A 144,179-nucleotide genomic window follows, 5' to 3' on the forward strand; every position below is an offset into this window, starting at 1 on the left:
GGCAGGTATTTAAAGGGGTATTGACCAATGGGGGAAGAGACAGGTGATGAATAGGTCATCACAATTAAAACATGTTGTATCAAGAAAAAGAAGGTAAAAAATTAAATTATATATCAGATACAATAAACAATCAATATTACTGGAATCAATAAAAATAAAGATAAAAATATACTAAAATAACATAGCAGATAAAATACACAATGACTATCAAATGGGTTTCTCAATCGTTAAGTTTAACCCTTCTGGTGCTAGCGTACCTAATTTGAAGATCCAAAAACTTTTCCTCCTTATTAAGCTCTCATAGCAAATGGGTACGTCATCTCTGATATGCTCTATAACTGTGAGCTTTAGCGAACCTGGATTCTTATTGTGTGCAAGCAAAAAGTGTTTAGATAAGCTGTGAAGCAGATACCCTGTTTTAATATTTTGACGGTGTTTATTCAGTCTATTATGCATAGACTGAATAGTCCTGCCCACGTATTACAGCCCACAGTCACATTCAATTAGGTAGATGACATAATTTGTCTGACAGGTAACGTGACAGTTTATTTTAAAAGATGAACCACTAGTTCGAGATTGGAAATATTGTACCCCGTTTAAAATGGATGTGCAGCAGAGGCATTTAGGGGTTCTACAGGCAAAACACCCTGGGTTCTGCGGACCTTGGGTTATTGGTAGGGGTGAATGTCTGATAGAAGTATTGCTCGGGGCCACCAAGTTACGTAGGGTCCGATTCTTTCTAAAAATTGTCATAGGTTGTGCCGGTAAATGGGTAGACAAAATAGGATCACCCTTTAAGATGAACCAATATTTTTTTATTAAATTGCGTGTGCATGTGTGAGAATGATTGAAAGTGGTGATAAGGCCCCATCTCACAAAATCTGCAGGTGCGGCTTTCCTTTGTGAAGAGATTTTATCTACACTTTTATTTCTGATTTTCTCAATGCAATCTTTCTGTGAGAAATTATTGGCCCTAGTAAAGGCATCTTTCAATAATTTTTTAGGATAGCCCTTGTTAATGAACCGGTTATCTAGAATTGCTGCCTCTTTTAAAAAATCACTGTCATTGGTACAGTTCTTACGAACTCTCCAGTATTGCCCATATGGAATATTCAAAATCCATTTCGGGAGGCGGCCGCTGGAAAAATTAAGGTAGCTATTAACATCAACTTTTTTAAATAAGTTGATGTAGAGATTTGACCTTGTTGGTCAACATTAATCTTTAGATCCAAAAACTGAATGCTTGCGGTGGAAATATTGGTGGAGAAAGTGAGACCCCAATTATTATGATTCAGTGACTGGGTAAACTAATTTGCTTCTGACTCTGAACAGGTCCAAATAATGAACAAGTGCTATGTTACCTACCTCCAGTGGGGACTGCGTGATGAATAAGGTCACAAAAGCCCCCATGCGGAAAGGAGAAAAAAAAAAATGGACACAGGTGCCCTGATTGAGCAGTACCCTTAATAATTGCTCTTTTTATGAAAATAAGCCAACTACTAACCTTGGGTGGTTATGCAACATGCATAACACTGAATTCAGTGCCTGGAGGATATTACCAAAGTGGTTCACCTCTAATGGAACTATTAATTTCCAAGCGAAGATCTTTGGCACAAGCTGCTCTTGTTGAATTGGATCACCTTTAAACTAAGTTGCAGGAATTTTTAATGTCCATGGATTTTCATGATTTCAACGATAAACTGTACAATAATTTATTGAAATTTGAAGAAGATTTGATACATAAAAAAAGTGTGTAAACTTTTGAGAGATAGGGCGGCTATTGTGGCTGAGAAGCAGATCATGTCAGTGGATTCCACTGATGTGGCCAATAAGCCCCCTTTAACCCCTCAAAAAATTAGGGGGCCCTCCATTAAAACAAATAAGGAGGATAAATTTAAAAATAAGCAACAAAATATATACTACCAAAAACATAAGGATACCTTAAAAGGATGTATTAATGTGGCAGGGTCTGATATAAGTATTACCCCTACTGTTCATTCTGACCCATCAACCTCTATTGATGTCACAGCACCCCTATTGGTGGAAAACACCAGTGGGGTATTTGAGGAACCCCACATTGCTACACCCAATTGTGAAACTTCCTTATCCACTGCTCCCCCTAAAATATTTCAGGGTCCCTTGAATGATGAATTGGGAGGTATTTCTCAGTTTACCATCCATGATGACCCCCCTTCATCCCAATCATCTACAAATTCTGTGTCCTTCTTCACCCTGCCACCCTCTCTAAGTTCAGCTATCCCTCTACTACCTGTTATTGAGACAGTAGAAGCCACTAGTCTACTTATTACAAATTTGGATGACTCGTCACATACTACTAATAATATTCCTTTTTCTTTAAATTTCCCCCTCTCCATCCAGGCTCCTTCCACGTGTGGGACGAACAGCCCCCGTCGAGTGTCCGGGCCGGAACCAAAGGAGCCGTCATCCGGGTTCCGGGGGAAACTGTTCCCGGGGGACAGAATTCGGGGCCGGACCGTTCTGACAGACAGATGGGCTGGGGGGGGGGACCAGTATAAAGTAGGTGGGAAATTCCCCGGATGATGAGTCAGCAGACCGGGACAGAGACTGCCGGAGAGCGTGGGAGCGACTTACCAGTGCGAGAGAGGACGCTCACTGAGGACTCCAGAGGGACAGTGCCAAGGCGATCGTCCGAGACTTGCTGCCCTGCTCCAGCCCCCGGCCACTGCGGCCCCAGTTCAACCTGCGGCCATTGCCGCCTCCTCCCAGCCCATGGCTGTGGCCTACCTGCAGTCACCCGTGACTGCTACCGCCTCTACTCAGCCCGCGGCTGCGGCCTGTTCCCTGCCACCCGCAGCCACCACGTTCTCGCCTGTGGCCGCGGCCAGTACCGTGCCATTGGCGGCCACCACCGTCCCGCTCCGGCCCGCAGCAGGGGCCAGACTTCTGCTGACCGCGGACTCCCCGTCGCAGCTGTTAGCTGTGCAGGTGGCCTGTCATCCGCCACCGCACATCGCTGCCGCCGGCCCCAGTCCGGGGCCAGCGGCCCACCTGTGCAAGAACTTCGCCAGGCCCTGTGGGGCTCCAGTGTCGCCAGTGCGCCGGAGGGCACGAAGGCTCCGTCAACGCCTCAGCAACTGGGCCCAGCAACTACTACGCCGAAAGACCACCAACCCGAATGGCGAGGGACGTCTGGACAGCAGCTAAGTTGACTTTTCAATTAAGAACCCGTAGTCGGCCAAACTGCGGCCCTATAGTGACCGGCTATTGCTGGAAGTAGTCGTGTTCTACTCATTGGTGTTTGCTTGTCTAGAGCCCCTGCAAGGGCAACACGTGTTACCTTTTTTGTGTTCAAGCCGTGACTGAGGAAAGTTCCCCCAGTCTTATAAAAGTTATTTAGAAAGCATCAGGTTGTCTCACGACTCGTTCATCCTGCGTACCTGCAAATACCACACACGTCCAAGGCCACCCAGGGAAATAACAACAATAAAAATAAGATTACCAATTTTTTTCAGGTGGCCCCAGGCCTCACATCAAAAATAAAAAGGAAAACAGAAGAAGAGGATGTAGAGGTAGTGGAAAATTGAGATCTAATACCAAATCCAAAGATAAAAAAATCAACCCTAAACCGAGAGGTGAAATAGTTAAATCCAACATTTTAAATTTATCTAAATATACCCTTTCTGTCCCTGAAATATCCCTGTTGGAACGGGGCCTATGCTTTTGCCCTGATGCCCCTTTAAATACATTTAATCTGCACTTCGATCTAAACGAGATTTTTAGAAAAATCACGGTGCAACGGCACTTTCTCATTGAAGCCATTAATAAAAAACAACCCCTGAGTTGCAAGTGATAAACCCTGATCCCTATACCCACATGAATCCAAAAGTTAGTTCTAGCAATTTTTATCCTGTCCACCATAAAGGCCCACATGTAGTAACCTTTCAGCAACTTATATTGAAGGATTTACGCTCTTTATCTCCTGTTTTAAAAAAACCTCGAACTTAAGTCCCGCTGAAAAAACAGCGCTTCAATCCCTTAGAGCCAATAAAGACATAATTATTAGCAATGCAGATAAAGGGCATGGGGTGGTGATTATGGATAGAGACCGTTACAACCATGAGGGTTTCAGGTTACTAAATGATCCTGAATACTATGATAAACTTGCTCATGATCCCTCACCCTCCATTTTTGTGGAATACACCGCACTCATTAACCCCTTCATGACCCAGCCTATTTTGACCTTAATGACCTGGCCATTTTTTGCAATTCTGACCAGTGTCCCTTTATGAGGTAATAACTCAGGAACGCTTCAACGCATACCGAGACTATTTTTTCGTGACATATGGGGCTTCATGTTAGTGGTAAATGGATCCTAAAATTTGTTGTCCAATTTGTCCTGAGTACACCGATACCCCATATGTGGGGGAGAACCACTGTTTGGGAGCATGGCAGGGCTCAGAATGGATGGAGCGTCATTTGACTTTTTGAATGGAAAATTAGCTCCAATCGTTAGCGGACACCATGTCGTGTTTACAGAGCCCCTGTGTGCCTAAACTTTGGAGCTCCCCCACACATGACCCCATTTTGGAAACTAGACCCCCTAAGGAACTTATCTAGATGCATAGTGTGCACTTTAAACTCCCAGGTGCTTCACAGAAGTTTATAACGCAGAGCCGTGAAAATAAAAATATTTTTTTTTCCTCAAAAAATGATTTTTTAGCCCACTAGTTTTTATTTTCACAATGGTAACAGGAGAAATTGGACCCCAAAAGTTGTTGTCCAGTTTGTCCTGAGTACGCTGGAACCCTATATGTGGGGGTGACCCCTGTTTGTGCACACGTTGGGGCTCGGAATGTAACATGACGCCCACAGACCATTCCATCAAGTCGGCATTTGAAAACGTCACTACTTCCCTTCCGAGCCCCAACGTGTGCCTAAACAGTGGTTCCCCCCCACATATGGGGTACCAGCATACTAAAGACACACTGGACAACAACTTTTGGGGTCCAATTTATCCTGTTTCCCTTGTGAAAATAAAAAATAGTCGGCTAAAAAATCATTTTTTGAGGAAATAAATATTTTTTATTTTCACGGCTCTGCGTTATAAACGTCTGTGAAGCACTTGGGGGTTCAAAGTGCTACATTTGCATTATGTTACATTTGCAGAGCCCCTGATGTACCTAAACAATGGAAACCCCCCACAAGTGACCCCATTTTGGAAACTAGACCACCCAATGAACTAATCTAGATGTGAGGTGAGCACTTTGAACCCCCAAGTGCTTCATAGAAGTTTATAACGCAGAGCCGTGAAAATAAAAAATAATTTTTTTTCCACAAAAATTATTTTGGCCCCCAATTTTTATTTTCCCAAGGGGAACAGGAGAAATTAGACCCCCAAAGTTGTTGTGCAATTTTTCCTGAGTACGATGATACCCCATATGTGGGGGTAAACCACTGTTTGGGCACACGTCGGGGCTCAAAATGGAGGAAGCACTGCTTGACTTTTTGAACGCAAAATTTGCTGGAATAAATGGTGGCACCATGTCTCGTTTGGAGACCCCGTGATGTGGCTAAACAGTGGAAACCCATCAATTCTATCTCCAACCCTAATCCTAATCCCAACCCTAAACATAACCCTAACCCCAACACACCCCTAACCCTGATCCCAACTCTAACCCTAACCACAAGCCTAACCGTAATCCCAACCCCAACCCTAACCCTAATCCCAATCCTAATTCCAACCCTAACCCCAACCCTAACCCTATTTCTAACCCTAACCCTAATTCCAACCCTTATTCCAACCCTAACCCTAGCCCTAACCCTAATGGAAAAATAAAAATATTTGCTTTATTTTATTATTTGTCCCTACTTATGGGGGTGATAAGGGGGGGTGGTGATTTACTTTTTTTTATTTTGATCACTGTGAAAGATCATAGTGATCAAAATAAATGAATGAATCAGCAGCGCTGCAGATTCGATTCGGCACACTGCGCATGCGCCCTCCAGTTTCCAAGATGGCGACGCCCATGATCCTGAACGGCGGGACACTGGGACGGCCAGAGGGGGTTCGGAGGCACTGTGGAGGGTGAGAGGGGGTGATCGGAGGGAAGGCAGGGGGAGCAGATTATGACGGCGGCTGCTGATCGGTGCCGTCAGTCGGTGGCGGCAGCCGATCGGCGCTGTCAGTCGGTGTGGGGGGGTCGAGTCTCGGTCTGCAGCCATGTCTGATGCTATTTCGTGCACGTGAGGGCTTAGCCACGCCCCCTGGGGTTAACTATCAAGTGTCCTGTGCGTGCGGGTCGGGTGACCTTTTAGTGACCCCGGTCACCCTACCTGCAGGACGGCAATTCATTCATGATGCCACAGAGGCATCATGGGTCGTATTGACACGACTTTTCATGATGCCTACGTGGCGTCAAAGGTCGGGAAGGGGTTAAAGATGCCAGATTGCTCGGGATTCTTAACCTTAAGGAATATAGATTTCTTAATATTTCTAAATTCAGATTGCCCTTCTTTTATTATTTACCTAAGATCCATAAAGACCCTACAAATCCCCCTGGTCGCCCTATTATTTCAGGGATTAAGTCAATCACATGCAATCTTTCCCATTACGTTGACTTATTTTTAAAGAAGTATGTTTTAAACTTACCCTCTTATCTTAAAGATTCTTCTCATTTAATTGATCTTTTACTTTCCCTACCTACCGCTACCAATTGCCTCTTGATAGCCCTTGATGTGCAGGCCCTTTATACGAATATCCATCATGATTTTGGGTTAGAAGCAATCCAACAATTTTTGTCGAAGGATGTTCTTTTACCCTCCCTACAGAAAAAAATTCTAGCGAAATCCATCCTATTTGTTCTGAACAATAATGTTTTCTCTTTTGAGGGCACATGCTACCGCCAGGTGAGGGGCTGCGCAATAGGGATGAGATTTGCCCCCAGTTATGCTAATCTGTTTATGGGGGCTTTTGAGGCGTTATTCATTGCGCAGTCCCCACTGGCAGTAGGTAAGATAGCACTTTATAGACGCTTCATTGATGACTTGTTCATTATTTGGACCGGTTCAGAGTCAGAAGCAATTGAGTTTACCCAGTCCCTGAATCATAATAATTGGGGTCTCACTTTCTCCTCCAATATTTCCACCGCAGGCATTCAGTTTTTGTATCTAATGATTAATGTTGACCAACAAGGTCGAATCTCTACATCAACTTATTTAAAAAAAAGTTGATGTTAATAGCTACCTTAATTTTTCCAGCGGCCACCTCCTGAAATGGAATTTTAATATTCCATATGGGCAATACTGGAGAGTTCGTAAGAACTGTACCAATGACAGTGATTTGTTAAAAGAGGCAACAATTCTAGATAACCGGTTCATTAACAAGGGCTATCCTAAAAAATTATTGAAAGATGCCTTTACTAGGGCCAATAATTTCTCACAGAAAGATTGCATTGAGAAAATCAGAAATAAAAGTGTAGATAAAATCTCTTCACAAAGGAAGGCCGGACCTGCGGATTTTGTGAGATGGGGTCTTATCACCACTTTCAATCATTCTCACACATGCATACGCAATCTAATAAAAAAATATTGGTTCATCTTAAAGGGTGATCCTATTTTGTCTACCCATTTACCGGCACAACCTATGACAATTTTTAGAAAGAATCGGACCCTACGTAACTTGGTGGCCCCGAGCAATACTTCTATCAGACATTCACCCCTACCAATAACCCAAGGTCCACAGAACCCAGGGTGTTTTGCCTGTAGAACCCCTAAATGCCTCTGCTGCAAATCCATTTTAAACGGGGTGCAATATTTCCAATCTCGCACTGATGGTTCATCTTTTAAAATAAACTGTCACGTTACCTGTCAGTCAAATTATGTCATCTACCTAACTGAATGTGACTGTGGGCTGAAATATGTGGGCAGGACTATTCAGTCTATGCATAACAGACTGAATAAACACCGTCAAAATATTAAAAATGGGTATCCCTGGGGAAATGTTGGCCTGGTATGATACGAGCACCTTCAGTTGCAGAAGTACTGAGGTCAGCTCTTTCCTGATCTCCAAAGATGAAGACCTTGAACACTACCTCCTGGAACTGAAGGTATGACTTACCGGTCTTTCCTGCACATCATGATAGCACATAAGTGTTGTACATTGCAATCTGTACGATGTGGATGACCAGCTTCTTGTACCACACTTTGGCTTTTCTCATGGAACTGTACTGCTGGAGGACTTGATCACAGAGATCAACTCCTCCCATGTTCTTGTTGTGCCCCAGGACACAGTGCTGCCATTATAATTTATGGTGGCCAAGAAATGTACATGCTGGTATAAAAGTTATCTACGTAGAGGTGATAACCTTGATCCAGCAGTGGGTGCACCAAATCCCACACAATATACAAACTCACTTCTAGGATGGGGGAATTCAGGGGGTTCATTCTTGGTGTCCTTCCCTTCATAAACTCTAAAACTGTGGGTGTACTCTGAAGTACTCACACATAGTTTCTAGAGATTAATTCTGCACATGGTCCTCTTACTGGGCAGGTATTGCTGGAATTTGAGCATCCCTTTGAAATGTATTAGGGACTTATTCATGCAGATGTCCCTTTGGGGAGCGTACACCTCAGCAAACTTGTTGCTGAAGTGTAGAGTTGAGCGAAACGGGTCGAAAAATTTCAAAAGTCGCCGACTTTTGGCAAAGTCGGGTTTCATGAAACGAAACCCGACCCTAGGATGAGGTCAGCCACGAGGTCGGCGACTTACGCGCCAAAGTCGCGTTTCAAAAGTTTGTTTTGCGCTCTTTTTCAGCCAATCAGGATCCACGGACACTGTGGGCAACGTGATGACATAGGCAGGGGTCACCACCATCTTTCAGAAGGGCATGCAAGTGATTGGCTTGCTTTGGTGGGCGTCACAGGGGGTATAAAAGGGCGTGCACGCCGACCGCCATCTTACTTCTGCCGATCTCAGTATAGGGAGAGGTTGCTGCTGATTCTGTAGGGAGAGCGTTAGGCAGGGAAGAAGACAAAAAAACTGCTTCTGCTGCTAGCGATTTGGCCTGCACAACACACCAGTCACTGTGTGTGCAGTGCAAGGGGAGGCTATATAGTGGTGTATCAGTGGTGTTGGTTGTTGGGCTGCCTTCTAAGGCTTCCTGACATTCCTGCATTGCTGTTTACCCACTGCTCCGCAAACTGCTTTTTTAAAAGCAATCCCAATTTTTTTTTTTTGTCCTGCTGAGAAGAAAAAAAAACTGCTTCTGCTGCTAGCAATTTGGCCTGCACAACACACCAGTCACTGTGTGTGCAGTGCAAGGGGAGGCTATATTGTGGTGTATCAGTGGTGTTGGTTGTTGGGCTGCCTTTTAAGGCTTCCTGACAGGCTGGCATTGCTGTTTAACCACTGCTCTGCAAACTGCTTTTTTAAAAGCAATCCAATCTCCCTTATCCTCTATTCACTTTTGTCACAGCTGTGCCATCGAGCCTGTCACATAGCGCTCAGATATTCATTGGGCCTCACACAATCCAAAAGTGTCCAGTGTCCAAAAGTGTGTGCAGAGATTCAAAATCTCCCTTATCCTCTAGTCACTTTTGTCACAGCTGTACCATCGAGCCTGTCACATAGCGCTCAGATATTCATTGGGCCTCACACAATCCAAAAGTGTCCAGTGTCCAAAAGTGTGTGCAGAGATTCAAAATCTCCCTTATCCTCTAGTCACTTTTGTCACAGCTGTACCATCGAGCCTGTCACATAGCGCTCAGATATTCATTGTGCCTCACACAATCCAAAAGTGTCCAGTGTCCAAAAGTGTGTGCAGAGATTCAAAATCTCCCTTATCCTCTAGTCACTTTTGTCACAGCTGTGCCATCGAGCCTGTCACATAGCGCTCAGATATTCATTGGGCCTCACACAATCCAAAAGTGTCCAGTGTCCAAATGTGTGTGCAGAGATTCAAAATCTCCCTTATCCTCTAGTCACTTTTGTCACAGCTGTGCCATCGAGCCTGTCACATAGCGCTCAGATATTCATTGGGCCTCACACAATCCAAAAGTGTCCAGTGTCCAAAAGTGTGTGCAGAGATTCAAAATCTCCCTTATCCTCTAGTCACTTTTGTCACAGCTGTGCCATTGAGCCTGTCACATAGCGCTCAGATATTCATTGGGCCTCACACAATCCAAAAGTGTCCAGTGTCCAAAAGTGTGTGCAGAGATTCAAAATCTCCCTTATCCTCTAGTCACTTTTGTCACAGCTGTGCCATCGAGCCTGTCACATAGCGCTCAGATATTCATTGGGCCTCACACAATCCAAAAGTGTCCAGTGTCCAAAAGTGTGTGCAGAGATTCAAAATCTCCCTTATCCTCTAGTCACTTTTGTCACAGCTGTGCCATCGAGCCTGTCACATAGCGCTCAGATATTCATTGGGCCTCACACAATCAAAAAGTGTCCAGTGTCCAAAAGTGTGTGCAGAGATTCAAAATCTCCCTTATCCTCTAGTCACTTTTGTCACAGCTGTGCCATCGAGCCTGTCACATAGCGCTCAGATATTCATTGGGCCCCACACAATCCAAAAGTGTCCAGTGTCCAAAAGTGTGTGCAGAGATTCAAAATCTCCCTTATCCTCTAGTTACTTTGGTCACAGCTGTGCCATCGAGCCTGTCACATAGCGCTCAGATATTCATTGGGCCTCACACAATCCAAAAGTGTCCAGTGTCCAAAAGTGTGTGCAGAGATTCAAAATCTCCCTTATCATCTAGTCACTTTGGTCACAGCTGTGCCATCGAGCCTGTCACATAGCGCTCAGATATTCATTGGGCCTCACACAATCCAAAAGTGTCCAGTGTCCAAAAGTGTGTGCAGAGATTCAAAATCTCCCTTATCCTCTAGTCACTTTTGTCACAGCTGTGCCATCGAGCCTGTCACACAGCGCTCAGATATTCATGGGGCCTCACACAATCCAAAAGTGTCCAGTGTCCAAAAGTGTGTGCAGAGATTCAAAATCTCCCTTATCCTCTAGTCACTTTTGTCACAGCTGTGCCATCGAGCCTGTCACATAGCGCTCAGATATTCATTGGGCCTCACACAATCCAAAAGTGTCCAGTGTCCAAAAGTGTGTGCAGAGATTCAAAATCTCCCTTATCCTCTAGTCACTTTTGTCACAGCTGTGCCATCGAGCCTGTCACATAGCGCTCAGATATTCATTGGGCCTCACACAATCCAAAAGTGTCCAGGGTCCAAAAGTGTGTGCAGAGATTCAAAATCTCCCTTATCCTCTAGTCACTTTGGTCACAGCTGTGCCATCGAGCCTGTCACATAGCGCTCAGATATTCATTGGGCCTCACACAATCCAAAAGTGTCCAGTGTCCAAAAGTGTGTGCAGAGATTCAAAATCTCCCTTATCCTCTAGTCACTTTGGTCACAGTTGTGCCATCGAGCCTGTCACATAGCGCTCAGATATTCATTGGGCCTCACACAATCCAAAAGTGTCCAGTGTCAAAAAGTGTGTGCAGAGATTCAAAATCTCCCTTATCCTCTAGTCACTTTGGTCACAGCTGTGCCATCGAGCCTGTCACATAGCGCTCAGATATCAGTGGGCCTCACACAATCCAAAAGTGTCCAGTGTCCACAAGTGTGTGCAGAAATTCAAAATCTCCCCTGTCCTATAGACACCTTGTACCTTGTTTTACATTACTATATAGTTTGTTGGATTTTGTCTACATTTCTACCAAAAATGAGGAAGGCTGGTGGAAGAGGCCGTGGAATTGGGCGGGGGTTGGCAGCTGGTAATGATGGTGTTGGTGGTGGATCTGATGGTAGTGGCAAGAGCAAAATAGGACCGAATGCAGGAGGTGTTGAGCCTGCGTCATCGTCTGGCTACATAAGGCATCGAACGCTTAGTTTTCTAGGAGTTGGCAAACCGCTTTTAAAGCCAGAGCATCAGGAAAAAGTTTTGTCTTACATTGCTGACTCAGCCTCCAGCTCTATCGCCTCCTCTTCTTCAGTTGTAAAAAGTAAAAGCACTGAGTCGTCATTGGAGGCTCATGTTCATGAACCACACCTTTCCTTGTGTCCTTCACCCCAACCAAGATTGAAGGATGACGCAGGCCATACTACTGATTACTCCATGGAGCTGTTTTCACATACCATACCTGGATTATCAAGTGAAATGGTGAATTACCCAGGCCAAGATGAATCTGACATGGAGTGCACTGATGCACAGCCGCTGATGGATGATTCTGCTGGTACATTCACTCAGAGCACTACATTGTCCTTGCAGTGTACAGAGCCAGATTCTGACCCTGATGAGACTCAGGTGCCCCTTCCCGCACACTATACCACCATACATGGTGACACAGAGGAAGGTGCACATGACATAGAAGAGGAGGTGATGGATGACCCAGTTGTTGACCCAGATTGGCATCCATTGGGGGAAGAGGGTGCTGCTTCCAATAGCTCAGATGAGGAGCATCCACAGCAGACATCGACATCGCAACAGCTGTTATCTGGCAGGCCCGGAGCACTCCAAAGACAGGTTCCAAACATCAAAAGAGTTGCTGGACAGCTTGTCCAGAGGGTCAAAAGATCACAGCGTGCTAGGCCGCAAAATGTCTGCCAAAGTAGGAAGAATGCAGTGTGGCACTTTTTTGAACAAAATCCTCATGATCAGGCCAAGGTTATCTGTAAGAAGTGCGCAAAGACCTTTAGCCGAGGGAAAAATCTGAAAAATTTGAATACCAGTTGCATGCTTAGACATTTAACCAGCATGCACTTGCAAGCGTGGACACAACACCAAACCTCAAGTGCCACAAGTGCAACTGATCACAATGAAGGTAGTCAGCAACGCTACATTGTTTCCCCCACTGTAAGCCCACCGGTTAGCACAGCAGCAAATGTTGAGGTGTCGTTGCAAGGCCACAGCAGTCAGGGAATCCCACTGTTATATCAATGAAAGACTGATTCTAGGCCATCAGAAAGAACACCAACTCCATCACTATCATCAACCCTCTCTCAGTCCACCCTGTCCACCGCTACTTCCACCATATGCAGCTCTCAAGTCCAGCTCACCCTCCCAGACACTATGAGTAGGTCAAGAAAGTACTCAGTCTCTCATCCGCGTACACTGGGTTTGAACGCCCACATTGCCAAACTAATCTCGTTTGAGATGATGCCCTTTCGGTTGGTGGAAAGCACAGCTTTCCGCGAACTCATGGCCTATGCAGTACCACGCTATGACCTACCCAGTCGCCACTTCTTCTCTCGCAAAGCCATCCCAGCCCTCCACCATCATGTGAAAGACCGCATTGTCCATGCACTCAAGCAGTCAGTGAGCGGAAAGGTGCACCTCACAACTAATGCATGGTCCAGTCGGCATGGCCAGGGCCGTTACGTGTCCATCACTGCGCACTGGGTTAATGTGGTGGATGCAGGGTCCACAGGGGACAGCGGTGGTGGGACAGTGCTGCCTAGCCCACGGTATAGGAAACAGTTGGCTGTAGGCGTTCGACCCTCCTCCTCCTCCAGAAGCGAAAGCTCGTCCACAGAGCGCAGTCGTACGAGCACTCCATCTGCAGCTGCCACTGTTGCACACGATGTGTCCCCCTATCGAGCAGCTAGTGGAAAGCGTCAGCAGGCTGTGTTGCAGATGATGTGTTTGGGCAACAGACACACCGCCGAGGTGCTGGCCGAGTACTTGAAGCGACAAACTGAGTCATGGCTGGGCAGTGTACATCTTGAGGCAGGCAAGGTAGTTAGTGATAACGGCCGTAATTTTGTGGCAGCCATAGCCCTTTCAAAACTCAGCCATATACCTTGCTTGGCTCACACCTTGAACCTGGTGGTGCAGTGCTTCCTCAAAAATTATCCGGAGTTAACAGCCCTGCTCTAGAAGGTGCGAAGACTGTGCGCGCACATCCGCCGGTCGCCTGTACACTCCGTTCGTATGCAGAAGCTGCAGCGATTGCTCCACCTTCCCAACCACCGCCTCATTATCGACATTGCAACAAGGTGGAACTCCACCCTGCACATGGTGGAGCGGCTGTGCGAGCAGAGGCAGGCCATAATGCATTTGTGGGAGGATACACGGCCAGGCACTTTGAGAGCAGACATGGAGTTGACAGGTGTGCAATGGTCGAAGCTGAAAGACCTCTGTAAAGTCCTTCAGTGTTTTGAGGAATGCACACAGCTGGTAAGCGCAGACGACGCCATCCTAAGCATGAGCATCCCACTTATGCGTCTGCTCATGCAAACTTTGACGCACCTTAAGGAGCAGGCGTCTGCAGCCAATGTTGATGAGGAGGAAGAGGAGGAGGGAATCCTTGATGACATTCAGCCATTGTCTGCTCAGGGACCTCTCCTGGACGAGGTGGAGGAAGAAGAGGAGGAGGAGGAGGATGATGGGGATGATTACTTAGGGGAGGAGGATGCATCTCGTGGGGCAAGTGAAAATGTTGGCATGGCAAGGTCTGGTACAGGGTTTGTGCGTGACTGGAGGGATGTGGATTTGCCAGAAAGTGCTCCTCCAACCAGCACTCGCAGTGCATCATTGACACCGGGAACATTGGCCCACATGTCAGATTATGCCTTGCAGATCCTAAAAAGGGACCCACGCATTGCCAAAATGATGAACGATGACGACTACTGGTTGGCCAGCATCCTGGATCCACGCTATAAAGGCAAATTACAAAACATCATGCCACAGGAGAACCTTGACCTAATATTGGCTAATAAACAAGCAACTCTGGTAAATCGGTTGCTTGAGGCATTCCCAGCACACAGCAGCGGTGATGGTTCTCACACGAGCCGTACGGACCGGGGGCAGCTTGGCAGAGGTGTTCATGGTGCACACAGCAGAAGTGGCGTTGGAGACAGGGGTTTCATGACAATGTTGTGGACTGATTTTTCAAGTACCGCTCACACAACTGGTAATACTGCATCGATGGAAAGTGACAGGAGACAGCAGTTGTCAACTATGGTTACAAACTACTTTTCCTCCCATATCGATGTTCTCCCACACAGGTCATTCCCCTTTGACTATTGGGCCGCTAAACTGGACACCTGGCCTGAATTGGCCCAATATGCCTTACAGGAGCTCGCTTGCCCAGCTGCAAGTGTGCTATCGGAAAGAGTCTTCAGTGCAGCTGGATCAATCCTGACAGAAAAAAGGACCCGTCTGTCAACCCAAAATGTGGATGATCTAACCTTTATTAAAATGAACCACGCATGGGTTTCCAAGGATTTTGTCCCACCTTCCTCTGATGACACATAGGGTGACAGAAAAATGGCTTGCTTTGGTCCACCTCTTCCTGGGACTTGACCTATTTCACCTTTTGCATCAGCTGAATGTCCAACATCAACATATGCCACTTTCTAAAACTCCCTAACTGTGCTGCCCCCCCCATGGCCGGGGTCACCACCTAGCGCACGACACCGTGCGAGTGCCGTTGCCCTGGACAGGTGGGTAGGCCGACTCTTGGGCGCGGGCACTGGTACAGGGTCCTTCATAGTGCAATCAAGTGTCTCTGACGGTGGTGGTGCACATCCGCCGTCAGACACACAGCTGTACTATGAGGGGCCCAGTGCCAGTACCGACGCCCACGAGTGGGCCCCCCTTGCTTGGGCAGGGCCCCAGCATTTGCAATCTTTACCTCTCCCTGCTCCTTCGCTGTGTAGTCTGGGCCGTCAAATCCATACTGTGCCTGACACATTCTGAGCCTGCCTCCTGAGACATATATTTTGAATGTGTACGCTATCCATACATGTTATCCGGGGAAACGGTACCCTTTCTAACCTTTGTGCAATCACGTGCAATCCATACTGGGCCTAACACCGTCTGAGCCTGCCTCCTGAGACATATATTTTGAACGTGTACGCTATCCATACATGTTATCCGGGGATAAGGTACCCTTTCTAACCTTTGTGCAATCACGTGCAATCCATACTGGGCCTAACACCGTCTGAGCCTGCCTCCTGAGACATATATTTTGAATGTGTACGCTATCCATACATGTTATCCAGGGATACGGTACCCTTTCTAACCTTTGTGCAATCACGTGCAATCCATACTGGGCCTAACACCGTCTGAGCCTGCCTCCTGAGACATATATTTTGAATGTGTACGCTATCCATACATGTTATCCGGGGATACGGTACCCTTTCTAACCTTTGTGCAATCACGTGCAATCCATACTGGGCCTAACACCGTCTGAGCCTGCCTCCTGAGACATATATTTTGAATGTGTACGCTATCCATACATGTTATCCGGGGATACGGTACCCTTTCTAACCTTTGTGCAATCACGTGCAATCCATACTGGGCCTAACACCGTCTGAGCCTGCCTCCTGAGACATATATTTTGAATGTGTACGCTATCCATACATGTTATCTGGGGATACGGTACCCTTTCTAACCTTTGTGCAATCACGTGCAATCCATACTGGGCCTAACACCGTCTGAGCCTGCCTCCTGAGACATATATTTTGAATGTGTACGCTATCCATACATGTTATCCGGGGATACGGTACCCTTTCTAACCTTTGTGCAATCACGTGCAATCCATACTGGGCCTAACACCGTCTGAGCCTGCCTCCTGAGACATATATTGTGAATGTGTACGCTATTCATAGATGTTATCCGGGGATACGGTACCCTTTCTAACCTTTGTGCAATCACGTGCAATCCATACTGGGCCTAACACCGTCTGAGCCTGCCTCCTGAGACATATATTTTGAATGTGTACGCTATCCATACATGTTATCCGGGGAAACGGTACCCTTTCTAACCTTTGTGCAATCACGTGCAATTCATACTGGGCCTAACACCGTCTGAGCCTGCCTCCTGAGACATATATTTTGAATGTGTACGCTATCCATACATGTTATCCGGGGATACGGTACCCTTTCTAACCTTTGTGCAATCACGTGCAATCCATACTGGGCCTAACACCGTCTGAGCCTGCCTCCTGAGACATATATTTTGAATGTGTACGCTATCCATACATGTTATCCGGGGATACGGTACCCTTTCTAACCTTTGTGCAATCACGTGCAATCCATACTGGGCCTAACACCGTCTGAGCCTGCCTCCTGAGACATATATTTTGAATGTGTACGTTATCCATACATGTTATCCGGGGAAACGGTACCCTTTCTAACCTTTGTGCAATCACGTGCAATCCATACTGGGCCTAACACTGTCTGAGCCTGCCTCCTGAGGCATATATTTTGAATGTGTACGCTATCCATACATGTTATCCGGGGATACGGTACCCTTTCTAACATTTGTGCAATCACGTGCAATCCATACTGGGCCTAACACCGTCTGAGCCTGCCTCCTGAGACATATATTTTGAATGTGTACGCTATCCATACATGTTATCCAGGGATACGGTACCCTTTCTAACCTTTGTGCAATCACGTGCAATCCATACTGGGCCTAACACCGTCTGAGCCTGCCTCCTGAGACATATATTTTGAATGTGTACGCTATCCATACATGTTATCCGGGGATACGGTACCCTTTCTAACCTTTGTGCAATCACGTGCAATCCATACTGGGCCTAACACCGTCTGAGCCTGCCTCCTGAGACATATATTTTGAATGTGTACGCTATCCATACATGTTATCCGGGGATACGGTACCCTTTCTAACCTTTGTGCAATCACGTGCAATCCATACTGGGCCTAACACCGTCTGAGCCTGCCTCCTGAGACATATATTTTGAATGTGTACGCTATCCATACATGTTATCTGGGGAAACGGTACCCTTTCTAACCTTTGTGCAATCACGTGCAATCCATACTGGGCCTAACACCGTCTGAGCCTGCCTCCTGAGACATATATTTTGAATGTGTACGCTATCCACACATGTTATCCGGGGATACGGTACCCTTTCTAACCTTTGTGCAATCACGTGCAATCCATACTGGGCCTAACACCGTCTGAGCCTGCCTCCTGAGACATATATTTTGAATGTGTACGCTATCCATACATGTTATCCGGGGATACGGTACCCTTTCTAACCTTTGTGCAATCACGTGCAATCCATACTGGGCCTAACACCGTCTGAGCCTGCCTCCTGAGACATATATTTTGAATGTGTACGCTATCCATACATGTTATCCGGGGATACGGTACCCTTTCTAACCTTTGTGCAATCACGTGCAATCCATACTGGGCCTAACACCGTCTGAGCCTGCCTCCTGAGACATATATTTTGAATGTGTACGCTATCCATACATGTTATCCGGGGATACGGTACCCTTTCTAACCTTTATGCAATCACGTGCAATCCATACTGGGCCTAACACCATCTGAGCCTGCCTCCTGAGACATATATTTTGAATGTGTACGCTATCCATACATGTTATCCGGGGATACGGTACCCTTTCTAACCTTTGTGCAATCACGTGCAATCCATACTGGGCCTAACACCGTCTGAGCCTGCCTCCTGAGACATATATTTTGAATGTGTATGCTATCCATACATGTTATCCGGGGATACGGTACCCTTTCTAACCTTTGTGCAATCACGTGCAATCCATACTGGGCCTAACACCGTCTGAGCCTGCCTCCTGAGACATATATTTTGAATGTGTACGCTATCCATACATGTTATCCGGGGAAACGGTACCCTTTCTAACCTTTGTGCAATCACGTGCAATCCATACTGGGCCTAACACCGTCTGAGCCTGCCTCCTGAGACATATATTTTGAATGTGTACGCTATCCATACATGTTATCCGGGGATACGGTACCCTTTCTAACCTTTGTGCAATCACGTGCAATCCATACTGGGCCTAACACCGTCTGAGCCTGCCTCCTGAGACATATATTTTGAATGTGTACGCTATCCATACATGTTATCCGGGGATACGGTACCCTTTCTAACCTTTGTTCAATCACGTGCAATCCATACTGGGCCTAACACCATCTGAGCCTGCCTCCTGAGACATATATTTCGAATGTGTACGCTATCCATACATGTTATCCGGGGATACGGTACCCTTTCTAACCTTTGTGCAATCACGTGCAATCCATACTGGGCCTAACACCGTCTGAGCCTGCCTCCTGAGACATATATTTTGAATGTGTATGCTATCCATACATGTTATCCGGGGATACGGTACCCTTTCTAACCTTTGTGCAATCACGTGCAATCCATACTGGGCCTAACACCGTCTGAGCCTGCCTCCTGAGACATATATTTTGAATGTGTACGCTATCCATACATGTTATCCGGGGAAACGGTACCCTTTCTAACCTTTGTGCAATCACGTGCAATCCATACTGGGCCTAACACCGTCTGAGCCTGCCTCCTGAGACATATATTTTGAATGTGTACGCTATCCATACATGTTATCCGGGGATACGGTACCCTTTCTAACCTTTGTGCAATCACGTGCAATCCATACTGGGCCTAACACCGTCTGAGCCTGCCTCCTGAGACATATATTTTGAATGTGTACGCTATCCATACATGTTATCCGGGGATACGGTACCCTTTCTAACCTTTGTTCAATCACGTGCAATCCATACTGGGCCTAACACCGTCTGAGCCTGCCTCCTGAGACATATATTTTGAATGTGTACGCAATCCATACATGTTATCCGGGGATACGGTACCCTTTCTAACCTTTGTGCAATCACGTGCAATCCATACTGGGCGTAACACCGTCTGAGCCTGCCTCCTGAGACATATATTTTGAATGTGTACGCTATCCATACATGTTATCCGGGGATACGGTACCCTTTCTAACCTTTGTGCAATCACGTGCAATCCATACTGGGCCTAACACCGTCTGAGCCTGCCTCCTGAGACATATATTTTGAATGTGTACGCTATCCATACATGTTATCCGGGGATACGGTACCCTTTCTAACCTTTGTGCAATCACGTGCAATCCATACTGGGCCTAACACCGTCTGAGCCTGCCTCCTGAGACATATATTTTGAATGTGTACGCTATCCATACATATTATCCGGGGAAACGGTACCCTTTCTAACCTTTGTGCAATCACGTGCAATCCATACTGGGCCTAACACCGTCTGAGCCTGCCTCCTGAGACATATATTTTGAATGTGTACGCTATCCATACATGTTATCCGGGGAAACGGTACCCTTTCTAACCTTTGTGCAATCACGTGCAATCCATACTGGGCCTAACACGTCTGAGCCTGCCTCCTGAGACATATATTTTGAATGTGTACGCTATCCATACATGTTATCCGGGGATACGGTACCCTTTCTAACCTTTGTGCAATCACGTGCAATCCATACTGGGCCTAACACCGTCTGAGCCTGCCTCCTGAGACATATATTTTGAATGTGTACGCTATCCATACATGTTATCCGTGGATACGGTACCCTTTCTAACCTTTGTGCAATCACGTGCAATCCATACTGGGCCTAACACCGTCTGAGCCTGCCTCCTGAGACATATATTTTGAATGTGTACGCTATCCATACATGTTATCCGGGGATACGGTACCCTTTCTAACCTTTGTGCAATCACGTGCAATCCATACTGGGCCTAACACCGTCTGAGCCTGCCTCCTGAGACATATATTTTGAATGTGTACGCTATCCATACATGTTATCCGGGGATACGGTACCCTTTCTAACCTTTGTGCAATCACGTGTAATCCATACTGGGCGTGAGAACGGCTGGCGAGCTGTTAAGCAAGCTACAGCACCTGTGGTTTGCACACGTAAGTTTTTCATTTTTTCAGGAATGACGGTTAGGCCTAATTCCGGAACTGCGGTTGACCTGCACTTACTGGGAAATCATTGTTCGCGGGTAATAATTGTAATCAGTGATCCCCATCACTAACGTTGTTCAGCGAGTTATCTGCACCTGTAAGCGACAAACGCTGGCCTTTTCAGTGTAGCGCACATGCAGCCACGGACATGTAAGGGCATGACACACCAGTTATTGGCCAATCTCATGTGCCAAAGCCTCACGTGTCCCTCTAGTAAGCCGGACTCGGACCGCGGGGCATGACGGAGTCTCGTTCGTTAACGGAATTAAGCTTGCAATGTGTGCATCTGTTCTGTAGCTGGCATGGTTGAGGTTTCCCAGGTGGAGTCAAATTTAACCGTAGGCTCCACTCCTGGTGGTGCCCTTCTGGACATTCCTTTAAGGTTCAGCTTTGCAACCATACTGCCCACGTAAAACAAACACTTTGCCTTCATGAACGCTGTTTGGAGGGTCATGACTCGTGGGAATAACGCCGCCCAATCAGTTAACCTGCTAGAGAGATCCTTCGTTGCTCCCAAGCATGACATCACACTCCCTAGGAAGAAGGTAATGCCACTGTGGCGACCGTACTCCTGGGGGCGACACAAGTGCACTGATGCCCAGCCACTGCTCGATGAATCTGCTGGTACATTGACCCAGACCACTACATTCCCCTCTCACGCTACACGACCTGAATCTGACCCTGATGAAACTCAGGTTACCCTTCCCATATACAGTTCCATCTTACACGGTGACAAAGAGGAAGCTGCAGATGAAAGTGCAGGTTCGGCCCACCCGCCATCAGACACACCACCGTACTATCAGGGGCCCTGTGCCAGTGCCGTCGCCAACGAGTGGGCCCCCCCCTGCTTGCTCAGGATCACAGCACTTGCAAAGTTGAAATACTGTGCAGTGAGATGGAAGATGGGGACGACGAGGAATCCAGACTAGTACAGGGATTCCCTAGCGAGGAGACTTATTTGATTGTTTTCAATGTTGGGACAGCAATTTTTGAGGAGCACTATACTCTGGAGAATGATAGATGGGGCCCACCATACACTGGAACATTCCAAAGGTGGACATCAGACACTGGAGCAGCATTTACAGGGCCCATTATACACTAGAGCATTAGAAATGGGGCCCATTATGTTTGGAGCATTATTTGGGCCCATAAGACAGTGGAGCTTCATCCATGGGGACCAACATATACTGTAGCATTATGTGGAGCTCATCATATACTGTTTCAAACATTATATGGGACCAATGATTCTGTATGGAGAAATAGATGGGCCTCGTCATGAGATGTAAAAAGTGAGGTATTTTTCATTGTACTATACCGCTATTTCTCTGCCGTATCGGAGCATGATGAGTTGTGGTATGTGTTAAAGGGGCGCTCTTTCGCCCAGGGCACATGAAAACCTGCAGCCAGCCCTCCCCCCCCCCACAACTTTAGCCAAATAACCCCCATTTTTCAGTGCGTAACTTGTATTATGAAGTTAATTAAGGTTGACAAGCTTAAGTAAGAAGAATTGATGCTTTTGGCATTCAAATGGGCACTGTAGGTGTGTTTCCTGTCCTCCTCTCACTGCCGACTTTTATTCCCCATTGACTTACATTGGGTTTCGTGTTTCGGGACGACCCCGACTTTTCCCTATAATGGGACGATCTTGCTCGACTCGACTTTTGGAAAAGTCGGGTTTCACGAAACGAAACGCGACCCTAAAAAACCAAAAGTCACTCAACTGTACTGAAGTGATCAATGACAGTCAAACTTTGAAAAACGGTCAAAGTTGGAGTCATCTCTGTCAGGGATTTATTTGTCTATCCCACTCTCAGTCCCAATTTGGAACTTGCAGCTCGCTGGCACCCCCTTACCCTCAGGTCAGTCAGGGAGCTACACCTAGGATAAGTAGTTGCCAGAAAGGCTGCCTTGCCATGTACTGGCTATTGGGCACGCTGCAGTGAGGGCGGTATGTATATCCCAAGTCTCAGGCCAGAAATACACACATAAACCTCCGTTACGTCACTGCCAGGGTCTCCCAAGTCCCCCAGAACTCTTTGCTACCACCAGCTCCTCGTTTGACATTAAAACTAATATCGGGTCAGGAGCCCACCCACACGATAGCGTAGTTTAGCATGGAGAACATAGAGCAAAGAAAACTAAACTAGTAAATTTTATAGATTTACTCCAGAAATTATAAGCAGTGTTTGCAAAAAATACAAAAGATATTACAAAAGGAGGCACAATATGATATATACAACATTTACAAATAAAAGAGAATTAAAATAAGCACTTACCACATCTCAGTCACTGGCATGATGTGTTGATAAGGGGAGGAGAATCTTCCCAAGGAAAAATGGTACATAAGCACAGCACCCTTCTAGCTGCTTCTCAGGGCAAATGACAGCTTCCTAATCGAGCATCCTAGATTTATAACTTTCCCTTGCTGATCTCACTGGAGGTGGCTGAGCTAGAAGATATATGCCCCCTTTTAAAAAGTTCTTAAATTTCTATTTGTCATAACTCTGGGTGGAAAACATGGAAAGAGACACCTGGGATATCATTTTTCTTATTATGAAATTATCTTTCATTCAAGACCAAACATGACGTTTTTGTGGGCGGCTGGACAGCAGAAATCCTTTTCTCGGTTTCTGGTGAGCGCATAGGCTGCAAAACGCTGCTGTGCGAAGCTTCAATTTTGCCAATTCCAGAAATATATTTGTCCTGCCCCTATGATTATTCAATGTTATTATATTCAAGCTTGAATAGATAAAGAACCATGTGGGTCCTTGGTGGGAAGAACTGCTTCTAGCTAGTCCTAAGTAGTGGCCAACTGCTGTGAGGAAGGGAGGAGGGGAAGAGGGGGGTAGAATTACACACAGGCAGACTGGGGGTAGGACTGAAGCATGGAAAGCTCAATGCTACACTGCACAAATGTAATGGGGGAGGGGCAGCATGTCCTTCACAAACTAAGGCGATGCAGCAGGAAGTCTTGATAGGTGCTTTGGTTATTTATGCAATAACGCATATTTTCCTGACAATCTCGGGGAGGACATTATCACTGTAATGCAAAATGTTTTGGATTGTCTCAAATTGTTTTCAGGTCATAGCCATGTGGAACACTGGAGTATTGTATAAAACATCCACACTTCAATATTGCCAAAGTTCTGGCTTCTTCACTAACCCAATGTGAAGTGCCAGGCCCCAAAATGTCATAATTTCTACTGCATCTACAGGGGTCCAGTTGGAAAATGATGGATGGTGATTTTGTGACAAAAATTGCTATTATTTGATAACATTTATTTTCCTTCACATGTAATGAATGTTGAACTTTTTAAGTTCCTTGGAAGAAAGAAAACATGTGCTTGTATATTGTTTGACCCCACTTGTAAAGGAGATCACCACAGAAGCATCCTTATTTTTCTGAGCTAAACAAGTCAAACGTTTTTAACCTCTTTTTAAGACACCAAGGGCATACATAGAAATCATGGCGCAAAAGTTTTAATTGGATCCTCCCAACAACAAAAAAAAAATAATATTCGGCGGGGTTACAGAAGGGCATATCTCACAATTTTGCAGCCTTTGCAAACTAATTTTTTGTTTATTGAATCCCTAGAGTTCTCTTTAATTTGTAACATTTATGCCTGCAACCCTGCATGCTTCCTCTTCCCTCTCCATATAGGGGTGCCAACATACTCGCAGCATCATTGTTACTTCCCCATTACTTGGAGTGTCCATCGGCGTACTCGCTCCTTCATGGTCTAGTTCCCGGCAGTGCGCACTGCCTGTTCTTAAATCGCCAGCGCGCATCTGATAAGTTGGGAGGCATCTTTTTTAAAAGGCACCCTCCCCAATAGGGAGTTGCCAAAGCAAAGTGTTTTACTAGTTTGTTATTAGTGCAACTAGGGAGTTGTTAGGTCCCCTGGTCTTTGTGTGGCTAGTCCTGAACCCAAAGTCCCTAGTCCGTGTGTGGCCAGTCTTTTAACCTCGTCTCCTGGTCTGTGTGGGTGGTCAGTGCCTAAACCTTGTTCTCTGGTCCGTGAGTGGCCAGTGCCTGAACATCATCTGCTGGTTCTTGTGTGCCCAGAGCCTGATACTGATCCCCTGGTGTGTGTGTGTAGCCAGTGCCTGAACCCTGAAGCCACTCCGGCGGTTCCTGAATTTATATCTGTGACTCGTGTGTCTGAATTTTTGTCCTGTCTGAGACTCTGTGTCAGCAAACGTTCTGCTAGAGGATTCAGAACCTAGTAGTCTGAACGGAGCTGGAACCCATATCCGTGTCAGTGTACCTGAGCCTTGGATCAGCAGCTGCAGTAATAGGAACTGACTAGGACTGGTACTCTGCGGCTACCTGCAGCTCAAGCCTGACTCCACCATAAGGAGCTCCAGTGGACACCAGGTAGCCACTTAGCTACACCCTTTCCTAGGTAAGCCCAACCCTGTGGCACAGTGGGTCCACAAACCATGTGCGCCACCTGCAGGCATGACATCATTTTACACCAATAAAGTGTGATGCCATCAAAAGTGCCTCACAAACACTGTGTCACGCCGTTCTGTTTGTATTTGGTTGTTAGCGTGACAATGCATGTTTTTTGCTCTAACCACTAGCTGGGATACTGCTGGCTTTTACCTGTGTGGAGCCTGCTCGGTTCCCTGCTCTGCTGCGTAGCTGCACATGTGGTGTTGGGTCTTTGCTCTGCTGCTTGACCATTCGCATGTGCGGTCCCTGGTCGCCGCTGTGGAAGCTGTCCGCAGGTTGTGAGGTCATTTGCAGCTGGTGCATGACTTTCCACATGTGTCTTAGCTGGAAGCCATGGCCAGGTGCTCTAGGCTGCAGTTCCTGCACTGACTGTGCTGTAATGGTTTCTGTGTGTGCTCAGGGCGTGCGCAGCCACACCTTCCCTGCTTTTATTAGGGTTAGTGTGTGTACTTGAAATGCTGCCCCCAGCGAATTGTGGAGGGGCAGCCCCTTTATAAACTTACCCTGCCCTATGGGTGGGGCCATAGCTACTCACAAAGCTCCTGGACTTTGCTATGTGTGTCTCGTGCCTGTGGACCTCGTCTGTCTTGGTTATAGTATCAAATTCCCTGCCTTGATTCCTGCTTTGTCCTGTTCCCTCGCCCTGCCCTGGAGGCAGTATATCCGGGCCTGAATCCATGCTCCTGTACCTGTCCTGTATCTGACCCTGTCTAAATTCTCCCTGGCCTAGAGGCGGTGTATCCAGGCTTGAATCCCTGATCCTGTACCTATCCTGTTCCCGCGCCCTGCCCCGGAGGCGGTATATCCAGGCCTGAATTCATGTTCCTGTACTTGTCCTGTAGCTGATCCTGTCTAAATTTGCCCTGGCCTAGAGGCGGTGTATCCAGGCTTGAATTCTTAATCCTGTATCTGTCCTGTACCTGACCATGTCTGAACTGTCTGCTGTGTTATGTTTTTGGAATCCCTCTGTGTTTGGAGCCCTGCACCCAGTGACTCTGAGACTCTTGTAGCCGTTGTTGCTGCTGAGCATCTATTTTGCTGTGCTCTGACTACCATGCGGTGATAGCTCCATGCAGGCCCAGCAATCCTGCGGTGTTAGTACCAACACGCTTGAGTTCCTTCCTAGGTCCGATGCCCGGAGCCTGACGACTGCAGTTTGGAACCTGATGACCGCTGCTTGAAGCCTGGAGCTGGGTGACTGCAGTGGTGTCTGTAGGTCGTGTTGGATGTCCGGAACCAAACAACTCCCGTCTGATGTCTTCCGGTGACTCTGATGTACTGTGGGTGACCCTGATGTCCTGCGGGTGACCCTGATGTCCTGCCTGCGTCTTGATGACCAAGTGTATCCTGATGTCCTGATGACCTTGTGTATCCTGATGACCTCGTGTGTCCTGATGACCTCGTGTGTCCTGGTGTCCCGATGACCTCGTGATTCCTGGTGTCCCGATGACCTCGTGTGTCCTGATGTCCCGATGACCTCGTGTGTCCTGATGTCCCGATGACCTCGTGTGTCCTGATGTCCCGATGACCTCGTGTGTCCTGATGTCCTGATGACCTCGTGTGTCCTGACGTCCTGCCTGTGTCCTGATGTCCTGCTTATGTGTCCCTCGGTGATCCGATGGTGCCTTGGGGTCCACTGGGTGGTACCCTTCTGTGAGGTGTGGAATCGAGAGCCTGGTTTAGCCCTGTTTTGTCTATGTACTGTGACTTTACTTTAAGTAAACTTTACTTTATTTATACCTGAAGTTGTGCGGTGTCATCAATTCCTATGTGTCTTTGTCCACATGCTCAGCTGCCACAGTATCCCGGTCGATGCCCTTCTCTAGTTCGGGTAGGCCCGGGTCCCCCTCTGTGGTATAGAGGGTCCATATTGCGTCCCCGGGGGATGCCCGCCCCTCGCCATCGGCGTGGAAGCACCTGCTGGGCCACGTCTGCGGCTGCAGTCGTGGCACACTGTATGATAACCACCGAGGGAATTCCTTCACAGTATGATACCCGGCAAAATATGTTGACCCCAACACAGTATGATTACAGTGACACCCATACAGCCCTTCATGCAATATAATGGGCCTACACACAGTATAATGACTCCCACACCTAACCACACTGCATAATGACCCCTATAAGCCATCCAAATAATATAATGGTCCCCACACAGCCCTGCACATAGTATGATGGACCCCACACAAACCTTTACACTGTAAAATTGCTTGCATACAGTAAAATGCCCCCCACATAGCCGTCCATAAAGTATAAGGGCTCCTATATAGCCCTCCAAATATTATAATGCCCCAATATAGCCCTCCAAATATTATAATGGTCCCACAAAGACCTCTATATATTATGATAGCCCCCACATAGCTCCCCATATAGTATACAGCACTCCATAATCCTTATACAGTATAATGCACTCCCCAGAGTCCTCCAATTACTAAACTGCATTCCATAATCTTCCATATAGTATATTGCCACCCATAGTCCTCTATATGGTATAATACACTCCCCATAATCATCCATACTGTATAATATGCTCCCCATAGCCCTCCATACAGTATATTGCACTCTCTAGTCCTCCATAGTCCAGATAGTATAATACACTCCCCATAGTCCATACAGTATAATGCACTCACCATAGTCCTCTATACAGTATAATGCACTCCATAAAGTCTTCCATATAGTATAGCGCACCCCATAGTCCTCTAAATACTATAATGCACACCACATAGTTCTCCATATAATGTAATGTACTCCCCATAGTTCTGCATACAGTATGTTGAACTCCCCATAATCTTTCATACAGTATAATGTACTCCTCATAGTCCTCCAAACAGTATAATGGGCCCCCATAGTCATTCATATAGTATAATGCACTCCCTATAGTTGTCCATAGTCTACACAGTATAATACACTCTACATAAGTTCTCAATAGTGCAAGCAGTATAAGGTACTCCCATAGTCCTCCATAGTCCATACAGTATAATGCCAATTTTCTCCATACAGTATAATGCACTTTCCATAGTCCCCCATGCAGTAATGTGTTCCCCAAAGTCGACAATATAGAATACTGTACTCCCCAGAGTTCTCCATACAGTATAATGTTCTCCCCATAGTAGTCCATACAGTACAGTATGGAGTACAGTACATTATAGTCCACTGTACAGTATTATGGCCATCACAATGTACTCACCTTTGAAAGCCTATGTGAAAGAAAATACCAAAAACTAACATCATTTTAAAAACTATACCCCTCAAAGTGCACAAAACCACATTCAAGAAGTTTATTAACCCTTTAGAGGCTTCACCAAAATTAAAGCAATGTGGAAGGAAAAAATTTAGATTTTACTTTTTTGCACCTAAATATTGATTTAGCCCAAATTTTGAATTTTCAAAAGGGTAACAGGAGAAAATGGCCCATACAATTTGTTGAGCAGTTTTTCCTGAGTATGCCGATATCCCATATGTGATGGAAAACTACTGTTTTCGATGATGTGTTTGTGTGATTGGCAGAGCTCATATGAGACGGAGCACCATTTGACTTTTCAAACGCAAAATTGGCTGGATTTGATAGCAGACGCCATACCATGTTTGGAGAGCCACTGATGTGCCTAAAAACTGGAACCTACCATAAGTGACCCCATTTTGGAAACTACACCCGTCGAGGAACTTATCTGGAGATGTAGTGAGCACATTGAACCTGCAGGTGCTACACAGAATTTTATAACGTTGAGTCATGAAAATAAAATATTACAATATTTCCGCAAAAATGTTGCTTTAGCCCCAAATATTCATTTTCACAAGGGTAATAGAAGATAATGATCAGTACAGCTTGTTGTGCAATTTCTCCTGAATACACAGAAATCTGGTGGAAAACTACTGTTTGAACGTATGGCAGGGCTCGGAAGCTAAGGAGTGCCAATTGAATTCTTGAGTTCAATTTTCACAGGAATGTCATGTCACATTTAAAGAACCTCTGACATGCCATACAAAAGAAATCACTGCTAGAGTTGAGCGAATATGTTCGGAATCGGTCGCCGAATCTAAATTTGCCATATTCGTACCATATTGGTACACTATTCATGCCGAAATTATGTTTGATAATCAGTTCCAAACTTATTCATTCATTTCTGCTCCCATTGATTCCAATGACGTTCGGCTGTGTTCAGCGACTATTGCAAAACCAATATTCTACAGCAATTGTAATCAAAACCGAATTTTGAAAATTTCGCTCAACTCTAAAATTTCCACAAGTGACCCTATGCTGGAAACTATGCCTCTTGAGGAATTCATCTACGGGTATAGCGAGAATTTTTAATCCTCAGGCGATTCACAACATTGTACAACATTGGGTTGAGTCAATGGAAAATTACCATTATTTCCACTAAAATGTAATATACAGTATATAATTTGTTATGCAATTTCTCCTGAGTACGCCAAGACCCTGTATGTGGTCAAAAACTACTTTTGAGGCACAGTGCAAAGCTCATAAGGGAAAGAGCGCCATATTTGAGTTGAGATTTTGCTAGAATGGTTTGAGGATGCCATGTCCCATTGGCAGAGACCCTAAGGTGCCAGAAGAGCAGAAATCCCCATAAGTGACTACATTTTACAAACTACATCTCCCAATGACACAGACTCCTATGCGAAGGAAACGTGCTGCACCCCAATACTGTAAAACTGCACATTTTAGAGTGGCCTTTTATTGTGTCCACCTTAAGGCACATCTGTGCAATAATCATGCTGTCTAATCACTGTCTAGATATGCCACATCTGTGAGGTGGATGTATTATATCGGCAAAAGAAAGCCTTTTGTGTACATAAAGAAGGTCTCAGATCTTTGAGTAATGAAAAATTGGAGCAAAAGCAAACATGTTGCATTATATATTTTTGTTCAGTGTATATATGTATGCCAAATGCCAGAATAATGAGAGAGCGAGAATGTTTTAAGGCATTTTTATTACTTACTGAAAAGTCAAAAATTTACATTCATTTCATTAGTATTTGGTACCATTGCCCTTTAACTGAATGACTTGGGTTAAACTTTTGGGATATCCTTACACAAGTTTCTCACAATAGTTTGTTGGAATTATGGCCCATTTCTCCTGACAAAACTGGTATAACTGATCCAGGTTTGTAGGTCGCCTTGCTCGCACCCACCTTTTCATCTTTGCCCATAAATTTTCAATGGCATTGAAATAAGAGCTTTGTGATGGCCACTCCAAAACATTAACTTTGTTATCCTTAAGCCACTTTTTTACCATTTTGGCAGTATGCTTCAGGTTATTGTCCATTTGGAAGACTCATTTCCATCCAAGCTTTAACTTCCTGGCTGATATCTTGAAATGTTGCTTCAGTATTGCCACATAATCTTCTTTTCTCATGATGCCATCTATTTTGTGAAGTGCAACAGTCCCTCCTGCAGCAAAACATCCCCACAACATGATGCTGCCACCCCTGTGTTTCACAGTTGAAATGCTGTTCTTAGGCTTCCAAGCTTCTCCCTTTTTCCTCCAAAAGTGACGATGGTCATCATTATGCCTAAAAAGTAACATTTTAGTTTCATCAGACCACAGGACATGTCTCCAAAAATGAAGGTCTGTGTTCCTGTGTGCATTTGCAACATTAATCTGGCTTTTTTATGTTTCTTTTGGAGGAATGGCTTCTTCCTAACAGGGTGGACTTTCAGCCCATGTTGACACAGTACTCGTTTCACTGTGAATATTGACAGAATCTTACCAGCTTCCGCCATCAAGGTCTTTTGCTTTTGTCCTTGATTAGATATGCACATGTTGGACCAAAGCACGTTCTTCTCTGGGACACAGAACCCGTCTCCTTCCTGAGCAGTATGATGGCTGGACTTCCCATCTTGTTTGTACTTGCGTATAATTGTTTGTACAGATGAACGAGCAACCTTCACATATCTTGAAATTGTACCCAAGGATGAGCCAGACTTTTGCAAGTTCACAATTCTCTTCCCAATATCTTGGCTGATTTCTTGAGACTGTCACATGATGCTACACAAAGAAGCAGTTTGTTTCATGTGTGCCTTAAAATCCACAGGTGTGTCTCTTATTAACTCAAATGTTGCCAATCAACTTATCGGAAACTTTCAAACACATGACAACATTATTTGCGCAGCCCAGAATTGTTTAAAGGCATAGTAATCTTAGTATATGTAAACTTTTGACTTTGTAGTAAGTTATAAAATGCCTTAAAACATTCTCTCTCTCATTATTCTGACATTTGGCAAATATTAAAAATTATTGTAATCCTGATTGACCTAAAACAAGAAAGGTTTATTTAATGTCGGATATTGAGAAAAACATGCATATGTGTCTTTTTATATAGTGTATGTAAACTTCTGGTTTCAACTTTATACACCCTGCTCAAAAAAATAAAGGGAACACTTAAACTCCTTGTCAGTTTTACCCAGTGGTTTCCCATTCAGTGTGTAATGGTGATATTGATTCCTTCTTCACATGTGTATAACCTTACATTTATCAATGTTAAACCGCGTCTGCCACCTTTACTGCATTCTCTGGACAACAGTTTCCAGAAACCATTTTCGGCACATGGATTTCTAGGAACTGTAGTTCACATCTGCTGCTACCTAATGCGCACAAGTGATTATTAACCCCTTACCCCCGGAGCTTTTTTCGGTTTGGCATTTTCATTTTTTGTTTCCCCTTTTCCCAGAGCCATAACTTTTTTATTTTTCCATCAATATGGCTGTATGAGGGCTTGTTTTTTGCAGGATGAGTTGTACTTTTGAATGACACCATTGATTTTGCCATGTCGTGTACTAGAAAAAGGGAAACAAATTCCAAGTACGGTGAAATTGCAAAAAAATGCAATCCCACACTTGTTTTTTGCTTGGCTTTTTTACGAGGTTCAGTAAATGCTAAAATTGACCTGCCATAGACACCAAACATGTCTCGGTTCTTATTTATTTACACGGCGACAAAAATTTCATTTTCCGATACCCATAGCATCTCCATTTTTCGTGATCTCGGGTTGGGTGAGGGCTTATTATTTGCATGCCAAGCTGATGTTTTTAATGATACCATTTTGGTGCAGATACGATCCTTTGATTGCCCGTTATTGCATTTTTTGGTGAAGAAAAAAAAATAATTCTGGCGTTTTGACTTTTTCTCTCGCTACACCGTTTAGCGATCAGGTTAATCCTTTCTTTTATTGATAGATCACGTGATTCTGAATGTGGCAATACTAAATATGTGTATGTTTGATTTTTTTATTGTTTTATTTTGAATGGGGCGAAAGGGTAGTGATTTGAACTTTTATATTTTCTAAATTTTTTTTTATATATTTAAAAACATTTTCTTTTTACTTTTGCCATGCTTCAATAGCCTCCATGGGAGGCTAGAAGCTGCCACAACCCGATCGGCTCAGCTTCATTGAGGCGATGATCAGTTTGCTTCTATGTAGCTGAATTACTGACTTGCTATGAGCGCTGACCATCAGGTGGCGCTCACAGCAAGCCGGCACTGACAACCATAGAGGTCTCCAGGAGACCTCTGGTTGTCATGCCGATGAACCGGTGACGCACGATCACGTGACAAGGGTCATCGGTGTGCGTATTTCCGGCATGATTGCTTGAAGCGCCATTTAAATGCTGCTGTCAGAGTTTGACAGCGGCATTTAACTATAGTTAATAGCTGTGGGTGGATCATGATTCCACCTGCGGCTATTGCGGACACATGCCAGCTGTTCAAAACATCTGACAAGTCCAGAGAAAGATGTGGGCTCACCACCGGAGCCCACATCTAAGGGAGGGATATTAACATCGGCATAAATGCACGCCCGATGTCAGTATAAGGGCAGAGAAAAGTCATTGCTTGCGTTGAGAAACATGTGATGGTGTCTCCGCGGCTTGTGTTTTGCATGTTTTTACATATTTCCCATAAGGGATGGGGGCATTGCTCTAGAATCACTGCGTTGAGAAACATGTGATGGTGTCTCTGCAGTGTTGGATGTTGATCTCCATGAGTTCATTCATCCTCATTTTTCACAGTCTTCCACTAAGCATTGCTCCTGCTGGCCAGTTTCCTACTCCACACTGATGAGGTGCAATACCCCAAAACAGCTGTCTGTGGATGGATACCATGTTTTGGCATAAGTGGTTTTCTTCATTGGAGACTGCCCTTCCCGTGGTTGTTCCTTCCCGCGGAAAGACCTGGCTAGTCATTGCTTGCGTTGAGAAACATGTGATGGCGTCTCCGCGGCGTGTGTTTTGCATGTTTTTACATATTTCCCATAAGGGATGGGGGCATTGCTCTAGAATCACTGCATTGAGAAACATGTGATGGTGTCTCCGCAATGTTGGATGTTGATCTCCATGAGTTCATTCATCCTCATTTTTCACAGTCTTCCACTAGACATTTCTCCTACTGGCCAGTTTCCTTCTCCACACTGATGAGGGGCAATACCCCGAAACAGCTGTCTGTGGATGGATACCATGTTTTGGCATAGGTGGTTACCTTCTTTGGAGACTGCCCTTCCCGTGGTTGTTCCTTCCCAGGGAAAGACCTGGCTAGTCATTGCTTGCATTGAGAAACATGTGATGGTGTCTCCACAGCTTGTGTTTGGCAAGTATAAGGGCAGAGACACACTGGCGTATTTTTCGTCTGCTCTCCTGACCTGAGTTTGTCAGCTGCATAGTAATCCATCATGCTGTCATGCTCAGGTCAGGAGAGGTGATGGCCAGTCTGTGCTATGCGATGCGATTATCGCATGAGAAATTCGGCAGTGTTACTCCAGCCTAAGGGGTTAAACGACGACTCCCAGCAATCATTGCGAAAACTGCTGGCTTTCCTCAGATTCTGTGCTATTTCTATGTGGGAAATGCTCCTGAGGGTGAATGATGACACAGGTAGTTCTCTCCTTGTGGTGAATTGTACTGATATTAATAGTTTCTGAGGTAAATGTCACCTTTATTGGTCTTTAATCATGTAATCTGCCTTGAAATGTGAAAACACAACTGATATCATATGTTATACCTGTTCTGTGAAGTGTCTGTTTCACTGTCTAGTGGGTGACTGAGTGTCATCTTGTATTAAACCCCCCATAAATGCATCCAACAGCCCCAAATGCTGGAGCGCCCCCATTAACACATTCCCAATGCAGCCATTTTTAATTTTTGTTCATTTTACCATAATATCTGAAAAAAAATAGAAAAATAATTCACACTGCAGTGAAAATATTGAAAAAAACCATTTTGGTGTTGATTTTTTTCCTATTTATGATGTTCACTCTGTGGTAAAAATGACCTGGTGACACGATTCTCTGGGTCGGTACAATTATGGCGATACCAAATTTTATTTTTTTTGTGGTTAAAAAAAAAAGTCGACATTTTCTGGGACCTGAAACATTATATATATATAATGTTCCTCCTCTTCTCACCTTCCCCTTACTGTTGGGGTTCCTCAAGGATCAGTCCTAGGCCCCCTCCTCTTCTCCTTGTACACTGCCCCTATTGGTCAAACAATCAGTAGATTTGGTTTCCAGTACCATCTCTATGCTGATGACACCCAATTATACGCTTCTTCTCCTGACATCACGCCAGCCTTTCTAGAAAGCACCGGCGATTGTCTAAACGCTGTGTCTAACATCATGTCCTCACTATATCTGAAACTGAACCTGTCAAAGACTGAACTCCTTGTGTTTCCTCCCTCTACTAATGTACCTATACCCGACATTGCCATTTCTGTGTGTGGCTCCACTATTACTCCCCAGCAACATGCCTGATGTCTTGGGGTCATACTTGATTCCGAGCTTTCCTTTGCCCCCCACATGCGATCACTGGCTCGCTCTTGTCATCTGCACCTCAAAAACATTTCTAGAATTCGACCTTTTCTTACTTTTGAGTCTGCAAAAACTCTTACTGTTTCTCTTATTCATTCTCGTCTCGACTATTGTAACTCTCTTCTAATAGGTCTCCCTCTTACCAAACTCTCCCCTCTCCAATCTGTCTTGAATGCTGCAGCCAGGATCATATTCCTCACCAATCATTACACCGATGCCTCTACCTTGTGCCAGTCATTACACTGGCTACCCATGCACTCCAGAATTCAGTATAAACTTATTACCCTCGCCCACAAAGCCCTCCATGGCTCAGCAGCACCCTACATCTCCTCCCTTGTTTCAGTATACCACCCTACCCGCGCCCTCCGTTCTGCTGATGACCTGAGGTTAGCATCCTCAATAATCAGAACCTCCCACTCCCGTCTCCAAGACTTTACACGTGCTGCGCCAATTCTTTGGAATGCACTTCCCAGGTCAATACGATTAGTCCCCAATCCCCACAATTTTAAGCGTGCCCTGAAAATGCATTTATTCAGACTGGCCTTTCGCCTCAACATATTAACCTAATCTATCCCTGTGTGGCACAGCCAAAAGTTTTACCATAACCAGGTTCCCCGCATCATGTTCCCACATGCTTTATGCATCCATTAGCCCTCTGTGTCTTTACTGATACACACTTAACATTATGGCTGGTCCATACAATCAGGGCAACTGTTACCACCCACCTTTCGTGTCTCCCCTTTTTTTTTTTCCTCATAGATTGTAAGCTTGCGAACAGGGCCCTCATTCCTTTTGGTATTTGTTATAATCTATGTGATTATTGTTATGCTGTAATGTCTATTGTCTGTACAAATCCCCTCCGAAATGTAAAGTGCTGCGGAATATGTCGGCGCTATAGAAATAAAATTTATTATTATTATTATTATATATATACTGCTCAAAGGAAAAAAGGAACACAAACAGCCTGTTGCAAATGGAATGTTCTCTTTATTTTTTGAGCAGTATTTATCCATATATACCTATATATATAAAGCTGAGTGTGTGTATGTGTGTGTATGTATCAAGCCACTCCCACTGCACATAGCCCCGCCCAATCCGCATAGCCACATTCCACATAGCCACACCCACTCCACATAACCACACCCACTCCATAGCTCCACCCCTTCTGGTTAATCCCGCACCAGGGTTAGAGGGTCACAACAGGTGGGGGCAAGGGTTGGAGGGGTCACAGCAGATAGGGGCTGGGGTTGGAGGGGTCACTACAGGCAGAGGCCAGGGATGGATGGGTCACAGCAGGCAGGGGCAAGTGTTGGAGAGGTCATCACAGGCAGGGGCTAGGGTTGGAGGGGGCACCACAGGCAGATTGGAGGGGTCACCACAGAATCACAGGCGGGAGCCAGGGTTGGAGGGGTCACCACAGGCAAATAAAAAACTATCAATACTTGGGTAATCATTTAGTTAATTTGTGTTGTAAATCTGTAGTGTTGAATATATGATGTGAAATGTTCTTATGTGCAATATAATCATTTTAATTTGTTATAACTATCAACAGTTAGTTACTATGCCCGGGCAAGGCCGGGCTCTTCAGCTAGTGTGTGTATATATATATATATATATATTGTGGTGTAATGACCACTGTGTCCACGAGGGGGCACTGTGTGGATGTCCCAAGAGTGTGAGTGGTTGAAGAGCCATTATGTATCTCAAGGTGGGTGACCTTGAGATAGAGACATATGTAGGTTTATGAATGCTATTGTAAAGTATATATGTCTGTGTGAAGGACCTGTGGTGAGGTCATAGTCATGTGACCCGGTGGGCGTTGCTATGGACCATATAATGTGGCCAGGTTAGGTCACATGGAGTGAATGCTGGGACCTGATTGGTCCAGTTTGGAAGGTCCCGTGAGGAGAAGGATCTCCTCACTAACAGCAGCCTGTGGAGCGGCTGTGTGTGTAATGGCGGCCAGTATCTGAGAGTCCCTGAGGAGTGAGTGGACTTCTGCGGCCTGGAGAAACAGCCATATGGGAACCCTGACGTGGGTGAGATAACCCTGGGGCTAAATAGCCTGTATAATGGACGCTCTCCTGTAATGCTGTGTATATTGCTGCTGGAGGTTTATGAAGGATGAATAAACCTCATAGACTATGATTTGTTGGAAAATCCTGTGCCGGATGTGTTTTTTATCGCTGCAAGCGAGTGTCCCCCAACCCTGAATGACAGCGCTACCTCACATATGGTGGAGAATGCGGGCAATATTGTAGCCTTGTTGCTAGGGGCAACGGAAAAGGACTGCAGATTCGGTTGCTGGGGGCAACGCTGAGCCAGGAGGGCTGACGGTCTTAAAGCCATGTGATGTGCTGACAGGAGTCAGTGGCAAAGACTTATAGGATACCTCTGCGGTAGAGAGGTCCGAGAACCTGCACGGCCAGCAGGTGCCGGTCGGGAAAGAAGGAAAAAAAAAAAAAAGTGTTTTACTGACCTGGGTCAGTGGTAAAGACTGTGTTCCTGGAGGGTTCAGTGAGCAAGGTCCTTGAGGGTCAGTGTTGGGAAGAGCCCTGGAGCACATGGTAGGACCTTGGACCTGGTGAGGCTTAAGTGTTGGGCAGTCTCAGGCCGAGACGGATGTCCTGAATAGCACCCGCTGAGCCCCTGGACCTGGTGAGGCCGGTGTGTTGGGAGACCCTGGGAGGAGGGTCGGCTCCCTGAATAGCACCCGGTGTGCCCTGTGTGGTGGACGGTCTCAGGCGGAGACGGTACGTCCTGAGTGGCACACGAACAGGACATGTGAGAGACTGTGCATGTGTTTTTTTTCTTTTTTTTTTCTTTTCCTCTGCAAAACCTGAAGGTGCTTGCTGTGGCTCAGTGGGGTCACGAAGGTCTCGCAGCACAAGGACCTGGTGTTTTCTTTAAGGGATCTGCCCTGGGAGCATTGGTAGCAGACGCTGTCTGTCTACACCATCCTGCTGCAGCTTTATTGCATATGACTAAGCGGATACAGTAGTTGTGGCTTTACACAACTATTAAGGGTGAGTACCCTGTATTATTGCTGCATAACCCATTATACCTGCACTGGTAAGGCCCTATGGGCGCACTTTTGTGGCTTTTTTATCTTTGAGGGTGACAAGCGGCTTCCAGTAACCCGGCGGGGTTACGAAGGTGACAAGCGGCTTCCGGTGGATCGGCGGGTCCACGAAGACTGCGCAGCAGGAGCTGCAGTGACACCAGCCGCTGTGTGTGTGTGAACAGCAGCCGGAGGTGCCGGTGATCAGTGACAGCAGGAGCTGTGGTGGTGCCAACAAAGACTTGTGTGGTATCGTTAAAAGACAAACTGTACTGTGTGAATTGTGGCATAAGAAGTTCTGCAGAACGGACATGGGGAAATCCCAAAAGGGGGCGGTGACCCAAAAGGGAGTGGCAACCAAAAAGGGGTGGAGTCCCAAAAGGGGGCGGTGACCAAAATTGGAGTGTTAACCCAAAAAGGGGTGGGGTCCCAAAAGGGGGCGGTGACCCAAATTGGAGTGGCAACCCAAAGTGGGGTGGTGGTCCAGAAAGTGGCCAAGTGTGAAGAAGTGACAGCCCTGGGTGACTCAGTAGGTATGTCTGGAGTACCGCAGTGTATGTGCAGGTCTTTTTCAGAATGTGGAATATCCTTTCCGGGTAGTAATGATGGGCCACAGATGTGTACAGTGATGCTGCATCGGGAAGGAGCCTTTGGTCGGCTGGACTCAGAGAGTCAGGTGACTCTGACAGGAACGCCTCTCGTTTTCTCTCTGACCGAGAAAAACGTCAGGGTTCGCTGTAAACACGGGGTCACGGTGAACTACGCAGTAGACACAGTAGTGTTTGAGGGGACCAAAGGTGGTGAGTGCCAAGGTAGAGGGATACCACGGGACTTAGTCTATGCCTGGGAGAGGGGCCGGGACTTTCTTTTGTTTGATGACATTTGGTCGGATGATGGAGATGCTTCGACTGTGGGGCCAGCGGACACTGAGACAGTGACGGCTCCTGACATGGACAGGTCAGAGGTAGAACTGACCAGAGGAAGAAGTACATCTGCCCAACTGACGGACCTGACGTCTCGTGATAAGACAGATGGTGGGCTGGGAGATGAGACTACTGGACTAGACACATTGGTGCTGGACGGTAACTGGAGGGTTCACTCGACTGGGGTGACTGACCCAGTGGTACCCTTTAACGATATAATTAAAGAGGTAGTGGTGCGACACGTGATGGACAAAAGAGAACAAGATCGTGAGATACAGCTGATAAAGGAGACTGTAACAGAACATGTCGAATGGGAAAGAGTCCTAAGGCAAGCAGCTGAGCACAGAGTGGATGAGCTGGAGAAGGAAGTCTCTGAGCTCAGAGGTCACCTGTCAGCATGTAAAACCATGAACAAGACCCTGTTGGAAGATATGGAGGTGCTCAGAGAGGCCCAAGAGAAGCATCAACAGGAGATTCTCAGGAGAGAGGATCAGCATCGCTACCTTGCAGAGGAGCGAGATAAAGTTCTGCAAGAACTCAGTGGAGTAGTAAAAGGTCTTCTGCAGAAGAAGTGGATGGGCGAAGACGTACAGCGGCCGTGCCCGACTGATAGCAAGGCAGAACTGCCAAAGCCCATCTTGGAAAAGGGTCCTGAAGACTGTAAATCTCAGGAAGATGGTGAGCCAAGAGCTGCACAAGACAGTCATCCGGTCATGACAGATATCTTGAGGGAAGTGTCCGTGGGGAACCCAGAGCCATCTGTCCAGGATGAGAGCAAGTCCACGACCTTCAAGGTTGTAATTGATGTACCAGAAGACATGCAAGAAGCCTGTGCTGAGGAAGGTGTGCATGAGGCTTTCAAAGAGGCGGTCAAAGTGTGTAAGGTGCACTGGGCACCTGAGACTCGGCAGTTGGTGATAGTATCAGCTAGGGAAAACACATCAAACCGAGTAGCTGTCCTGAAAGAGATGCATTTGCAGTGTCTACGTGTCAAACAATTGGTTAGGCGGAGTAATATGAAGGCTGCTCGACGCCTAGAGATAGCAAGAGAGGCTATGGATCGGTTGGGTTTGAGGAAAGATGTGGTTCCGGTACCCAAAGCTCTGATTGGGAGAATCATTGGAAGGTCCGGGAAGGTGATGCAGGACCTTGTGAATGTCTCCGGTGTGGTGAGGGTGAGGATCCCTCCTGATGACGAAGACCAGGTGTCTGGTGAAGTGGGAAGGATTCCCATGATGGTGGTTGGCTCCATGGAAAGCCTGAGGAACTTTCAATTGCTCTTGGAGTATAGAGTGGGATACCTGCAAGAGATTGAACAGTTGAAGCTGGACCGCCAGCGGATTAATAAAGAAGTGCGGAATACCAGGTGGCGGCCGCCTTCATACCAAGATGTAAGGACCCCAGGGGTACCGCCAAGAAGTGACATGGCAGATGGCCGAAGAATGTCAGCGAGTGGCAATTCGACAGACCGTACGAGGTTGAAGGGCTGTAGTTCCTGTGAGACGTTGACTGAGTCAGACTCGTGCCAGACAGCAGGATCGACTAAGACTTATGACCGCACCAACCGAGAGAGACGGTCAATGAGAGAAAGATCAGGTGACAAGGGGCACTGTAAGAGTGTGGTGACTAAACAGTGTCTGATGATGCAGACAGACCGTGACTGGAGGGTCAAAGACAATGACCGGTATTATGACCGCTGGGGGCGGGGGAGGCCTAATGTAGAGATGAGGCCGTATGACAAATGGAGACAGTTCTCTCGACCTGTGGGGCAAGGTGCAATACGTGCCCGGTCTCGAGACCCTGGTGTGATGTTGTGTGTTCAACCCCACAAGTTTGAACATAGGGGGGAGGTATGTGGTGTAATGACCACTGTGTCCACGAGGGGGCGCTGTGTGGATGTCCCAAGAGTGTGAGTGGTTGAAGAGCCATTATGTATCTCAAGGTGGGTGACCTTGAGATAGAGACATATGTAGGTTTATGAATGCTATTGTAAAGTATATATGTCTGTGTGAAGGACCTGTGGTGAGGTCATAGTCATGTGACCCGGTGGGCGTTGCTATGGACCATATAATGTGGCCAGGTTAGGTCACATGGAGTGAATGCTGGGACCTGATTGGTCCAGTTTGGAAGGTCCCGTGAGGAGAAGGATCTCCTCACTAACAGCAGCCTGTGGAGCGGCTGTGTGTGTAATGGCGGCCAGTATCTGAGAGTCCCTGAGGAGTGAGTGGACTTCTGCGGCCTGGAGAAACAGCCATATGGGAACCCTGACGTGGGTGAGATAACCCTGGGGCTAAATAGCCTGTATAATGGACGCTCTCCTGTAATGCTGTGTATATTGCTGCTGGAGGTTTATGAAGGATGAATAAACCTCATAGACTATGATTTGTTGGAAAATCCTGTGCCGGATGTGTTTTTTATCGCTGCAAGCGAGTGTCCCCCAACCCTGAATGACAGCGCTACCTCACAATATATATATATATGTATATATATATATATATATATATATATACAGTATATATATGTACAGCTCTGGCAAAAATTAAGTGACCAGTGCAAAATTTTCAGTTTGTCTGATTTTTCTCTTTGTAGGTATACTTTTGAATAAAATGAAAATTGCTCTTTTATTCTATAAACTACTGACAACATGTCTCCGAATTTCCAAGCACTAAATTTTGCATTTATTTTCAGAAAATGAGAAATGGTCAAAATAACAAAAAAAAATGGAAGTTCATAATCATTTAGAAGCAACAATACTAATGTTTTAACTCAGGAAGAGTTCCGAAATCAATATTTTGTGGAATAACCATGATTATTTTTAATCACAGCTTTTATGCATCTTGGCATGCTTTCCACCAGTCTTTCACACTGCTTTTGGGTGACCTTATGCCACTCCTGGTACAAAAATTTAAGTAGTTCTTCTTTCCTTGATGGCTTGTGACTATCCACCTTCCTCTTGATTACATTCCAGAGGTTTTCAATGGGGTTCAGGTCGGGAGATTGGGCTGGCCATGTCAGGGATTTGATGTGGAGGTCCTTCATCCACACAATGATTGACCTAGCTGTGTGTTCTTTACCAGGAAGGGTTAATTTCTCGATGTGTGATTTGAAATTGACCTTCCACCTGATGCACTCTATGGCAGAGTATATAACTCAGATGACTTTGTGTATGTGTATACCATGATTAAGGCTTAATTGCTGAAACGCGTTGGTCATATCTCTGCTTCTTGTGTTACCCCCATTGTTTTTCATGTTTTTAAGAAGCAAATGAAAAAACTTTTTTTTATACATTAGTGGATTGTTTCATCGCTGGAGCACATTCTTCTTCTTTTCTGCTGATGGCTGACGCCCTGGACTGGGGCGGCTCCGTGCAGAGGACTTCCACTACTACAGACCAGTATGCTGTGGTGAGCTGACTTTCCTTTTCCCCTACCCTATCTTTTGATAGAGCTGTGTGGCATGGCACAATGTCCTGCTGGAAAACACAGTCCTCAGAGTTGGGGAACATTGCCTTAGCGGGAGGAATCAACTGTTTTTCCAGGATAACCTTATTTGCGGCATGATTGATACATCTATCGCAAAGATTAACCTGCCCAATTCCAGCCTTGCTGAAGCATCCCCAGATCATCACTGATCCTCCACCAAATTTCACAGTGGGTGCAAGACACTTTGGTTTGTTCATATCTCCAGGTCTCCGTCTAACCATTAGTTGACCAGGTGTTTGGCAAAGCTGAAAAGCAGAATCATCAGAGAAGATTACCTAACTCCAGTCCTCTATGGTCCAATCCTTATGGTCTTTGGCAAACTTCAGCTTGACTCTCCTTTGCTTCTCATTGATAAAAGGCTTTTTTCTAGCTTTACATGACTTGAGCCCTGCCTCTCGGAACCTGTTACGAACTGCTCTTGCCGTGCACTTCACCCCAGCTGCCATTTGCCATTTCTTTTATAGGTCACTTGATGTCATCCTGCGGTTGCTTGCTGAGTGACATTTGAATAAGATGATGGTCATCCCAGTCAGTGGAGTGTCGTTTTCGCCCTCTGCCGGTCTGTAGCTTCGTTGTCCCCAATGTTTGCTGCTTGACCTTATTGTGATGGACTGCCGTCTTAGAAATTTAAAGGATGGAGGCAACATGACGCTCACTGTATCCCTCTGCTAGTAAAGCCAGAATTGAGCCCTTCTTTTCCTCACTCAAGACTTTTCTTTTCAACTCATTTGGCATGGTTAAAAGTTATTTTTTAATTCCTACTACTTTTGGGATATTACTAGCACTTGTTTTGCCATCTGGCTGTCAGACATGTAGAGAAGCTGATTTTTATAAAACTGTGCAGTGGTCTCTTAATTTTTGCCAGAGCTGTGTATATATATATATATATATATATATATACATATATATATTTTTTTCATCTTTTACATTTTAAAGATTGCAAAAAGGAAAATGGGCTAATGCATAAATTTGGACACCCTGCATAGTTAGTACCTAGTAGCACCCCTTTTTGCAAGTATCACAGCTTGTAAATGCTTTTTGAAGCCACACAAGAGCCTTTCACTTCTTGTTTGAGGGATTTTCACCCGTTCTTTTTTTAAAAATTTTACCAGTTCTGTGAGATTCCTGGGTTGTCTTGAATGCACTGCTTTTTTGAAGTCTAGCCACAGATTTCCAATGATGTTCCAATCAGGGGACTGTGAGGGCCATTGTAAAACCTTCGGCTTGCGCTATTTGAGGTTGTCTTTTGTGGATTTTGATGTGTGTTTAGGATCATTATCTATACGTAGAAACCATCCTCTTTTCAACGTCAGCTTTTTTACAGATAGTATTATACTTGCACGAAGAATTTGTTGACATTTCATTGAATCTATTCTTCCCTCTACCCGTGAATTGTCCCCCTAGCCATTAGCTGCAACACAATCCCAAAGCATGATTGATCCACCCCCACGCTTAATGGTTGGCCAGATGTTTTTTTCCTGAAATTATGCGCCCTTAGTTCTCCACACATACCTGGGATAATTGTGGCCAAAGAGTCCTATTTCAATGTCATCGGCCCAAAGGACTTGTTTCCAAAATGCATCAGGCTTGTTCAGATGTTTTTTGCATACTTTTAACACTGAATTTTATGGTGAGAACACAGGAGAGGTTTTCTTTTGATGGCTTTTCGATGAAGGCCATATTTGTGCAGGTGTCTCTGAACAGTAGAACAATGTACCACTGTCACAACTCCTCTGCTCAGTGAATGATTGCTATGCTGTTCTATGGAAACTGTCTTGCTAAGCTGTCTGTCTTGATTGACAGTTTGGTTGTCCAATACTGAGAGAGGCTTGCTGGGCTTTTTAGTACTTTGATTGACAGCTCTGCTATCCAATCTGTGAATGGGGCATGCGAGACTTTCTTCAGGTGTTCAGTGTTCTGGTAATCGCATACCTATTTAACTGAGCTGTCTGCCCCTGGTCCCTGCCAGACGTAGTTTGTGTTTACTGGTGAGTGTTAGCCTGATTCTGTTGTTCTGAGTTCTGATCTTCTGCTGCCTGACCCTTTGGACCATGTTCTGACTACCCCTTTGTCTTGTCCTTTAGCTTTTGCTCTGCTATCTTTTGTTATTGACCCTGGACTGCTACCTGACTTACGCATTTGTCTTTTCCCTTGGTTATCTACGTACTCTCTCAGTATTGACCTTGGGAAGTCTGACTCTTCTGCCTCACGGCCTGTCCGTGAGTAATGACTAGAGTCACATTACGTCTGGCCTTATACTTTTTTTCCCTGAACAATGGACCCAGTTCATGCACTCTGTGATCAGTTGGTTCAGGATCTTGCTAGGGATCACCAGAGGCTAGAATCAGCACAGTCCCAGCTACAGGAGCAATTTAGTACTCTAGGTGTATCCCAAAGCGCTCCACTATCATCAGTAGTTATGTCTTCTGGACTCTCTGACGTACAGATGACCTTTCCCGAACCAGTCGTGGCACTTCCTGACAGATTTTCAGGGGGGGAGGATCAATTTAGGGTATTTAAGTAGACCTGTAAATTATTCTTTACGCTACGACCTCGGTCTCGTGGGGCTGAGTCCCAGCGGGTGGGTATAATTATATTCCTTTTGCGGGGGAGTCCTCAGACTTGGGCATTCTATTTGTCCCCACTAGCCCCAGAATGCTCTTCTGTTGATGCCTTTTTTGACACTTTAGGGGTGATTTATGACGAACCTGATAGGGTTCAGGTCGCAGAATCTAAGATCATGAACCTGACTCAGAGGGGCCGCACCCCTGAAGATTATAGTTCAGAGTTCTGGCAATTGTCATCTGAGGTTCTATGGAATGATGCTGCTCTCAGGACTCAGTTTCACCGTGGCCTTACAGATGCCCTTAAGGACGTTCTGGCTTTGCATTCTCCACCCTTTTCTTTGGGGAAGGCCATGACTCAGGGCATTCGCATGGATCGCAGAATTCAGGAGAGAAATGATGAGCGACAAGGGGTTTCAGTCATCCCTCCCGAGTCGTTTTCCTTACCTGAGACGGTGCCTATGGCAGATAGAACCGCCAGCTCTCGGGCCGTGGAGAGGAGACGTCGGCGTGATCATGGACTCTGCTTCTACTGTGGTCGCGTTGGACATTTTCTCAAGGATTGCTTGGTTCGCCCTCAAGCAAACGAGCCGTCGGGAAAACACCTAAGTCTGGGTGATATTCGAGGACGTCACCCAGACTTCCAGGTACCATTTTATGCCTCAGATAAAGTACTGTTGAACGTGGAACTATGTTTTCAAAACCTACAGTTATCTGCACTTTCTTTCATTGACTGTGGGTCTGCAGTGAGCTTTATTGATTCTGGACTGGTTCTTAAAATAAGAAAAGGGACAAATAGATTGGAAAGACCTATGCAGATTATTGATATTGACAAAACACCACTACTCCAGAATGTTGTCCAGCTGGTAATGGTAGAATTTACACTAAAAGTGGAAGCACTCCACTCTGAGTCCATCTCCTGCTTTGTCTTGGATAATTTACCTGCTGGGTTGGTGTTGGGGTTTTGTTGGCAGCATATTCATAGAATCATAGAATCATAGAATCATAGAATCGTAGAGTTGGAAGGGACCTCCTGGGCCATCTGGTCCAACCCCCTGCTCAAAGCAGGATTCGCTAAATCATCCCAGTCAGATGTCTGTCCAGCCTCTGTTTGAAGACTTCCATTGAAGGAGAACTCACCACTTCTCGTGGCAGCCTGTTCCACTGATTGATCACTCTAACTGTCAAAAGTTTTTTCTAATATCTAATCTGTGTCTCCTCCCATTCAGTTTCATCCCATTGCTTCTAGTCTTTCCTTGTGCAAATGAGAATAAAGTTGATCCTTCTACAATGTGACAGCCCATTAGATATTTGTAGACAGCTATTAAGTCTCCTCTCAGTCTTCTCTTTTGCAAACTAAACATTCCCAAATCCTGCAACCTTTCCTCATAAGACAGGGTTTGCAGACCGGTCACCATTCTGGTTGCTCTTTTCTGAACTTGCTCCAGTTTGTTGATGTCTTTTTTAAAATGTGGTGCCCAAAACTGGACACAATATTCCAGATGAGGTCTGACCAAAGAGGAGTAGAGGGAAATAATGACTTCACGTGATCTAGACTGTATGCTTCTGTTAATACATCCTAGAATTGCATTTGCCTTTTTTGCTGCTGCATCACACGGTTGACTCATATTCAGTCTGTGATCTATTAGTATACCCAAGTCTTTTTCACATGTGCTGTCACTTAGCCCTATTCCTCCCATTCTATATATACTTTTTTCATTTTTATTGCCCAGATGTAGTACTTTTCATTTCTCCCTGTTAAAAACCATTCTGTTAGTTGCTGCCCACTTCTCCAGTTTATTTAAATCTTTTTGAATCCTCTCTCTTTCTTCTCTAGTATTAGCTATCCCTCCTAGCTTTGTGTCATCAGCAAATTTAATCAGTTTACCCTCAATTCCTTCATATAAATCATTGATAAAGATGTTGAACAATACAGGGCCCAGGACAGAGCCCTGTGATACCCCACTTGAGACATTCTTCCAACTGGATGTGCAGCTATTTACGACCACTCTTTGGGTCCGATCACTAAGCCAGTTATGAATCCACCTAACAGTTGCCTTGTCCATTCCATACTTAGTCATTTTTTCAATAAGGATTGTATGAGATACTTTGTCAAATGCTTTGCTGAAGTCAAGATATACTATATCTACAGCATTTCCTTGATCCACCCAATCAGTGATACCGTCATAGAAGGAAATTAAGTTAGTCTGACATGACTTATTAGTTACAAACCCATGCTGACTCTGTTTAATCACTTCATTCTTATACAGGTATTGACATACATGTTGTTTAATAATTTGTTCAAAGATCTTTCCTGGTATAGAAGTCAGACTCACCGGCCTATAGTTGCCTGGGTCCACCTTCTTCCCCTTTTTGAAGATAGGAACAACATTTGCTCTTCTCCAGTCTTCTGGCACTTCTCCTGTTCTCCAAGAATTTTCAAAGATTATGGAGAGGGGTTCAAAAATTTCTTCTGCTATCTCCTTCAGTACTCTGGGGTGTAATTCATCTGGACCTGGAGACTTGAATTCATTTAGGTTAGCTAAGTGTTTCCTCACTATCTTTCTGTTTATAGATATCCTGGATTCTTCTATTCCCTTAATAGGACAGTGAATAACAGTTGATGTTACATTTCCTTTCTGAGAGAAAACAGATGCAAAATAGGAATTTAAAAGTTCAGCCTTCTCAACATTCTGTCTTACCATTTCATCATTTTCATCCAGTAAAAATCCTATAGCATCTTTGACTTTTCTTTTACTTTTGACATATCCCCAAAATCCTTTATTATTGCTTTTGACATCTCTTGCAAGCCTCAATTCATTTTCAGCTTTAGATAATCTGATTTGTGTCCTGCAGGTTCTGCAGACAGCATTATATTCTTCTTTAGATATGCCTCCCTCTTTCCATTTTATAAACATTTTTTTCTTCCTTTTTAGCATGTGCTTAAGTTCTGTGTTCATCCATCCTGGTTTCCTTAAATGCTTCCTATTCTTCCCTCTTTTCGGAATTGTTAACAACTGTGCTTTGAGAATTTCATTTTTCAAGATTTCCCATCCTTCCTGGACATTTTTGTCTTTAAGGATATCCAGCCATTGGATCCCTCCAATTCTCTTTCTGAATCCCTTAAAATCTGCCTTTCTGAAATCTAACCTTGACGTCTGAGTCTTCACAGGTCTTCCGCCTCTAGTTATCCAAAATTCTAAAATAGCATGGTCGCTACCTCCTAGGGTCCCAGCCACTTTTACCTCCTCAACCATTTCCTCCCTGTTTATAAGGATTAGATCCAAGGTAGCAGTTCCCCTTGTTTTCTCCCTTACCTTTTGGAAGATAAAGTTGTCAGCAAGAGAGGATAAGAATTTCCTTGACCTGTTAGTTTTGCCTGAGAGAGATTCCCAACAAATGTCTGGATAGTTGAAATCTCCCATGACAACTATGTCATATTTTTTGGAGAACTTGGCCATTTGATGCATAAAGAGTTCATCCATATCTTCAGCTTGCACAGGCGGCCTGTAGTAAATGCCTACAATGGTGTCCTTTCCATTGTTCTGTCCTTGTATTCTTACCCAAACAGTTTCCACAGAACTCCCAGTCTCTGAAGCTTCAATCTCTGTGCAGATATACGCGTTTCTAACATACAATGCGACACCCCCTCCTCGTTTATCAAGTCTGTTTCTTGCAAATAAGTTGTATCCTTCTAGTCTTGTATTCCAATCATGTGTATTGTCCCACCAAGTTTCAGTGATTCCAATGACATCATATGTCTTTTCCTGTGTTAGTAGTTCCAATTCTCCTTGTTTGTTGCCCATGCTTTGTGCATTAGTATAGAAACATTTTAGTTTGTGATTGGTTTCTCTTTCTCCAATATTTTTATTAATTAGATTCTTTCGTCTTTGTTCTTCCTTTCTACTTCTAATAGCAGAGTTCTCAATAGCATTTGTCAGGGGTATGGCTTTTTCTGGTCTTTTGCTTCCCTTCCCATGTTGTTCTAGTTTAAAGCTCTCCTTACAAGTGTAGCAAGGCGACTTCCAAATACATGCTTTCCAGTCTTCGTAAGGTGCACCCCATCTCTAGCAAGTAGTCCATTGTATAAGTAGTTCACTCCGTGATCCAGAAATCCAAATCGTTGCTGACGGCACCATCGACGTAGCCAGTTGTTCACCTGCAGAATCTTATTCCACCTCCTTGTTCCATGGCCATCCACTGGGAGGATGGAAGAGAAGACCACCTGCGCTCCCAGTTCTTTCACTATCTTGCCTAAGTCTTCAAAGTCTCTGCAGATGGTTTGCAGGTGGTTTCTTGCGGTGTCATTTGTCCCCACATGTAGTAGCAGGAATGGGTAGTCATCTGTAGGTCTGAAGAGTCCTGATATCCTGTCAGACACATCTTTAATTTTTGCACCTGGAAGACAGCACATTTCTCTTGAAGTTATATCCGGTCTGCAGATAGCGGCCTCTGTTCCTCTCAACAGGGAATCCCCCATAACCACCACTCTCCGTTTCTTCTTCACAACATTTTTCTTTCTCCATCCAGGAGGACTCTGAAGGCGTACAAGGTTGCTGTTTGTTGGCAAAGTCTTATCCTGATGTATTTCTTCATCGTTTTCCTGCGTGAGAGCCTGGTACAGGTTTCTGAGCAGTATGGGTGCTGACTGCCTCCTGATCCTCCTGCTTCTCTGGGTCACATGTCTCCATTCCTCTGTTTCTTCAGGTGCACTTCGAATTTCTTCTCTTTCTGTAACATGAAGAGATAATTCTGCTCTGTCCAACAACTCTTCACCTTCCTTAATGATCTTCAACGTAGCTAACCTCTCTTCGAGATTTTGCAACTTTTCCTCCAACAGGGACACAAGCTTGCATTTGTGGCATGTGAAGTTTGGCTTTTCCACTGGTAAATCTGTGAACATGTAGCAAGAAATGCAGCTCACCAAATGGCTCCTGGCCTCTTCCATCTTGAGATTTCTTAAAAACGATGAAAGATGACCCAAAATTCGCGAGCTGACAATATGCAAATGATCTCCTCAAGACTCTTCCCCTGGTTTTCCGATTTCCTCTTTTCAGCTGCAACGGCCAAAACCCAGTGATCTTTGAGCTCACGGAGACTCTTCACTTATCCCAGAAGGCACTGGGAATATGCAAATGATCTCCTCAAGACTCTTCCCCTGGTTTTCCGATTTCCTCTTTTCAGCTGCAACGGCCAAAACCCAGTGATCGTTGAGCTCGCGGAGACTCTTCACTTATCCCAGAAGGCACTGGGAATATGCAAATGATCTCCTCAAGACTCTTCCCCTGGTAATCAATCCTGTAATTGATTGGTGGCAAAAGGATATTGTTAAGAGGGGCCCCAACTATCATAAAAAGTGTTTTTATCCTTTGCAAATTTGCTCCGCTAGTCTGGAGGGTCTGCCGGCATACCTGAAGGACTTTGGAGATGTGTTCTCAGAAAAAGAGGCATAGATACTCCCTCCCCATCGTCCTTATGATTGCATTATTGATCTTATTCCAAATGCCAAATTGCCTTGATTCTCACCTGTACAACTTGTCAGGACCGGAACGGTCCGCTATGAAAGAATATGTCAAGGAAAGTTTACGGAAGGGTCATATCCGTCCCTCCTCCTCTCCTGTAGCGGCTGGATTCTTCTTTGTGAAAAAGAAAGATGGGGGGCTCCACCCTTGCCTCGATATCCGTAAACTGAACAAAATTACGGTTAGAAATACCCACTTCCACTCATCCCCGACCTATATAATCAGCTTACTGGGGCCAAATGGTTTTCTAAGCTTGACCTTAGAGGGGCATATTATCTGATACGGATCCGGAAATGTGATGAGTGGAAGACAGCATTTTTAACATCTGATTGTTTGTTTGAGAACCTGGTCATGCCTTTTGGTTTAAGCAATGCACCTGCTGTCTTTCAGAACTTTATGAATGATATTTTTTCTGATATCATTGGAAGGTTTATTGTGGTATACCTTGATGACATTCTAATATTTTCATCTAATCTGGATTTGCACTATGAGCATGTTCAATATGTTTTACAGAGACTCAGGGAAAATTCTTTGCCAAATTAGAAAAATGTACTTTCTCTGTTCAGGAAATATCATTATTGGGGTTCATCATTTCTGCTGAAGGGTTTAAGACGGATCCTGGCAAGGTGCAAGCTATAATTGATTGGGTTCAACCCCACAACCTTAAAGCACTACAGCGGTTTTTAGGATTCCCCAATTATTATAGAAAATTTATTAGGGGTTTTTCACAGATTGTTAAACCTCTTACCTATCTGACATGTAAGAGGGTGGATCTAAAGGTATGGTCATCAGATGCCACTGAAGCCTTTAATAGTCTAAAAGAGTGCTTCATGACTCCTCCAGTTTTGATTTAACCTGATCTTCAGAAACCATTTATCATAGAGGTGGATGCCTCAGAGGTCGGGGTAGAGGCAGTTTTGTCTCAAGGTCCTCAAACCCTGACGAACTTGAGGACATGTGCATATTTTTTCTAGGAAGTTTTCAGCTGCTGAGAGAAATTAAGATGTTGGAAATTGTGAACTGCTTGCTGTCAAGTTGGCGTTTGAGGAACGGAGGCATTTTTTGGAGGGAGCTACTCATCAGGTCACGGTTGTGACTGATCACAAAAATTTAGCTCATATTGAATCTGTTAAACGTTTCATAGAATCATAGAATCATAGAATCGTAGAGTTGGAAGGGACCTCCTGGGCCATCTGGTCCAACCCCCTGCTCAAAGCAGGATTCGCTAAATCATCCCTGTCAGATGTCTGTCCAGCCTCTGTTTGAAGACTTCCATTGAAGGAGAACTCACCACTTCTCGTGGCATCCTGTTCCACTCATTGATCACTCTAACTGTCAAAATGTTTTTTCTAATATCAATATCTAATCTGTGTCTCCTCCCATTCAGTTTCATCCCATTGCTTCTAGTCTTTCCTTGTGCAAATGAGAATAAAGATGATCCTTCTACAATGTGACAGCCGTTTAGATATTTGTAGACAGCTATTAAGTCTCCTCTCAGTCTTCTCTTTGTTTAACCCCTAGACAGGCCAGGTGGTCCATATGAGATTTTGGAGGTAGTTAACCCTGTGGCTTTCAGATTAAGACTCTCTCCATCTTTTCGCATTCCTAACGTATTTCATAAATCACTGCTAATGGAGTTTGTCCCTTCCGTTTTGGCTCCTTCATCTAAACCTCCACCTGTTTCTGTCAATGACAGTTTTGAGTTTGAGGTTCAAAAGATTGTTGATTCCCGGAAAGTCCATAATTCCCTCCAGTACATCATTCATTTGAGAGGTTACAGACCGGAAGAGAGATCTTGGGTCCCTTCTCGAGCTATCAATGCCGATCATCTGGTCAGGGCCTTCCAACCCAGGTTTCCTGGGAAACCTGGGGATCCAGTGCCCCCCTAGAGGAGGGGGTACTATTACGACTCCTTCGCTCAGTGAATGATTGCTATGCTGTTCTATGGAAATTGTCTTGCTGAGCTGTCTGTGTCTTGATTGACAGTTTGGTTGTCCAGTGCTGAGAGGGGCTTCCTGGGCTTTTTGGTGCTTTGATTAACAGCTCTGCTGTCCAATCTGTGACTGGGGCATGCCGGACTTTCTGCAGGTGTTCAGTGCTTTGGTAATCGCATAACTATTTAAATGAGCTGTCTGCCCCTGATCCCTGCCAAACGTAATTTGTGCTTACTGGTGAGCCTGATTCTGTTGTTCTGAGTTCTTATCTTCTGCTGCCTGACCCTTTGGACCATGTTCTGACTACCCCTTTGTCTTGTCCTTTGGCTTTTGCTCTGCTATCTCTTATTATTGACCCTGGACTGCTACCTGACTTACGCATTTGTCTTTTCCCTTGATTATCTACGTACTCTCTTGATTTTGACCCCGGAACGTCTGACTCTTCTGCCTCACATCCTGTCTGTGAGTAGTGACTAGCGTCACAACCACATCTCCAAAGTCTGCTAAATCTTTCTGAAGGTCTTTTGAAGTCAATCAGGGGTTCTGATTTGCCTCTCTAGCAATCTTAGTTGCATCTTTCACTGAAATTTTGCTTGGTCTTCCAGACCTTATCGTGACCTCTACAGTTCTGGTTAACTGCAATTTCTTAATTACATTTCAACAAGAGGAAAGGCCAACTTGAAAATACCTTGCTATCTTCTTATAGCCTGCTCATTTGTGGGCCTCCACCAATTTCATTTTCAGAGTGCTAGGCAGCTGCATAGACAAACCCATGGCTGTTGCTTTAGGCACAAGGTTAGAGAAGGCTGGTTATTTCTAAAGCTGGGAAATTTGCATTACCCAGCCTTTCCTAATGATGATAGTGAACAAGCCATAACCCTAACGAGCTAAATAAGGTCTGAAACCTTAGCTAAAGTTATCTGTTGCATTGGCTCATTTCCCTTTCTGTAATTTTTAAAATGGAAAAAAAAGACTATATATATTTTTTTTCCTAAAAATACAAAGCAAGTGAGTCATCTTCAAGTTTAGGTGTTTTAGAGATCATTTCATCTTCACCTTGCATAACTTCTCACAATAATAGTAATTTTGACCAGGGGTATCCAAACTTTTACATGCTGCTGTAGTATTATAGTGTCCTCATAGTGCTACATATAGTATAATTATAGTGTCCTCATAGCTCTACATATAGTATAATGGTCCCACATAGCCCTCCAAATTGAATAATGGCCCCCAAATAGCCCTCCAAACAGTATAATGGCCCCAACATAGCCCTTTATATAGTATAATGGCCTACACATAACCCTCCACATAGTATAGTGGCCCACATAGCCCTCCAAATAATATAATTTTCCACACACAGCCCTCCAAATAGTATAAAGGCCCCCACATAGACCCCCAATTAGTGTAATGGCCCCCACATAGCCCTCTAAGAATTATTATGGCAACCACATAACCCTCCAGTTACTATAATGGTCACCGCATAGCCCTCCAGATACTATAATGGCCCCCAAAAAGCTTTCCATGTAGTACAATGGGCCCTACCTAGCCCTCCATATAGTATAATGGCCTCACATAGCCTTCCAAAGAGTATAATGGTCGCCACATAGTCACGCGGAGTGCAGCTTGACCCGGAATGACTGAAGAGCGCTAACGTTACTGACAGCTTGATGTCAGCTGTGTTTTTAGACACTACACAGCTGACATCAACCCCCAAAACCATTACCCTGATTGCCAAACCACCAGGGTAATCAGGAAGAGCAAAGGCAAAGCCCAAGGATTATAGCATCATCTTTGCCCACCTTTAACACTTATAAATCAGTAATTTCTTGAATACATTACATTGCAGTACGTGTCACATGAATGGCACATGGATGCCACATTGATGTCACACACGTAGAGGTGAATGATACAAGGACTGAAAAAATCGACACATGGATGCTGATAAAAAAAGCATAGATGGTCAAAACGGAACATCATACACAGTCGTGTTTTTATGTGCATGTGTGAAGAAGGCCTAACAGATAGCCAGACTTGCAAGAGAACCACTCACTTGAACTTGCTCTGTGATTCCTAGGACTTGTCACCCTGGCCAGTGTCCTCATAATATTGTGGGTGGTTGCGGGAAGTAATTGAAGGTCTCATAGGCTATGTCTTTAAATTGGTTCAGTATTAAAATGAAAATCAGAAGCATGAACACAAGGCTAGATACAGGCAAGCATGGGCAAGCAAAAGCCAAATACAGAACACAGTGGCACAAATACAGTCAAAGAGTAACGGCTTTATTAATTTTCATTTAATAAATAGTTCACACGAAAATAAGCAACATTGAGATATTATTAGATAACTGCTTTTCTCTTTGGATTGATCTTTCACAATCAATATTTTGGGTAAAATCTATAAATTCTGTATTTAGTGAAGACTGATTTTCACATTCCTGAGATAGAAGATTACAGTTGGTGCTTTTATTCATAGGAAATTCTTCAAAAACATGACCTGTTAAGGGTGTGTGAGAAAAAGGCTGAAACATCAGTGTTTGGAAACATAGCTCAAATATCATAACTATAACTTCACAAATATTGTACATTTTCACTACCATGGTTTTTACTTGTGAGTCATAACGACAAAACAAATGTGCGAACTGAACTCCTCCGTCATCACTTCTCAGGTACAGTAGAACATTTAAAAGCCACATGACATGCAGGTTCTTATGAGTAAATGACTTTTTCCATACAGATTCCATTTTCATATCTTTCATAAACTTTGAAGTATTACCACAAAAATCCATGTGTTTCTCTACTGCTCCAATCCACAAAGCCTTGTGCATTTTGGCTTAATCTGTCAGGAAATGCGTGTGTGCGGTAAAGGTGTGAGTCAGGTGATCACTATATGACTCAACTTTTTTGTTGTGTTTTTTTATATTCCTGTAAACTAAAGAACACTAAATTGCAGAGCTGCATTTTAACATAGCATTCAATGTATAGCTTAAATATAAAGGAGTATGTTACACAATGATAGAATTAATATACTGAGCTAACATTGAAAGGCAAAGTATGCTATAAAGTTACATGACAACTTTAAAAATATTGCCACTGGAGCACTGTTGTGAAATTGTGATACTGAATGGTGAAGGTCCCTTGATGTTGGCCATGTGCCCTAGATAGTGATGAGTGAGCACTAAAATGCTTGGGTGCTCGTTGCTCAGGTCGAGCAAATTGGAATGTTTGGGTGCTTGACCCGAGCAACGAGCCCAATGTAGGTCTATAGGAAAACCGAGCATTCTTGATGCGACCCCCCAGGGGTCCTTTTAGGGTCTAAAAGTGTCTGAAATCGATGGGAACAGTGCTCAAATGACTTGGGAACATCATGAGGAATACCCCTGGAAGCATTTCTGACTCCCAGGTCACAGCTGTGAACAATGTCGTCAGAGTCTTATGCAACTTTTACAGGCGCACAATAAAACATACAAAAACTAAATCAAAATGGATTTTCCTGGGAAATATGTTAAGGAATATCCTTTTCAGGGTAATGATTTGTATGTAAGGCAAAATAAATAACCCAAAACAAAAATGTTCCTCCACCACTTGGGCTATGTTCATACATAGTGTTTTTGATGCGTGTTTCAACTTTAGCATTGCTTTCAACCAAGCCAAATACATTCTCTGGGAAATGTCATTTTAACATTTTACAACCTTATTTGGCCATGTGGTGTGTGACACATCATCAGACACATCCTGTTTCATTTATGACGGAGGGACTCTGAAAGTCGCAAAGTTTATTTTTATAGGGCCAGCAGTTGGCCCTCACTTTTCTTAGAGAGCCATCAGCCGGCTATGCTTTGTTGTTCTTATTATTAAACAGTGGGTCCCTTATACTGTTATTGCACATGCACTGAGTGGCAGGGCTGTCCAAAATTTGGACGAACCCAACAACCCATTGAACATATGTCATGGATGACCACATGCAACCAAAGTTCCCAGTATTCATTTGGTACTCTCATACTGTTTGCTTATGCATTGAATGCAAGGCCTGCCCTGCACCAAAGTTACACACACCCCAATAAGCCTTTGAACCCACGTACTGGATGGCCACATGAAAACCAAATTCACATTATTCATTTGGTACTCTCATACTGTTTGCTTATGCATTGAATGCAAAAGGCCTGCCCTGCACCAAAGTTACACGCACCCCAATAAGCCTTTGAACACACGTACTGGATGGTCACAGGAAAACCAAGTTCACATTTATCATTTGATACTCCCATACTGTTTGCTTATTGTCATGAACTGGGGGTGTTTGGTTGCCCCATGTTGTTCTTCAGGAGAGATTTTGCTTGTATATCCCACTTTCCAATTTCGGTTTGGAACTTGCAGCTCCCTGGTGCCCCCTTACCCTCAGGTCAGTCAGGGAACTGCACCTAGGATAAGTAGTCGTCAGAAAAGCTGCCTTGCTGCGTATTGGCTATTGGACATGCTGCAGTGAGGGCGATATGACTATTCCCGGTCCCAGGCGGGATATAAACTTATCAAACTCTATACAAACTCATAGAGGTACTGTTCACATGGTCAGGTTTTAAATACATTAGTTAGGACTGCTCTGAAGGGTATACCTTGGCATTTGGTAGAGCGGCTTAGTATACATTTTTTGCAAAAAACGTATCAACTAAATAACCTGTTTTGCTGTCATCTTTTTACTAGCACTTGCTGTTTATTATTAGATATTTTTTTACAGCAGAGTATTTTTTCATGTTTGTTGTACTGTGTTTCTCTGTGTTTTAGTCTCTTGGTGGTGTGAATACTGTCCTACAGACTTATTCACTATGTGCGTGGCCCATGTGTTTCAATTGGTCTCTTGCTTTTGCAAGTTTTTGGGAGGCTCCCACCCCTCTCCTGTGGGTCATGCACATATAAAGCCGTCTCACACAGCGTGTCCACTTCAGACATTACCTTTCTGAATGCTGCTCATATAGGTAGTCTTCACATGGTCAGGTTTTAAATACATTGGTTAGGACTGCTCTGAAGGGTGTACCTTGGCGTTTGGTAGAGTGGCTTAGTATGCATTTTTTGCAAAAAACATTTCAACTAAATACCCTGTTTTGTTATCATCTTTTTAGTAGCACTTGCTGTTTATTGTTAGATATTTTTTTACAGCAGAGTATTTTTTCACGTTTGTTGTATTGTGTTTCTCTTTGTTTTACTTATCAAACTCTGTCCATCACTGCCAGGGTTTCTCCAATACCCCAGAACACACTTCGCTGCCACCAGCCCCTGATTTGAATTAATATTGGGTCAGGAGCCAACCCAATAAGTAGCAATGACTTAGTTGGAGGACATGGGGATACGATTAGAGCAAGGAGAACAAAGCTAGTAAAGTTTTATATTTTACCCCAAAAAGAATAGGCAGTGTTTACAAAAATATAAAAAGATGTTACAAAAGGAGACAACTACGATATGCACAGACCATTATAAATCAAAAGGGATTAAAGTGAAGACTTACATTTTTCAATTACTGGCAGCCATGTGTTGTGGGGGAGGGGAGATGTCCCAATTCATCAGGTCAGGTTGCACAGCCTCTGGTAGCTTACTTCAAGGGCAAAAGACCCCCTTTGTCTGGACCTCTGAGTTTTATACCCGTGCCCAAAACTAAGGGTCTCCCCCTAGATGACCTCATGGGGTGGCCAGTGCTATGAAATGCACTCCCCTTTAGACAATTACACAAGGACTGAAAACTTACTAACACCTTATTAATTTCATATCTCAGGCTGTAAAACTCAGAGAGCGACGGCGGGACTATCAGCAATCATGTTCTGAAACTAGCTTTCTATTAAACCTAAACATGAAGTGGAAATATGGCCCGCTTATGCAGAAATCCATTTCTTGGATTCTTCTAATGCTGGAATCTACAAAACTCACTAGGTAGTGGTTTCACCGATGCACATTGCAAAAATGTAATTTTTACACCTATATTAATAATCGGTGCCATTATATATAAGTTTTCAAGGCCAAAGGAACATGTGTTTCCGGCAAAAGGATTTAGCTGGTCACAGAACGGCTCTTTGTGCCAGCTCAGCACACACTAGGGTCTCACGTTACAGCAGGGGAGAGGGAGGGAGGAGGAATTCTAACACATGCAGCTATGAAGGTGGGAAGCTGTATGGGGGATCAGGGCTGTAGCATGTCAGTCACAAAACCAAGGAGATGTAGCAGAGTTCAGTGTGCGTGATTGAACAATAATACTTACGTCAAAGTTCATGACACTTATGCATTGAATGCAAGGCCTGCCCTGCACCAAAGTTACATGCACCCCAATAAGCCTTTGAATCCACAGACTGGATGGCCACATGAAAAAAACAAGTTCACATTATTCCTTTTGTACTGCCAAACTGTTAGCCTATGCATTGAATGCAAGGGTTGCCTTACACCAAAGTTACACACACCCCAATAAGCCTTTGAATTCATGGACTGGATGGACACAGGAAAACCAAGTTCACATTATTCATTTGGTACTGCCATACTGTTAGCCTATGCATTGAATGCATGGCCTGCCCTGCACCAATGTTACATGCATCAATATAACTCTTGGAACAAATGTAGAGGTGGGCCTCCTGAAAACAATGTTCACATTATTAGGAAGTGGGTCTTCCATAGTATTTGTTTGCCATTGCATTGAATGCAAGGCCTGCCAAAAATTAGGAGGCACGTGTAGGAAGGCCTCTAAAGAAAATGTTCCCATTATAAAGGAGCGGTTCTTCTTCCAAAACATTTCATTCCTTGTGACATAGGCGATGGGAGGGTCTGAGAAGTGTATGGGCTGACAAACATTTCGCCCTGTGGGGTACATATTTAAAAAAAAATTTTGATGGGCATCTTAAAGACCCTTTCAACAAACTAGAGTGGCTGTAGCAGCACTGAACATGATCACCCTCGTGTTCTAGTGCTGGTGGTCTGGTGGATGATGAGGATTAGTATAAGGAGGAAGATGTCACCAAAGAGCCAAAATCAGGAACCGGATACCCATCTGTGGGTGTCAAGAGGTGCATGGGAATACACCTCCCCAAAAAAGACACTGTATTGGAGGTTATGTTTCACTGCTATCATTCGGTGGTGTAGAGAGGTCTGACCCAATCCAGCCCTTGTTCATTTTATAAGAGTCAGCCTGTCTGCATTTTCAGTTGACAGGCGAATTTGTTTATCAATTATAATTCCACCAGTGGCACTAAAAACCCGCTTTAACAAAACGCTAGCGGCAGGGCAGGCCAGGGCCTCCAAGGCATAGAGAAGCCAGTTCATGCCACGTGTCCAGCTTGGATACCAAATAATTAAAAGGCACAGAGGAATCAGGAAGGACGTTGGTACAGTCAACAAGGTACTCCTTCAGTATCTTCCAAAACATTCCATTCCTTGTGACATTACCCTGCTTCTCAGGGACAGGGCGATGTGAGGGTCTGAGAAAACTCTCCCAGAACTTAGCTAGTGTTCCCCTGCCTCTGCTGAATTGGAGTTGTGTCTCTCTCACCTGTACTCCTTGGGTGTCCAGCGAACTGTGACGTCTGCCACCAACATTTTCAGATGGGAATTTTTTAAATAATTCCACAAGGGCCTTCTGGTACTGCACCATTTTAATAGACCTGTCTGCCTCTGGAAAAAGAGATTGAAAGTTCTCCTTGTACTGTGGGTCTAGAAGTGTCACCAACCAGTAATGAGTGTTACCGTAAATTTTCATAATGCGAAGGTCACGGGAAAGGCAGCGCAACATAAAGTCAGCCATGCGTGCCAGACTGGTAACAGGCAAACCTTCCGTGTCCTCTCCAACAGGACAACTGACCATGATGTCCTCCTCCTCCTCCCTGTCCTCAGGCCATCCACGCTGAACAGACGGTATGACAGTTGTGCTTGTAGTACCGTCTATAGCGCATTAAAATAGCTCCTATTCTTCCTCATTGTCTACCAATCCACGTTGGGATGACATGAGGCTGGGTTGTGTGTAATTACCCTGTATGCTACCTTGCTTCATGTTCTCGTGCTCTGCCTGCAATGTATCCTCTTTCATTGTGAGCAGAGAGCTTTTCAGAATGCTAATTATGTTATCATCGCCGCTCACCATCTTGGTGGATTCCTCAAACTTTTGCAGGATGGTACACATGTCTGACATCCATGTCCACTCCTGCGGTCTTATGTGTGGAGTCTGACCTGAATAACGATGGCCTTGTTGATGCTGGTAGTCAATAACTGCCCTCTTCTGCTCACAAATCCTTTCCAACATATGCAGTGTAGAGTCCCAACGTGTGGTGACATCACACACTAGTCGGTGAGCCGGAAGCTGCAAACGCTGCTCAAGCATGGCAAGTGCGGCAGAAGCTGGAGTTGACTTTCGAAAATGGGCACACAGGAGGCGTACTTTCACAAGCATATCTGGCAGCTCTGGGTAGCTTTTGAGAAAATGTTGAACAACGAGGTTAAGCACATGGGCCAGGCATGGTATGTGTGTGGGCTAGCCTCGCCTCAGAGCTGTGACCAGGTTCCGGCGATTGTCACACACAACCAGGCCTGGCTGTAGGTTCAGTGGTGTCAGACACACATCTGCCTGCTCTTTCAGAGCTGTCCACAACTCTTCAGCATTGTGCAGTTTGTCACCTAAACATTTAAGCTTCAGTACAGCCTGTTGACGCTTGGCTGAGGCAGTGCTGCAATGCTTCCAGCTTTTGACTGATGTGCTCATTTCAGAGATGGAGGCTGAAGAGAAGGAGGAGAAGGAGGAGGTGCTGGAGCTGTAGACAGGGCACGGGTAATGTTGAGGGACATGTGCTTCTGTAATGCTGGGACGGCACACCAGGAGAAAAAGTGGCGGCTGAGAACCTGAGTACCTTGTGACGGCCGCCGCCATCAGGTCATGGAAAGCTTGTGTCTCCACAAGCCTAAAAGGCAACATTTGGACCACAAGCAGACGAGAAATGTGTGAATTTATCACTGTGGCCTGTGGGGCACTGGGCTGTGACAAGGACGTGGACGTGCTTGATGATGGTGGCAATGATAGGTGCAGAGCAGGAAGCATCTTCGCATGCACCGTGGACAGGGGATTGGCTTGCACACACAATAGTGGAAGAAGCAGTATTTTCACCCACAGTACTGTTCCTGGAGCCTGGGGTTTGGCCCACAAAGTCGGGTGCTTTGTTGCCATGTGCCTAATCATGCTCGTGGTGGTCAGGTTGTTAGTTTTGCTACCCCTGCTGATGTGGGCATTGCAGGTGGTGCAACTGGCCTGTTTGAGGTTGTCGGCAGAGTCTTTAAAAAACAACCAGACTCGGGAAGACCTAACAGTTGGCCTGCCAACTTCGGTCGTGCTGGTGTTACGAGGAACGGTTGCCCGCCTTCTGTCTGCGGCCAACACACTGCTTCTTTCTGCCTGTTGGGGTGCTATGACTCCCTCCCCCTGTGTACTGCTGTCCTTGCTCTGCATGTCCTCCTTCCAGGTTGGGTCATTTACTATATCATCCACCAACGCGGATTCCACTTCAGCACCCTGGTTCTCCTCCTGACTTGCTGGCAATTGTATCTCATAATCATCCACCTCTTGTGACACATTCCTACCATTGCCTTCATGTGACCGTGGCTGCTCAAATATTTGGCCATCGCTACACGTGATCTCATCTTGCCCCGCTTCAAGTGGATCAGGCGAAAGGCCCGAATCTATAAATGAAAAACTGAACAGCTCTTCAGAGTGACCAAGTGTGGGATCAGTTGTCATCGGGCACTCAGCATGGCGGGAGGAAGGAGGATCAGGGTGAAGAATATGCGGTCCAGACTCACGGATACTCATACTTGATCGTGTAGAAGACAGGGTGCTGTTAGTGGTGGAAAAGTGAGTGGAAACATTAACCGCTATCCAACCAACAACCTTTGGATACTGCTCTGGTTTCAATAGTGCTGTTCTGCGGTCCCCTAAGAATTCGGACAGGAAGATGCTTGAAGATGTTGGTGTTTGTTATGGCACAATTTCAGCTTTCCCACGGCCTCTGCCTCAGCCTTTGCACGCACGCACCATGACCATAACGTCCACTTCCCTGTCCCTTGCCACGCACCTTGCCCATTTTAAATGGACTTGAATATTTTCCACGTTCCCTACCAATGGCTGAATTGGTAGCGAACTTGTATGTGATCCGTGTGCGGGAAAAACACACTTTAAAATATCTGGACTGTAGGTAAAAATATACTTTTGGTTATCAAACTGGTGTCAATTTCTAGGGTAACAAACAGCAAAAAAGGAGAATGGAGGCCTGAAATGCCACAATTTATTGCCCACAGATAGATCAGGCGTCTGACGGAGATACCAGACTATTCAATATGTAGCCTGTATTTTTACAATTTGTACCCCAAAAACGTGTGTAGAAATAGTGTCACAGACAACAAATACAGTAGAATGTAGCCCTGAAATGGCACAATATGTAGGCCACAGATAGATATGGCATTTGACTGAGATACCAGAGTCTTCAATATGTGTCCTGTATTTTTACAATTTGTACCCCAAAATAGTGTATAAAAATAGGGTCACAGACAGCAAATACAGTGGAATATAGCCCTGAAATGGCACAATTTGTAAGCCAAAGATAGATCTGGCGTTTGACTGAGATACCAGACTCTTCAATATGTGGCCTGTATTTTTACAATTTGTACCCAAAGCAGTGTATACAAATAGGGTCACACACAGCAAAAACATTGGAATGTAGCCCTGAAATGGCACAATATGTAGGCCACAGATAGATCTGGCATTTGACTGAGATACTGAGGACTTTGCCACCTACTTCAAAAATAAGATCGACCAAACAAGGCAAACCTTTACTGTTCCACCACCCCAACCACTCCACATACCAGACCTCTGCCCTTCCCTAATAACCTCCCTCTCCAAAATCGCTGAAGAAGAGCTTACTCATCTCCTTTCCAAATCACACTTCACCACCTGTGCACTTGACCCCATCCCTTCCCACCTGCTCCCCAACCTCACTAACACGCTCATTCCAGCCCTAACTCATCTCTTCAACCTATCGCTATCTTCTGGTACCTTCCCCTCTGCCTTCAAACATGCCACCATCACACCCATCCTCAAAAAAACAAACCTTGACCCAACTACTCTGCCCAGCTATTGCCCCATATCACTGCTCCCGTTTGCTTCCAAACTCCTTGAGCAGCATGTCCATGCTCAACTTTCCTCCCACCTCTCATCTAACTCTCTCCTTGACAACCTCCAATCTGGCTTCTGCCCCACCACTCCACCGAAACTGCCCTGACCAAAATTACTAATTACTTACAGCCAAAGCTAACAGCCGGTTCTCAATCCTCCTCCTTCTCGACCTATCCTCTTACCTTCGACACAGTCGACCACTGCCTACTGCTATAGATTCTTTGTTCCCTTGGCATCAAAGACCTTGCCCTGTCCTGGATCGCCTTATACCTTTCCAACCGCACATTTAGCATTTCCCACTCCCACACTACCTCCTCATCCCACCCTCTCTCTGTTGGAGTCCCCCAAGGCTTTGTCCTGGGGCCCTTACTTTTTTCCATCTATACCCTTGGCCCAGGACAACTCATAAAGTCCCATGGCTTCCAGTACCACCTGTATGCAGACGACACTCAGATCTACCTGTCTGGCCCAGATGTCACCTCTCTGCTGCCAGAATCCCGGAGTGTCTATCAGCCATATACTCCTTCTTCACCTCTCGCTTCCTAAAACTCAATGTAGAGAAAACCAAACTCATCATCTTTCTCCATCTCACGTATCTTCCCTTCCTGATCTATCTATTATGGTAAACAGCTTCACACTATCTCCCACACCAGAAATCCACTGCCTCAGAGTAACTCTCGACTCTGCCCTGTCCTTCAAACCGCACGTCCAAACTCTTGCCACCTCCTGTCCAACTCAAAAATATTTCCAGAATCTAACCCTTCCTCGGCCCTCTATCTGCAAAAACTCTTGTACATGCCCTCATCACATCCCTCATTAACTACTGCAACAATCTTCTCTGTGGCCTCCCTGCTAACTCTCTTGCACCACTCCAGTCTGTCCTCAACTCTGCTGCCCTACTAATCCACCTCTCTCATATACTCCCCTGTTTCTCCCCTCTGCAAATCCCTCCACTGGCTCTCAATTCCCCAACAAATCCAGTTCAAACTACTATCACTGACCTACAAAGCCATCCACAACCTATCCCCTCTGTTATGAATGGGTCACCGAGGAGGAAAGCAAGACCAAGCTAAGCCACAGAAAACCAGAGAGGTTGGTAACTAAGCGAATTGCAGACCCCTGATCCTATCCACACAACTAGCAGTAGCCGTGGGGCGTACCTACGATGATTCTAGACGCCTCGACACAGCCAGAGAACTAAATAAGCCTAAAGCAAGAAAGGGAAAATCTAAACTGCCCCAGAGCAGACCCCAAAGGAATAGATAGCCCCCAAACATATATTGTCGGTGAGACAAGATGAAAACACAAACGCAGGTAGGAAAATAGGCTGAGCAAACGATGGGGCCCAAACTAACTAGACAGGAAAGGAAAGGAAAGACACTGTCTGCAATCACGCAAAAAACCCTGCAAAAAATGCCCAACACGTCTGATAGAAAAAAACACTGAAGTCACTAGACTTTGCCCACTATATCAGCACTCTGGTATATTCTGGAAACAGAGCAAAGAGAGGCCAATCTAATAAGGGACAAAAACAAACTGGCACAAACAGTAACATAAGGATGGAAATTCAGCACAGCCCCAGCAGGGGCTGGCTGACCACACAAAACTGAAATAGACAAAACCAAATCAAATGTGAACAATAGCAAAAGAACACTTAGCTTGAGCATGAAGGGACTGAGCTGGAAACTAAGACCTCCGGAGGCAGGTAAAATCACCAGCAGGGATAGAGGGAGTCGGCTGTCTTAAATCCAATCAGAAACTCCAGATGTCCAATCGTCCTCCTCATTATCAGATGGCAGACTACTGTTAATTAGATCAGCTCCATTACCTCCTGTAACCACCAGAGGGAGCCCGGAAAGAGAATTTGCAAACCCTCTGTCAATATAACCAGCTCCACTACCTTCACTAGTAACCAGAGGTAGGCCAGAAAGTGAATTCACAACACCCCTCCCTATATCTCTGAACTAATCTCCCAATATCTTCCCTCACGTAATCTTCGATCCTCCCAAGACCACCTACTCTCTTCCACACTTATTCGTTCCTCACACAACCGCCTCCAAGATTTCTCCCAAATATCCCCCATCCTCTGGAATTCCATGCCTCAACACGTCCGATTATCCACCACCCTCTGATCCTTCAAACGGAACCAGAAAACCCATCTCCTCAGGAAAGCTTACAGCCTGCAATAACCATTCTGCCACCTCACCAGCACCTGGGCTGTGTCCTCACCAACACCAGAGCTGCTGCACCCCTGACCTTCTGTCTCTTCCCCATTATCCCATAGAATGTAAGTCCGCAAGGACAGGGTCCTCTCTCCCCTCTGTACATTGTAAATTTGTTTACTGTAAACAATATCTATAGCTTTGTATGTAACCCCTTCTCATGTACAGCACCATGGAATTAATGGTGCTATATAAATAAATAAATAATAATAATACCAGAGTCTTCAATATGTGGCCTGTATTTTTACAATTTGTACCCCTAAAGAGTGTATAGAAATAGGTTACCAGTACAGTGGAATGTAGCCCTGAAATGGCACAATATGTAGGCCACAGATAGAGCTGGCATTTGACTGAGATTCCAGACTCTTTAATATGTGTCCTGTATTTTTACAATTTGCACCCCAAAATAGTGTATAGAAATAGGTTCACAGACAGCAAATACAGTGGAATGTAACCCTGAAATGCCACATTATGTGGGCCACAGACAGATCTGGCGTGTGACTGAGATACCACACTCTTCAATATGTGGCCTGTTTTTTTTTTTTGGCCACAAAAATTGTGTCAATAAATAGGCTATGACACTACCAAAAAAATTCTTTGAAGGACTAAAATTGTAAAATATTTAGCACAATGATATGCGCTGCGTGTGGCGGAGAAAACACAGTGTTGAATATATGAACTGTAGCAAAATATTTTTTTGGCAGATAAATATTTTTTTCCAGCTAAATATATTTTTGGCAGGTAAATATGAGACACTCCAAAAAATAGTACAGTACCACAAAAAATGCCAGAATTTTCTGCGCACTCAGATGTGATGCCTGGGAAAGGCGTTAAAAATTGCTGGATTTTCACGCTGTAGTATTACAAGGATCTGCCTGTAGTTTGCAGTGTCAGCAAGAAAATAGAGAAAAATAAGGGCTCTGAATTGCTTTGGAATAAATAAAACAATCAGAATTGAGGTGCAAAAAAATTATTGCTAAATTATTCCTAGCCACTGATACCTGGAGCTAGGTATATATGTAATAGGCAGCAGTAGCAACAGACAGTAATTGACCCTTTTGATGTATGCAATGATATCTATATACCCACATACAGAGCCTGAATGCCTTGCACTGATGTGTATATACACACATACACTCCCTACCTACCTAGCACTGCAATCTATATACCCCATAATTAGTCCTTAGAAGGACTGTTGGCTTAGTTGGATTTCTGGATTCTATGATGGTATACCCACACTAATAAAAGCACAAATCTGTCCCTATCTCAGCAGCAGCTCTCCCTATACTGTCTGATTCTGGACCTGTCTGTGACGAGCAGGGCGGTGTCAGGTCTCTTATAGACCTGACGATGCTGTGCGGCCAGCCAATTACTGTAATACCACAACAAAGATGGCTGTGGCATTACAGTGCGTGACAGACAATCCCTGCATGTTGATTGGCGCTCTAAAGAGCGCCAAAATTGCAGAGCAGAGACCCGAGCTCTCGCCGAATAATCCTAGAAATGCTACTTGGGCGAGTACCGAGTAGTGGCGAGCATGTTCACTCATCACTAGAGTTAATGCAATGTGGAAGGAAAAAATTAACAAAAATTTTACTTTAGCCTCAATTTTTTTATTTTCAAAAGGGTAGCAGGATTAAAGGAACCATGCAATTTGTTGTCAAATTTCTCCTGAGTACACTGATACCCCATATGAGGGAAAAACTACTGTTTGGTGTTTGGGCACATGGTAGGGCTCGGAAGGGAAGGAGCGCCATTTGACTTTTTGAATGCAAAGTTGTCTGTAATCATTAGCGGACACCATGTTGGGTTTTGAGAGCCCATGATGTGTCTAAAAAGTAGAAATAAAATAAAGAATGGTTCACACAGCAGTACTCTTTGAAGTATAGAGGGAAACTTTAAAAATATAAGGCAATGTGTTTCTGACATGTGTTTCTGACCTTTGTGGTTCTTAATCACTTCGTGAATGTTCACTCGAGATCACACAACTATATGCAATCTCAGTCTGACTGATTGATTAGCCTGCATGTGTTATATGGTTAAAAAAACAATGAAAAAGACACACAAGTGAACATACAAATATAACACAAACCCCCTTGAGAAAACAAACTCAAAGAAAGCAATCACACAATTAATAAAGCAAAATTAAATCATCAACATACGTGAGTTGACCTGTGCATATAGGAATTGTACTGATGATTGTACTGACAATGATGTTTGCCATCAGGAGGAATTTGGAAATATCCATATGTTCAAGGTTAGGCCTCTTTCACACTTCAGTTGTTTGACGTCATTCAAAATCCGACATCGTGGCGGACTGACGGATCTGCCAAAAATATGAAAAGGCTGATGATACGGATCCGTTTTTGACGGATCCGCTATATGGATCTCTATACGGATCCATCAAACAACGAATCTGTATCATCCGTTACATCCATTTTTTCCATCCGTAGGATCCGTTTTTCGACAGATCCGTTGTTTCCATACCTCCCAAATGGGAGGCTCCCAAACATGATTGGCTACTGGAAACTACTGGAAAATTATATATAGAATGTTTTAGCACCACATCTTTTAAAGGTTGCAGAGCAAGTGGCAGAGATAGAAGGAGTTATAGCGAAGATTGTGAGCATATGTGCGGACTTTGATTTTGAGGCCAATCATTTGGCAATGATTGCTTAGCACAAGGAGGAAGCAAGGCAGCGCTTCCTGCGTCGGCAAAGGAAGAGACGTCTGTGGATTCATCCTATCACTGCACAGCCAATGACCCTTGGTGTTTTTTCAATGCTGTATCTTGAATTGAGACATAACCCAGAGAAGTTCTTTAATTATGTGCAGATGAGACAAGACCACTTCAAGATTTTGGTGGAGCATGTTGGAGATCAAATCCAGAGAAAGGACACCTACTTGCAGCTTTCAATATCACCAGCGGAGCGTCTGATGGTGACCCTTTGGTAATTTTTTTTAAAATGGTTTCTGATTCTGCAGACTTCTAGTGTAATGTTGCTGGTAGCTTGTATTAATTATTGTTTTTGCCCTTTTTTTTACAGATTCCTTGCAACTGGAGAATCCTATTCCTCCGTCCATTGCCAGTTCTGGCTGGGGATATCTACAATATCTGAAATAGTACAACAGAACTGCTGGGCACTGTGGGATTGTTTACAGGATGAGTACATCCCATATCCAACACAGGACAGGTGGCTGTAGATTGATGACAAATTTCAAGAAATATGCCAGTTTCCAAATTTTGTTGGTGCAGTGGATGGGAAGCAGATAAGGACTGTGAAACTTGTTGGATCTGGTTCAGAATATTTCAAATCTAAGACATTTTTTTCAATTGTACTGATGGCCATTGCAGACTCAAAATGCAAATTCATCGCGGTGGATATTGGTGCGTACGGTCGATCAAATGATTCACAGGTTTTTAAGATGTCTGCAATGGGGCGTCATTTATATGGAGAAACTTTGCAATTCCCACCTCCAAGACCACTCCCTGGAACCTCAGGCCCACCAATGCCATTTGTGTGTGTTGGAGATGAAGCATTTCAACTTTCCAAACATCTTCTCAAGCCATACGGGAGTACTGGATTGACGCAAAGGAAAAAAATCTTCAACTATTGCTTAACAAGAGCGCGAAGAGTGGTGGAGTGTGCTTTTGAGATTTTAACTGCAAAATGACGACTCCTGTTAACTGCTATAAAATTGAAAACTGAGACTATGCATGAGGTGGTGAAGGCATGTGTGGTCCTGCACAATTTTGTCATTTCCAAGGAACCAGTTTCCATTGATGAAAATGTGTCAGAAACCACCTTGTGGGATTATCAGCATACAAGTGTCCGGAGTACTGTTTCAGTTTCCAAAATGAGGGACACATTTGTAGACTACTTTCTCTCACCTGAAGGAAGAGTTGATTGGCAATATGACCTGATTTCTTTTTTTATAACCAAAACTTTGTAAGTTTTCCCTTTTTTTTTAAGATTTTGGGTACCTGTACACCAATTTGTGTACCTTTACACCTTTTGTACCTTTACCAAAAGTTTTGTATGCTTTTTACCCGTGCACCAATTTGTGTACCTTTACACCTTTTGTACCTTTACCAAAAGTTTTGTATGTTTTTTACCTTTTAAAGTTTTTGAACTTAGCACTACAAGAAAAGGATATACAATAAAATAGTTTTTTACAAAAAATGTTTTATTTACATTTTTGTGTAAACAAAATTTCACAATCTACGGTACTGTTGCGTGAAGATATTACCGGAGGGGCTAACAGGGTGGGCCACGTCGAGGGGGGGACAGGACATGAGGTTGGGTAGGATCAGAAGTGGAAGGGGGTTGGAAAACATGAGGTTGGGACAGGAGTTGCTGGACAGATGTGGTTGGTGGGAACGGTGAAGGTGTGTGTGGGGGTGGGTACAGTGAAGTTAACGGGGAATAATGCAAAGGTGAATGAAGGTAATTGGAAGAATGGAATGGGGAAACCGGGAACGGAGAAGGAGTGGTAGGAGGATGGATGGTAGGAGGATGGGCGGTGGAATGAGGGGGGGGAGGTGTTGGAATAGGTAGGTGATGGGTAGGTGGAGGGGCTTGGGACATCGCCTGCACTGAAAGCATAGTGACAGCCTTGCATCACATGCATCTGCAGGTCAGGATTTAGATTTTCCATGTTTCTGAGTACAGATTGAAAAAAGCAATTTCTCGGCGACTGGTTTGCATCTGAATGCATCCTCTCCATAAAATTTCTGAGTTCCATGATGTTTGTGTTTATCATGTTGAACCCAGAAGTTATTTGTTGGCCCAAAAGCTTTATGGCGTTCTGGAAGGATGCATTCAGATGCAAAAACTCAGGCAAATACATCCTTTTCTGACATCTCTGGCGCTGCCGTCCAGAACCAAAAGTTGTTCTAGATGTTGCGGCAGTGTCAGAGGGGTGGGGTAAAGGGAACCCTAACTCGTCACCTGCAGCTTCATGTGACGAAGTCTGCCCTGCTGCTCCAGTGCTGGTGGATGGGACCGAGGGACCAGACAAGAGGGAAGGTGCAGAGGATTTGGGTCTCTCGACTTGGTCCCTGGTGGTGGTCTCCTGTGGGATCCCTCCAGAGGGGGCCAACTTAGAAGCAGGCTCCCGAGTGCTGCATACGGTGCTGTAAAAGAAAAAAAATATATTAATATATTGATATTTCATTGCCCTTGCTGAAAGAAAAAAATAAGGTTAAACATGTAAACATTTTTACTTCATAAATGGGGTGTGGAATATTTACCTTCTGCTCACCATCGTCGACCGGAGGAACGACAGGGCTCTGTAGTATTTATACCGGCTGCTGCTCCTGCATCTCCTTGTTGAAGTCCCTCTTGAAGCAATCCCTGAGTGACCGCCACTGAGTGATAACCCTGTCACCTGGAAAGTGAAAACACAAATTGGTTAGTATTCAACACATTACATGCTGCAGCATAACTTACTGAACAGTGAATACTTACGCTCTTTATCCTTGTCCCGCTCATCTATAATGACAAAACATACTTCCTCCCAGTGCCATCGAGTGGTTGGTTGGTCAGCATGGCGGCGGTCCACCATGTTCCACAGCGGCTCCCACTCTCGCACCTTGTTGATGAGGGTGTCCACATCTATAATTCCCTCTTCCAAATCTTGTTTGGGAGCACGCTGTGAAACCTGTTAAAAAAATAATAATAAATTCATCCACATGAAGTTAATAACTAATGAAACACCCAAAAAAATTTTTACTTACTGTTCGCTGACCACTGCGATCATCATCTCGACGACTCTGGGAGGTCCTGGGAGTAACTCTAGCTCGGGCACCAGATTGTGAAGACTATAAAAAAGAAAAACATGATTATGTGCTTGGATGGAGGCATAGGTATTGTGTGTGCTGTGATGAATGTTTGTGTTGGGTGTAGTGTGATGTATGTGAGTATCTGTATCTGCAAAACTTACACTCTGCCCACCCTCTCCTGGCATTTCTCCACCCTGCCTGTCTCCTTCTGGAAGCCCCTCTGATTCAGCTACCTGTGATAAAAGAATACATGCATATAGGGTTAATAAAACTGTTACCATCAGAGGAAAACACGAAAAAAAAAATTTTCAATTACCTCAGTTCGACGATGCTGTGACGGAGGGCTCCCAGAAGAAGACATTCTGACTTGCGGTGTGTCCGGGTCCCTCGAAGAATCTGCAAGTATAAAGACACTTGAAAGCTACTATACAAAGGATCACATAAGCTTTCTGGCCTTTATACTTACATCGGCCTTTATACTTACATCACTACTTGAACTTGGGGCCTGGCTGGCTCAGTAGCAGCCTGGCTAGGTCAGTTCTGACCTGGCTAGGTCCGTTGCGGTCTGGCCAGTTCAGGTGCAGCCTGGCTGGTTCAGTTCTGGCCTGGCTAGGTCCAAAGCGGTGTGCCCGGGTCCCTCGAAGAATCTTCAAGTATAAAGACACTTGTAAGCTACTATACAAAGGATCACATAAACTTTTTGGCCTTTATACTTACATCACTACTTGAACTTGGGGTCTGGCTGGATCAGCTGCACCCTGGCTGGGTCAGTTCTGGCCTGGCTAGGTCCGTTGCGGTCTGGCTGGTTCAGTTGAAGCCTGGCTGGGTCAGTTCTGTCCTTGCTAGGTCTGTTGCAGTGTGTCCAGGTCCCTCAAAGAATCTGCAAGTATAAAGACACTTGTAAGCTATGTGAGAATCATGTGGGAATAGTGGATGAGGGCAGGTATATCTCGCCCAGATTCCTTTCCTATGTGGCCTAGTCTGGTCAGTATCGCACCTGCTTGCTAATGAATAATGGGAGGTGGATATAAAAGGATGCCAGGGGGTTGTGTGAGTGTCTCAGCCTGGGACACAGAGAGCCTGTCTGTGTGAGAGACACACGTGAGTGAAAGCAGTGCCCACTGCAACTGTGGTTTGGCTGGACGGGAGAAGCCCGCCAGTTGGTAGTTAGCCTGTCCATTGTTTAGTTAGTGCCGGACAGGCAAGGATTTGTTTTATGTTTTATTTCATTTTGCATTGCTTTCACCGTTAATAAACCTGACCCAGGGTCAGTTATACACGAATCCCAGCTCTGCGCCTGAGTTTCATGCTGAACGCACGTGACTTTTGACCCCAGCAAAGGCGATCCCGGAGTGTTTTATCACATTGTGGTGGAGAACGCGGGCATCACGCTGCAAGCATGAGCATGGAGGACGTGGTGAAAGCGCTGGTACAGTCCACCGCCGTCCAGCAAGAAGCTAATCGGGTGATGATGGCCCAGCTGAAGGAGTTGGTGGACATGACAGCTACTGATCGTTCGCTTCTCAAGCAGGTGGCGCAGCGCCTGGCAAGCTTACCTGAGGTTAACCAGGAAGCAGAGTCGAGAGTGATTCATGTGAGTCGGTACTGGCAGAAGATGACGACCGAAGATGACGTTGAGGCATACCTGACCACGTTTGAACGGACGGCGGTGCGAGAAAAATGGCCGAAGGCACGATGGGTCGGCCTGATTGCCCCGTTTCTTTCCGGTGAGGCCCAAAAGGCGTATTATGACTTGGAACCTGAAGCTGCGCAGGACTTTGACAAATTGAAAGCCGAGATCTTGGCCCGGCTGGGAGTGACGACCGCTGTCCGTGCACAGAGAGTGCATTAATGGACTTATCAGCCGGATAAACCACCGCGGTCACAGATGTTCGACCTGATCCACGTGACGAAGAAGTGGCTACAACCCGAGGTGTTGACAGCGCCAGAGATAATCCAGAGAGTCATCATGGACAAGTACCTGAGAGCTCTACCGCCAGCCCTGAGGAAGTGGGTAAGCCATGGAAATCCTACGACGGCAGATCAACTGGTGGATCTGGTTGAACGTTACTCCGTGGCGGAAGGACTCCGAGACGACGCTACCCCACCTCGTTCTTCATCATCTCCACGTGGAACCGGTAAGACTGTTCCAGGGAGTAGGGGAGATGGAAAAATCCCTAAGACAGTGGGGGAGGAAAACGGGACTGCCCGCACTGCGAGGCCGAGAGTAACGAACTATGGTCTAAGCAAGGGGCCCGTTAGGGGTTTCCGCTGCCAAGAGATGGGACATATTGCTGAGAACTGTCCGGTCACTACTGAACCCATGCAGTGCAACGTCACAGACTCTAAAAACCGCATGTCTATGGTTGCACGGGTAGTGAGTGTGAATGCCGGTCAAAAGGATGTGGAAAAACACTTGTGTGATTTAACTGTTGATGGCAAAAATGTGGTGGCATTGTTAGACTCGGGAAGTGTGGTGACTCTGGTGAAGGCCAGTCTGGTGTCAGCCCCGACTGGACCATCAGACAAATTTTCTGTAACGTGTGTGCATGGAGACACCTGTTCGTACCTCACCACGGTCATATGCATTACTACTTCCTATGGGTCTGTGCAACATAAAGTGGGACTCGTCCCGGCGTTATTGCATGATGTTATCCTGGGCCGGGATTTTCCCCACTTCTGGCAATTGTGGGAGAGTCAGTTGATGCCCTCGGGTAATAGTGTACATGATTCTTCTCCCAGGGTGCGTGTGGGTCCCGAACCCCTGGAAGAGGTCTCCCCGGAAGACTCGGGGGAAGAGTCTGCGGGAAATGACCTGCAGTTCCCGTTTTCAGTCATGGCGGGTGATATGGAGGAGACCGGGGAAGAGGAGGAGGCCGACAGCCGTCCACCTCCCCGTTTGCCGGATTTAGAAGTTCAGAAAGATGACTTCCAAAGCGAGCAAATAAAGGATCCTACCCTTTCTCAGGCTAGGACAAATGTAAAAGTGATAAATGGGGTACCCGTAGAACCTGGCTCTAGGCTGGCATATCCTTACATGGTTCTGGAGAATGATTTACTCTATCAGATAGAGAAAAAGGGGGAAGATACGGTGCAACTATTAGTCGTGCCAAAACCCTACCGGCGGCAGGTGCTGGACCTGGCCCACGGACATGTGATGGGAGGTCACCTGGGTGTCCAGAAAACCACCGAAAGGATATTATACTGTTTTGTTTGGCCAGGCATGCATCACGATGTTCGTGTATATTGTGAGTCTTGTCCTGACTGCCAAGCCTCTGCACCTAAGCCCCGGTTCTGTAGCCCTTTGGTACCCCTACCTATTATTGAAGTCCCGTTTGAGAGGATTGGGATGGATTTAGTTGGGCCCCTTCCACGGTCTGCACGTGGACACCAACATATCCTGGTCATCTTGGATTATGCCACTCGTTACCCGGAGGCCATACCTTTGCGTAACACGGCCACCAAGACGATTGCCAAGGAACTGGTGCATGTGTTTAGTCGGGTCGGTATACCAAAACAGATACTCACCGACCAGGGGACCCCCTTTATGTCCAGGGTAATGAAGGAGCTCTGCCGATTGTTACAAATCGAACCGTTACGCACATCCGTGTATCACCCTCAAACAGACGGGTTGGTCGAACGGTTCAATAAAACTCTGAAGCAGATGCTGAGAAAGGCGATAGACAAGGATGGGAAGAACTGGGACTATTTACTTCCGTATTTGCTTTTTGCCATCAGGGAAGTGCCCCAGTCTTCCACGGGGTTCTCGCCTTTCGAGTTATTGTACGCCCGACGTCCTCGCGGACTGTTAGACGTTGCAAAAGAAACCTGGGAGGGTCAGGTCACTCCGTTTAAAACAGTGATAGATCACGTCACACAAATGCAGGACAGTATTGCGACTGTTATGCCTATCGTCAAAGAACACATGATACAGGCTCAAGGAGCCCAAAAAAGAATCTATGATAGGGGCGCCAAGATCCGTACGTTTGCACCCGGAGATAGGGTGTTGATCCTGGTCCCCACGGTGGACAGTAAGTTCCTGGCAAAGTGGCAGGGCCCCTTTGAGATCAAGGAAAGAGTTGGTGAAGTAAACTACAAAGTATACCAGGCAGGTAAACGGAAACCTGAACAGGTTTATCATGTAAATCTGATAAAACCCTGGAAAGATCGGTCTGCCTTGTCAGCGGAGCTGGCCCGTCCCGTCTGCTCGCATACCGTACCGGAGGTACGGGTTGCAGAGACTCTCTCGGAGCGGCAAAAGACTGAGGTCAGGCAGTTTCTACTTCACAACCAAAAGTTTTTCTCAGAAAAACCCGGGCAGACTATGCTAATGAAACATGACATCGTAACGGAACCTGGTGTCACAGTTCACGTAAAGCCCTACCGAATCCCGGAAGCGCGCCGTGAAGCCGTTTCCCGAGAAGTGAAGGCAATGTTAGAGTTAGGAGTCATTGAGGAATCGCACAGTGCGTGGTCCAGCCTGATTGTGCTAATTCCTAAACTGGACGGCACCATCCGGTTCTGCAATGACTTCAGGAAACTGAATGCGGTCTCAAAATTTGATGCCTATCCTATGCCCCGGGTCGACGAGTTAATAGATTGGTTAGGAAAAGCCCGGTATATTACCACCCTAGATCTAACAAAGGGGTATTGGAAGATCCCTCTGGCTGAGGCTGCCAGAGAAAAGACGGCATTTGCTAAGCCAGAAGGTTTATTTCAGTATGTGTATATGCCATTTGGACTGCACGGGGCACCGGCGACCTTCCTGAGACTGATGGATCGAGTCCTGAGGCCACATAGGCGGTACGCTTCGGCCTATTTGGATGACATTGTCATTTACAGCTTGGACTGGGAGACTCATCTCCAGAAAGTACAAGCTGTGATTGACGACCTGTGGGAGGCAGGTCTAACTGCGAACCCCAAGAAATGTCACATCGGGCTAGAAGAAGCCCGGTATTTGGGGTATGTAATTGGGAGGGGTGTTGTTAAACCCCAGGTTGATAAGATTCAGGCGGTTCAGGACTGGCCACAACCTGTCAACAAGAAGCAGGTGCAAGCCTTCCTGGGGATCGCCGGCTATTATCGCCGGTTCATACCCAATTTTGCAGCCATCGCTACCCCCCTGACGGATCTTACAAAAGGGAAAGACTCCGTCATGATTAAATGGAGTTTTGCGGCTGAAGAAGCCTTCCATAGCCGAAAACGGGCACTTTGCTCTCAACCCGTACTGGTGACTCCAGACTTCCGCAGCGAGTTTGTGGTACAAACGGATGCCTCTGATACCGGTATCGGGGCCGTACTCTCACAAGTGAGGGATGGAGTGGAACACCCAGTCCTCTATCTCAGCAGGAAGCTGAATAAACACGAGCAAAGGTATGCAGTCGTAGAAAAAGAGTGCCTTGCCATTAAGTGGGCTCTAGAGGCCCTCAAATATTACCTGGTGGGCCGAAAGTTCAGGCTGATCACTGACCATGCCCCTCTCAAGTGGATGCACTTGAACAAGGAACGGAATAGCCGGGTGACCCGGTGGTTCCTTGCCCTGCAGGCCTACACTTTTACGGTGGAGCACCACCCAGGGGTACAGATGGGAAATGCAGATGCCCTATCCCGAGTGCACTGTTTGACGGGTGTCATTGCTCGACCGGAGTGGTCTGAGCAGAGGGGGGGATATGTGAGAATCATGTGGGAATAGTGGATGAGGGCAGGTATATCTCGCCCAGATTCCTTTCCTATGTGTCCTAGTCTGGTCAGTATCGCACCTGCTTGCTAATGAATAATGGGAGGTGGATATAAAAGGATGCCAGGTGGTTGTGTGAGTGTCTCAGCCTGGGAACACAGAGAGCCTGTCTGTGTGAGAGACACACGTGAGTGAAAGCAGTGCCCACTGCAACTGTGGTTTGGCTGGACGGGAGAAGCCTGCCAGTTGGTAGTTAGCCTGTCCATTGTTTAGTTAGTGCCGGACAGGCAAGGATTTGTTTTATGTTTTATTTCCTTTTGCATTGCTTTCACCGTTAATAAACCTGACCCAGGGTCAGTTATACACGAATCCCAGCTCTGCGCTTGAGTTTCATGCTGAACGCACGTGACTTTTGACCCCAGCAAAAGCGATCCCGGAGTGTTTTATCACAGCTACTATACAAAGGATCACATAAGCTTTCTGGCCTTTATACTTTTATCACTACTTGAACTTGGGGCCTGGCTGACTCAGTTGCAGCCTGGCTGGGTCAGTTCTGGCCTGGCTAGGTCCGTTGCAGTGTGTCCGGGTCCCTCGAAGAATCTGCAAGTATAAAGACGCTTGTAAGCTACTATACAAAGGATCCCATAAGCTTTCTGGCCTTTATACTTATATCACTACTTGAACTTGGGGCCTGGCTGACTCAGTTGCAGTCTGGCTGGGTCAGTTCTGGCCTGGCTAGGTCCGTTGCAGTGTGTCCGGGTCCCTCGAAGAATCTGCAAGTATAAAGACACTTGTAAGCTACTATACAAAGGATCACATAAGCTTTCTGGCCTTTATACTTACATCACTACTTGAATTTGGGGCCAGGCTGGGTCAGTTGCAGCCTGGTTGGGTCAGTTCTGGCCTTGTTAGGTTCGTTGCGGACTGGCTGATTCAGTTGCGGCCTGGCTGGGTCAGTTCTGACCTAGGTTAGGTTTGTTGCAGCCTGGCTGGTCAGTTGAGGCCTGGCTTGGAAACGGGAAGGATATGCAAGTATAAATACATTTTTACTGAATTATTTATGTGTTATCCGCTGTTAGGAAAAAAAAATTATGTTCAGATATCTTTGGATTTCAAAACCCCCCCCCCAAAAAAAAAGCCTATGAATGCTAAGTACTTGACTGGTTTTCTAACCCTCTCTTTAATTTAACGGTTAAGATCGTTCAATGTTAATATGCGCGATGCGCAACCTTCAAAAGCCCCCACCTCCTGTTTCGACCCCTCCAAAAAAAAACATACCTTGCAAACACCTCCCACACTCATTTCAACTTGATTTGCGCGATGCACAACCTTGCAAACCCTCCACCTCCTGTATTAAAATACCCCTCAAAAAAAAATCTATACCTTGAAAACACCTACCCTCCTTCCAAATTTAAATACCTAAACCCCCACTTGAAACTCTATTTACCCTCGAGTTAATTTTTTAAAAACCAAGATAAAATTTAAAATACCAAAGTTCTGCAGTACCCTTTTGTATATACTTTTTGGTTAAAAGAAATAGAACCTCAAAAATCTTTGTATTGCATGTATACCCACAATTGTAAAGTTACCTTATTTTTAATGATAATACGGACAGTTTTTGGATACAGTTTTTATTAATTTTTTTTTTGTTTTTACTTTTTTTGGCAAGTAGGAGCTACACTGCTCTTTATTTTAAAAACAAGTACAGTAAAGGAAAAATAAAAAAACACATGGCTGGCACACGCTACACAGTCACACACAGTCACACATACGCCACAGCACAGTTGGAAATACAAGTACAGTATGAAGAAAAAAAAAATGCAGAACACACACACACGCCACACAGTCAAACACATGCCACAGCAGTTGGAAATACAAGTACAGTAGGAAAAAAAAAAGGCAGGACACACACGCTGCATTCTCACATGCTGGCAATACTCACGCTGGCTGGCAGGGCTCACGCTGGCTGGCAGTCTTTGTTGCTGGCACTGGCAGGCTTGCTGGCAGGCAATTCTTGCTGGCTGTCTCTTGTTGCTGGCTATCTGTTGCTGGATCGCTGGCATAATGAGGAATGAAGCCCACCTTGCAGGTTTATATAGTTTTGGGGCTGTCTGGAAAAGTAGCAATTTTTTGGAGCATGCTCTGTTCAAAAAAGCTGATTCCGCTGACGGATTCCGCGAAATGGCGATTGGCAGCGGATCCACTGCCCATAGGCGGCCATTATAGCAGATGGCGGATGGCGACGGATCTGCCATTTCGGCGCAGACAAAAAACGTTACAAAGTCCGTCCACTCCAGACAGCGGACGCCAAAATTCTGGTGGATCCACCAAATGGCGGATAGAATGGACGACCATCCGTCACAATCCGCCGCTAAAGCAAGTCTATGGGAAGAAAATGCGGATCCGCCCCAAAAAATGGATCAGCTTTTTTCTAAAAATGGCGGATTTTGATGGCCATCAAACAACTGAAGTGTGAAAGAGGCCTTAAAGAAAAGACAGATTGGACTTTGAATAAGTCTTTGACTTAAAATATGATAAGTAGAGTGGAGCGAAACGGGTCGAAAAATTTCAAAAGTCGCCGACTTTTGGCAAAGTCGGGTTTCATGAAACGAAACCCGACACTAGGATGAGGTCGGCCACGAGGTCGGTGACTTACGCGCCAAAGTCGCGTTTCAAAAGTTTGTTTAGCGCTCTTTTTCAGCCAATCAGGATCCACGGACACTGTGGGCAACGTGATGACATAGGCAGGGGTCACCACCATCTTTCAGAAGGGCATGCAAGTGATTGGCTTGCTTTGGTGGGCATCACAGGGGGTATAAAAGGGCGTGCACGCCGACCGCCATCTTACTTCTGCCGATCTCAGTATAGGGAGAGGTTGCTGCTGATTCTGTAGGGAGAGCGTTAGGCAGGGAAGAAGACAAAAAAACTGCTTCTGCTGCTAGCGATTTGGCCTGCACAACACACCAGTCACTGTGTGTGCAGTGCATGGGGAGGCTATATTGTGGTGTATCAGTGGTGTTGATTGTTGGGCTGCCTTTTAAGGCTTCCTGACAGGCTGGCATTGCTGTTTACCCACTGCTCTGCAAACTGCTTTTTTAAAAGCAATCCAATCTCCCTTATCCTCTAGTCACTTTTGTCACAGCTGTGCCATCGAGCCTGTCACATAGCGCTCAGATATTCATTGGGCCTCACACAATCCAAAAGTGTCCAGTGTCCACAAGTGTGTGCAGAAATTCAAAATCTCCCTTATCCTCTAGTCACTTTGGTCACAGCTGTGCCATCGAGCCTGTCACATAGCGCTCAGATATTCATTGGGCCTCACACAATCCAAAAGTGTCCAGTGTCCACAAGTGTGTGCAGAAATTCAAAATCTCCCTTATCCTCTAGTCACTTTGGTCACAGCTGTGCCATCGAGCCTGTCACATAGCACTCAGATATTCATTGGGCCTCACACAATCCAAAAGTGTCCAGTGTCCACAAGTGTGTGCAGAAATTCAAAATCTCCCTTATCCTCTAGTCACTTTGGTCACAGCTGTGCCATCGAGCCTGTCACATAGCGCTCAGATATTCATTGGGCCTCACACAATCCAAAAGTGTCCAGTGTCCACAAGTGTGTGCAGAAATTCAAAATCTACCTTATCCTCTAGTCACTTTGGTCACAGCTGTGCCATCGAGCCTGTCACATAGCGCTCAGATATTCTTTGGGCCTCACACAATCCAAAAGTGTCCAGTGTCCACAAGTGTGTGCAGAAATTCAAAATCTCCCTTATCCTCTAGTCACTTTGGTCACAGCTGTGCCATCGAGCCTGTCACATAGCGCTCAGATATTCATTGGGCCTCACACAATCCAAAAGTGTCCAGTGTCCACAAGTTTGTGCAGAAATTCAAAATCTCCCTTATCCTCTAGTCACTTTGGTCACAGCTGTGCCATCGAGCCTGTCACATAGCGCTCAGATATTCATTGGGCCTCACACAATCCAAAAGTGTCCAGTGTCCACAAGTGTGTGCAGAAATTCAAAATCTCCCTTATCCTCTAGTCACTTTGGTCACAGCTGTGCCATCGAGTCTGTCACATAGCGCTCAGATATTCATTGGGCCTCACACAATCCAAAAGTGTCCAGTGTCCACAAGTGTGTGCAGAAATTCAAAATCTCCCTTATCCTCTAGTCACTTTGGTCACAGCTGTGCCATCGAGCCTGTCACATAGCGCTCAGATATTCTTTGGGCCTCACACAATCCAAAAGTGTCCAGTGTCCACAAGTGTGTGCAGAAATTCAAAATCTCCCTTATCCTCTAGTCACTTTGGTCACAGCTGTGCCATCGAGCCTGTCACATAGCGCTCAGATATTCATTGGGTCTCACACAATCCAAAAGTGTCCAGTGTCCACAAGTGTGTGCAGAAATTCAAAATCTCCCTTATCCTCTCGTCACTTTTGTCACAGCTGTGCCATCGAGCCTGTGACATAGCGCTCAGATATCAGTGGGCCTCACACAATCCAAAAGTGTCCAGTGTCCACAAGTGTCTGCAGAAATTCAAAATCTCCCCTGTCCTATAGACACCTTGTACCTTGTTTTACATTACTATATAGTTTGTTGGATTTTGTCTACATTTCTACTAAAAATGAGGAAGGCTGGTGGAAGAGGCCGTGGAATTGGGCGGGGGTTGGCAGCTGGTAATGATGGTGTTGGTGGTGGATCTGATGGTAGTGGCAAGAGCAAAATAGGACCGAATGCAGGAGGTGTTGAGCCTGCGTCATCGTCTGGCTACATAAGGCCTCGAACGCTTAGTTTTCTAGGAGTTCGCAAACCGCTTTTAAAGCCAGAGCATCAGGAAAAAGTTTTGTCTTACATTGCTGACTCAGCCTCCAGCTCTATCACCTCCTCTTCTTCAGTTGTAAAAAGTAAAAGCACTGAGTCATCATTGGAGGCTCATGTTCATGAACCAAACCTTTCCTTGTGTCCTTCACCCCAACCAAGATTGAAGGATGACGCAGGCCATACTACTGATTACTCCATGGAGCTGTTTTCACATACCATGCCTGGATTATCAAGTCAAATGGTGAATTACCCAGGCCAAGATGAATCTGACATGGAGTGCACTGATGCACAGCCGCTGATGGATGATTCTGCTGGTACATTCACTCAGAGCACTACATTGTCCTCGCAGTGTACAGAGCCAGATTCTGACCCTGATGAGACTCAGGTGCCCCTTCCCGCACACTATACCACCATACACGGTGACACAGAGGAAGGTGCACATGACATAGAAGAGGAGGTGATGGATGACCCAGTTGTTGACCCAGATTGGCATCCATTGGGGGAAGAGGGTGCTGCTTCCAATAGCTCAGATGAGGAGCATCCACAGCAGACATCGACATCGCAACAGCTGTTATCTGGCAGGCCCGGAGCACTCCAAAGACAGGTTCCAAACATCAAAAGAGTTGCTGGACAGCTTGTCCAGAGGGTCAAAAGATCACAGCGTGCTAGGCCGCAAAATGTCTGCCAAAGTAGGAAGAGTGCAGTGTGGCACTTTTTTGAACAAAATCCTCATGATCAGGCCAAGGTTATCTGTAAGAAGTGCGCAAAGACCTTTAGCCGAGGGAAAAATCTGAAAAATTTGAATACCAGTTGCATGCTTAGACATTTAACCAGCATGCACTTGCAAGCGTGGACACAACACCAAACCTCAAGTGCCACATGTGCAACTGATCACAACGAAGGTAGTCAGCAACGCTACATTGTTTCCCCCACTGTAAGCCCACCGGTTAGCACAGCAGCAAATGTTGAGGTGTCGTTGCAAGGCCACAGCAGTCAGGGAATCCCACTGTTATATCAACGAAAGACTGATTCTAGGCCATCAGAAAGAACACCAACTCCATCACCATCATCAACCCTCTCTCAGTCCGCCCTGTCCACCGCTACTTCCACCATATGCAGCTCTCAAGTCCAGCTCACCCTCCCAGACACTATGAGTAGGTCAAGAATGTACTCAGTCTCTCATCCGCGTACACTGGGTTTGAACGCCCACATTGCCAAACTAATCTCGTTTGAGATGATGCCCTTTCGGTTGGTGGAAAGCACAGCTTTCCGCGAACTCATGGCCTATGCAGTACCACGCTATGACCTACCCAGTCGCCACTTCTTCTCTCGCAAAGCCATCCCAGCCCTCCACCATCATGTGAAAGACCGCATTGTCCATGCACTCAAGCAGTCAGTGAGCGGAAAGGTGCACCTCACAACTGATGCATGGTCCAGTCGGCATGGCCAGGGCCGTTACGTGTCCATCACTGCGCACTGGGTTAATGTGGTGGATGCAGGGTCCACAGGGGACAGCGGTGGTGGGACAGTGCTGCCTAGCCCACGGTATAGGAAACAGTTGGCTGTAGGCGTTCCACCCTCCTCCTCCAGAAGCTTCCTCCAGAAGCGAAAGCTCGTCCACAGAGCGCAGTCGTACGAGCACTCCATCTGCAGCTGCCACTGTTGCACACGATGTGTCCCCCTATCGAGCAGCTAGTGGAAAGCGTCAGCAGGATGTGTTGCAGATGATGTGTTTGGGCAACAGACACACCGCCGAGGTGCTGGCCGAGTACTTGAAGCGACATACTGAGTCATGGCTGGGCAGTGTACATCTTGAGGCAGGCAAGGTAGTTAGTGATAACGGCCGTAATTTTGTGGCAGCCATAGCCCTTTCAAAACTCAGCCATATACCTTGATTGGCTCACACCTTGAACCTGGTGGTGCAGTGCTTCCTCAAAAATTATCCGGAGTTAACAGCCCTGCTCCAGAAGGTGCGAAGACTGTGCGCGCACATCCGCCGGTCGCCTGTACACTCCGTTCGTATGCAGAAGCTGCAGCGATTGCTCCACCTTCCCAACCACCGCCTCATTATCGACATTGCAACAAGGTGGAACTCCACCCTGCACATGGTGGAGCGGCTGTGCGAGCAGAGGCAGGCCATAATGCATTTGTGGGAGGATACACGGCCAGGCACTTTGAGAGCAGACATGGAGTTGACAGGTGTGCAGTGGTCGAAGCTGAAAGACCTCTGTAAAGTCCTTCAGTGTTTTGAGGAATGCACACGGCTGGTAAGCGCAGACGACGCCATCCTAAGCATGAGCATCCCACTTATGCGTCTGCTCATGCAAACTTTGACGCACCTTAAGGAGCAGGCGTCTGCAGCCAATGTTGATGAGGAGGAAGAGGAGGAGGGAATCCTTGATGACATTCAGCCATTGTCTGCTCAGGGACCTCTCCTGGACGAGGTGGAGGAAGAAGAGGAGGAGGAGGAGGATGATGGGGATGATTACTTAGGGGAGGAGGATGCATCTCGTGGGGCAAGTGAATATGTTGGCGTGGCAAGGTCTGGTACAGGGTTTGTGCGTGACTGGAGGGATGTGGATTTGCCAGAAAGTGCTCCTCCAACCAGCACTCGCAGTGCATCATTGACACCGGGAACATTGGCCCACATGTCAGATTATGCCTTGCAGATCCTAAAAAGGGACCCACGCATTGCCAAAATGATGAACGATGACGACTACTGGTTGGCCAGCATCCTGGATCCACGCTATAAAGGCAAATTACAAAACATCATGCCACAGGAGAACCTTGACCTAATATTGGCTAATAAACAAGCAACTCTGGTAAATCGGTTGCTTGAGGCATTCCCAGCACACAGCAGCGGTGATGGTTCTCACACGAGCCGTACGGGCCGGGGGCAGCTTGGCAGAGGTGTTCGTGGTGCACACAGCAGAAGTGGCGTTGGAGACAGGGGTTTCATGACAATGTTGTGGACTGATTTTTCAAGTACCGCTCACACAACTGGTAATACTGCATCGATGGAAAGTGACAGGAGACAGCAGTTGTCAACTATGGTTACAAACTACTTTTCCTCCCATATCGATGTTCTCCCACACAGGTCATTCCCCTTTGACTATTGGGCCGCTAAACTGGACACCTGGCCTGAATTGGCACAATATGCCTTACAGGAGCTCGCTTGCCCAGCTGCAAGTGTGCTATCGGAAAGAGTCTTCAGTGCAGCTGGATCAATCCTGACAGAAAAAAGGACCCGTCTGTCAACCCAAAATGTGGATGATCTAACCTTCATTAAAAAGAAACAAGCATGGGTTTCCAAGGATTTTGTCCCACCTTCCTCTGATGACACATAGGGTGACAGAAAAATGGCTTGCTTTGGTCCACCTCTTCCTGGGACTTGACCTATTTCACCTTTTGCATCAGCTGAATGTCCAACATCAACATATGCCACTTTCTAAAACTCCCTATCTGTGCTGCCTCCCCCCCCCATGGCCGGGGTCACCACCTAGCGCACGACACCGTGCGAGTGCCATTGCCCTGGACAGGTGGGTAGGCCGACTCTTGGGCGCGGGCACTGGTACAGGGTCCTTCATAGTGCAATCAAGTGTCTCTGACGGTGGTGGTGCACACCCGCCGTCAGACACACCGCCGTACTATGAGGGGCCCAGTGCCAGTACCGACGCCCACGAGTGGGCCCCCCTTGCTTGGGCAGGGCCCCAGCATTTGCAATCTTTACCTCTCTCTGCTCCTCCGCTGTGTAGTCTGGTCCGTCAAATCCATACTGTGCCTGACACCGTCTGAGCCTGCCTCCTGATGTATAGACATATATTTTGAATGTGTACGCTATCCATACATGTTATCCGGGGATACGGTACCCTTTCTAACCTTTGTGCAATCACGTGCAATCCATACTGGGCCTAACACCGTCTGAGCCTGCCTCCTGATGTATAGACATATATTTTGAATGTGTACGCTATCCATACATGTTATCTGAGGATACGGTACCCTTTCTCACCTTTGTGCAATCACATGTAATCCATACTGGGCGTGAGAACGGCTGGCGAGCTGTTAAGCAAGCTACAGCACCTGTGGTTTGCACACGTAAGTTTTTCATTTTTTCAGGAATGACGGTTAGGCCTAATTTCGGAACTGCGGTTGACCTGCACTTACTGGGAAATCATTGTTCGCGGGTAATAATTGTAATCAGTGATCCCCATCACTAACGTTGTTCAGCAGGTTATCTGCACCTGTAAGCGACAAACGCTGGCCTTTTCAGTGTAGCGCACATGCAGCCACGGACATGTAAGGGCATGACACACCAGTTATTGGCGAATCTCATGTGCCAGAGCCTCACGTGTCCCTCTAGTAAGCCGGACTCGGACCGCGGGGCATGACGGAGTCTCGTTCGTTAATGGAATTAAGCTTGCAATGTGTGCATCTGTTCTGTAGCTGGCATGGTTGAGGTTTCCCAGGTGGAGTCGAATTTAACCGTAGGCTCCACTCCTGGTGGTGCCCTTCTGGACATTCCTTTAAGGTTCAGCTTTGCAACCATACTGCCCACGTAAAACAAACACTTTGCCTTCATGAACGCTGTTTGGAGGGTCATGACTCGTGGGAATAACGCCGCCCAATCAGTTAACCTGCTAGAGAGATCGTTCGTTGCTCCCAAGCATGACATCACACTCCCTAGGAAGAAGGTAATGCCACTGTGGCGACCGTACTCCTGGGGGCGACACAAGTGCACTGATGCCCAGCCACTGCTCGATGAATCTGCTGGTACATTGACCCAGACCAGTACATTCCCCTCGCACGCTACACGACCTGAATCTGACCCTGATGAAACTCAGGTTACCCTTCCCATATACAGTTCCATCTTACACGGCGACAAAGAGGAAGCTGCAGATGAAAGTGCAGGTTCGGCCCACCCGCCATCAGACACACCACCGTACTATCAGGGGCCCTGTGCCAGTGCCGTCGCCAATGAGTGGGCCCCCCCTGCTTGCTCAGGATCACAGCACTTGCAAAGTTGAAATACTGTGCAGTGAGATGGAAGATGGGGACGACGAGGAGTCCAGACAAGTACAGGGATTCCCTAGCGAGGAGACTTATTTGATTGTTTTCAATGTTGGGACAGCAATTTTTGGGGAGCACTATACTCTGGAGAATGATAGATGGGGCCCACCATACACTGGAACATTCCAAAGGTGGACATCAGACACTGGAGCAGCATTTACAGGGCCCATTATACACTAGAGCATTAGAAATGGGGCCCATTATGTTTGGAGCATTATTTGGGCCCATAAGACAGTGGAGCTTCATCCATGGGGACCAACATATACTGTAGCATTATGTGGAGCTCATCATATACTGTTTCAAACATTATATGGGACCAATGATTCTGTATGGAGAAATAGATGGGCCTCGTCATGAGATGTAAAAAGTGAGGTATTTTTCATTGTACTATACCGCTATTTCTCTGCCGTATCGGAGCATGATGAGTTGTGGTATGTGTTAAAGGGGCGCTCTTTAGCCCAGGGCACATGAAAACCTGCAGCCAGCCCTCCCCCCCCACAACTTTAGCCAAATAACCCCCATTTTTCAGTGCGTAACTTGTATTATGAAGTTAATTAAGGTTGACAAGCTTAAGTAAGAAGAATTGATGCTTTTGGCATTCAAATGGGCACTGTAGGTGTGTTTCCTGTCCTCCTCTCACTGCCGACTTTTATTCCCCATTGACTTACATTGGGTTTCGTGTTTCGGGACGACCCCGACTTTTCCCTATAATCGGACGATCTTGCTCGACCCGACTTTTGGAAAAGTCGGGTTTCACGAAACGAAACGCGACCCTAAAAAACCAAAAGTCGCTCAACTCTAATGATAAGAATTATTGGAGCCCTGTTGTGAGTCGGATGATCGCAGCTTCTAGTCTCCCATGGAGACTATTGAAGCATGTGAAAAGCAAAAAAGAAAATGTTTAAAAAAGAAAAAGTTTAAATCACCCTCCCATTTACCCTATTTAACCCCTTAGTGACAGAGCCAATTTTGTGCTTAATTGCCAAGCCAATTTTTACAATTCTGACCACTATCACTTTATGTGGTTATAACTCTGAAACACATTAACAGATCCCACTGATTCTGAGAATGTTTTTTCGTAACATATTGTACTTCATGTTAGGCCTCTTTCACATGTCAGTGGCTCCGGTACGTGTAGTGACAGTTTTCTCACGTACCGGAGACACTGACACACGTAGACCCATTCAAATGAATGGGTTTGTGCACATGTCAGCGTGTTTTCACGGACCGTGTGTCAATGTGCAAAATACACTGATGTAGGATAGGGGCTGAGTTAGGCGATTAGGTGGTGCTGATCCAACAGGACAGGGGGGTGACCCACTTCTTGATGCCGACAGACTGGAGACTGAGACAGAAATTGAGTTCAACAGGTCCATTTTTATTCACCGCCTTTTGATGACTTCCACACTTCACTACAGGACTTTCACATTTCCTTTTTACACAGACCCGGATACCTCCACTTCCTTTGTTTCACCATCGTGGCGTCCTTTGTGGCTCTTCCCACTGTGGCTGCCCTAGGCACTTTCACCACAGCGCTTCACCATTCAAAGTACACCGTTACTTGCTACTTTCAGACCATTTCTGTCTGCCGCTGCTGTCCTTTGGGCCACCCCCCGTGACCGTCTCCACTGACTGGAACTTCTAGAACCTTCCCTCAGCCTTTATACTACCAGCCCTGGTAGCTCCACCCACTATCACCTGACAGTAATTCTTAACCAATGGCAGCGTCCTTGACCCCTGGCAGTTACATAACCACTATCTCCTATGCTCCCCACTGCCCTCTAATGGTCACACTACAGCACGGCACCCTTTTCTCTTCATCTCAGCGCTTCCATTCCTACACTGAGCTATCCCTCTGCCCTTCACTACAGGCAGACCTGTCCGTCAGCTCAACCTCCCCACACTGACATGTCCATTTTAACATGGACACACGGCCCGCAACATGTGCTGCACAAAGAGAACTGTTCACACTGTCCTTCGTGCTCACGGACGGCCGCCGGGAAGAAGTGCTACAGTAAATGCTGTTCCCTGCAGTTGGTGCTGACCGCAGCTGTGATTCTTCTCTCTTGCTCTGCCAGCAGGAGAGATGAATTAATGAAAACCCAATGTGGGGTACCCCTCATTTTGTGAACCAGAGCCACCGGACTACTACCCCTAATATCCCCCATCGTCCCGTCAGCCAGAGCAACCGGACTACTACCCCTAATATCCCACATCTTCCCATCAGCCAGAGCCACTGGACAACTACCACTAATATCCCACATCATCCCGTCAGCCAGAGCCACCTGACTACTACCTCTAATATCCCACATCGTCCCATCAGCCAGAGCCACCGGACTACTACTCCTAATATCCCACATCGTCCCATCAGTCAGAGCCACCGGACTACTCCCCCTAATATCCCACATCATCCCGTCAGCCAGAGCCACTGGACAACTACCACTAATATCCCACATCATCCTGTCAGCCAGAGCCACCGGACTACTACCTCTAATATCCCACATCATCCCATCAGCCAGAGCCACCGGACTACTACTCCTAATATCCCACATCTTCCCGTCAGCCAGAGCCACCGGACAACTACCACTAATACCCCACATCATCCCGTCAGCCAGAGCCACTGGACTACTAACACTAATATCCCACATCCTCCCATCAGCCTGGGGTCAGAACCAGAGCACTAAGTGGAATGTTCCTAACTTCCATACCAGGAATCCCTTTAAAAGAGGCTTGGCGTCAGAACCAGAGCGCTGAGTGGATTTTTCCTGACTTCCATACCAATTATCCCTTTAATAGAAGCCTGAGGTGAGAATTAGAGCACTGAGGGATTTACCATGACTTCCAGACCGAACATCCCTTTAAGAGAGGCCTGGGGTCAGTACCAAAGCACAGAGTGGATTTGCCCTCATTTCCATACCGGGGATCCCTTTAAGAGGGGCCTTGGGTCAGAACCAGAGTGCTGAGTGGATTTGCCCTGACTTGTATACCGGAGATCCCTTTAAGAAAGGCCTGGGGTCAGTACCAAAACGCAGAGTGGATTTGCCCTGACTTGCATACCAATGATCCCTTTAATATAACCCTGGGGTCAGAATCAGAGCGCTGAGGGATCTGCCCTAACTTCCATACAGGAGATCCCTTTAAGAGAGGATGGGGTCAGTACCAGAGCATTTGAAGGCAATTGCCCTGACTTCCACACCGGAGATCCCTTTAAGAAAGGCCTGGGGTCAGTACCAAAGCGCAGAGTGGATTTGCCCTAAATTCCATACCAATGATCCCTTTAAGAGAAACTGGGGTTAGAACCACAGAGCTGAATGAAACGGTCCTAACTTCCATTCTGGAGATCCCTTTAAGAGAGGCCTGGGGTCAAAACCAAAGCATTGGATAGATTTGCTCTGACTTCCATACCAATGATCCCCTTAATATAACCCTTGGGTCAGAATCAGAGCGCTGAGGGATCTGCCCTAACTTCCATACAGGAGATCCCTTTAAGAGAGCCTGGGGTCAGTACCAGAGCATTTGAAAGCAATTGCCCTGACTTCCATACCGGAGATCCCTTTAAGAGAGGCCTGGGGTCAGAATTAAAGCACTGGATGGATTTGCCCTGACTTCCATACCGGAGATCCCTTTAAGAAAGGCCTGGGGTCAGTACCAAAGTGCAGAGAGGATTTGCCCTAAATTCCATACCAATGATCCCTTTAAGAGAAATTAGGGTCATAACTAGAGTTGAGCGAAACGGGTCGAAAAAATTCAAAAGTCCCCGACTTTTGGCAAAGTCGGGTTTCATGAAACGAAACCCGACCCTAGGATGAGGTCGGCCACGAGGTCGGCGACTTACGCGCCAAAGTCGCGTTTCAAAAGTTTGTTTTGCGCTCTTTTTCAGCCAATCAGGATCCACGGACACTGTGGGCAACGTGATGACATAGGCACGGGTCACCACCATCTTTCAGAAGGGCATGCAAGTGATTGGCTTGCTTTGGTGGGCGTCACAGGGGGTATAAAAGGGCGTGCACGCCGACCGCCATCTTACTTCTGCCGATCTTAGTATAGGGAGAGGTTGCTGCTGATTCTGTAGGGAGAGCGTTAGGCAGGGAAGAAGACAAAAAAACTGCTTCTGCTGCTAGCAATTTGGCCTGCACAACACACAAGTCACTGTGTGTGCAGTGCAAGGGGAGGCTATATTGTGGTGTATCAGTGGTGTTGGTTGTTGGGCTGCCTTTTAAGGCTTCCTGACACGCTGGCATTGCTGTTTACCCACTGCTCCGCAAACTGCTTTTTTAAAAGCAATCCAATCTCCCTTATCCTCTCGTCACTTTGGTCACAGGCAGCTGTGCCATCGAGCATGTCACATAGCGCTCAGATATCAGTGGGCCGCACACAATCCACAAGTGTCCACTGTCCACAAGTGTACGCAGAGATTCAAAATCTCCATTATCCTCTCGTCACTTTGGTCACAGGCAGCTGTGCCATCGAGCGTGTCACATAGCGCTCAGATATCAGTGGGCCGCACACAATCCACAAGTGTCCACTGTCCACAAGTGTACGCAGAGATTCAAAATCTCCATTATCCTCTCGTCACTTTGGTCACAGGCAGCTGTGCCATCGAGCGTGTCACATAGCGCTCAGATATCAGTGGGCCGCACACAATCCACAAGTGTCCAGTGTCCAAAAGTGTACGCAGAGATTCAAAATCTCCATTATCCTCTCGTCACTTTGGTCACAGGCAGCTGTGCCATCGAGCGTGTCACATAGCGCTCAGATATCAGTGGGCCGCACACAATCCACAAGTGTCCACTGTCCAAAAGTGTACGCAGAGATTCAAAATCTCCATTATCCTCTCGTCACTTTGGTCACAGGCAGCTGTGCCATCGAGCGTGTCACATAGCGCTCAGATATCAGTGGGTTGCACACAATCCACAAGTGTCCAGTGTCCAAAAGTGTACGCAGAGATTCAAAATCTCCATTATCCTCTCGTCACTTTGGTCACAGGCAGCTGTGCCATCGAGCGTGTCACATAGCGCTCAGATATCAGTGGGCCGCACACAATCCACAAGTGTCCACTGTCCACAAGTGTACGCAGAGATTCAAAATCTCCATTATCCTCTCATCACTTTGGTCACAGGCAGCTGTGCCATCGAGCGTGTCACATAGCGCTCAGATATCAGTGGGCCGCACACAATCCACAAGTGTCCAGTGTCCAAAAGTGTACGCAGAGATTCAAAATCTCCATTATCCTCTCATCACTTTGGTCACAGGCAGCTGTGCCATCGAGCGTGTCACATAGCGCTCAGATATCAGTGGGCCGCACACAATCCACAAGTGTCCACTGTCCACAAGTGTACGCAGAGATTCAAAATCTCCATTATCCTCTCGTCACTTTGGTCACAGGCAGCTGTGCCATCGAGCGTGTCACATAGCGCTCAGATATCAGTGGGCCGCACACAATCCACAAGTGTCCAGTGTCCAAAAGTGTACGCAGAGATTCAAAATCTCCCTTATCCTCTCGTCACTTTGGTCACAGGCAGCTGTGCCATCGAGCGTGTCACATAGCGCTCAGATATCAGTGGGCCGCACACAATCCACAAGTGTCCACTGTCCACAAGTGTACGCAGAGATTCAAAATCTCCATTATCCTCTCGTCACTTTGGTCACAGGCAGCTGTGCCATCGAGCGTGTCACATAGCGCTCAGATATCAGTGGGCCGCACACAATCCACAAGTGTTCACTGTCCACAAGTGTACGCAGAGATTCAAAATCTCCATTATCCTCTCGTCACTTTGGTCACAGGCAGCTGTGCCATCGAGCGTGTCACATAGCGCTCAGATATCAGTGGGCCGCACACAATCCACAAGTGTCCACTGTCCACAAGTGTACGCAGAGATTCAAAATCTCCATTATCCTCTCGTCACTTTGGTCACAGGCAGCTGTGCCATCGAGCGTGTCACATAACGCTCAGATATCAGTGGGCCGCACACAATCCACAAGTGTCCAGTGTCCAAAAGTGTACGCAGAGATTCAAAATCTCCATTATCCTCTCGTCACTTTGGTCACAGGCAGCTGTGCCATCGAGCGTGTCACATAGCGCTCAGATATCAGTGGGCCGCACACAATCCACAAGTGTCCAGTGTCCACAAGTGTACGCAGAGATTCAAAATCTCCATTATCCTCTCATCACTTTGGTCACAGGCAGCTGTGCCATCGAGCGTGTCACATAGCGCTCAGATATCAGTGGGCCGCACACAATCCACAAGTGTCCAGTGTCCACAAGTGTACGCAGAGATTCAAAATCTCCATTATCCTCTCATCACTTTGGTCACAGGCAGCTGTGCCATCGAGCGTGTCACATAGCGCTCAGATATCAGTGGGCCGCACACAATCCACAAGTGTCCACGGTCCACAAGTGTGTGCAGAAATTCTAAAACTCCCCTGTCCTATAGACACCTTGTACCTTGTTTTACATTACTATATAGTTTGTTGGATTTTGTCTACATTTCTGGTGGAAGAGGCCGTGGAATTGGGCGGGGGTTGGCAGCTGGTAATGATGGTGTTGGTGGTGGATCTGATGGTAGTGGCAAGAGCAAAATAGGACCGAATGCAGGAGGTGCTGACCCTGCGTCATCGTCTGGCTACATAAGGCCTCGAACGCTTAGTTTTCTAGGAGTTGGCAAACCGCTTTTAAAGGCAGAGCATCAGGAAAAAGTTTTGTCTTACATTGCTGACTCAGCCTCCAGCTCTATCGCCTCCTCTTCTTCAGTTGTAAAAAGTAAAAGCACTGAGCCGTCATTGGAGGCTCATGTTCATGAACCACACCTTTCCTTGTGTCCTTCACCCCAACCAAGATTGAAGGATGACGCAGGCCATACTACTGATTACTCCATGGAGCTGTTTTCACATACCATGCCTGGATTATCAAGTCAAATGGTGAATTACCCAGGCCAAGATGAATCTGACATGGAGTGCACTGATGCACAGCCGCTGATGGATGATTCTGCTGGTACATTCACTCAGAGCACTACATTGTCCTCGCAGTGTACAGAGCCAGATTTTGACCCTGATGAGACTCAGGTGCCCCTTCCCGCACACTATACCACCATACACGGTGACACAGAGAAAGGTGCACATGACATAGAAGAGGAGGTGATGGATGACCCAGTTGTTGACCCAGATTGGCATCCATTGGGGGAAGAGGGTGCTGCTTCCAATAGCTCAGATGAGGAGCATCCACAGCAGACATCGACATCGCAACAGCTGTTATCTGGCAGGCACGGAGCACTCCAAAGACAGGTTCCAAACATCAAAAGAGTTGCTGGACAGCTTGTCCAGAGGGTCAAAAGATCACAGCGTGCTAGGCCGCAAAATGTCTGCCAAAGTAGGAAGAGTGCAGTGTGGCACTTTTTTGAACAAAATCCTCATGATCAGGCCAAGGTTATCTGTAAGAAGTGCGCAAAGACCTTTAGCCGAGGGAAAAATCTGAAAAATTTGAATACCAGTTGCATGCTTAGACATTTAACCAGCATGCACTTGCAAGCGTGGACACAACACCAAACCTCAAGTGCCACATGTGCAACTGATCACAACGAAGGTAGTCAGCAACGCTACATTGTTTCCCCCACTGTAAGCCCACCGGTTAGCACAGCAGCAAATGTTGAGGTGTCGTTGCAAGGCCACAGCAGTCAGGGAATCCCACTGTTATATCAACGAAAGACTGATTCTAGGCCATCAGAAATAACACCAACTCCATCACCATCATCAACCCTCTTTCAGTCCGCCCTGTCCACCGCTACTTCCACCATATGCAGCTCTCAAGTCCAGCTCACCCTCCCAGACACTATGAGTAGGTCAAGAAAGTACTCAGTCTCTCATCCGCGTACACTGGGTTTGAACGCCCACATTGCCAAACTAATCTCGTTTGAGATGATGCCCTTTCGGTTGGTGGAAAGCACAGCTTTCCGCGAACTCATGGCCTATGCAGTACCACGCTATGACCTACCCAGTCGCCACTTCTTCTCTCGCAAAGCCATCCCAGCCCTCCACCATCATGTGAAAGACCGCATTGTCCATGCACTCAAGCAGTCAGTGAGTGGAAAGGTGCACCTCACAACTGATGCATGGTCCAGTCGGCATGGCCAGGGCCGTTACGTGTCCATCACTGCGCACTGGGTTAATGTGGTGGATGCAGGGTCCACAGGGGACAGCGGTGGTGGGACAGTGCTGCCTAGCCCACGGTATAGGAAACAGTTGGCTGTAGGCGTTCCATCCTCCTCCTCCTCCTCCTCCTCCTCCAGAAGCGACAGCTCGTCCACAGAGCGCAGTCGTACGAGCACTCCATCTGCAGCTGCCACTGTTGCACACGATGTGTCCCCCTATCGGGCAGCTAATGGAAAGCGTCAGCAGGCTGTGTTGCAGATGATGTGTTTGAGTGACAGACACACCGCCGAGGTGCTGGCCGAGTACTTGAAGCGACAAACTGAGTCATGGCTGGGCAGAGTACATCTTGAGGCAGGCAAGGTAGTTAGTGATAACGGCCGTAATTTTGTGGCAGCCATAGCCCTTTCAAAACTCAGCCACATACCTTGCTTGGCTCACACCTTGAACTGGTGGTGCAGTGCTTCCTCAAAAATTATCCGGAGTTAACAGCCCTGCTCCAGAAGGTGCGAAGACTGTGCGCGCACATCCGCCGGTCGCCTGTACACTCCGTTCGTATGCAGAAGCTGCAGCGATTGCTCCACCTTCCCAACCACCGCCTCATTATCGACATTGCAACAAGGTGGAACTCCACCCTGCACATGGTGGAGCGGCTGTGCGAGCAGAGGCAGGCCATAATGCATTTGTGGGAGGATACACTGCCAGGCACTTTGAGAGCAGACATGGAGTTGACAGGCGTGCAGTGGTCGAAGCTGAAAGACCTTTGTAAAGTCCTTCAGTGTTTTGAGGAATGCACACGGCTGGTAAGCGCAGACGACGCCATCCTAAGCATGAGCATCCCACTTATGCGTCTGCTCATGCAAACTTTGACGCACCTTAAGGAGCAGGCGTCTGCAGCCAATGTTGATGAGGAGGAAGAGGAGGAGGGAATCCTTGATGACATTCAGCCATTGTCTGCTCAGGGACCTCTCCTGGACGAGGTGGAGGAAGAAGAGGAGGAGGATGATGGGGATGATTACTTAGGGGAGGAGGATGCATCTCGTGGGGCAAGTGAAAATGTTGGCGTGGCAAGGTCTGGTACAGGGTTTGTGCGTGACTGGAGGGATGTGGATTTGCCAGAAAGTGCTCCTCCACCCAGCACTCGCAGTGCATCATTGACACCGGTAACATTGGCCCACATGTCAGATTATGCCTTGCGGATCCTAAAAAGGGACCCCCGCATTGCCAAAATGATGAACGATGACGACTACTGGTTGGCCAGCATCCTGGATCCACGCTATAAAGGCAAATTACAAAACATCATGCCACAGGAGAACCTTGACCTAATATTGGCTAATAAACAAGCAACTCTGGTAAATCGGTTGCTTGAGGCATTCCCAGCACACAGCAGCGGTGATGGTTCTCACACGAGCCGTACGGGCCGGGGGCAGCTTGGCAGAGGTGTTCGTGGTGCACACAGCAGAAGTGGCGTTGGAGACAGGGGTTTCATGACAATGTTGTGGACTGATTTTCCAAATACCGCTCACACAACTGGTAATACTGCATCGATGGAAAGTGACAGGAGACAGCAGTTGTCAACTATGGTTACAAACTACTTTTCCTCCCATATCGATGTTCTCCCACACAGGTCATTCCCCTTTGACTATTGGGCCGCTAAACTGGACACCTGGCCTGAATTGGCCCAATATGCCTTACAGGAGCTCGCTTGCCCAGCTGCAAGTGTGCTATTGGAAATAGTCTTCAGTGCAGCTGGATCAATCCTGACAGAAAAAAGGACCCGTCTGTCAACCCAAAATGTGGATGATCTAACCTTCATTAAAATGAACCACGCATGGGTTTCCAAGGATTTTGTCCCACCTTCCCCTGATGACACATAGGGTGACAGAAAAATGGCTTGCTTTGGTCCACCTCTTCCTGGTACTTCACCTATTTCGCCTTTTGCATCAGTTGAATGTCCAACATCAACATATGCCACTTTCTAAAACTCCCTAACTGTGCTGCCTCCCCCCATGGCCGGGGTCACCACCTAGCGCATGACACCGTGTGAGTGCCGTTGCCCTGGACAGGTGGGTAGGCCGACTCTTGGGCGCGGGCACTGGCACAGGGTCCCTCATAGTGCAATCAAGTGTGTCTGACGGGGGTGGTGCACACCCGCCGTCAGACACACCGCTGTACTATGAGGGGACCAGTGCCAGTACCGACGCCCACGAGTGGGCCCCCCTTGCTTGGCCAGGGCCCCAGCATTTGCAATCTTTACCTCTCCCTGCTCCTCCGCTGTGTAATCTGAGCCGTCAAATCCATACTGTGCCTGACACCGTCTGAGCCTGCCTCCTGAGACATATATTTTGAATGTGTACGCTATCCATACATGTTATCCGGGGATACGGTACCCCTTCTAACCTTTGTGCAATGACGTGCAATCCATACTGGGCCTAACACCGTCTGAGCCTGCCTCATGCTGTATAGACATATATTTTGAATGTGTACGCTATCCATACATGTTATCCGGGGATACGGTACCCCTTCTAACCTTTGTGCAATGACGTGCAATCCATACTGGGCCTAACACCGTCTGAGCCTGCCTCATGCTGTATAGACATATATTTTGAATGTGTACGCTATCCATACATGTTATCCGGGGATACGGTACCCCTTCTAACCTTTGTGCAATGACGTGCAATCCATACTGGGCCTAACACCGTCTGAGCCTGCCTCATGCTGTATAGACATATATTTTGAATGTGTACGCTATCCATACATGTTATCCGGGGATACGGTACCCCTTCTAACCTTTGTGCAATGACGTGCAATCCATACTGGGCCTAACACCGTCTGAGCCTGCCTCATGCTGTATAGACATATATTTTGAATGTGTACGCTATCCATACATGTTATCCGGGGATACGGTACCCCTTCTAACCTTTGTGCAATGACGTGCAATCCATACTGGGCCTAACACCGTCTGAGCCTGCCTCATGCTGTATAGACATATATTTTGAATGTGTACGCTATCCATACATGTTATCCGGGGATACGGTACCCCTTCTAACCTTTGTGCAATGACGTGCAATCCATACTGGGCCTAACACCTTCTGAGCCTGCCTCATGCTGTATAGACATATATTTTGAATGTGTACGCTATCCATACATGTTATCCGGGGATACGGTACCCCTTCTAACCTTTGTGCAATGACGTGCAATCCATACTGGGCCTAACACCGTCTGAGCCTGCCTCATGCTGTATAGACATATATTTTGAATGTGTACGCTATCCATACATGTTATCCGGGGATACGGTACCCTTTCTAACCTTTGTGCAATGACGTGCAATCCATACTGGGCCTAACACCGTCTGAGCCTGCCTCATGCTGTATAGACATATATTTTGAATGTGTACGCTATCCATACATGTTATCCGGGGATACGGTACCCCTTCTAACCTTTGTGCAATGACGTGCAATCCATACTGGGCCTAACACCGTCTGAGCCTGCCTCATGCTGTATAGACATATATTTTGAATGTGTACGCTATCCATACATGTTATCCAGGGATACGGTACCCTTTCTAACCTTTGTGCAATCACGTGTAATCCATACTGGGCGTGAGAACGGCTGGCGAGCTGTTAAGCAAGCTACAGCACCTGTCCAGACAAGTACAGGGATTCCCTAGCGAGGAGACTTATTTGATTGTTTTCTATGTTGGGACAGCAATTTTTGGGGAGCACTATACTCTGGAGAATGATAGATGGGACCCACCATACACTGGAACATTCCAAAGGTGGACATCAGACACTGGAGCAGCATTTACAGGGCCCATTATACACTAGAGCAGTAGAAATGGGGCCCATTATGTTTGGAGCATTATTTGGGCCCATAAGACAGTGGAGCTTCATCCATGGGGACCAACATATACTGTAGCATTATGTGGAGCTCATCATATACTGTTTCAAACATTATATGGGACCAATGATTTTGTATGGAGAAATAGATGGGCCTCATCATGAGATGTAAAAAGTGAGGTATTTTTCATTGTACTATACCGCTATTTCTCTGCCGTATCGGAGCATGATGAGTTGTGGTATGTGTTAAAGGGGCGCTCTTTCGCCCAGGGCACATGAAAACCTGCAGCCAGCCCTCCCCCCCCACAAATTTAGCCAAATAACCCCCATTTTTCAGTGCGTAACTTGTATTATGAAGTTAATTAAGGTTGACAAGCTTTAGTAAGAAGAATTGATGCTTTTGGCATTCAAATGGGCACTGTAGGAGTGTTTCCTGTCCTCCTCTCACTGCCGACTTTTATTCCCCATTGACTTACATTGGGTTTCGTGTTTCGGGACGACCCCGACTTTTCCCTATAATCGGACGATCTTGCTCGACCCGACTTTTGGAAAAGTCGGGTTTCATGAAACGAAACGCGACCCTAGAAAAGCAAAAGTCGCTCAACTCTAGTCATAACCACAGAGCTGAATGGAACAGTCCTTACTTCCATACCGGAGATCCCTTTAAGAGACGCCTGGGGTCAAAACCAAAGCGCTGGATGGATTTGCTCTGACTTCCATACCAATGATCCCTTTAAGAGGGAAGATGTGCCTATATTATGAAGGATGTGTGATGGGGATATGGACACAGGAGGGGGTGATTCATTTCTGTCATGTGCTCCCTGCTCCTTTCTGGGGGGCAGACAATGGCTGGGAGCTTATGTTCCTGGGGATGCTAGATTTCTCCCACCATGTCAGTGTCTGCTGAGGTGTTGTCAAGTGGGAAAACTTGCTCATAGCAACCAATCACAGCTCAGCTTATTTTAACCAGCTCTGGTGAAATGAGAGATGCTTAGTGATTGCTTGTAAGGAAAACTGTTGCTCATAGCAACCAATCATACCTCAGCTTCTTTTGAACAGCTCTGTTGAAATGAAAGATGCTTCGTGATTGGTTGGTGATACACACACACATTCATTTTTCTATATAGAGATATATATTTAATATATATATATATAGCTACATATAATATATATACTGTACATGTAATATATATAGAATATGTATACATATAATAAATATAGGTTATATACAGTGGGGAAAAAAAGTATTTAGTCAGTCAGCAATAGTGCAAGTTCCACCACTTAAAAAGATGAGAGGCGTCTGTAATTTACATCATAGGTAGACCTCAACTATGGGAGACAAACTGAGAAAAAAAAATCCAGAAAATCACATTGTCTGTTTTTTTTTTCATTTTATTTGCATATTATGGTGGAAAATAAGTATTTGGTCAGAAACAAGCAATCAAGATTTCTGGCTCTCACAGACCTGTAACTTCTTCTTTAAGAGTCTCCTCTTTCCTCCACTCATTACCTGTAGTAATGGCACCTGTTTAAAATTGTTATCAGTATAAAAAGACACCTGTGCACACCCTCAAACAGTCTGACTCCAAAGTCCACTATGGTGAAGACCAAAGAGCTGTCAAAGGACACCAGAAACAAAATTGTAGCCCTGCACCAGGCTGGGAAGACTGAATCTGCAATAGCCAACCAGCTTGGAGTGAAGAAATCAACTGTGGGAGCAATAATTAGAAAATGGAAGACATACAAGACCACTGATAATCTCCCTCGATCTGGTGCTCCACGCAAAATCCCACCCCGTGGGGTCAGAATGATCACAAGAACGGTGAGCAAAAATCCCAGAACCACGCGGGGGGACCTAGTGAATGAACTGCAGAGAGCTGGGACCAATGTAACAAGGCCTACCATAAGTAACACACTACGCCACCATGGACTCAGATCCTGCAGTGTCAGACGTGTCCCACTGCTTAAGCCTGTACATGTCCGGGCCCGTCTGAAGTTTGCTAGAGAGCATTTGGATGATCCAGAGGAGTTTTGGGAGAATGTCCTATGGTCTGATGAAACCAAACTGGAACTGTTTGGTAGAAACACAACTTGTCGTGTTTGGAGGAAAAAGAATACTGAGTTGCATCCATCAAACACCATACGTACTGTAAAGCATGGTGGTGGAAACATCATGCTTTGGGGCTGTTTCTCTGCAAAGGGGCCAGGACGACTGATCCGGGTACATGAAAGAATGAATGGGGCCATGTATCGTGAGATTTTGAGTGCAAACCTCCTTCCATCAGCAAGGGCATTGAAGATGAAACGTGGCTGGGTCTTTCAACATGACAATGATCCAAAGCACACCGCCAGGGCAACGAAGGAGTGGCTTCGTAAGAAGCATTTCAAGGTCCTGGAGTGGCCTAGCCAGTCTCCAGATCTCAACCCTATAGAAAACCTTTGGAGGGAGTTGAAAGTCCGTGTTGCCAAGCGAAAAGCCAAAAACATCACTGCTCTAGAGGAGATCTGCATGGAGGAATGGGCCAACATACCAACAACAGTGTGTGGCAACCTTGTGAAGACTTACAGAAAACGTTTGACCTCTGTCATTGCCAACAAAGGATATATCACAAAGTATTGAGATGAAATTTTGTTTCTGACCAAATACTTATTTTCCACCATAATATGCAAATAAAATGAAAAAAAAAAACAGACAATGTGATTTTTTGGATTTTTTTTTCTCAGTTTGTCTCCCATAGTTGAGGTCTACCTATGATGTAAATTACAGACGCCTCTCATCTTTTTAAGTGGTGGAACTTGCACTATTGCTGACTGACTAAATACTTTTTTTCCCCACTGTATATAGATATAGATATTCAATATATATTTTGCATGTATAGATTATATATATATATATATATATGATATGTATATATTATATACATATTATATATATATATATATATTGCACAGTAAGATTGAACAAAAGCCATTAATTCGTTTGTCGGCTTTTGTAAAATACCGTATTTTTCGCTTTATAAGATGCTCTGGATTATAAGACGCACCCCAAATTTTGAGGAGAAAAATAGGAAAAAACGTTTTTTAATAAAATGGTGGTGCTTCTTATAATCCAGGCGTCTTATTGCTTACCGGTTTGTCCCCGGGTAGCTGTCGCCCACTCTGTCCCTGGGGTGCTGTCGCCCACTCTGTCCCCTGGGTGCTGTCGCCCACTCTGTCCCCTGGGTGCTGTCGCCCACTCTGTCCCCTGGGTGCTGCCACCACCGTGCTGGGTCCTCCAGGTGCTGCCGCCGCCGTGCTGGGTCCCTCGGGTGCTGCTGCCGCCGCGCTGGGTCCCTCGGGTGCTGCCGCCGCCGCGCTGTGTCCCCCGGTGCCTGCCGCCGCCACCGGGCTCTGTCCCGTGCTGCGGGGGGGGCTCTGCCGTTCCATCCATGCCTGCGCGGTGGCTTGCTTCCTGGAAAATGGCCGCTGCGCAAGCGCAGATGGAGATCTCGGCACTGAAATCTCGGGAGATGAGATTTCAGCGCTGAAATGCGAACAGCCTGCTGTAAACCACTGCCAGAATGAATTAATTCATCTCTGCGCAGCCTCCCCGGCTGACCGGAGATGAACTAATGAGCATGGGAAAGTTTCTGAACTTTTTTCCATGCTCATCAGTTCACCTCAGGTCAGCCAGCGACTTCGAGCAGCCTCACCCCATATGTGGTTTAAAACTACTTTTAAGGCACAGTGCAAAGCTCAAAAGGGAAGACACACTATATTGGAGTTCAAATTTTGGTGGAATGGTTTGAGGGTGCCATGTCACATTGGCAGAGCCCCTGAAGTGCCAGCAGAAATACCACATAAGTGACCTTTTTTTACAAACTACACCGCCAATTAATCTAGGCTTGCAGTGAGCATGTTAACATCACATATGCCTTACAGAATTTTATACCATTTTACGGTGAAGAAAGTATATTTACATTTTTACCACTAACATGTTGTTTTAGCCCCAAGTTTTTAATTTTTCTAAGGGTTAGTAGGAAAAACTGACCTCTCAGTTTGTTGTGCAATTTCTCCTGAGTGCGCCAATACCATTCATGCAATCAGGAATTACTCTTCAGGCACAGTGCAAAGCTGAGAAGGGAAGGAGCGCCATATTACAGTAAATATTTTACTGTCAAGCTTTGTGAATGTCATGACTCATTGGGAGAGCCCCTGAGGTGCCAGAACTGCAGAACCCCCCCCCCCCATAAGTGACCTTATTTTACAAATTACACCTCTTAATGAATTCATCTAAGGAAGCAATGATCATATTGACACCACAGGTGTGTCACAGAATTTTATACCATTGGGCAGAGAAGAAAAAATAATTACATTTTACCACCAAAACGTTGTTTTAGCCCCAGATTTTACATTTTCACATAAGGACATGGATAAAAATGACAGCAAAACTTGTTCAAAAATTTCTTCTGAACATGGAAATACCCCGTATGTGCCAGTAAAGTAGTACTTATCCATACGGTGAGACTCAGGAGGGACAGAGAGCCATTTGGTTCCAGGAGTGCACATTTTCTTTGACTAGTTTGCTCACTGCATATATAGAGCGCCTAAGTGCTGGAAAAGCAGAGCCCTCCCATCAAATGACCCCATTCTGGAAATTATACTTCTTTGGGAATTTATCTATAGCTATAGTGTCAATTTTGACTACACAGATTTTTTCCAGAAACAAGATGCAGTGGATATTGCTGTGTGAAAATTGCAAACTGCCATTGTAGTGCCCAGTATGTTGCACTGTCTAGTACATTGTAGTGACCACTACGCTGTAGTGCCCAGCAGGCTATGCCAAGCTTATGCTTCTGGAGATATGCACTTGTAAATTAGGTGGACTCTCAGTACTACAAAAATGGCATACATAAGGATGCTAAATATGGTTTAGGCACATTGGAGCTCAGAAGGGAGAGGAGCTTTTGAATTTGGGAGCTCAGAATTTGCTATATTTCTTTTGCTTTTCCAGAGCTTTGGACTACCAGTAATGTGGAAGCCCCCTATATTTCCATTAACAGATGACAGACCTGAGAGGGGACTTGCCTTTTTTGTTGATTGTTTTGAAGCTTTTGCTGGTAACATTTTACATATGTAGAAAAAGAATAAGGAGTACCAGCTTCTGGTAAAATATCAAATGTAGTCTTGATTTCATCAAGGTTTGAAAATCAGAGACAGAATGGTGTGCAAGCAACACGTTTTGAACACTGTTGTTCTTTGTCAGGCTTGAGGATATTTGTCACCTTTTTATGGCCAATTGTCTCCTGTTTGCTAAAGGGATTGTCCACTACTGGGTGCTGCTGGCTCAGATATTTGTAAACTTGTTAATTTAGGGAAAGAAAGATGTTCTTATGAATTTTAAATAATTAGGTTTTGAAAATGTTAAACCATTTGATGCTTTGTGATAATTTTTATCTTTCTGATCTACCCTGTGATAGGGCCTAATATTCGGGGAAGTGTTGACACTGTAGAAAGCACATAACAATCAGCTGGTCCTACATGTGGTTTTCAACTTTCCACTGTGCATAATCTTCACCAATTAGGGAAGAACTTATATTTCATTTTATTATTATGCCATTTACCCCGTCCTAAACTTTTCTTATTATTTTTTTGAAAAAAATTGATTACTTTTTGACAGAAAATGTAATTTAAGGAAATCAAAGAATTTTGGTTTAATAAATTTTAAAAACAATTTTCCCCTTCTGACCTGCTCTACACAGAGGCTGCACACATGGAGAATTTTCAAAGAGTGAAACATTTTCCCTTGGTCAGACAACCGTTTGCTGTCAAAAGCTACACCACTCCCACCATAATTTTTGAATAATTTTGGAGAAAAATTGATCATTTAAAAAAATAAATAAAAACTTCACTTTTGATGTTTAATAAGTTTGGTTTGATAATTTTCAAACAATTTTGTTCATCTCTCAATCATGATCATGTTGCTATTGGGAAAGTTCAAGACAATGCCACAATATTATTTAATTTCACATAAAATGAGGAAGAAGGGGAGTTTTTGTATGAAAAAATTGATGAGATAAATTTTGATTTAAATAAAGGTTGCATTTTATGCTCAAACCTGGCAGGGATGGCAGAATAAGGTACTACTTTTGGGTGCAGACTGGTTACTAGGCAGATAATCATGAGGAAGACATTGTGAGACTTGCTCATCTAGCTGGTAAGTTTGCTTTCTCAACATTAATGGGTTACCTAGGCCAAGTAAGGAGGAACTTTTTTTTGTAAAGCCGCACTATTGGAGTGCACTATACTACTATGGGGGTGCATTATACTGCTATGGGGGTGCATTATCCTCCTATGGTGCTGCATTATACACCTATAGGGGTGCATTATACTACTATGGAGGTGCATTATACTTCGATGGAAGTGCATTATACTACTACAGGGGTGTATTATACTGTTATAGGGGAGCATTAAACTACTATGGGGTGCATTATACTACTATGGGGTTGCATTACACTCCAATGGGGATGCATTATACTACTATGGGGCTGCATTATACTCCTATACAGGAGTGGGCCATTTATTTGGATACACCTAAATAAAATGGGAACAGTTGGTGATATCAACTTTCTGTTTGTGGCACATTAGTATATGGGAGGGGGGAACTTTTCAAGATGGGTGGTTACCATAGTGGCCATTTTGAAGTTGGCCATTTTGGATCCAAATTTATTTTTTTCAATAGGAAGAGGGTCATGTGACACATCAAACTTATTGAGAATATCACAAGAAAAACAATGGTGTGCTTGGTTTTAATGTAACTTTATTCTTTCATGAGTTATTTACAAGTTTATAACCACTTATAAAAAGTGTTCAAAGTGCTGCCCATTATGTTGGATTGTCAAAGCAACCTTCTCCTCCCACTCTTGACACTATTTTATATAACTATTGGGGTGCATTATACGTTATGTATGACTATGGGGTGTGCATTATACTACTATGGGGTGCATTGTACTACTATATATGACTATGGGATGCATTATACTATTATGGATGACTATGGGAGCAATATGGAGAGACATGTGGTCCAGAATGGGAGAATGCAAAGAAACAAAAAAATTGTGTTCAGCTCACCCTTGTGCAGTTCCACTGAAGTGCAAGGTTCGTAGCACGGATCCAATCTCTGCCAGACCTAGGGAAAACACTTTTGAATGAAGAAGTGATCCAGCTTCGAAAACATTAATAAAATCCAGAACTTTATTGTATATCCAATAAAATATATCATGACTGCTGTAGATGGAGCGCCCCGCAGGGCCGAGGGTTACTCGTACCGGGCCGGTCAGGTTCTTTAAGGTGGATGTGAACATAAGGATGAGTGACCTCATGGAGATCAACATCCAACACTGCGGAGACACCATCACATGTTTCTCAACGCAGTGATCTAGAGCAATGCCCCCATCCCTTATGGGAAATATGCAAAAGCATGTAAATCAACAGCCGCGGAGACACCATCACATGTTTCTCAACGCAAGCAATGACTAGCCAGGTCTTTCCCCGGGAAGGAACAACCACGGGAAGGGCAGTCTCCAATGAAGGAAACCACCTATGCCAAAACATGGTATCCATCCACAGACAGCTGTTTCGGGGTATTGCCCCTCATCAGTGTGGAGTAGGAAACTGGCTAGTAGGAGCAATGCCTAGTGAAAGGCTATGAACATAAGGATGAGTGACCTCATGGAGATCAACATCCAACACTGCGGAGACACCATCACATGTTTCTCAACGCAGTGATCTAGAGCAATGCCCCCATCCCTTATGGGAAATATGCAAAAGCATGTAAATCAACAGCCGCGGAGACACCATCACATGTTTCTCAACGCAAGCAATGACTAGCCAGGTCTTTCCCCGGGAAGGAACAACCACGGGAAGGGCAGTCTCCAATGAAGGAAACCACCTATGCCAAAACATGGTATCCATCCACAGACAGCTGTTTCGGGGTATTGCCCCTCATCAGTGTGGAGTAGGAAACTGGCTAGTAGGAGCAATGCCTAGTGAAAGGCTATGAACATAAGGATGAGTGACCTCATGGAGATCAACATCCAACACTGCGGAGACACCATCACATGTTTCTCAACGCAGTGATCTAGAGCAATGCCCCCATCCCTTATGGGAAATATGCAAAAGCATGTAAATCAACAGCCGCGGAGACACCATCACATGTTTCTCAACGCAAGCAATGACTAGCCAGGTCTTTCCCCGGGAAGGAACAACCACGGGAAGGGCAGTCTCCAATGAAGGAAACCACCTATGCCAAAACATGGTATCCATCCACAGACAGCTGTTTCGAGGTATTGCCCCTCATCAGTGTGGAGTAGGAAACTGGCTAGTAGGAGCAATGCCTAGTGAAAGGCTATGAACATAAGGATGAGTGACCTCATGGAGATCAACATCCAACACTGCGGAGACACCATCACATGTTTCTCAACGCAGTGATCTAGAGCAATGCCCCCATCCCTTATGGGAAATATGCAAAAGCATGTAAATCAACAGCCGCGGAGACACCATCACATGTTTCTCAACGCAAGCAATGACTAGCCAGGTCTTTCCCCGGGAAGGAACAACCACGGGAAGGGCAGTCTCCAATGAAGGAAACCACCTATGCCAAAACATGGTATCCATCCACAGACAGCTGTTTCGGGGTATTGCCCCTCATCAGTGTGGAGTAGGAAACTGGCTAGTAGGAGCAATGCCTAGTGAAAGGCTATGAACATAAGGATGAGTGACCTCATGGAGATCAACATCCAACACTGCGGAGACACCATCACATGTTTCTCAACGCAGTGATCTAGAGCAATGCCCCCATCCCTTATGGGAAATATGCAAAAGCATGTAAATCAACAGCCGCGGAGACACCATCACATGTTTCTCAACGCAAGCAATGACTAGCCAGGTCTTTCCCCGGGAAGGAACAACCACGGGAAGGGCAGTCTCCAATGAAGGAAACCACCTATGCCAAAACATGGTATCCATCCACAGACAGCTGTTTCGGGGTATTGCCCCTCATCAGTGTGGAGTAGGAAACTGGCTAGTAGGAGCAATGCCTAGTGAAAGGCTATGAACATAAGGATGAGTGACCTCATGGAGATCAACATCCAACACTGCGGAGACACCATCACATGTTTCTCAACGCAGTGATCTAGAGCAATGCCCCCATCCCTTATGGGAAATATGCAAAAGCATGTAAATCAACAGCCGCGGAGACACCATCACATGTTTCTCAACGCAAGCAATGACTAGCCAGGTCTTTCCCCGGGAAGGAACAACCACGGGAAGGGCAGTCTCCAATGAAGGAAACCACCTATGCCAAAACATGGTATCCATCCACAGACAGCTGTTTCGGGGTATTCGGGGCTTTAAGGTGGATGTGTCATGGTGGCAGTGACCTGGTCCATGGTCCTGGGCGTCCAGTAAAGATGGATGTTCAATGGGGCAACTGTTACCACCCACCTTTCATGTCTCCCTCTTTCCTCATAGACTGTAAGCTTGCGAGCAGGGCCCTCACTCCTCTTGTTATTTGTTATAATCTACTGTATGTGATTATTGTTATGCTGTAATGTCTATTGTCTGTACAAATCCCCTCTGAAATGTAAAGTGCTGCGGAATATGTCGGCGCTATAAAAATAAAATTTATTATTATATTATATTAATGGGGGGAAAATGATAGGGAAAAGGTAGGGAAATGGGAATCGTGATGCCACCCGTGGTATTTGGCAATGATAGTCGACTCTGCAATGCAGATCCTCTGGGACGGTGTTAGGGCAGCAGAGATGATGAAGCTCTCCACAGGCAGAGCTGAGTCCCAGGGCAGTTGAACTGGTGACGGTGATAGTGAGTGCGGAGTATGGCAGGCGAGACGCAAATGACACGAGGGACACAGATGGGTGCAGTTTCAGAGTTTTTATTCACTGTTGTCTTATGTGCACCAGTGCCCGCTTGTTGCCATGTTCTTCAGGTGAGGGGTCCAGCCAACTCCCAGGTAGATTGGTGACACCATTTCAGAACTCCTCTTAATGTTCTCCTATCTAGGCCGCCTCTCTGCGCTGACTTTCTGTCCTGCCCTGTGCCTACACTAGCAGTGTCCCTAAGCCAGCAGCCACAGATCTCGCCGAGCGACGTGGGTAAGGCCCCGGGATCCTCTATCTCAATGACCACCTTTTTGGGGAATAACGGTGGTTGTGGCCGAGGCACCTGCAATTACCTCAGCCTCTGGCTTGCTAGCTGAGCCTTTGATGTTCTCTACTAGTCTTAGGGGCCGGCTCCCCCACTGCAGCCTGGTTCCTCCAGTACTAGATACGGGCCCCACGGGTGGCTTCCCGCACTTCCCGTGCCCCAAGGACCCCTTCTTTCTGTCTAAGAGCTTCCTCAAGATGTTCCTCACACTTCTTGGTCCCTCGATCTTCCTACAACAATCCTGCCTCTCCGCTGTTCCGCCACCGACTGACTGGATCTTTCCAGAGTAATCCATTTACCTCAGGACTAACTCCTCCCACCAACTGTCACTTCACTGTCACTGATTGGATGTTCTCAATCACACCACTTCTTAAGCTCCTCCCCTTCTACCTACCTTCCCCACTTACTCCCCAACATCCTTTCCTGGCCAGACTTGTGTGTGTTGGGTGTAAGTGTTAGGAGTCCTGGGTGGTGCTCCCTCCTTACTTGAGGGTGGGATACCACACCTCTGGATGAGGTGCAGTACCTCTGTGGCGACTGGACCCTCAGGGGCGCCACATAGACACCCAGCCGGTGATACGGTATCACCGGCTGGGTGTCTACAGCAGTTGTGATATATTTTAATGGATATACAATAAAGTTCTGGATTTTATTTATGTTTTCGAAGCTGGATCATTTCTTCGTTCAAAAGTCCAGAATGGGAGGACATGTGGGGTCCAGAACGTGGGATATTATTACTGTAGGGGCTAATTAAAGGATATTATTTTTGAGAATACTATTTTCAGTGTGGAAGAGGAGAAGTCCTGATACTGTGCAGGGTGACATGGTCGCTTTTTTCTTCACCTGGCATAGCGTAAAGATAGGGGGAAAATTGGGGAATGTGCTCTAGATAATTGTGTTATTTTCTGCAGACACAAGTCCTGGCTGGAAGAAGTGATGGCGATGTGCGTTGAATATAGATGAAAAGCTAAGCTGAAGTACTTCAACTACAGACATCACCAGTGGGTCAGTGTGTTACCTATAGACTGACACTATACACTGTATACTATATACAGAGATCCTATGTATAATGCCATCAGTGAACACTGTATTATCTGTGCAGTGACACTATATACAAAGCTCCTCTGTATAATTTCACTGGTGATCACTGTATTACCCGTACACTGACAATATATACAGAGCGCCTGTGTATAATGTCATTGGTGATCACTGTATTATCTGTACACTATATACAGAGCTCCAATGTATGATGTCAATGGTGATCACTGTATTATCTGTACACTGAAACTACAGTGCAGTGCAAATTAATTGGGACAAAGCATTTTTTTAAGTAAAATTGTAAGTTGGTTACCAGTCAGTGATTACACCAGTTTTAACTGCTTTGAACAGGTGTGAGTGCCTGTTCAAAGCAGTTAAAACTGGTGTGAATCACTGACTGGTAACCAACTTACGATTTTACTTAAAAAAATGCTTTGTCCCAATTAATTTGCACAGCACTGTATATATAGAGCTCCTATGTATAATGTCACTGGTGAACACTGTATTACATGCACACTGACACTATTCACTGTGTACTATGTACAAAGATTCTGTGTATAATGACACTTATGGTAAAATTAGTATTGCGGTTTTTTATTAATAATCAGTATTGTAGTATTCAGTCACTATGTGGTGGAAATATTTGAGCTGGTCATGGTTTGGAGGTATTTGTCCCTTGCATGTGGTATTATTCAGTCATTAGGTGATAACATGTGGTCTGGCCATGGTGTTACGGTATTTGTGTCTTGTATGTGGTATTATAGGTCACTATGTGGTGATAATATGTGGTCTTGTCATGGTGTCATGGACACTCTTAGAAGCACCCTTGACCAAGTAGCTCCCCTCACCCTCAGAACCTCCAAACACAGAGTAAAAGAGCCCTGGCTCACATCGCAAACTCAACTTCTCCAGCGATGCTCCAGGAGTGCTGAACGCCTATGGAGAAAAACCCGCACACCAGAAGACTTCATCCACTTCAAATTTATGTTAAGAACCTATAACGCTGCCCTTCACCTTGCCAAACAGACCTACTTCACCACCCTGATCTCCTCACTAGCCAACAACCCCAAGAAACTTTTTGACACTTTTCACTCCCTCCTCAGGCCAAAAGCACAAGCCCCTATCACAGACATTTGTGCTGATGACCTGGCCTCCCACTTTACAGAAAAAATAGATAATATCCATCAAGAAATCTGCTCCCAACCACCAAGTGCTGTGACTTCATCCCTTCCTACATCTCCCCTGGCTCACTCTCCACATTTGATCCCATAACAGAAGAAGAAGTCTCCAGACTCCTCTCTTCTTCTCGTCCGACTACATGCACTACCGACCCCATTCCCTCACATCTCCTCCAGTCTCTCTCTCCAGTCGTCACAACCCACCTAACTACAATCTTTAATCTCTCCCTCTCCTCGGGCATTTTCCCATCCTCCTTCAAACACGCCATCGTTACTCCACTACTAAAGAAACCTGCTCTCGACCCATCCTGCACAAACAACTACAGACCAGTCTCCAATCTCCCCTTCATCTCTAAACTTTTGGAACGCCTAGTTTACTCCCGCCTTACCCGTTACCTCTCCATTCACTCCCTTCTAGACCCTTCACAGTCCGGCTTCCGCCCCCTACATTCGACTGAAACTGCACTCATCAAAGTGACCAATGACCTTCTGACAGCAAAACGTAACGGTGACCACTCTCTGCTCATTCTTCTTGACCTATCTGCAGCTTTTGATACTGTTGACCACCATCTCCTACTCTCTAGGCTCCAGTCACTAGGCATTAAGGACACTGCACTCTCCTGGTTCTCTTCCTATCTCTCTGACCGCTCCTTCAGTGTTTTGTTCTCTGGCTCCACGTCATCTCCTCTTCCTCTTGCTGTCGGGGTACCTCAGGGCTCAGTCCTTGGCCCCCTTCTTTTCTCTCTCTACACGGCCCCAATTGGACAGACCATCAGCAGATTTGGCTTTCAGTACCATCTTTATGCTGATGACACACAACTATACACGTCTTCCCCCGACCTTACCCCCGCTGTACTACAGAACGCCAGTGACTGTCTGTCCGCAGTCTCCAATATCATGTCCGCTCTCTATCTGAAACTCAACCTCTCCAAAACTGAACTTCTTCTGCTCCCGCCGTCTACTAACCTCCCTAAATCTGACATTTCCTTCTCCGTGGGTGGTACCACAATAACACCCCGGCAGCAGGTGCGCTGTCTGGGTGTTATGTTTGACACCAATCTCTCCTTTACATCCCATATACAATCCCTTGCCCGCTCTTGCCGCTTACACCTAAAGAACATCTCTAGAATCCGCCCTTTTCTCACTATGGAAACAACAAAACCCCTCACTGTTGCATTGATCCACTCTCGCCTGGATTACTGCAACGCTCTATTAATTGGCCTCCCCGTCACTCGACTATCCCCTCTCCAGTCCATACTCAATGCAGCAGCCAGGATCGTCCATCTGGGTAATCGGTACTCGGACGCATCCGCTCTTCGCCAGTCCTTACATTGGCTGCCCATTCATTATAGGATCCAATTCAAAGTACTTGTTCTCACCCACAAAGCTCTCCACAGTGCGGCACCCCCTTACATCTCTTCTCTCATTTCTGTCTATCGGTCTAGCCGATCGCTGCGCTCTGCAAACGACTTTCGACTAACCTCTGCACTAATCCGTACCTCCCACTCCCGACTCCAAGACTTCTCCCGTGCTGCTCCTATCCTCTGGAATGCTCTACCCCAAGAAATCAGGACTATCCACAATTTGCATAGTTTTAGGCGCTCCCTCAAAACACACCTGTTCAGAGCGGCCTATCACATTCACTAATCAAAGTCATTCTCTGTGTAAGTGTGCGTGCGTAGCCCATTCACTATCTCCATCCATCCTTCACTCCTGCAAGATGGCTGGACCTTCATTGTAAATACACCATTGTAAATACACACCTGTACTCTGTATCTCCCTCACCTCATTGTAGATTGTACGCTCTCACGAGCAGGGTCGTCTTATTTCGTCTTATTTTGCTTTAATTATTGCATTGTTAGCGTTGTTACTTATGACTTGTGTTTTGAAACTGTTAAACTGTAAAGCGCTGCGGAATATGTTGGCGCTATATAAATAAAGATTATTATTATTATTATTATTATTATTATTATGGTGTGACAGTATTTGTCCCTTGTATGTAGTATTATTGTTCATTTTAGAAAAATGTATGTGACACATTCCCTTAATGAAGCATAAATAAAAATATACCTAAAAATGGTATTGGATATTGATGGACTGCTTTACTTCTGCAGTGCCAGTTTGGAATTCGGTCAATGAACATATGATAAAGTGTTCAGTATACAACACGTAACTGTATAATGGTGAATGGTGTGGGTGTACCGAAGCCCCATCAATTGTAAATAAAATACATTATTTTTTTCCTGGTATCTAAACCACTAACAATTTTACTGCATACTTGAATAAGTGGTTTAATTAGTGTTTTGGGGGTGGCAGAGTCCCTTTAACAAAATTATAGTCATAATAAAGCTATTTTATTACCTTCATTTTTTTCACACGTAGGCCAAATTTAGTTGTTTATCTAAAATGCCATTTCTGCTATGTTGTGGCACATTCATTAAGCTCTAACATGTGAACCCACCCACGTATCCACCTACTCAAAGCCCTACTTTCTAATATGAAGTGCAAATTTCACAACTGCTTACTAAATAACCGGAGGCGAAAGTTTTTCTTTTAACATTACTGAAATACTCTAGCTATGCACTCAGTAAACATCTTCGATCTCAATGAGCGCCTATTTATTGTTAATCTATCCTAAGCAGAAAAGAATAATGTTAGTGCAAGATAATTTTTTTTAAAAATACTGAGTTTTTGCTGTAGTTTTCATTTTATTTTTTGCTGATTTTTTTTTGGAGGGGCTGACATTTTCAGACTTGGAAGGGGCCATGGATATTGTCCCTCCCCAGCCTAAAAATAGCAGCCCTCAACTGCCCTAAAACAGGCGCATCTATTAGATGCGCCAATTCTGGTGCTTTGCCCGGCTCTTCCCACTTTCCCTGGCTCGGTGGCAAGTGGGGTAATAGTTGTTGGGTTGATGTCAGCTTTGTAATGTCAGTTGACATCCAGCCCAGGGGTTAGTAATGAAAAGGTGTCTATCAGACGCCCCCTATTACTGACCTCAGTCATATTTTAACCCCTTCACAACCTTCGCCGTACTAGTACTGCTCTGCGGGAGGTGCCTTTATGCTGCAAGCAGTACTAGTACGGCAGCACAATCGCATGGCCTCACGCTGAGGGTTGTGGCGATCACGCGCGGGTGTCTGCTGTATGTGACAGTTGATACCCCGCAGCAATGCCCACGATCAGTGCTAGCACCAATCACGGGCATATAACCACTCTGATGCCGCTGTAAGTAGTGACAGCAGCATAGAGAAGCATCATGCAGGGAGGAGGCTCCCTGCGTGCTTCAATCGGGACATCGCCTTATCATCAAACAGCCAAACAAAAAGTGCAATAAAGCACGATCAAAAAGACAGATGTAAATAAAAATGGAACCTCTGAAAATGTCATCTTGTCCAGCAAAAAACAAGCCACAATACAGCTCCATCATCAGAAAAATAGAAAAGTTATAGCTCGCAGAATAAAGCGATGCAAAAATAATTATTTTTTCTATAAAATAGTTTTTATTGTGTAAAAGCGCCAAAACATAAAAAAGATATAAATGAGGTATCGCTGTAATCGTACTGACCCAAAGAATAAAGCTTCCTAATCAATTTTACCACACACAGAACGGTATATTAAAAAAAACCAAAAGAAATTCCTGAATTTCTCATTTTTGTTCATTCTTTCTCCCAAAAATCAGAATAGAAAGCGATCAAAAAATGTCATGTGCTCGAAAATGGTACCAATAAAAACGTCAGCTTGTCCCGCAAAAATAAAAACCTCACATGACTCTGTCAGTCAAAACATGCAAAAATTATAGCTCTCAAGGCAACTGTTAGGTGGACAATGGACAAGGCAACTGTTAGCTGGATTCATAACTGGCTTAGGCTGGATTCACATTACCGCTTGTGTACGCAGCACATCATGCGCAATAGTAACGCATGCAAAAAACGCATCATGCGTTTTTGCATGCGTCTGCGTTTTTAGGCGCATTCGTTCTTTATGGGTTAAACCCAATCTCTACACATTTTTACGACAAAAACACATGTTCATCAAAACGCAGGCGTGCGCATTGCCATGTGCACGCCTGCGTTCCCATAGACTGTAATGCGTTTTTTTGTCGCATTCCGTGCGCAAGCGTGAGCATGCGTTTTTTTTGACAAATTTCGGCGCACCCAAAAATGCAACATGTTGCATCTGGAGTGCAAAGGCGCACGCGACTAAAAAATGCATGCGCACGAAAACGCATACGGACAAGAGCAAACGCAAGACCATGCGTCCCCCATGTTAAAGATAGGGACGCATGCACATGGATGCGCCACAAACTCTGCGCACAAAAACGCTAATGTGAAATAACCCTTATTGATTGGACCCAAAGAGTGATCGTAAATGCCTGCACATACAGTTGGAAGAATGTCTCAAGTGGGGTACCACAGGGCTCTGTCCTGGGCCCTGTATTGTTCAACATATTTATCAACGATTTAGATGAAGGAATTGAGGGTAAGCTGATTAAATTTATTGATGACACAAAGCTAGGAGGGATAGCTAATACTAGAGAAGAGAGAGAGAAGATTCAAAAAGATATAAATAAACTGGAGCAGTGGGCAGCAACTAACAGAATGATTTTTAACAGGGAAAAATGCAAAGTACTACATCTGGGCAATAAAAATGAAAAAAGCATATACAGAATGAGGAATAGGGCTAAACAACAACACATGTGAAAAAGACTTGGGTATACTAATAGATCACAGACTGAATATGAGTCAACAGTGTGATGCAGCAACAAAAAAGGCAAATGCAATTCTAGGATGTATTAACAGAAGCACACAGTCTAGATCACGTGAAGTCATTATTACCCTCTACTCCTCTTTTGTCAGACCTCATCTGGAATACTGTGTCCAGTTTTGGGCGCCACATTTTAAAAAAGACATCAACAAACTGGAGCAAGTTCAGAAAAGAGCGACCAGAATGGTGACTGGTCTGCAAACCCTGTCTTATGAGGAAAGTTTGCAGGATTTGGGAATGTTTAGCTTGCAAAAGAGAAGACTGAGCGGAGACTTAATAACTGTCTACAAATATCTCAAGGGCTGTCACATTGCAGAAGGATCATCTTTATTCTCATTTGCACAAGGAAAGACTAGAAGCAATGGGATGAAACTAAATGGGACGAGACACAGATTAGATATTAGAAAAAACTTTTTGACAGTTAGAGTGATCAATGAGTGGAACAGGCTGCCACGAGAGGTGGTGAGTTCTCCTTCAATAAAAGTCTTCAAACAGAGGCTGGACAGATATCTGTCTGGGATGATTTAGCGAATCCTGCTTTGAGCAGGGGGTTGGACCAGATGGCCCAGGAGGTCCCTTCCAACTCTACGATTCTATAATTCTATGATGCTATATGGTGATGCAAAAACTAGTTTTCGCAATAACCTCATATAAATCTGGTATCACTGTAATTGCACCGATCCAAAGAATAAAGTCGCCTAATCACTTATACCGCACGAGGAATGGCATAAAAAATAAATAAAAACAATTCTTCACAAGCTGTTGATTTTTTCATTCTACCTCCCAAAGATCACAGTAAGGCTCGCCACACATTTATCCTGCGCTCTACGCTGAGCACTTACACCAGGGTCTCTCTGAAATACGTGATTCAGACAGAACCTTGGTGGAAAATACCCTATACTGAGGCAGATGGAGGCATTGTGGACGACTTAACACCTTTGATCCGTGGGTGTCTGTCTTTTTAGGATTGCATAAAAATGCCATTGGCCACAGTTTTGTGCACTTCTGAAAAGAAGGAAACCACGGAACAGAGGCCAGACGGAGTCCAGAGTAACTCTGCTGCCTCACTATAGTGAATGGATCCATCAGAGGTTTCATCTGAATAACGTCACTCAGAGATTTAGATGGAAACCCCAACCCATATCCTATCCTGCCCTAACATGTTGATCCAGAAGAAGGCAAAAAAAAAACATGTGGCAAACAGTAAGCTTCACATTGGGGAAAAAGATTCCTTCCTAAGGCTGGTTTCACACTAGCGTTTTATCGCGCAGCGCATCGTGCGCTATCGGGCGCACACGCAATGTTCCCTTATATCTAACATGGTAGTTGCAGGGTCTGGCGATTGCACGCCCTCATCATCATTTAGTGTGCGCTGGGCATTTTCCAGGTGTGCGCCCAGAGACGCCGTACGCTACATGTTGCATTTTTTGTTCCGCCTACATCGTTAAAAAAATCGCGCGAGCATGTGTGCGTCCAAAAATAGCATTACAGTCTATGGGGTCACTGGCATGCGCTTGGATGCGCACATGTCAGCGCTTTGGGCGCGCATGCGATTTGCAGACACAATGTCTAGACAGTTGTTAAAACCTCCCCCTAAAAACAAGCAACATTGTTTGGAAGGAGTGTTGATAAAAGAAGGTGTCTTGAGGGCCACACCACTACAGCCTTGAAGATAAGAGCAGCTACAGAGAGCAAGAGAAGAGCAGCTACAGACAACCTTGAATAGAAGACCAGACAAGAGCCTTGGATTCAAGCTTCAGCAGCCAAAATGTGAGTATTCTTCAACATAATGTGTGTGTGTCCTGCACAATTTATTATGTACTAATGTATTTTTTGTTTAAATTTCAGCATGTCTTCTTCTGGATCGGTCTATTCGCCATCTCGGCAAGAACTGGCCCAAGCTGATCGTGATGTTAGGATATTGCTGCCTTTGCGTAAGTTTAGCTGCTGCCTCTAGAAATGTATAATCATTTTTTTTGCTTTACAGACATCGGACATGGCCAGTGAAGGTGAAGTGCGGGAGCAGTCTGAGCGGGAGCAGTCTGAGCGGGAGCAGCATAGCCAAGTCGTGGCGAGGAGACGCAATGTTAGTATATACTCTGTCGTTTTTTTTTCTGTCTTTATTTTCATCTTCTTCTCTGTTTATTTTTCTATCTTTTTCATTCTCCAAAATTACAAAGATTCTAATTTTTTTTTTCTAGGTTCCACAATGGGATGACGAAGAAGTTTACATCGACAACGAGCACCTGATCCGCCTTGTTGAGGAGCGTATCACATTGTGGGACAGCCGTGACCAGCAGTACAAAGACACAGTGGTGACCCGGCAGCTCTGGAATGAGGTGGCCTCAGCGATGATGGATGGCTGGGACAGTGCCTCTCCAACTTCAAAAAAGGCATTCAGTAATTATAAAGCTGCTCTGTGATGCTGCACTGATTTTTGGTTCAGATGGTACAGGTGTGTTTGTGGCAAGATATCTTCTTGCATCAAACACAACAATGCCTTCTAGAAAACTGTGATTGCTTTGTGCATTGAACTGAAGTATTGATCCTGCTTTCACGCTTGCTCCTGATGATACTGTTGTGTTTGCTGCTACATATATTCTAGCAGGAAACATAACAGTGTCCTCAGGATCAACAGTGACTGCATTGTGTATAGAATTATTTTGTGCTGCCACATTGACTGTTTGCAAAGTTCTATCAGGTGTGTGTGCTGATAATTATGTTGCCTTCAGTGCATTGTCTAACGTTTTTCTTTGTTTTTCCAACAGTGAACAAAGTCCGCACACGTTGGCGCTCGATGAAGGACCTCTTCAACACTGATGTTCGTGCTGAGGGACAGGTTCGCAGTGGTTCAGCGGCAAGGTGCAGAAGAAAGTACCGCTATCATCGCGAGTTGGCTTTCCTGAGACCGGTCCTTACCAGCAGAGTGTGTTTTTTTTTTTATTACTATGTGCTTTTCTATTCTACAGCTGAGGCTTCTTGTTAATGCATGATAGTAATGTTTTCCCTTTCTTTCCACAGCACTTGGAGCAGCACCCTGCAACCTGTCCCTGGAGTGGTCCTTCATCGGACGACATCGGACCCGTCCCAGCCATCCGACAGCCAGGAAGCATCTTGCAGGTCAGCAACACAGACAGCTGGTGACCAGGAAGCTGGTCCATCAGGTGTTCCCCTGTCCCAGGTCTCTGTCACTGGTTATGCAGGCACTACCCGCCAGCGGCAGAGGGCCTTGGACAGGCCTGTCATGCCCAAGTTCATGCACTTGAGCGAGGCCTTTCAGGCCAGCCTCAAGGCGCTGTCCGCCAGAGTGGAAAGCGGTTTTTCCCTGATGGAACGCGGTTTTAACCACATTGAACACCGCTTCCACTCTGTCGACCAGCGCCTTGACCTTCTGGAGGCCGACCACAACAGACCAACGCAACACTTTTTTCAGTAAAATTGAACAGGGCATGGCAGAACACCTTAGTCCTGAGCAACAGCTGAGTTACAGGCCTGCAACCCTACTTACTTGCAGGCTATGCAGCAGAATCGGTATGTGCAGCAGTCAGTGGTGTCATTTCCAACAGTGCCACCGCTGACTCGCTCCACCTCCCTACCGACTTCTGCTGCATACCACTGCATGGCCACCTGCATTCCATTCCAAGCTGGACACCACTACACCACCCCAAGTCCGAGTGCTGCTGGACACTCCTCCGCCACCACCACTATGGCAAGCGCTGTTCCTGTATGGAGCACCACCACCGCCACTGCACCACCTGCTTGGAGCAACACCACCACAGAACCTGCTTGGGCCACCAACACCACCTGTCAACATCATCAAAGAAGCACCGCCAGCACTCCTCATCAAAAGAGCACAGCCAGCACTCCTCATCAAAGGAGCACTGCCAGCACTCCTCATCAAAGGAGCACAGTCAGCACTCCTCATCAAAGGATCACCGCCAGCCCTCCTCATCAAAGGAGCACCGCCACTACTCCTCCTCAAAGTAGCACCACCACCACTCCTCATCCAAAGAGCATCGCCACCAATTCTTCTCCTAGGAGTCCCGCCAGAACTTCTCCTGCTCGGATTACCGACACGCAGCCTCCTTCTAGGAGCACCGACACGACTTTATCTCCAAGGATCACCGCCACCGCCACTTCTTTGAGCACCGACACGAGTTTGTCTCCTCGTATCACCTCCACCGCCGCCACTCCTATGAGCACCGACACAACTTTGTCTCCTTCTAGGAGCACCGCCACTGCCACTTCTGTGAGCATCACCACTGCCACCACAGAGCAGCAGAGTGGTGACCCACATTCCATCTTTTACAGGTCAACGCCATGGTCCACCATCTCCAAGCGGTCGAGCAAAGTAAGGCGGTCACACGGTGGAAGTCGGGCCAGGCAAGATACTCCTGTGCCAAAGAAAAAAAAAAAACTTTGTTTGTCCATCCACCCTCACCTCCTAATGTGTCTCAACCTGCCTACATGTCCATTCCATAGCTCCCTTCCCCCAGTACTTTCGTCGCCCTTTCTCCTAGAACCCCTTCCTCAACTTCCAGCCGTTCCTCATCTCTCCACACCCCCAAAGTATCCCAATGTTCCCCCAAACGTCATTCCTAATAAAATCTTTTTTTTTTGTGGAAAAATAAATGTGCAATTCTGCTTTGAAATAATTTGGATTGGTTACTGTGTCAATCGCCGATTACACACACTGCTCCGTACATTATCTGTTGGTGGTCCTTGAGGACTAGAGTTGGGGAACCCTGCTGAATTCAGTCTGTGCAATATTACAAGAATGTAAAGACTGCTGCGGAAAATACAAGTCATATAGATTGTTTTTTTTTAACAACAAATTTGTCCAAGACTGACACAAGAAACATCAGTAATGGAGACATCTGGTGTCAAAAAAACAAATCTATGTGACTTGTATTTTCAGCACCAGTCTCTTCAGTCATATAATATTGCACAGACTGAATTGAGCAGGGTTCCCCAACTCCAGTCTTCAAGGCCAACAAACAAATCATGTTTTAAGTAATTCCATTACTCCGGTGATAACTGCTTCACCTTACCCAAAAAAAAGGAAATCCTTAAAGCATGATCTGTTGGTGGACATTTAGGACTAGATTTTGGAAACCCTGGCATAGAGGATGTTGTTGAGTGCAAGGCATATCTATTGTTACCTTGAATTTTTTGTACCATCATCATTTAACTATTTTAGAGACAAGGCAAGGGACTGTAGATATATCTTGTAATTAACCACTTACTCTATTCCGTGTGTGTTGAAGAAACTGATGACATGATGGTGAAAATAAATGTTATATTTACTTCACAAATATCCTGACCTTGTATCATCATCACTATCACACCTGGGCAGGTGAATACACATGAGTTTTAACCTGCAGCGTTGCTTAACTCTCCATATATTTGAAGCAGACTGTAGCGATGCTGCAGTTTAAAGTGTATTCTCGTGCCCATGTGTGATAACTTTGTTAAGTAGTGGTAACTTCAGCATAACACCAGGCCTGGGTATTGTAGAAGTTGTGTAAACTTTATTATGTCACCAGTGTGCTTTCAAAATCAAGCCACAGTGGTGATCCTACAAATAATATTTATAGTCACATGTTTTGGTGGCCCATGTGACACAAATATTATTTGTATTATCTCCACCGTCGCTGTTAATTGAACACACTGTATAGATTATAAAGGTCATACAACTTGTGTGTATGTATAGTGACCTGGTCAGGAGTATTAGTAAATTCATGATGCACAAAACACAGCATCATAAATTCACTGATACACCTGGCTACTTGATAATAGTATTGGGAGTGTAAAAACACAGAATGCACTCAGTACAGGTATTAAACAGTGTTTTTATTAACATACCAACAAGAAATTTTTTTTACATAATTTGCTCTTGCCATTCCATCCGTCCTACATCTGAGTTGAAGTAAGCCGCAAATTGGTCCCTCATTTGGCCAACTTCAATGGATGACCTGAGAGGGTGCTGAGTAGTGTTGAGCATTCCGATACCGCAAGTATCGGGTATCGGCCGATACTTGCTGTATCGGAATTCCGATACCGACTTCCGATATTTTTTCAATATCGGAATTCGGCATCGGAATCGGAAGTTCAGTTGATTGACGGCCTGACGTCATCATGATGCGCGGTGTGTGCGCATCATGATGCGCCGTCATTTCGGGCCTTCCGGGGGTCTCTGCTGGCCTGCCGGGGGGCTGTGCCGGCCTGCCGGGGGGCTGTGTGGACTGCCCGGGGTCTGTACCGGCCTGCCGGGGGGCTGTGCCGGCCTGCCGGTGGTCTGTGCACCCTGTGGGGGTCTGTACCGGCCTGCTGGGGGGCTGTGCCGGCCTGCCGGGGGGCTGTGCTGATGTCCGGGGGTCTGTGCAAGCATCGTCCGATGGGACTACAAGTCCCATCGGGCGATGCCTGCTACCATGACAGTGATTGACACATTAGCCAATGATGGGACAGTAGTAGTCCCATCATCCGGCTAATGTGTTAAATGTTAAAAAAAAAAAAAAAAAAAATACTACATACATACTACATGCATGCTACATACATACTACATGCTACATACATACTACATACATGCTACATACATACTACATGCATGCTACATACATACTACATGCTACATACATACTACATGCATGCTACATACATACTACATACATGCTACATACATACTGCATGCTACATACATACTACATACATACTACATACATACTACATGCATGCTACATACATACTACATGCATGCTACATACATACTACATATATACTACATACATACTACATACATGCTACATACATACTGCATGCTACATACATACTACATACATACTACATACATACTACATGCATGCTACATACATACTACATGCATGCTACATACATACTACATGCATGCTACATACATACTACATGCTACATACATACCACATACATACTACATACATACTACATACTACATATATACTACATGCATGCTACATACATACTACATGCTACATACATACCACATACATACTACATACATACTACATACATACTACATGCTACATACATACTACATATATACTACATGCATGCTACATACATACTACATGCTACATACATACCACATACATACTACATACATACTACATACATACTACATGCTACATACATACTACATATATACTACATGCATGCTACATACATACTACATGCTACATACATACCACATACATACTACATACATACTACATACATACTACATGCTACATACATACTACATATATACTACATGCATGCTACATACATACTACATGCTACATACATACCACATACATACTACATACATGCTACATATATACTACATGCATGCTACATACATACTACATATATACTACATGCATGCTACATACATACTACATGCTACATGCATGCTACATACATACTACATACATACTACATGCTACATACATACCACATATATACTACATACATACAATACATTCATACAATACATACATACATAGACATACAGTACATATAACATAGAGTAACATACTTACCAATACTTGTCACATTGTTCCCCGAAGCCATTGTCTTTTCCGGGATAAATATTAACATAACAAACCACAAAAATACTCACCCACGATCCGAAGCAGTCCACGAGTGTGTCCCACGACGATCTTGGGTAGAGAACTGCAGCATCAGATGATGCTGCCGTTCTCTACGGGCTGCAGGAATCCAATGACGGAAGGTAGGTATCCTTCCGCACTGTATTCCTCCGCCACTTAAAAAAAAAAAGTCCCTAGTCTCACTTTATGCCATTGCTGCGTGGGAATTTCCCACACAGCAATGGCATAAAGTGAGACTAGGGACTTTTTTTTTTTTAAGTGGCGGAGGAATACAGTGCGGAAGGATACCTACCTTCCGTCATTGGATTCCTGCAGCCCGTAGAGAACGGCAGCATCATCTGATGCTGCAGTTCTCTACCCAAGATCGTCGTGGGACACACTCGTGGACTGCTTCGGATCGTGGGTGAGTATTTTTGTGGTTTGTTATGTTAATATTTATCCCGGAAAAGACAATGGCTTCGGGGAACAATGTGACAAGTATTGGTAAGTATGTTACTCTATGTTATATGTACTGTATGTCTATGTATGTATTGTATGAATGTATTGTATGTATGTAGTATATATGTGGTATGTATGTAGCATGTAGTATGTATGTAGTATGTATGTAGCATGTAGTATGTAGCATGCATGTAGTATATATGTAGTATGTATGTAGCATGTAGTATGTATGTAGCATGCATGTAGTATATATGTAGTATGTATGTAGCATGTAGTATGTATGTAGCATGCATGTAGTATGTATGTAGCATGCATGTAGTATGTATATGGTATGTATGTAGCATGTAGTATGTATGTAGCATGCATGTAGTATATATGTGTTATGTATGTGGTATGTATGTAGCATGCATGTAGTATGTATGTAGTATATATGTAGTATGTATGTAGCATGTAGTATGTATGTAGTATGTATGTAGCATGCATGTAGCATGCAGTATGTATGTAGCATGCATGTAGTATATATGTAGTATGTATGTAGCATGTAGTATGTAGCATGCATGTAGTATATATGTAGTATGTAGCATGTAGTATGTATGTAGCATGCATGTAGTATATATGTAGTATATATGTGGTATGTATGTAGCATGCAGTATGTATGTAGCATGCATGTAGTATATATGTAGTATGTATGTTGCATGTAGTATTTATGTAGTATGAATGTAGCATGTATGTAGTATGTAGTATGAATGTAGCATGTATGTAGTATGCATGTTGTATGTATGTAGCATGTAATTTTTTTTTTTTTTTTTACATTTAACACATTAGCCGGATGATGGGACTACTACTGTCCCATCATTGGCTAATGTGTCAATCACTGTCATGGTAGCAGGCATCGCCCGATGGGACTTGTAGTCCCATCGGACGATGCCTGCACAGACCCCCGGAGCCTGCACAGACCACCGGCAGGCCGGCACAGCCCCCCGGCAGGCCGGCACAGCCCCCCGGAGCCTGCACAGCCCCCCGGCAGGCTGGCACAGCCCCCCGGCAGGCCGGCACAGCCCCCCGGCAGGCCGGCACAGCCCCCCGGAGCCTGCACAGACCACCGGCAGGCCGGCACAGACCACCGGAGCCTGCACAGACCCCCTGGCAGGCCAGCACAGCCCCCCGAAAGGCCCGTACAGACCCCAGAGAGGCTGTACAAGGGCAGGAAATGGTTTTTCTTATTCCGATACCGGAAGTCCCATAGACTTGAATGGGACTTCCGGTATCGGAATCGGCGATACCGATACTTTTTTTAAAGATCGGCCGATACCATCCGATACGATACTTTGAAGTATCGGACGGTATCGCTCAACTCTAGTGCTGAGTAAATTCAGGCAATGGGTTCGGAGCAACATCATTAAGATCTAAGTTCGGGTGCTCTCTAGCAATTACAAAATTATTACATATATGATAATGCCCAGTATCAGAGAACGAGACAAGGCGGTGACCATGGTCCAAAAACGCCTTGTGCATGGATTACCACTCCATATGCTAATCTTAAAAAGGAGAAAACAGAGTAACGGATACAAAATATATGCAAAAGTATAAATTTTATTAGTACTCACATCAAGTGCTGACAAGTATACAAGTTGACTAAAATAGGGGGGATAAGCCCCAATGATGCAACAATCAGGACAGACAAGGACAGGGTAAATAAAATGATACCAGTGCTCAAAATCTACATGGCACAACGTTCAGTCAGCCCATGGGCATTGCACATAACAGACATATGTCTAATGGTAAAAGATAGTCAAATATGGCATACTCAATTAAATGTGTATTGTACATAGTTGTACATGTCTAGAGCGCCAAAAAAAAAAAAAAAAACCTCCCTTGATAAAGCGCCTGTGGCGGGCGCGAAACGTACGTCGGGTGTCGTTGCATGGGCCTTCACCTCCTCTGCTCCCCGGTAAGCAGCCTGCCTTTACTTGTTTCCACACTTCGGTCATTTGGACCGCTGGGCGGGTCGTCTCCCGGGTTCTCTCTGGCACAATTGCGCAGTTTTGATATGCTGATACATATGTTATTTACTATTTAAGAATCCTTTCACATGTCATTGATTCATTTATGTTCAGTGTCCATTGGACTTGCACATTGACCCCTCTGGATGTTTTTTTTTTTTTTTTTTTTTTTGGCGCTCTAGACATGTACAACTATGTACAATACACATTTAATTGAGTATGCCATATTTGACTATCTTTTACCATTAGACATATGTCTGTTATGTGCAATGCCCATGGGCTGACTGAACGTTGTGCCATGTAGATTTTGAGCACTGGTATCATTTTATTTACCCTGTCCTTGTCTGTCCTGATTGTTGCATCATTGGGGCTTATCCCCCCTATTTTAGTCAACTTGTATACTTGTCAGCACTTGATGTGAGTACTAATAAAATTTATACTTTTGCATATATTTTGTATCCGTTACTCCGTTTTCTCCTTTTTAAGACAATTACAAAATTATGTAGAACGACACACGCCTTCACCACCTCATCCACTGTTTCCAGTTTCAGATTAATGACTGTGCCAAGAATGCGCCGTCTAGATACAAGTATACCAAATGCTCACTCTACAGTTCTTCTGGCCCTGGTCAGCCTGTAATTAAAAATTCTTTTGCTGTGGTCCAAGTCCCGGCTGGAGTAGGGCTTGAGCAGGTTTTGGCACATCCAAATGCCTCATCACCAACCATTGCAAAGGGCTGTGGGGGACCTTCGGTGTTGGGAAGATGCCGTGGTATGGGGAAATTGAACTGGTTGCCATACAACCTCCGGCCCATGTCCGAGTTCTTAAAAGCCTGGGAGTCATTCCCACGCCCAAATGCACCAATGTCCACTGCAATAAACATACAGTCTGCATCCGCAATGGCCATGAGTACAGTAGGAAAGTACTTTTTACAGTTGTAGTACTCATATCCAGTTCTTTTGGGCTTGATAATCCCGATGTGTTTCCCATCAACTGCTCCCAAACAGTTGGGGAAATTGCAGACTGTCCAGAATCTTTCGGCGAATTCGAACCACTTTTCTGCGGTGGGCAGGGGCATGAATTCTGGACAAAGAACGTTCCACAAAGCCCGGCAGGTGTTCGCTACAATTCCAGACAACGGTACTGGAAGTGCAGTGAAGAGAGGGTCTCTCCAGTAGACAGGAATCTGTGACACAAAGAAACAACAAAAATTAATATTTGTGTATATGGATTTTTAAAACACCTAAAATTCAATAAAAAAAAAATAAAATCATAAAAATACATCTACAGCCTTTTGTTCAATACATGCCACAAAAAATTACCACAGCCTTTTGTTAACTACATGGCAGAACTATAATTCTGCCAGATTTGGAAGAGTACATGTCACAGCAAAGAAAATTCTGCAGGCATTGGTTTTGCAAAACTACGTACCGTAATGTGACCAGGAGCCGTTCCTCAGGAGTAATCGCAAGCCGGAGCAGTGTGTCCTGTCTCCGGATGACTTCTTGGACACGACCAAGCAAATTGTTAAAGGTTTCTTGGGACATCCTGGTATAATCTGTAAATTTCTCTGGGTTTGCATGTAGCTCACTGTAGAGGGTGTGGTACGCTCCACAGCTCTCCCGGAGTTCAATAATGGGATGTATCCACATACGCCGCCGCTGCCGTCTTCGCTGCCTCTCTCTATCCCTCTGTTCATGGCAAGCAACGGTATAAGCCTGAGCCATCCTCATGTCCAGATCCAAGTCAAAGTAAAAACTCTTCCAGCGCAGATCCATGTTTCACAAGGCAAATGTAAGCAAATGTGAAGAATTCAGCTGTAAACAGGGTCTAGATAAAGAATTTCCATAAGACACGCCCACTGCTGTCCCATTGGTGGAGTGTGTTGCAAGAATTTTTCAAGGATTTTTTCTCCTGTGAAGTGACACCATTGCGCATAAAAAATGCAAGCGCAAGAAAAACGCTTACAAACGCATAAAAACGATGCGATTTTTTGCCGTAATGCGCACAATAATGCTACAAAAAAACGCAGCGTTTGCAAGCGTTTGCATGCGCTTTTGACATACGTTTCATGTGCGCTTGATGCTCTGCGCAAAAAGGCACAAGTGTGAAACTAGCCTTACTCCACATACGGCAATCAGACTAGTTCCCTGGATCAACGCCCTATCAAGGAAACTAGTGTATATGACCTTTAATATTATACTTTTCAAGAAAGGCATCCAGGCCCTTCTTAAGTTTTGGTACGGAATCACTCATTACAACATCATATGGCAGAGAGTTCCATAGTCTCACTGCTCTTACAGTAAAGAATCCGCATCTGTGATTATGCTTAAACCTTCTTTCCTCCAGGCGCAGAGGATGCCTCTTTGTCCCCGTCACAGGTCTAAGAGTAAAAAGACTATTAGAAAGGTCTTTGTACTGTCCCCTCATATATTTATACATTTTAATAAGATCACCCCTAATAAACTAACCCCAGGTCTAATAACCTGTCTTGATATTGCAGACCCCCCAGTTCTCTATTAACCTTGGTCGCTCTTCTCTGCACTTTCTCCAGTTCAGCTATGTCTTTCTTTTATACCGGAAACCAGAACTGAACACAGTATTCTTAGTGTGGTCGCCGCACTAGTGACTTGTATAGAGGTAAAATTATGTTCTCCTCATGAGCAGCTATGCCTCTTTTAATGCATCCCATTATTTTATTTGCCTTTGCAGCAGCTGCCTGACACTGGCCACTAAATGTGTTTGTCGTCCACCCATACACCCAGGTCTTTTTCAGTGACAGTTTTGCTCAGTGTTTTACAATTAAGCACATAATTATACATCTTGTTTGTTCAACCCATGTGCATCTGCAAATATTGAAATTCTACTCTGTATGTCCCCTACAAGGTCATTAATAAATATGTTAAAAAGAAGGTTGCCCGAAACTGACCCCTGTGGTACCCCAATGCTAACCGTGACCCAGTCCGAGTATGCTCCATTAATAACCACCCTTTGCTTCGTATCCCTGAGCCAACTCTTAACTCACTTACACACATTTTCCCCTATCCCCATTGTTCTCATTTTATGTATCAACCTTTTGTGTGGCACCGTATCAAAAGCTTTTGAAAAGTCCATATACACCACGCCCACTGCATTTCTTTGGTCCAGTCCGGAACTTACTTCTTCATGGAAACTCAGCAGATTAGTCTGACAGGAACGGTCCCTCATAAACCCATGTTGATATTGGGTCATGAGGTTATTCTTCTTCAGATACTCCAGTATAGCATCTCTTAGAAAACCCTCCAGGATTTTACCCACAGTAGAGGTTAAGCTCACTGATCTATTATTTTCCAAGGTCAGTTTTTGTCACCTTTTTGAATATTGGCAACACATTTGATATACGCCAGTCCTGTGGTACAGACCCTGTTTGTTATGAATGAGTCACCGTAGGAGGCAAAAGCAGAAATACAAGCTAAGTCCAGAAAACCAGAGAAGTTGGCAACTATCAGATTGCAGACCCCTGAACCTATCAACACAACTAGCAGTAGCCGTGGGGGGTTCCTACGATGCCCTAGACCCCTCGATCACAGCCGGAGAAATACATAGGCCTAAAGAAAGAAAGGGGAAATCTAAACTGCCCCAGAGCAGACCCCAAAGCAATAGGCAGCCCCCAACATATAATGACGGTGAAGCAAGATGAAAATACTAACACAGACAGAAAGATAGACTGAGCAAAGACGGGGCCCAAAACTACCTAGATAGGAAAGGACAGGAAGGCTGCTGTCTGCAATCTGCCAAAACCCTATCAAAGACATAAGCCAACCAGCTGATATGAAAAAGGCCCTGAAGCAGCTAGGCTTCAAAAACTAAATCAGCACTCAGGTATTTTCAGAAGACAGAGCTAAATGAATTCACCACACCCCAGCAGGGAATGGCAGAAATCCAGAAAAACAAAGCAAAAACAAAGTCAAAACACAAAAGCAAAAGGCAGAGCAGCAAACTTAGCTTTGGAGGAGCAGGAATTCAGACTGGTCTCCAAGGATCCCACAGAGAAATCACCCGCAGGGCAGAAGGGCGTCGACAGCCTTATCTCCAGTCCGTAACTCCACTCAGCCAGTCATCATAATCAGCCTCAGGTGTTTGACAATCAGGCTCACTACCTTTCTTCACCAGAAGAGGGAGTTCCTCGGGCCTCAGTAATGAAGGGGAAAATGAACTCACAACAGTACCTCCCCCTTGAGGAGGGGTCACCGAACCCTCAACTACGCCACCAGGGCGATCAGGGTGAGCCTGATAAAAGGCACGCACCAATCGTTTGGCATGAATATCAGAGGCAGAGACCCAGGAATTATCCTCCTGACCATAACCCTTCCACTTAACCAAATACTGGAGTCTCTGTCTAGCCAGACGGGAATCCAGTACTTTCTCTACCTCATACTCCATGTTACCTTCAACCAATACAGGGTCTGGAGGAGCCACCCCCGGAACAACAGGTTCAACAAACCTCTTCAACAAAGATTTATGGAACACATTATGGATTTTAAATGTGACAGGAAGAGCCAAACGAAAAGAGACCGGATTAATAATCTCCACAATCTTGTAAGGTCCAATAAATCTAGGCTTAAACTTAGGAGAAGCCACCTTCATAGCAATATTTTTTGATGATAACCACACCATATCACCAACCTTAAACTGGGGACCAATGGTCCTATGTCGGTTGGAAAACTGCTGGGCCTTCTCCTGGGAGAGAGACAACTTATCCACCACTTGGTCCCAGATCTGGTGCATTCTCTCCACCACAGTGTCAACACCTGGGCAGGCAGAGGGCTCCACCTGCCCTGAAGAAAATCGAGGATGAAACCCAAAGTTACAAAAAAAAGGTGACATCAAAGTGGCAGAACTAGCTCTATTATTCAAAGCAAATTCGGCCAAGGGCAAAAATGAAACCCAATCATCCTGATCAGCAGAAATAAAACATCTCAAATATGACTCCAAGGTTTGGTTTGTTCTCTCTGTCTGCCCATTGGTCTGAGGGTGAAAAGCAGAGGAGAAGGACAACTGAATTCCCAGCCTGGAACAGAAAGTTCTCCAAAATCTAGACACAAACTGGACTCCTCTGTCAGATACAATGTTCTCAGGAATCCCGTGCAAACGAACCACATGTTGTAAAAACAGGGGCACCAACTCAGAGGAAGATGGCAACTTAGGGAGTGGTACAAGATGAACCATCTTAGAGAACCTATCACAAATCACCCAAATAACAGTCATCCTCTGAGAGACAGGCATATCAGAGATGAAATCCATTGAAATATGGGTCCATGGCCTCTTGGGGACAGGCAAAGGCATCAACAACCCACTAGAGCGAGAACACGATTTAGACCGGGAGCACGTCCCACAGGACTGCACAAAATTCCTGACATCACGAGACAAGGAGGGCCACCAAAAAAACCGACTCACCAGATCTCTAGTACCAAAAATACCTGGATGACCAGCCAAAGCAGAGCAATGAACTTCAGACATCACTCTCTTCTTCCACTGGTCAGGAACATACAACTTTCCACTGGGACAACGCTCAGGTTTGTCCTCCTGGAACTCTTCCAAAGCACATCTCAAATCGGGCGAGATGGCAGAAAGAACTACCCCTTCGCCTAAGATGGTAGCAGGCTTGGTCACCACAGGAGAATCAGCAAGGAAGCTCCTAGAGAGGGGGTCTGCCTTGACATTCTTTGTTCCAGGAAGAAAAGAAACCACAAAATCAAAACGTGTAAAAAACAAGGCCCACCTAGCCTGTCTAGGGTTCAAGCGCTTAGCCGACTCTAGGTAAATCAAATTCTTGTGGTCAGTGAGGACCACGACTTGATGCTTAGCTCCCTCCAACCAATGTCTCCACTCCTCAAATGCCCATTTCATGGCCAACAGTTCCCTATTCCCCACATCATAGTTACGTTCAGATGGAGAGAACGCACAGGGATTCATTTTAGATGTTACAGGATCCTTTTGGGACAAAACAGCTCCTGCACCAATCTCAGAAGCATCCACCTCTACCTGGAATGGAAGTGAGACATCAGGTTGCCGCAAAACCGGGGCGGAGGTGAATCTTCGCTTCAGCTCCTGAAAGGAAGAAACAGCCTCCGGAGACCAATTTAACACATCAGCACCCTTTTTAGTCAAATCAGTCAATGGCTTGGCAATACTAGAAAATTTTGCTATAAATTTCCGATAAAAATTAGCAAAACCCAAAAACTTCTGGAGGGCCTTCAAAGAAGTGGGTTGAACCCAATCGTGAATGGCCTGTACCTTGGCCGGGTCCATTTCAATAGTTGACGGGGACAAAATAAATCCCAAAAAAGAAATCCTCTGTACTCCAAAAAGGCATTTAGATCCCTTGACATACAGGGAATTCTCCCTCAAGATCCGAACACAGTCCGAACATGTTCCACATGAGAATCCCAATCCTTGGAGAAGATCAAAATATCATCCAGATAGATAATCAAAAATTTATCGACAAAATCTCGGAAAATATCGTTCATGAAGCACTGGAAGACAGAAGGGGCATTAGTGAGCCCAAAAGGCGACACCAGGTACTCAAAATGTCCCTCCGGAGTATTAAACACCGTCTTCCATTCATCCCCATGCTTAATGCGAATAAGATTATACGCCCCCTGAGGTCAAGCTTGGCAAACCAGCAAGCACCTTTAACTCTGGAGAATAGATCAGAAATCAGGGGTAACGGATACTGATATTTAACAGTAATTTTGTTGAGGGCACGATAATCAATACAAGGTCTTAATGATCCATCCTTTTTGGCTACAAAAAAAAACCGGCACCTAAGGGTGACGAGGATGGTCTAATATGACCCTTCTCCAACGCCTCCTTAATATAGGATCGCATAGCCTCGTGCTCGGGTACAGATAAATTGAAGAGCCGACCCTTGGGAAATTTACACCCCGGACTCAGTTCAATTGCACAGTCATAACTCCTATGAGGAGGCAGAGATGCAGACTCATTCTCACTAAATACATCATAAAAGTCCGCCAAATAATCAGGAACATCATGTGACTGAGGAGAGGTGGAAAACACCGGAGCCTCACTAAAGGCACACCGACAACCCCAACTCACCACAGACACAGATTTCCAATCCAAAACTGGATTATGAATCTGTAACCAGGGAAACCCCAGAACAATAGTATCATGCAGATTATGCAACACCAGAAATCTGCAATTTTCTTGATGGTCTGGGGTGACCCGCATTACCACCTGGGTCCAAAACTGGGGTTTATTTTTAGCCAAAGGAGTAGCATCAATTCCCCTCAAAGGGATAGGCGTCTGCAGAGGTGTCATCGGAAATCCACAACGTTTAGCAAAATCCAAGTCCATTAGGTTTAGGGCTGCTCCCGAATCCACAAAAGCCTTGGCGGAAAATGTGGAGTAGGGAGCAGATCAGAGTAATAGCCAGAAGAAACTTAGGTTGAACACCCCCAACAGAAAACATGTGTGCAAAGCGTTTCTCTCGTTTGGGACAGACAGAAATAATATGCGAGGCATCTCCACAGAAAAAACACAACTTATTACGCCTTCTGAACTCCTTACGCTGCTCTCTGGAAAAAACTCTATCACATTGCATAGGTTCAGACATTTGTTCAACAGGTGGCAACACCTCTCGTGCTGCTTTGCGTTCGTGCAAACGCCGATCAACCTGAATGGCTAATGACATAGAATCATCAAGACCAGAGGGAACAGGAAATCCCACCATAGTATCTTTTACAGCTTCTGACAACCCCTTCCGAAAGAGAGCAGCCAAGGCATTATCATTCCAGGTAGTAAGTACTGCCCACTTTCGGAATTTTTGACAGTACAATTCTGCAGAATTACGACCCTGGCTCAATGCCAGCAGGGTCCTTTCAGCCTGATCAATGGCATTAGGTTCGTCATACAACAACCCCAAAGCTTGAAAGAATGCGTTCACATTAGTCAGAATAGGATCATCTGGTTTCAAAGAAAACGCCCAATCCTGGGGATCGCCACGCAGCAAAGAGATGACAATTTTAACCTGCTGCGCGGAGCTCCCTGACGCGTTAGGCTTCAAGGCAAAAAATAATTTACAATTATTTTTGAAATTCAAAAATTTAGACCGATCCCCAAAAAATACATCAGGTGTAGGAATCTTTGGTTCAGCAGCATGTGAATGAGCAAGGTAGGCGGAAATTCCCCGCACTTCCGCAGCGAGCTGCTCCACACGATCAGACAATTGCTTTATCTCCATTGAGAGAAAAAAAAAATCCCCCTACGGCCTCAGAGATATAGAGGAAAAAATATGCGGTGTGGCGGGTGATTCTGTTATGAATGAGTCACCGTAGGAAGCAAAAACAGAAATACAAGCTAAGTCCAGAAAACCAGTGAAGTTGGCAACTATCAGATTGCAGACCCCTGAACCTATCAACACAACTAGCAGTAGCCGTGGGGGGTTCCTACGATGCCCTAGACCCCTCGATCACAGCCGGAGAAATACATAGGCCTAAAGAAAGAAAGGGGAAATCTAAACTGCCCCAGAGCAGACCCCAAAGCAATAGGCAGCCCCAACATATAATGACGGTGAAGCAAGATGAAAATACTAACACAGACAGAAAGATAGACTGAGCAAAGACGGGGCCCCAAAACTACCTAGATAGGAAAGGACAGGAAGGCTGCTGTCTGCAATCTGCCAAAACCCTATCAAAGACATAAGCCAACCAGCTGATATGAAAAAGGCCCTGAAGCAGCTAGGCTTCAAAAACTAAATCAGCACTCAGGTATTTTCAGAAGACAGAGCTAAATGAATTCAGCACACCCCAGCAGGGATTGACAGAAATCCAGAAAAACAAAGCAAAAACAAAGTCAAAACACAAAAGCAAAAGGCAGAGCAGCAAACTTAGCTTTGGAGGAGCAGGAATTCAGACTGGTCTCCAAGGATCCCACAGAGAAATCACCCACAGGGCAGAAGGGCGTCGACAGCCTTATATCCAGTCCGTAACTCCACTCAGCCAGTCATCATAATCAGCCTCAGGTGTTTGACAATCAGGCTCACTACCTTTCTTCACCAGAAGAGGGAGTTCCTCGGGCCTCAGTAATGAAGGGGAAAATGAACTCACAACACCTGTTATTATGGAATCTTTAAAGATTAAAAATAATGGCCTATCTATGACTGTACTTAATTCCTGCAGTACTCAGGGGTGTATCCCATCCGGCCCAGGGATTTGTCAATTTTAGTGATTTTTAGAAGCCGCCGTACTTCCTGCTGGGTTAAGCAGTTGACATTTTATCAAGAATTTTTGTTATCATTGATCATGTTTTACATCATGGGATTTTCTTATGGTGCCCCTGAGGGTTCAGTCACCACAGAGGTACTGCACATCATCCATAGGTGTGGTATCCAACTTCATAGGTAAGGTGGAGGCATCTGACCTGACTCAAACTCAACACCTGCACCAACCACACACTATAGCAGTAGGTGCTCCTATATCCCTGCTGGCTAGGAAAGGGTGTTGGGAGGTGGGTGTGTAGGGAAGGTGACCTGACGGACTAGTCAGAGTGAAGAAGGAAAGGTTTGCACAGTGTAAGTAGGTGTACAGTGGGGAAACAGCTAGGAAAGTGGAGTGGACGTGCAGTACCTTGGGTTGACCATTAGATGGCAGGGAGGAGTGTGAGCAAAGGACTTGACAACAGCTTAGGGCTTCAGAAACCGTTGGTCATGGGGGGCGGGGTTACAGTGACAGGGGACCGGGAGAGCTATAAATACTGAGGGAGGGTTCCAGAAGGTTCCAGTCCCCAGGGGGAGCTCCAGTGACAGGAGGACTGCGACAGTCTGTGCGCTGTGAGGAGAATCTAAACCAGGGGGACTGAGGAGAGCGAGCGTCAGGGGGGTGGTCCTGACAGGAAGAACTGCAGAAGGGACGAGGCACTGGGTGTGAGACACCGTATTTGACACGACGACTGATCAGTGGAAGCGCTGTTGGTTTACGGGCCTAAGGCAGCCACAGTGACGGACTTGTCAGGAGCGTCAACGAGTGAGGAGGGGACGGTGTGTGCAGACACGTCCCTAGTGTAAAGTACGGTGTGAGAAGCGGCTCTGGAAACGGAGGGCCGACAAGGGAAGCGAAGAAAAGTGTATTGCTTTGAAGTGCGGTGTACTGTGGAGGCTGTCAAGTGGACGGCCAGAGAATAAAGCTTGGACCTGTTGCACCCTGAACTTGCCTCCATCTTGTCTCTGTTTCGTCTCTGCGTGGTAAGAAGAGGGACCACCCCCCCAGCTCGGCCCACCGACTCTACATTTGGCATAGTCGGCAGGATCGCCGCCGCTAATACATCATCTTCTGCGGCAGGCCTGCCTTAAAGGATGGAGAAGGACTTGGACTGTGCTGCTTGGAATATAAATACCTGTGGATTACAATTGGCTTACCTGTGGATTACAAATTGGGAGTGCTGTGGTGACTCAGTGGTGCTGACAGAAGATCCGGGGCGGCATCAGGTGCTGCGCAAGATGGCGGCATTACTACAGCGCAGGGGAGAGGTCCGGGTGTTTGCAGTCGTGTTGAATGGACTGGGACCCCTCCAACGTACCCCCGTGGACAGCAGTATGTGTCCGGAGGCCGACGCTCCCTTGTACTGGACCCTGGCAGATGGGTGGAAAGGCCTGCCGACGCCCACCCCATAGAGGGAGTGACCTGAAGGGAAAGCTGGGGTGCGGCTGCTTGGTGCCATTTGATTGCTGCCCACCGGTCGGTATGAGACGCTGCGGGTGTTGGGGCATCGGCCACCTGGAGTGGCGATGGCGGCGAGAGAATGGACTGCGCCAGAACATGTCATCCTCGGGTCCCTGGACAAGAAGCGGAGCTGGTGCGGAGCCTGTGCGGAGCCAGAAGGAGCGGCCACCACTGATACCAGCGGAGAACTTCCCCATGAAGCTCCTGAGCCTGGAGGCTAGGCCCGCTGAACACCGAGTTGGAGAGCGGAGACTGCGGGAGGAGCCGCGTGGTGACGTGATGGAGACCGCGGCGCCGGGGAAGGTGAGAATTCCCCCGGCTCTGCCGGTGACTTCGCAAGCGGCCCCTATCATTCTGCCACAGCCAGCAGTCTCCAGCGTACCGGAAGGTCTGGCTGCAGAGGGCCCTATGGTATATGCGGAGTTGAGCGAGGGCCCTGCCCCTGTCCCTGAGCCATCCCGCCCGGAGTCATCAGGGTGGAGCTCGTTTGCAGAAGACACGGCTGTGCTCCCTCGGCCAGAAAAAGCTCCATCACCAGAACCGGCCACCACTCCGGCTCTGCTGGAAGTTTTGGATGCGGCCTACCCTGCGGCCGCGGTTATGCCAGCATTAGAACTGGCTGCGGCCTGTTTGACAGGCCCTGTGACTCCAGCCCTCAAGGACCCGGCTGTCCCCATTTGCCACCTGGCCCCAGCGGCTGCTGGGCTGCAGATATCATCGGCTGCCTCTGCCCCACGCGCTTTTACAGCGAAGTCTCGCCCACCGGACTCTGGGACTGGCACGGCACCCTCCGTTTGGGTCGCGGAGGTGATCAAACGGAAGAAAGTTCGGGAGCAGGAGGTATGGAGCCTGCTCCACTCAAAGGGGGAGGCTGGCATGGCGGTGCAGAGATCACGGGGATGGCTGGTATACAACAATGTCGACAGGGGGTACGGCTTCATCCGTGACACGACCGGCCAGAAGGTATATGTGAATGTGGCCTCTATACTGCATGGTCGGGTGCTTAAGGAAGGGGACTTGGTTTCCTACTATAAAGAATACTGCCCCCGCGGGTATTATGCGGTGGCAGTGCAAGCGGAGCCCGAAGGAAGCGAACCCCCGTAAAGAGTACTTGAATGGACACCCTCAGTATTCCCAGAACTCCACGGCTGTGGGGTCCCTCACTACTGACCGCTAGAAGGCGGATTGAACTGTCAGGAGTTTGCAGCAGCGTTGTGCAGGTTATAAGGACAGTTGCGTTTGAAAAAAAAAATGTTTTGTTGTTGTTTATCTGATGCAACTATTTTTCTCTCTTTCTTTCTTCTTTCTATGTTCCTTGTATGGAAAATATACGTAAATATGTTTGCCTGACAGAACGGGGATACGGAAAAGTGGAGGAGTGTCCAGGTTCAAGGAAGGGGGGAGGACGAAAGGGGATCTGCAATGTTATGTTGTTATATGTTGGTTTTTAAATGAGCAAAAGAAAACGAAAAAAAAAAAAATTATAAAAATGGGTACTTGTGCTATTATAAAGTTGTTTAATGTATAATATGCCAAAGTAAAATGCAACAGGCCCGGGTAAGGGAAGGTCTGCGGGACCAAAGGAAAGTGTGAGATCCGGTAGGGATCTAAGAGTTGAGGAGGTCTGGGAGACCAGGACGCCGACCATGACATGTAATTGAAAGAAGGGTAAATGAGTTGGAAGACGTGAGAGAGACAGCCATCCTAGGTCAGGTCCCCAACACCACGGACACCCCTGAAGGAGGAAGGCGGGTGCTGGTAATGATCTGGAAGGTATGAGACCTCGATCATGGCGTACCGAATAGTGGAAGGTGACAGTAGGGGAGAGTAGGGGAAGGTACACGCCATAGAGAGAATATGGGTGTACCTAGCCCAATTTGAAAGACGTTGTCATGTGGCGTGTGCGCTGGTGAGTAGCAGTAGGCTGCTCAGAGCATGGTGCTCCCAGTATGGTTCGGCCCCCCGCAGGTAGTGGGTTTGGCCCAACAGCTGGTCCGACAACAGAGTGTAGGTGAAGCTTCAGAACGACAAAGGCAGGGATGACGATTGTCGAGGACGACAATGGACAAAGGAAGGGAGAGTGTAGGAAAGGTGACCTGACGGACGGACGGACTAGTCAGAGTGAAGAAGGAAAGGTTTGCACAGTGTAGGTAGGTGTACAGTGGGGAAACAGCTAGGAAAGTGGAGTGGACGTGCAGTACCTTGGGTTGACCATTAGATGGCAGGGAGGAGTGTGAGCAAAGGACTTGACAACAGCTTAGGGCTTCAGAAACCGTTGGTCATGGGGGGCGGGGTTACAGTGACAGGGGACCTAGAGAGCTATAAATACTGAGGGAGGGTTCCAGAAGCTTCCAGTCCCCAGGGGGAGCTCCAGTGACAGGAGGACTGCGACAGTCTGTGCGCTGTGAGGAGAATCTAAACCAGGGGGCCTGAGGAGAGCAAACATCAGGGGGGTGGTCCTGACAGGAAGAACCGCAGAAGGGACGAGGCACTGGGTGTGAGACACCGTATTTGACACGACGACTGATCAGTGGAAGCGCTGTTGGTTTACGGGCCTAAGGCGGCCACAGTGACGGACCTGTCAGGAGCATCGACGAGTGAGGAGGGGACGGTGTGTGCAGACACGTCCCTAGTGTAAAGTACGGTGTGAGAAGCGGCTCTGGAAACGGAGGGCCGACAAGGGAAGCGAAGAAAAGTGTATTGCTTTGAAGTGCGGTGTACTGTGGAGGCTGTCAAGTGGACGGCCAGAGAATAAAGCTTGGACTTGTTGCACCCTGAACTTGCCTCCATCTTGTCTCTGTTTCGTCTCTGCGCGGTAAGAAGAGGGACCACCCCCCCAGCTCGGCCCACCGACTCTACAGGTGGGGTTTAGAGGTTAGAGCAGGAGAATAGAAGGAAGCTAGGACAGTCTTCCCATAGGGGAAGAGGTGGAAGGACCTGCATAGGCAGCCTTCACATAGGGAAAGGGGGAAAAGAGATAGAATTGCACAGCAGCTCCTGATCTGGAGGAACTGCTGGAACAGACAGAAAGATAGAAGGAAGCTCCCTGAAGAGGGAAGTGATCCTAAGAGGCACGGAACAGTGGATATACTGCCCATGGGGCTCGTTCCACGCTGACGGACGTCGAGTGGAGGGATCAGGTCGCAGAAGGGTATCGGCCCCTTGCCTAGTGGAGTGGATAACTGACTCAGTTTGAAAGTCGACAGCTGTGGCACCTTTAGGTACCTCAGCCACTAACCACAGTTATCTTCACCAGGAAGGCAGCTAAAAAGGAGCAAGGAAACACAGAGAGTACGTTGGGGTCTCTGTCTAAATCCCTCAAAAAGGGATTTAGATATAATTAGCTCTAGAACCATACATTGTAATGAGGCAGATGTAGTCACTCTGAATTCTGTGTGACCTTTTAGACAAGCACAAAACTGTCATCAACTACACTCTTGTGCATTCCTTAAAATTCGGATACCACTGGAAAACAGGCTAGATGAAGCCCAAAATGATCCTAAATACAGATGGCCCCTATCACTAATGTCCTACCACTCCATATGCCAATCCAACACTTTTCTGAATGGGGAAGTAAAATAAAATCAGGCACAAAACTCGTAATTTAAACCTTGTCTGGAAAGGATATGTTGATAAGGGTGCTGAGCCATAGAGGGGGTCATCCCTTCCAATGTATACTGCAAAAAAAAGAAAAAAAAGAATAGGGCCCCCACATTTAGTATTAAATTAACTGTGTATTCAAGATACAAACATGTATGTACATGATGTGTCAGAACACTGCAATTAATAAATATGTGAACTCCGCTATTGTTGTCAACATTATAAACCTAAGGTAGGTATTGTAGTTAGTGTTTTTTGATCAAAGGGTGCAAAGCCAGATAGCCATGTCAAGTTGTACCTAAATATGGATGGTCCCTATCATTAATTTCCTACCTCTCTATGTGCTAAACCAGTGTGCGGGGCCTATTTTTTTTAAAATATGTATTGCGATGGGGGCCTCAAGCACTCAACACACTTATCTACACGTCATTCCATGGCAAGATTTTAATTACGAACTGTGTGCCTAGCAATAAGGACCATTCATATTTAGGTACACCTTGACATGGTTGGATAGCTTTTGTGCTCTTTGATCACAAAAAGCTAAGTACCTTATGTTTTCAATATTTAGAGCAATACTGGAGTTCCTATATTCATTAATTGAGGAATGCTGATGTAAGGGGGTGGGCGAGCTATCTTGCCCTAGTCCCTCCCATGAAGACATCATTGAGTTAATGTTGAGATATGTCAGTTATTCTAAAAAGTATTTCTCCCTGTGGCCGTGGTCTGTATCAGGTTCCTGCAGGGTTAACTGCAAAGTCACCCCCTGTTGGGTGGAGGATTCCTAGGGGGACCAATGGGCAGTTTTAGGGATATAGGAAAGAAGTGAGAGTTTATGTTTGAGAGGAGGTGAAAGGGAGAACACTGGTTGATCAGTGGTGGAATATATACTGTAAGGCTCAGCATGAAGAGGGACTAGTTACAGAGGCGGCAGGACTTCACAGGCAAGTAGGTACCTTCTGTACGGAAAAGGCTCACAAGTCTGGAAATTGTACTGTCTAAGCAGTAGATGACCTGAAGTGGAAAGGTAGCACCAAGCTGTGGGTGCTGATACCGGGAGCAACAACTCTATGAGAGCCCCCTGGCACTAGACTAAGCAAAGAAACAGGGTAAAAGGGTAATAGCCACACACCTGGACCCGTATGACCCTACGCCCAGGAAAATGCAGTTATTCCAAAAATCCAAATGTCTCCCCATTCATTTGCTGTACCTGTTGCAGGGAACTCAATGCCAACTGTAACTCTGGGAAGGAGATGGTGTATTGTATAGAAAGTGATGGAAAATGTATAACTTGTTACTCCCTGTTCACCAGTTTGGCCGTGCATAAAAAGAGACATTGTTTGTAAAAGTTGGTTTGGCCTTCTGATTGACAGGTCGCACATGCTCAGTAGATACCTACTATATTAGCTGTCTTACTGTGCAGCGACATACTGTATGCATGGTTATTATTTCTACTCATAAACACAATATAAATAACACTGGGTCCTTATCTGTACTGTTTTAAAGATATGCTTTCTTTGTTGCCCACAAAAGCCAGTAAGAGCTCAGCTTTTACTCTGTAAATAGCAATGGTGAAATGAAATCTGTGCTGGGATTGGTTGTTATGGGCAACACATAGGGGAAATAGGGGAAATATTGTATATCTAAATCACATACTGAATTTTTTGTTGGGGATTATTAACAGAAAAAATATTGATATGACTATTAATAAATATTAATAAAATAAACTTCGGTTAATTAAAAAGTATTGCCATATGGAATTCTCCACCTCTCAGCACAGGTGAAGAAATGTAGTTTGCAGTGGTCATATGGACATGGACATGTTGCCAATGTGCATCTGAAGGCATGATTGGGTTGCTTTTAATAGGTTATTCAGCCACAGGGAGATTAAAAGAAAAATAGATTCAGGGATGACCCCTTTAGGCCATGTGCCCACGTATGCAGAAAATTTCTGCATGAAAACCGGACTCCTTTCCAGAAAACAAGCGTTTTTTTTCCGCGCTTTTTTGTGCGTTTTCAGCGTGTCCCCAGTCTCATAGAAAATAGCTAGAAACGCTGATTTTTCCACAAAATTAATGAGCATACTGCGTTTTTTACCGCGAAATTCCGTTTACTTTGAGTTAAAAAAAAAACACAGTGGGCACGTTATTTCTATAAATCCCCTCTGCTTTGCTGGAACTGTAAAATTCTGTGTTTTGATGCAGCGTCAAAAGCTCACAAAAAAACTAATCATGGGTACACAGTCTAATGTGTATGGGGGCATCGGCTGACTGACTGTTAGGGAGAGGTGGATTGGATATGTCTGATTTCGGGCTGCTAATCACTTTGTTCTCCCGGAGAGAAGCTGACAGCAGAAATGTTTGTCGGCTGCTTTTTCTCTAGAAAAATGAATGAGTTCTCAACTGAGCAAGCACCCCTGCATTATGAGATAGACGGCTTAGATCACTTTCTGCAGATCCATCTGATGAAACATCGTTTGGCTGATAGCCATCTAATGTGTATGGCTGGCTTTAGTCTAGTATCATATAATGCCTATGTTGTAGCATGATGTCCTTCAGAACCTGGGTGAGTGTTGATTTGCAAATAGCATCTTAAAGAGCCAAACCTACAAGTATAACTGACCCTTTCTGTAAGGGGTGAAGAGGAGGAGGAACCTAAATGGGGTTACCTCTCCTGTCCGGAACCACCTGGCCAGGCAGCAGCGTTTCCTGGGGGAGGGTTATCAGACCTGGACCGACCCTTTCATGTGACTGCGGGGGGCGGGGTCCTGTTAGAGGGGGCTGCATGCAGGAAGCAGAGGAGAGTCAGGGCAGGAAAGCACAGCGCGGCAGTGAGAGAGCTGTGAGCTGCACCGTATCCCCGGAGCAAGAGAACCCTCCGGCTGGGGACTGAAACAGACCGACAGCATGCGGTGAGCGTGCTTGGTGTGAACGCGGACCCGCCAGCCTCTGTGACTGGAGGAGACTCCTCTGACAAGACTGAGACAGACGCTAGTGCCTGCAGACCCAGCGTGTGCAGTGACAGACCAGAGCCCCTGAGAGAAGTAGCTGGACTGACCAAGGAGCGTGATATCATTCCTGCGGAGACACATACTGAGTGTGGACTTGTGACCAAGAGTGGCAAGAGCAGGACCCCTCTCACTGCCCAGCATCCTGTTGTTTACCCCGGAGGCCATTTCTTCTTCCTGGACAAAGACTTGAGAGACTGCATGTGCCGCTGTTGACGGTGCCAAAGTTGGAGAATTAGATCCTTCAATCAAGCCTTCTTCAGACTGATAAGTTTATTCTGCTTTTGTTTATTACCTTAAATACTGTATTACTATTTATCTGTTGCAATTTCTCCCTTATTGCTTCTCCCTGCGTGGAGTGAATATCCCTG

This window comes from Dendrobates tinctorius, unplaced genomic scaffold (assembly GCF_039654945.1).
Source record: "Dendrobates tinctorius isolate UK_male_01 unplaced genomic scaffold, ASM3965494v1 ptg000098l, whole genome shotgun sequence".
Taxonomy (NCBI): Eukaryota; Metazoa; Chordata; class Amphibia; order Anura; family Dendrobatidae; genus Dendrobates; species Dendrobates tinctorius.